The 144179-nt window shown below is 43.4% G+C and overlaps 1 protein-coding gene and 1 non-coding gene across 2 annotated transcripts; one reads left to right on the forward strand and one right to left on the reverse strand.

The window, feature by feature from the left end:
• Positions 1 to 336: 336 nt before the first annotated feature.
• Positions 337 to 70059, forward strand: LOC126101594 (uncharacterized). The gene is made up of 6 exons (XM_049912272.1): positions 337 to 362; positions 13501 to 13775; positions 22052 to 22108; positions 25841 to 26143; positions 50536 to 50628; positions 69660 to 70059. Exons 1-5 carry the CDS (start codon positions 356 to 358, stop codon positions 50602 to 50604), a joined length of 711 nt encoding a protein of 236 aa, XP_049768229.1. The 5' UTR covers positions 337 to 355; the 3' UTR covers positions 50605 to 50628; positions 69660 to 70059.
• A 27437-nt stretch (positions 70060 to 97496) lies between these two features.
• On the reverse strand, positions 97497 to 97571 carry Trnat-ugu (transfer RNA threonine (anticodon UGU)). The gene has a single exon. It is a non-coding gene; the product is annotated as a tRNA-Thr (tRNA).
• Between the last annotated feature and the right edge of the window lie 46608 nt (positions 97572 to 144179).

Here is a 144179-nt window from a genome sequence, read left to right on the forward strand (position 1 = left end):
GTAGGAGACGAGATACTGGCAGAAGTAAAGCTGTGAGGACCAGGCGTGAGTCGTGCTCGGTAGCTCAGATGGTAGATGCCCGCGGAAGGCAAAGGTCCCGAGTTCGAGTCTCGGTCGGGCACACAGTTTTAATCTGCCAGGAAGTTTCATATCATTCAGCACACTCCGCTGCAGAGTGAAAATCTCATTCTGATTTTAAGCTTGTTCTGCGCACCTACGTCACGCCTTCTCCGACAGCCAATGAGCGTTCAGTGATGTTCTGAGCTCTCTGCTGCGCTGCGAATGCCACATCCAGTGCCAGCGTAAAATGTGATCGCAGCTGGTTACGGATGCTGATGGTAGTGGCAGGCGGCAAATGTTACGTAAGCAAGAAAGAGACATTATTTGCTGACTCACGCTTTCTTCAAGTGAAAGCACGCGTATGTGCATACCGCAGCTGTCCCTTGGAACCGGCAAAAATTCAGTCCCCATCCGTGTTTTATTTAATAAAATTGCAGCCAAATAGCCATATACAGTTACTTTGCTTAACATTTTACATTTACATTTTACATTTTTGCGTATTCATTTATCGATTTCACTCTTTTACTGCACAGTTCTATGTGATATCGTTCACAGGCTTCGTTACACAGTTCACATACACATGTTGCGGTTGGGTCGTGATAAGTTTTGTTTTTGCAGATTAGATGATGAAAGCCGTGAGTAGAAAGTCTAGTTACGACACGTCGCTGTTCGAAGTTTGGTGCTGTCCATGAGCGGATCGTCATTGCTTCGGTGCCATAAAACTCCGGCCATATTTTTTCCCGTTTGTCCTCCACGATCTTCAGTTGCTTTCTGGAAGCCCTGGTGTCTGGCATCATATATCGAAGTCTGATGTCTTCAATTAGGAATGTCTCTCTCGCTAGCAGGTACACTAGTCTAGATCTTGTTGTCTTTGAGAGACCTAGTGCTCTTTTTAGATAGGTCGATTTTACCTTTTCTAGTGTTTCTAGATTTTTTTCTGTCAGGTGGTCCCATATAACCTCCATCCCATAGGACAGGATTGGCAAAATTTTTGCGTTGAATAATTTCATGGCCGTTTCTAGACTGAGTAGGCGGATGTTTTTGATGTCCTGTATTGCTATTATTGCTTGGGCTGCACGTTCTGTTGTATGTTTTGTGAAGCATTTGGCTGTTGGTTGCAATGTCACTCCTAGGTATTTAAAGTCTGATGAGATTTTTATTTTTTGTCCTCTGATACTGATTTCCGCATTCTTGGGTGTTTTGCCTCCTTTTCTGAAAATTACCATTTCTGTCTTTGTTATGTTTATGTGTAGTTTGTGTTCACTGCACCATCTGTCTATTTTCTCAAGGATTCTCTGCAGCTTCTGTATATCTGTTGAACCTACGGCTATGTCATCAGCGTATGCATATACATACACATCTTCTTCATTTTCTCCAATTCGGAGTACTTCTTCAGTGGCAAGAATGTACAGCAAAGGGCTCATTGGGTCACCCTGTAAGACTCCGTTCGATTGCAGAATGGGGTTCGAAAAGGAGAGGTTGTCTGATATTGTAATTAAATTGTATTCGAGGATTGATTTGATTATTCTTGCCCGTACGCTATCTTCTCCCATTGTGTTTTCCAGTTTTCGGACTATGAGCTCTCTTTCCAATAGGTCAAAGGCTTTGGTAAAGTCTATGAACACTGTGTAGAACATTTGTTTCTTTTGTAGCGCATCATCGATGTTGTTTAGAAGAAGCCTGACTGCCGTAAGTGTTGATCTTCCCGATCTGAAACCCATTTGTCGTTCTGGGAGATGACTGTCCACAGAGGCTTGGATTTTTTGTGTTATTATCTTTGAAAACATCTTGAATTGAGTATTTTCCAGGGCTATGCCTCTGTACTTGTTTGGGTCCATTGGGTCTCCTCTACCTTTGTAGAGAACTTTTATTGTTGAGTGCCTCCATTGTGTCGGAATTCTTCCAAGTTCCAAGCATTTGTTAAACAGTTTGGTCCATATGTGTTGGAGGGCCTCTTTTGCATCTTTTATACAGTATGTTCATTATATATATTATCAGGTCCTGCTGCTTTCTTGTTCTTCAGTGCTTTTATTACTTCTTTCACATGATCTTCATTTAGGGGTTCCCATGTATTGTCTTTTTCCTTAGTTTGATGTTGTTTCTCCTTCTTTGGGGGTGTTTTGAGTCCTCGCTTGTTCAGTATCTTACTGAAGTGGTCTTCCCATTCCTTCAGGTCTATATTTGGTGTATGAGCCATTTTTCTTGGTCTTGCTGCTATGTATGGGTCTTTCTCTGCTTCATCCGCTTCTCTTTTTGCCTCACTTTCTCTGTATTCTTTTTTCTTCTCTTCTATTAGCTTTTTGTAGATTCTTCTCTCTTCTGCGTACAGTTTGTATGTTTCCTCATCATGCTGGTTTCTTAGTCTGTGGAGGATTCTTAGAACAGTGTTCCTTTTGCTGTAGCATTCAGCATCGAACCATCTTTTGGCCGTCCTTGTTTTGGGGATTGTTTGTATCACTGAATTTTTTAGGACGTCTTCTATTTGGTCTGTTGGTTTTTCAAGGTCTCCTTCCTCTATGAAAGTTTCTATTTCTGTTAATTGTTCTTGCTCGTCTGTTAATTTTTCTATATCAATTTTTCTTTGTGTGATTTGGTGGGTCTTTCTTGTTGGCGGTGACGTGACGATAATTATTTTGATCTTCATTGGAATGTGCTTTCGTATAGGAGTAATGGAGTCATGTCATATTGGTTGAATACTTCCTTCTATGTCTCCTCTTGTTAATGTCCTCATCCGTGTCTCGACCTAGACGAGCCGCCATCGTCGAGGGTGAAGGAGGTCAGTGTCCAACGTCCCGTCGACAACATGGCCATTAGAGACGGAGCAAAAGCTCGGATTAGGGAAGGACGGGGAAGGAAATCGGACCTGCCCTTTCAAAGAGACCATCCCAGCATTTGCGTTAAGCCATAAGGGAAATCACCAAAATGAGGGTGGTCGGACGCGAGTTTTAACCGTCGTCCTTCTGAATGCGAGTCCAGAGTGCTGGACCACCGTGCCACCGCTCTCCGTCCGACGACGACCGTTCGTGAATCAGACTACAGCCTATCTCGAGCCCGTCTCTTCATATCTGCATAGCTACTGCAATTTACATGTACACTCCTAGAAATTGAAATAAGAACACCGTGAATTCATTGTCCCAGGAAGGGGAAACTTTATTGACACATTCCTGGGGTCAGATACATCACATGATCACACTGACAGAACCACAGGCACATAGACACAGGCAACAGAGCATGCACAATGTCGGCACTAGTACAGTGTATATCCACCTTTCGCAGCAATGCAGGCTGCTATTCTCCCATGGAGACGATCGTAGAGATGCTGGATGTAGTCCTGTGGAACGGCTTGCCATGCCATTTCCACCTGGCGCCTCAGTTGGACCAGCGTTCGTGCTGGACGTGCAGACCGCGTGAGACGACGCTTCATCCAGTCCCAAACATGCTCAATGGGGGACAGATCCGGAGATCTTGCTGGCCAGGGTAGTTGACTTACACCTTCTAGAGCACATTGGGTGGCACGGGATACATGCGGACGTGCATTGTCCTGTTGGAACAGCAAGTTCCCTTGCCGGTGTAGGAATGGTAGAACGATGGGTTCGATGACGGTTTGGATGTACCGTGCACTATTCAGTGTCCCCTCGACGATCACCAGTGGTGTACGGCCAGTGTAGGAGATCGCTCCCCACACCATGATGCCGGGTGTTGGCCCTGTGTGCCTCGGTCGTATGCAGTCCTGATTGTGGCGCTCACCTGCACGGCGCCAAACACGCATACGACCATCATTGGCACCAAGGCAGAAGCGACTCTCATCGCTGAAGACGACACGTCTCCATTCGTCCCTCCATTCACGCCTGTCGCGACACCACTGGAGGCGGGCTGCACGATGTTGGGGTGTGAGCGGAAGACGGCCTAACGGTGTGCGGGACCGTAGCCCAGCTTCATGGAGACGGTTGCGAATGGTCCTCGCCGATACCCCAGGAGCAACAGTGTCCCTAATTTGCTGACCGAGCGAGGTGGCGCAGTGGTTAGCACACTGGACTCGCATTCGGGAGGACGACGGTTCAATCCCGTCTCCGGCCATCCTGATTTGGGTTTTCCGTGATTTCCCTAAATCGCTTCAGGCAAATGCCGGGATGGTTCCTTTGAAAGGGCACGGCCGATTTCCTTCCACATCCTTCCCTCACCCGAGCTTGCGCTCCGTCTCTAATTACCTCGTTGTCGACGGGACGTTAAACACTAATCTCCTCCTCCTAATTTGCTGGGAAGTGGCGGTGCGGTCCCCTACGGCACTGCGTAGGATCCTACGGTCTTGGCGTGCATCCGTGCGTCGCTGCGGTCCGGTCCCAGGTCGACGGGCACGTGCACCTTCCGCCTACCACTGGCGACAACATCGATGTACTGTGGAGACCTCACGCCTCACGTGTTGAGCAATTCGGCGGTACGTCCACCCGGCCTCCCGCATGCCCACTATACGCCCTCGCTCAAAGTCCGTCAACTGCACGTACGGTTCACGTCCACGCTGTCGCGGCATGCTACCAGTGTTAAAGACTGCGATGGAGCTCCGTATGCCACGGCAAACTGGCTGACACTGACGGCGGCGGTGCACAAATGCTGCGCAGCTAGCGCCATTCGACGGCCAACACCGCGGTTCCTGGTGTGTACGCTGTGCCGTGCGTGTGATCATTGCTTGTACAGCCCTCTCGCAGTGTCCGGAGCAAGTATGGTGGGTCTGACACACCGGTGTCAATGTGTTCTTTTTTCCATTTCCAGGAGTGTAATAACATTTTCTTCCAAGTCTGGTGTCTGAACATTTTTGGTACGTCCTTCATGATTTCCTGCTCAGGCAAACGGCGACACACTGTTGCAAACCTCGAATGCTGCGGTTGTTTCGGCGGGGATAGGTCATTCCTCTCGACACATCGAAATTAAACACATAACCAGTTTTTAGTTGCCCAACACTTCTTCATTACAGACACATGCTGTTAATGAAACCAAGAGTAACACGATTATAGTAAAAGGCACGTGGCCTACAGAACCAGCAGTAGTACTCAGATTGAAACATTAATGCATTAACTAAAACAATGTCCATAAAACCCCGTTAATGAAATGTAGCTGACATAACTGAAGGCTTCATGACTTAAATAGGAAATGGCTTTCACACAACCCATATCAAATTCTGAAACTGCTTCCATGGACTGATTTTAAGCAACTGTAGCAAATTAAAGGTATCATCAGATTAATGCACTAGACTAAGCTCCTCTTTAGTATTACTCACAGGTACGAGGTTCACATACATTTCATGGCCATTATACAATAATAGCATATTAAATAGTCTTAACATGGAGCGATTACAATTTTTACCTTGAAAATTAGTGATGGACGCGAGCAGACCGAAAGGTGCTACCAGATACTTCTCACGGAAGAGAAGGTAAAATGGAGCTATACTCTACTTTGGGCTACAATTAAGCTTCCACAAAACCACAACGCTCCACCGGAAAGATGGAATTGCGGGACACTAACAACGTAACCACAGACACCGATCCAGGTCCTTAAATTTCCCTCTTCCACCGTGATACCCCGATCGCAGTTCGCTAGCGTCGACTACTGCCAATTATCTGAAACATAAACACGTCAGCGGCAGACAACATTCTGGCTTATCAGACAGTCAAACGTATCCGCCCAACTAGTTATAAATAAATCTTTACTTATACACGGCACCAATGAACCCAAGTCTGCCCGCCGGGATGGCCGAGCGGTTCTAGGCGCTAAACTATGGAACCGCGCGACCGCTACGGTCGCAGGTTCGAATCCTGCCTCGGGCATGGATGTGTGTGATGTCCTTAGGTTAGTTAGGTTTAAGTAGTTCTAAGTTCTAGGGGACTGATGACCACAGCAGTTAAGTCCCATAGTCCTCAGAGCCATTTGAACCATTTTTTTTTAACCCACGTCTAACCTAAATAAGCACTTGCCCAGTAACGGCTCTTAAAATTTGATTAGCCAGTTCTCTATAACAAAGAAATAAAATAATAACATAGGAACAGGAAATAGGAAAATTATTTCGGCCCGCTCTTGAACGTCAGGCGCAGACTTACGTACTATTTGGCAAGACCTCTAGCTACACATTAAGCACGGCTTGATGTCCATTTGTTGTGCGTAGGTAGCAATCCCTTAAATACCATCAACATATCGGGCGCCCCGACCAAGTACAGCGACAAATAACTGAAACAATCAAGATAGTTTTCAGTGGACTCGGGTATTTCATTAACGTGAACAGAACCCACCAAGAAACAATTCGACGACTCCAGTTCGTTCGCTTTGAGTAACATGTAACAGGCGCGAAGGAAATCTGTCCTTCAAATCTCCAGGAAATCCGATTCACCATCGGCAGAGGATCTGCATTCAAACGGCTAAACACGCCGCAGCAGCTGGCCACGCTCCTCCGTCGTACCGACTCGGCCAATCGCCAGCGCTACACATCGTTGTCGCTCACACAGCTGATACCCGAACGCAAGCTTTTGCACAGCGCTCACGCCGCAGTTAAAATAGCCATCCGCCAAAGATGAGAAGAAGACAAGCAGGCATCGAAAATCGACTCACCACGATCGGGATGACAATCGATGGACACTGGCGCCAGCAGCACACCACCTCAGGTCTCCCTATACAAATGGTTCAAATGGCTCTAAGCAAATGGCGCTGAGCACTATGCGACTTAACTTCTGAGGTCATCAGTCGCCTAGAACTTAGAACTAATTAAACCTAACTAACCTAAGGACATCACACACATCCATGCCCGAGGCAGGATTCGAACCTGCGACCGTAGCGGTCGCTCGGTTCCAGACTGAAGCGCCTAGAACCGCTCGACCACAGCGGCCGCCATTATCCCGTTACAAGCTTTCTGCCCGCCGCCTGTTGTTATTCGTCTTTTTGTAAGCAAACAACATGTCCGCAAGGTCTCGATTCGAATACAGAACCATTGCGTACTACGCCGCATCACGTCCACTACAAGATGAGTCAGCAAGAGAAGTGAATCGGACGCAGCATTACCAATTACTATGACAAGAGAGGGCGCTAGAGCATGACGTATGAGGAACAGTACCATCCTCCAGGAGGAAACCATGCATACTATAACTGTGGCTGCATCGTACAGCGCATATTTGACCGCAGTCTCTGTAACAAATACGATTGAATAAATGGTCTCTAGCACTTCCGGACATAATTTCATTACATCTTTTTTGTTCCTCACATCGCTCAATCCTTGTAGATTGTACACGGTGGAAAAAATCACCCTGTATAATATTTACACCCAACACTTGACTCGATTACTAAACCGAAGATTCCTTGGTGTCTTAGAATGTGTCCTACCAACAGATTTCTTTCATCCCAAATTCGGCTCAGAACATTCTCAGTAGTTATTCAAACCACACATCTAATTTTCAGCATTCTTCAGTAGCACCTCATTTCAGAAGCTTCTATTCTCGTCTGACGTCTTTATTGTCCACGATTCGTTTTCGTACGAGGTTTACACTTCAGACAGATACCTTCCGAAAGGGCTCCCCATCATTTACATTTATATTCTATGTTGACAAACTACTCTTTCAGAAATTCTATCATTTGAATGTATATTGGATGTAAACAAACTACTCTTGTTTAGAAATGCTTTTCTAATTATTGCCAGCCTTCATTTTATATTCTCTCTATGTCGGTCATCGTCAGTTGTTTTGCTGTCCAAATAACAAAACTCATCGACTACTTTTAGTGTCTTATTTCGTAATTAAATTCCCTCGGCATTGATTGATTTCATTCGATTGCGTTCTGTAATCCTTGTTTTACTTTTGCTGGTGTTCATCTTATAGCCTCTTTTAAAGACGCTCTCCATCCTGTCCAACTGATCTTCCACGTCAATTTTCGTTTCCAAATTTCTCTTGCATTCTAAATCTACACTCCTGGAAATTGAAATAAGAACACCGTGAATTCATTGTCCCAGGAAGGGGAAAATTTATTGACACATTCCTGGGGTCAGATACATCACATGATCACACTGACAGAACCACAAGCGCATAGACACAGGCAACAGAGCATGCACAATGTCGGCACTAGTACAGTGTATATCCACCTTTCGCAGCAATGCAGGCTGATATTCTCCCATGGAGACGATCGTACAGGTGCTGGATGTAGTCCTGTGGAACGGCTTGCCATGCCATTTCCACCTGGCGCCTCAGTTGGACCAGCGTTCGTGCTGGACGTGCAGACCGCGTGAGACGACGCTTCATCCAGTCCCAAACATGCTCAATGGGGGACAGATCCGGAGATCTTGCTGGCCAGGGTAGTTGACTTACACCTTCTAGAGCACGTTGGGTGGCACGGGATACATGCGGACGTGCATTGTCCTGTTGGAACAGCAAGTTCCCTTGCCGGTCTAGGAATGGTAGAACGATGGGTTCGATGACGGTTTGGATGTACCGTGCACTATTCAGTGTCCCCTCGACGATCACCAGTGGTGTACGGCCAGTGTAGGAGATCGCTCCCCACACCATGATGCCGGGTGTTGGCCCTGTGTGCCTCGGTCGTATGCAGTCCTGATTGTGGCGCTCACCTGCACGGCGCCAAACACGCATACGACCATCATTGGCACCAAGGCAAAAGCGACTCTCATCGCTGAAGACGACACGTCTCCATTCGTCCCTCCATTCACGCCGGTCGCGACACCACTGGAGGCGGGCTGCACGATGTTGGGGCGTGAGCGTAAGACGGCCTAACGGTGTGCGGGACCGTAGCCCAGCTTCATGGAGACGGTTGCGAATGGTCCTCGCCGATACCCCAGCAGCAACAGTGTCCCTAATTTGCTGGGAAGTGGCGGTGCGGTCCCCTACGGCACTGCGTAGGATCCTACGGTCTTGGCGTGCATCCGTGCGTCGCTGCGGTCCGGTCCCAGGTCGACGGGCACGTGCACCTTCCACCGACCACTGGCGACAACATCGATGTACTGTGGAGACCTCACGCCCCACGTGTTGAGCAATTCGGCGGTACGTCCACCCGGCCTCCCGCATGCCCACTATACGCCCTCGCTCAAAGTCCGTCAACTGCACATACGGTTCACGTCCACGCTGTCGCGGCATGCTACCAGTGTTAAAGACTGCGATGGAGCTCCGTATGCCACGGCAAACTGGCTGACACTGACGGCGGCGGTGCACAAATGCTGCGCAGCTAGCGCCATTCGACGGCCAACACCGCGGTTCCTGGTGTGTCCGCTGTGCCGTGCGTGTGATCATTGCTTGTACAGCCCTCTCGCAGTGTCCGGAGCAAGTATGGTGGGTCTGACACACCGGTGTCAATGTGTTCGTTTTTCCATTTCCAGGAGTGTATTTGAACTTGTTTATTGCCATAGTTCCTCTCTAATGTTTTACTCTTCTCAATTCACTACATTACAAAACATACCTTGATTCTTCAGATGATTTCTGTCAGATTATCTGTTCTTTCAATCAAGGTCTGTCATAAAGTTGTTTTCTTCCCTAATTTCATTCAGTATCTCTTCATTAGTGACACAGTCTTCCCCCTTAATACAGCCCATTTCATTAATACCATATTTCAAAAGGTGCTATCTTCTTCTTTTTGTTTATCTTCCACCTTTCATTTCCACCATATTGGGGATCGCAAAATTTTAAACACTTTAATCGCGATTGACACACCGCTCATTAGCACACATCCGTACTGTAAGCAGACTCTCAAAGCGAACTGCGACGAGGACAGAATGGCCGCTGCCTTTACGCAGCTTCGCTCTGTCCTTACAAACCCCCACAAAATTACACATACTGTACATATTACTATGAAAACGACACTTATAAACAATCTACAAGATTCCCGGTTGTATGCTAAATCCTTTCAGCAGTTAAAAACACCAGTTTCATAATCCTTTTATCAGAAAATCTAGCGTAATATCATTCGCTGGTTGCACACGAATCTTGTAACGAATAAAATTACGTTAAATTTATCGCTATCGTAAGTATTATACATGAATTAGGGATAGAATTTTACCAGCTTTTTCATTGGCGACGTTAATTTTGACTGGGTTCCCTGGTTTCTATGTTATTTGCATCTTATTCAGTAAAATAGTCAACATTAAAGTTATTTGCTGTTATATATTTTAAACCTAATGACAACTAAACATCTATAGGGCGTTATTGTACTCTGTTACCTTATAATGGCATTATATTGATTTTTTTGCAAATTTATTTTGCACTAAAATGCGTTTTTAACTTTCAGCAAGAACATTTCAGCTCATAACTCAAATTGTACTGCTTCAGTATCAATTCTGAAAGTATTCTCGGTAGTGCTGTTCAAGCAGGAGTCGGAACTATTATTTAAGACAGCTTAAGATGTTTAGAAGTTATTAATTTTTAACGGTAACAGATAAATTTCATAGACAATACGTAAAACACTGTTGTATCTACAGGGTGCTGTGTCAGATATCCTTCGTCGTCTCGTGTCTCTCTTTCGTGTGTTGCCATTTCCTATTCTCTATCTTTTTAATTATAAATTTCACTTATGCTGTGAAGGTGATATACAATGTGCGACTGAAAAATTCGGTGAATCGTCACAGAAAATAAAAGAAACAAGAGCTGCAAACCAAACGTGTTTATTGGCCTCCAAAGTAATCACCATTAACTACGACGCATTTCTGGCACCGGTTGTAAGACTGCTGGAAACAATCAACAGACGCTTCTTGTGGAATCGCTGGATGCAACGTGGTCGCGCATCATTGGAGACTCAAAACATCTGAGCATGTTCGTGAAGAGTAGTGCTTCCACTGTCTTTGCTTATCTTTGACTCTTTTTCTCTCATTCTCAATGACAGCCACCGACCGCCCGCAAGCATCTGTCGCATTCTTTCGATGTTGTCTGGAATTCTGCTTGTTGATGTGAATATGGCTCATCCTCGGACACCGTCGTTTTCGTGTCTAAAGAATTTAAACCATTCAAACACGCATTTCACTCACTGCTTCAACACATTACGGATATGTGAATAAAACTACTTCTTGTGAACAACTCGTGGATTTCCCTGTATTTTATATGTAATTTCAGATCGTTGAATCAAATAATCACACTCATGTAATCTCGATATGAAAGTAATCAGTCTAAAACAACAATGAATGGTTCCTATCAACTGTTTATAATATTAGTATATTATAGTATATTATAGTATTAGTTTATAATATTAGTATAGTATTTCTGTAACTCCCATAAAATTTCAAACTTTTCAAATCAATTACATTAAAAACCGCAATTTCACAGTCTCGTCCCCCCCCCCCCCCTTGGCGCGTTGTTGGCTTCGGTATTTAAAAAACTGACAGAATTTGTAAAAGTCAAGTTAGCAAATTAATATTGTTTCCTTCTCATTGAGCAATGTAGCAACGGTCATTGATGCTGCTGGTGGGCATTGTTCCTGTTGCATCTCATACCCATCTAAAAAGAATGCAATGATTTCAAAATATAATTGGATCCTGAAGTTTTTCCATCTACGAGCCGTAGTAGTTTAACGTAACCATCAGTTCCGTGGAGTCTGTGCCTGACAGAAGCGAGAGCAGCAGAATCGATTTTCGAAGAGAAAGGCCGGATCATACGTAATTTGTGCTTGCTCACAGTGATCGAAAGTCGCTATTAAATGATCCTCACACAATCTCAGCGAACCGCTATGCTTGTAGCAGAATGAAGTCAATGGCTGAACGCAAATCGCCATTCGGCACATTGCGTCTCTTTACCACGATCTGCTGAGATCACAGTTCTAGCTAACTTTTCAGAAATATGTATTACAAAAATCACAAACCATGTTCCACTTGCTTGCGGGGAGTACATTTCGTTTTCAATTATACTTAGTTTCAGTCCATTTTTATATATTTAACTATAAATCAACATTAATTCCTTCTAGAGCGAGGGAGAGAGATTTAAATAAAAAAAAAGTCTGCTCAATTCGATGGAGACAAGAGAAAATAGGTTAGAAACATTTGTTATAAACATTTGAAAACGCTATTCCTTCGATGCTGATTTATCTGGTACTGTTAATCTGAATTCACAGTTCATAGACGTTTTATTACATTTTTCATGGACGACGTGAAACATTTCATTCAGAAAAGATCGCACATTCGCGCAAGAAAATCACTTTGAAATACGCTATTTTGTCGAAAGTCGACATGTTGAGAAACGTGGCTGTTGTACTTAAGGTTTATAATTTATATAAAAAACAGCTACCAGCCACATGTATGGTTTAGAAAGGTTTATTATCTTCAGACCATGACCGGTTTCGGATTTATCTTTACAAATCCATCTTCAGATGGCAGATTACAAGCGTTCTTAGTTGGACCCAGTTTTGTTTATGTTATTCATTTGCTGCACTGGGAAAGAAAAGAAATATTTTTGTTGTCATATCGGTAATGGTATTTTTACGAAAGATTTACTTCTTTTACAAGATCTAATTGCTCAGAGATGGTTTTTATAAACATTAGTAAACTTGCAGGTTAGTGTACTTACGAGCTGTGTAGTTCTGCCTGACGAAAATTTCGTGCGTTTATGTTTTCGAACGCAAGCTTGATAAACTTTTCAATATGCACTATGTGAGTGCTATTCCAGTCTATGGATGTCACTTTTAACCTCATCATATTAATTGACACGCAGCACACACGAATAACGTTTACAAAACGTGGCCCAGCTTCACATATTGTTCTCATTTGTAATGTGAAGCTGGGCCACGTTTTGTAAACGTTATTCGTGTGTGCTGCGTGTCAATTAATATGATGAGGTTAAAAGTGACATCCATAGACTGGAATAGCACTCACATAGTGCATATTGAAAAGTTTATCAAGCTTGCGTTCGAAAACATAAACGCACGAAATTTTCGTCAGGCAGAACTACACAGCTCGTAAGTACACTAACCTGCAAGTTTACTAATGTTTATAAAAACCATCTCTGAGCAATTAGATCTTGTAAAAGAAGTAAATCTTTCGTAAAAATACCATTACCGATATGACAACAAAAATATTTCTTTTCTTTCCCAGTGCAGCAAATGAATAACATAAACAAAACTGGGTCCAACTAAGAACGCTTGTAATCTGCCATCTGAAGATGGATTTGTAAAGATAAATCCGAAACCGGTCATGGTCTGAAGATAATAAACCTTTCTAAACCATACATGTGGCTGGTAGCTGTTTTTTATATAAATTATAAAACTTTGAAATACTTTTTTTAATTTAAAAATGAGGTAACGTTCTTCAAGCAATGCTTCGCTATGTCGTTCGGGTTCATCGAGTAAGACATCACAAGAAAGTGATTAATAAACAGACAACCTGAATCAAAGATACCACACGTTGTCGTTGTGGCTCCAGGCTGTTAGTCATAGGATACTCGCCACTGAGACACCCACCTGGCACTGAGCACTGTCCTCTAACTGTTGCAGCGAACTGTGACCTGCTGTTTGACGGCACCCCGATCAGCGACTCCAGCTGGTATAGCACCCTCAATGTGTCCAGATACGTGGGCAACCTCAAGGACGACTCGGCTGCTGAAGCAGAGTATCTGGTGCTCACCACCAGGGAGGTGACCGCCTTCACTTTCAACACCCCGTCCGACTACGTCGACGTCAGGTTCGATAATCCCCCCATCACGCTGAAACTTGTCGTCATGGAGGCGTTCACCAATTATGAAGAGGACATGATCTCTGCCACAGATCCGGTAATTCGCGCTGCGCAGATCCTGGAGTAGGTCGTAAATCTTTACGGTTTGGTTACATTTATTTCACCACAACTGAAAACAATGGCATCGTGTCATTTGCGGCGAGTTATGGCTGTTCACTAAGTTTCGATTGTGGGCATCGTCGGAAAGCTTCCCTTCTTATAGTAAGAATCGAAATGAAGAACCTTAAAAATCAACAACTCACTATGACAATAATGCCTACCTAAGCTTGTATGCAGGCTGTTTAGGTTTTTATGTTGGTAACGCCACGTAGCGCTCTGTATGAAAATCGCTGACTGTGCTGTGTGCAGTCTGTGGCTTGTTGGCATTGTTGGGATATTCGCTACTGTAGTGTTGGGCAGCTGGATGTGAACAGCGCGGAGCGTTGTGCAGTTGGAGGTGAGCCGCCAGCAGTGGTGGGTGTGTGGGGAGAGATGCCAGAGGTTTTGAGAGGTTACTATAAGCGGACGATCTGAACGTGTGTCCGCCATAAAAAGAAAATTTGTAAAGATGGATGTCATGAATTGATAGATATATATATGATAACTTTTCAACATTATTAAGATAAATACATTGTTTGTTCTCTATCAAAATCTTTCATTTGCTAACTGTGCCTATCTGTGTCTTAAGTAGTTAGAATCTTTTATTTAGCTAGCAGTATTGGCGCTCGCTGTATTGCAGTAGTTCGAGTAACGAAGATTTTTGTGAGGTGATTCACGAAAGGTATAGGTTATTGTTAGTCAGGCCATTCTTTTGTAGGGATTATTGAAAGTCAGATTGCGTTGCGGTAAAAATATTGTGTGTCAGTTTAGTTATGATCAGAATAAGTAGAGAAATGTCTGAGTACGTTCAGTTTTACTCACCTGTCTTTGTATCAAATAACGTAGAAGTTTACCAGCACTGTAATTTTTAATTTTCCAAAGGGGACGTTTCACGCTGTCCGACGGACATGCTCTGGTCGATGATCGGCTAAAAGCGCGGGATCAGAGTTTGTAATCTCTACAGTGACAGTCAATATTCTGAGTACTTCTTTTTCAGTGCTCGCCCTATCCATGGCAAGTTTTACTAACAAGTGGTGTGACATGTAGTAGTAGTAGTAGTTGTTGTAGTAGTAGTAGTATGTCATTCTGCCTTACGGCAGGTCTTGTCATGGGTTGAGCCCCCTCCACTTTTGTCTGTCCATAGCCAGTCTTTTCATTTCTTTAATATTTGTCTCCTATGATATTGTCCAGTATTTGATTTCTTCTTTTTCCTCTTACCCTTTTCCCCTCCACTATTTCTTCTACTCCTTCCTTCAATAAACAGTTCCTCCTCAAACAATGTCCAATACAGTTTCGTTTTCTTCTTCTGATGACTTTCAGCATGTTTCTTTCTTTTCCATCTCTTCTTACTACTTCTTCATTCCTTACTCGGTCTTCCCTTTTCACTTTTTCCTTTCTTCTCCATATCCACATTTCTAGTGCCTCCAATCTTCCTTCATTTTCCTTCCTCAATGTCCAGGTCTCCGCACCATACAATGCAACGCTCCAGATGTAACATTTGGCAAGTCTTTTCCGCAGATCTGTGTTTAGTGGTCCTCAAAGTAATTTCTGTTTCCTCTTGAATCCTTCTTTTGCCATTCCAATTCATTTCCTAGTTTCTGTTGAGCAATACATATTGTATATTATTTCACTTCCCAAGTAACTGAAGTTATTCAGTTTCTCTATTTCCTCTCCCCCTATTTTCATACGGCACTTTCTCCCCTTTCCTACAATTACCATGCTTTTCGTTTTCTTCTTGTTAATCTTCATTCCATATTCTTCTAATTTTATATTTAGATCTTCTAACATTTCTTCCATCTCTCTTGCACTCTCTGCCATCACAACTATGTCGTCTGAAAATCGTATACACTCCACTCTCCGACCCCCTGTACAAACTCCTCTCCTTCCACCAAAACTTTCATTAATAATTTCCTCCAGATAGATATTGAACAGTGTTAGTGATAAACAACAACCTTGTCTTACACCTCATCCCAGTTCAATTTCTTCATTCATCACACTTCCTATTCTCTGGTTCATATACACTCCTGGAAATGGAAAAAAGAACACATTGACACCGGTGTGTCAGACCTACCATACTTGCTCCGGACACTGCGAGAGGGCTGTACAAGCAATGATCACACGCACGGCACAGCGGACACACCAGGAACCGCGGTGTTGGCCGTCGAATGGCGCTAGCTGCGCAGCATTTGTGCACCGCCGCCGTCAGTGTCAGCCAGTTTGCCGTGGCATACGGAGCTCCATCGCAGTCTTTAACACTGGTAGCATGCCGCGACAGCGTGGACGTGAACCGTAAGTGCAGTTGACGGACTTTGAGAGGGGGCGTATAGTGGGCATGCGGGAGGCCGGGTGGACGTACCGCCGAATTGCTCAACACGTGGGGCGTGAGGTCTCCACAGTACATCGATGTTGTCGCCAGTGGTCGGCGGAAGGTGCACGTGCCCGTCGACCTGGGACCGGACCGCAGCGACGCACGGATGCACGCCAAGACCGTAGGATCCTACGCAGTGCCGTAGGGGACCGCACCGCCACTTCCCAGCAAATTAGGGACACTGTTGCTCCTGGGGTATCGGCGAGGACCATTCGCAACCGTCTCCATGAAGCTGGGCTACGGTCCCGCACACCGTTAGGCCGTCTTCCGCTCACGCCCCAACATCGTGCAGCCCGCCTCCAGTGGTGTCGCGACAGGCGTGAATGGAGGGACGAATGGAGACGTGTCGTCTTCAGCGATGAGAGTCGCTTCTGCCTTGGTTCCAGTGATGGTCGTATGCGTGTTTGGCGCCGTGCAGGTGAGCGCCACAATCAGGACTGCATACGACCGAGGCACACAGGGCCAACACCCGGCATCATGGTGTGGGGAGCGATCTCCTACACTGGCCGTACACCACTGGTGATCGTCGAGGGGACACTGAATAGTGCACGGTACATCCAAACCGTCATCGAACCCATCGTTCTGCCATTCCTAGACCGACAAGGGAACTTGCTGTTCCAACAGGACAATGCACGTCCGCATGTATCCCGTGCCACCCAACGTGCTCTAGAAGGTGTAAGTCAACTACCCTGGCCAGCAAGATCTCCGGATCTGTCCCCCATTGAGCATGTTTGGGACTGGATGAAGCGTCGTCTCACGCGGTCTGCACGTCCAGCACGAACGCTGGTCCAACTGAGGCGCCAGGTGGAAATGGCATGGCAAGCCGTTCCACAGGACTACATCCAGCATCTCTACGATCGTCTCCATGGGAGAATAGCAGACTGCATTGCTGCGAAAGGTGGATATACACTGTACTAGTGCTGACATTGTGCATGCTCTGTTGCCTGTGTCTATGTGCCTGTGGTTCTGTCAGTGTGATCATGTGATGTATCTGACCCGAGGAATGTGTCAATAAAGATTCCCCTTCCTGGGACAATGAATTCACGGTGTTCTTATTTCAATTTCCAGGAGTGTATAAATTTCTAATTAGCCGTCTATCCCTCCAGTCAACTCCATGTTTCCTTAGGATTTTCATCAGTTTGTCCCATCTGACACAGTCAAAAACCTTCTCAAGATCAATGAACACAGCATACACCTCCCTTTTCTTCTCCACGTACCTCTCCCCTATCACCCCCAGTAGCCCAAAGGTATCTCTAGTTCCCACTCCTGGCCTGAAACCAAATTGTTCATCTCTTATTACGCAATTCAGCTTTCCATATAGCCTTCTGCTGAGCGTCCCCAGCAATACTTTGGCTGAATGCGATATCAGGCTCACTGTTTTGTGTTCCTCACACTTTTTTCTGTTCTTTTTCTTTTCCATAGGTATTAAGATACTTTCTGTCAGTCCTTTGGCCATTTTCTTGTCATGTATATTTGATTACACAATTCAGTCAACTCCCTTTTCCCATCTTTCTCCAATGACTTTAACAGTTCCGCAGGAATCTCATCAATTCCCGTTGCCTTTCCATTTTGCATCTCATTCATAGATACATCAATCTCACTAGTCAGTATTGCATTTCCTTTGTCATCATCTGCAACTTTATGTTCTTCTTCTATCATAAGCTCTTCTTCTCTTGGTCGGCTGTCTGCAGCGTATAGCCATTCCACCTTGTCATTATTTCTAGGGGTTCACTTATCATTTTACGTGAAAGGGATATGTTTTTCTCGAAAAATGTACCGGAAAACATGCCAGTGTGGCGAGATTTCATTAGCGTGCTTCGCATGTGCGAGAAATATTTATGCTTGCCTTCATTCTATAATAAGTTTCACCCCACTGATTGCGAGAACGCTCACGAATAGACGATACGATGAGGTACGATTACGTAATATGTAATATACTTTATCTGTATTTTTATACTATGTATCACGATGAAAGTAACTGTCAATATATTGATTGTTAATCACACCTCCCGGTGTTTTACTTCAAGAAAAGGATAAGGGAAGGTTTCTGATCGTCGTAATATTATCAGATACACAGAAAAAACTATCGAATGAGAAAAAGCTACGATCAAGACTCGAACAGGACCAGCAGATTGGCGCTTTAATGTGTTGACCGCTCGATCGCCGACCTCGCTCTGCTAGACGTGTAGGATGACGGATACCCAAATTACAGCACGAAAACACAAAAACGTTAATAACTCGAAAGTTATTAACTACGGACCCCGTATTATCTCAATGAGAAGGTTTATTTTTTGATGATCTTTCGTTTTATAACACTGAAAATTCGATTTTCTGTCATTATCTGTTTACCTCGATTTTTTTCGAAAACTAGCGAGTGTTTAGCAAAGAGCCCAAAAGCGTGTCTCTTTACTTTAGATGTACAACTTCCTTGTAAAGCCTGATCAAAGCTGTGGCCCAGATGCCACGCCCTTCCCTTGTAAGTGGAGGCTCCCTCCCGTTCTCGATTTGGTAAGCGAACAACACTTCTGAAACCATCAGAAGAGAGCCGTCACTACCGTCATATCCTTGGCTATCCTAAAAAAGGAAGCCCAGCAAACAAAGACAATTCGCGTTGCTTATCATTTGCACGGTTACAACACGTACTTAGATCCACGTAATGAATGCTGCCGAAGTACGATGCGCTTCTCAAGCATTTTCCAGAAATCGAGGCTCAAAATTTTACGAGCCTGTTGAATATGTCACGAAAGCGCCAGCTGTTGGTGCATGAGACGACGAAGGCTACTAGATATCCTTGGGTAAGAGAAGAAATATTGCATTTAAATGATGAAAGGAGAAAATATAAAAATGCAGTAAATGAAGCAGGCAAAAACGAATACAAACGCCTCAAAAATGAGATCGACAGGAAGTTCAAAATGGCTAAGCAGGGATGGCTAGAGGACAAATGTAAGGATTTAGAGGCATATCTCACTACGGGTAAGATAGATACTGCCTACAGGAAAATTAAAGAGACCTTTGGAGAAAAGAGAACCACTTGTATGAATATCAAGAGCTCAGATGGAAACCCAATTCTAAGCAAAGAAGGGAAAGCAGAAAGATGGAAGGATTATATAGAGGGACTATACAAGGGCAATGTACTTGAGGATAATATTATGGAAATGGACGTAGATGAAGATGAAATGGGAGATATCATACTGCGTGAAGAGTTTGACAGAGCACTGGAAGACCTAAGTCGAAACAAGGCCCCGGGAGTGGACAACATTCCATTACAAATACTGATAACCTTAGGAGAGCCAGCCCTGACAAACCTCTACCCTCTGGTGAGCAAGATGTATGATAGATTTAGACAAAGCTTTTGACAATGTTGACTGGAGTACTCCTTTTCAAATTCTGAAGGTGGCACGGGTAATATACAGGGAGCAAAAGGCTATTTACAATTTGTACAGAAACCGGATGGCAGTTATAAGAGTCGAGGGGCATGAAAGGGAAGCAGTGGTTGGGAAGGGAGTGAGACAGGGTTGTAGCCTATCCCCGATGTTATTCAATCTGTATATGGGCAAGCAGTGAAGGAATCATCATCATCATCATCATCATCATTTAAGACTGATTATGCCTTTCAGCGTTCAGTCTGGAGCCTAGCCCCCCTTATACAGTTCCTCCATGATCCCCTATTCAGTGCTAACATTGGTGCCTCTTCTGATGTTAAACCTATTACTTCAAAATCATTCTTAACCGAATCCAGGTACCTTCTCCTTGGTCTGCCACGACTCCTCCTACCCTCTACTGCTGAACCCATGAGCCTCTTGGGTAACCTTGCTTCTCCCATGCGTGTAACATGACCCCACCATCTAAGCCTGTTCGCCCTGACTGCTACATCTATAGAGTTCATTCCCAGTTTTTCTTTGATTTCCTCATTGTGGACACCCTCCTGCCATTGTTCCCATCCACTAGTACCTGCAATCATCCTAGCTACTTTCATATCCGTAACCTCAACCTTGTTGATAAGGTAACCTGAATCCACCCAGCTTTCGCTCCCATACAACAAAGTTGGTCGAAAGATTGAACGGTGCACAGATAACTTAGTCTTGGTACTGACTTCCTTCTCGCAGAAGAGAGTAGATCGTAGCTGAGCGCTCACTGCATTAGCTTTGCTACACCTCGCTTCCAGTTCTTTCACTATGTTGCCATCCTGTGAGAATATGCATCCTAAGTACTTGAAACCGTCCACCTGTTCTAACTTTGTTCCTCCTATTTGGCACTCAATCCGTTTATATTTCTTTCCCACTGACATTACTTTCGTTTTGGAGATGCTAATCTTCATACCATAGTCCTTACATTTCTGATCTAGCTCTGAAATATTACTTTGCAAACTTTCAATCGAATCTGCCATCACAACTAAGTCATCCGCATATGCAAGACTGCTTATTTTGTGTTCACATACCTTAATCTCACCCAGCCAGTCTATTGTTTTCAACATATGATCCATAAATAATATGAACAACAGTGGAGACAGGTTGCAGCCTTGTCTTACCCCTGAAACTACTCTGAACCATGAGCTCAATTTATCGTCAACTCTAACTGCTGCCTGACTATCCATGTAAAGACCTTTAATTGCTTGCAAAAGTTTGCCTCCTATTCCATAATCTTGTAGAACAGACAATAACTTCCTCCTAGGAACCCGGTCATATGCCTTTTCTAGATCTATAAAGCATAGATACAATTCCCTGTTCCAATCATAACACTTCTCCATTATTTGCCGTAAGCTAAAGATCTGGTCCTGACAACCTCACAGAGGCCTAAACCCACACTGATTTTCATCCAATTGGTCCTGAACTAATACTCGCACTTTCCTTTCAACAATACCTGAGAAGATTTTACCCACAACGCTGATTAAAGAGATACCTCTGTAGTTGTTACAATCTTTTCTGCAGTGAAGGAAACAAAAGAAAAATTCGGAGTAGGTATTAACATACATAGAGAAGAAATAAAAACTTTGATGTTCGCCGATGACATTGTAATTCTGTCAGAGACAGCAAAGGACTTGGAAGAGCAGTTGAACGGAATGGTCAGTGTCATGAAAGGAGGATATAAGACGAACATCAACAAAAGAAAAACGAGGATAATGGAATGTAGTCGAATTAAGTCGGGTGATGCTGAGGGAATTAGATTAGGAAATGAGACACCTAAAGTAGTAAAGGAGTTTTGCTATTTGGGGAGCAAAATAACTGATGATGGTCGAAGTAGAGAGGATATAAAATGTAGACTGGCAATGGCAAGGAATGCGTTTCTGAAGAAGAGAAATTTGTTAACCTCGAGTATAGATTTAAGTGTCAGGGAGTCGTTTCTGAAAGTATTTGTATGGAGCGTAGCCATGTATTGAAGTGAAACATGGACGATAACTAGTTTGGACAAGAAGAGAATAGAAGCTTTCGAAATGTGGTGCTACACAAGAATGCTGAAGATTAGATGGGTAGATCACATAACTAATGAGGAGTTATTGAATAGGATTGGGGAGAAGTTTGTGGCACCACTTGACTAGAAGAATGGATCGCTTGGTTGGACATGTTCTGAGGCATCAAGGGATCACCAATTTAGTATTGGAGGGCAGCGTGGAGGGTAAAAATCGTAGAGGGAGACCAAGATATGAATACACTAAACAGATTCAGAAGGATGTAGGTTGCAGTAGGTACTGGCAGATGAAGAAGCTTGCAGAGGATAGAGTAGCATGGAGAGCTGCATCAAACCAGTCTCAGGACTGAAGACAACACCAACAACAACAATTCCGTCTTACACTGATGTTCCAGTTAAGCGCCTGTATACAAAGAGAGAGTAATAAAAATTTAATCGAATGTGTAACTGTTCTGTTTCAGTCCATAATCGACGTCGGAGTCCAGTTTAGTTGCAGTGATGGGAACACCGTTCCGTTTGTAAGTATCTAAGATATGTGCAGTGTATCTTGTGATTTGTTGAAATTAAAAAATATTTATACAAAAAACTTTACTGTCTAGATGACAAATTACATTAAACAATTAAATCATGATGAGTAATATCGGACCGGCCGTTGTGGCCGAGCGGTTCTAGGCGCTTCAGTCTGGAACCGCGCTGCTGCTACGGTCGCAGGTTCGAATCCTGCCTCGGGCATGGATGTGTGTGGTGTCCTTAGGTTAGTTAGGTTTAAGTAGTTCTAAGTCTAGGGGACTGATGACCTCAGATGTTAACCCCAATAGTGATCAGAGCCATTTGAAGCATTTGAACCATTTGACTAGTTTCGGTTGGGTACAACGACCGTCTTCAGATCGTAAAAGCACGTGAATATGCATTAAATATGCATTGAAGAGTGTTAGTAGGAACATCATGCGAAAACATGCACTCGTATTAAAAAGCAACCGCAGTAGGACAACACTGACGTTAAAACATCGTCAAGGACGAGCCAGGTCGTAACCTACAATCTTGTGAGACACAAGTAAAAAAAGATGTGGGGGTGGGGGGATGGAGGGAGCAGTTGCCTAAGTAGAATTGCAACTAGATAACTCTATCATTCTTAGAACGGGAACGTACTGCCCGTCTGCATGGGCTGGTTTCATCTTATTTCTGTCAGGAACGAGTACATACAATGTAACGATGGCTTTTTTATATTTTACAATGGATTACTCTCTTGTCAGCCAGGATGTAGAACGCTTTTTGATTTTTGTTTCCGCTGCACAAAGCTTTCTCACTGTATTAGCTGTTTTATAAAAGCATAGAATGAATGACCGATTCGATTTTACTTATGAAACTATCCCACCTCTTTTTTAACTGCATCTCGCAAGATTATAGTTTACGAACTGGTTCGTCCTTGATGTTGTTTTTAATATGACAGTTGCCTTAGTCTAGCTGTTTGTTGATACGAATGCATATTTCTGTATGATGTTCACTATAGATACTGTCCAATGCACATTCACCTGCATTGCGAACGTTCTGAAGATGGTTGATGACCGAAACTATTCACCATGTTTTAATTGTCTAACGCAAATTGCGGTCTACGCAATAAAAGTGTTTTCTGTAATTTTTTGAATTTTATGAATTACGTTGAGACCGCTCGCTGTCTCCTTTCCTGATACTGTCAGGCTTCACAAGTATTTGGTACTGATAATCAGATGTGTATTTGTTTAAAATTGTCATTTCTTTGATTTTAATGAAATTAGTGCGTTTTTTTCCTTTTTTATTTGCTGAAAATAACTTTTCACAATACATTATTAATATGTGTCATTTCTTCAAAGAAATAGATGGCTACAAATATAAGCTGTGCAGTTAATAATTCATATAACTCATGCACCTATGTACAAGATAATCTGACACGTAAATGTCTCTGCCTTGACATAGATATGGTAGGTGGTTAGAAGAGAAATGCTGTGGTGGAGTCAGAGACGGGACAAAAATTCTGAGAAGAGGAAGGACTCTCTCGTCTGAATGATGTATACTTCAGTTACTTAAAAACTTCAGATGAGGGCTAAAAGTCGTAAACGTAAGAGTCAAAGTACAAAATAATCGAAATAATTGTGAAGAATTTTGTATTAACATGATATACGTTCGTTACCCACCTTTGGCTATCGTTCCACATAACCACTACCTCTATCCAGACAATCAGTGTCTTTAGATCTGACAAGTTAAAAATTAGCGCCAGAGTGGGGTTAGAACCCAGATTCTGGTTTTTACAGTAGTAAGTCAATTTGTTACAAAATAAGGAGAACTTATTCTTCTTCTCTCTCGTTTGGGCCCTCTGTGTCTCTCCCAGTCTCGCTTGAGTTTGAGAAATGTTGATTCACCAGGATTGGCAACAAAGCATTCACTCTTACACTCTTAGAAAGTACTGTGTCGAGTGGGTAAGTTCAAAACAGTTCAAAAGATGCACATGTTGAGTGGGACGAAAATTATTCTCTACGACTTTTTAATGTGTAAAGAAAAGAAGACAATGTCTTATACATTATACAACAAATTATCGTAGAAGAAACGTGTAGATTAAACTACAGGATGGCGCAGTTAAAAATTTACCGCCTTCCCTTTCCATTCGAATGCAATATTTCGACTTCTGAAATGGAGTAAGCAACAACAACAATGGGACAGTTTTAGGAAATAATCGATTGTTAGCATTCTTCTGTCAGCATTTCAGTTTATTTCATTAGTGAAGTCAGACGTTTCTCTATGCGGTCTTCAAAATTTGTTTACAGAAGAAAGAATTGAAATTGTGGAAGCATATGTGAAAACAGGTTAAGGAAACTTGCGAAATTTTCGGGGTCAGTATCCGGACAGGCAGATAGCAAAGAGAGCAATGCAGTGTCTGTATAAAAATTGGCGCATGTAAGTAGCAGGAGTTGCCAGCGGATACTTAAAAGTCTTAATATGAAACCATATCGTGTGATTGTTGTGCGGCGATTACGGGAGGACGACGGTCAGAAACGTGTAGATTAGCCCTACCGCACGTGGCTTTCGAATAACATCGACGGTGGTTTGTTAGACCCTTTCCATTACATCATGAGTGATGTAGCATGGTTTCATCTTCCTGATCATGTAAATTCACAGAACACGAGGTCCTGGGCAACGGAGAACGCTAACATTGTGTGTCAGCAATTACTCCATGACGAAAAAATACGCGTTTGGTGTTTTTTTGACAGTATCCATAACACGGTTACATACATGGAAATTTCTGATACAGTTTGCAATGAGCTCAATGAATATGAAAGACAATACTGCTTCTTCCAGCAATATGGGGCAACATGCCACAAATCTATGGTATCCCTGGAACTAGTCGATGACGTCTGCACTGAGGAACGAACTGTAAGCAAACTTTTACGGCCAAAACGTTTGCCGGATCTAACAACATGTAATTTTTTTTTCCTATGGGGACTTTTGGAGAGCAATGTCTATGAAATAAATCCACACACAATACAGCAACTGAAAGGCAACACCAGTCATGAAGTTGCCGCCTTCGATATCCGAACTTTACGCCGGGTGTTTCTGAACACCTTTAGATGTGCACAGCTGTGCATTGATGTCGCAGGAGGTAACTTTCAGCATATATTTTTCATTTTAAATAAATGGTAAGCCCACTTTAGCTCTTTGTTTCTGTAATTTCTCTGCATTTCCTTTATACTTAAACTGCCTACTTTCATGTGCGCTCCCCTTTAGTTGTGTGTACGATGAATTCTTCTAGGTTATCAGCAGGGTCAGGGCGTCGTTCTGCGGCAACGTTTCAGCAACTTTCTTACTCGTCGTCTTCAGGCGAAGATGACGAGAAGGAAACTTGTCGAAATGTTGCCACAGAACGACGCCTTGACTCGGCTGATAAACCTGAAAAGAGATCATCATAGAAATTCGCCAAGAAAGCGTGCATTCCCTTATAGTCGTGTATAGTTTATACTTTTTCACTCCAGTGTAGTTGAGCATTCCGTGTGTTCTCAGAATATTTTTAGGGACATGCAGCATAGTGAGGAATCACGTTTTGTGGCGGTATGCTTTCTCCTTTCTCTTATTTGTGTATCAGCCCAAACCACTTCATTTGCGAACGAGGTGAAACAGTGCTAACTCAAAATAATACCTAAGACCAGATCTAACACGACATATTTTTAATGAAACTAAGCTGTTAGTCGTTTAATGATCGTGGCCCTTATCTCTGCCCTCAGATCTTCAGGATCACAGTGGAGGACGTGAACAACCATGCGCCGGTGTTCGAACAGTCCAGCTACAACTGCACCCTGCCGATGCCCTACCCTCCGGATAGCGACCTCTCCTCCTTTATGGCTGAGATCAACGTGCGGGACATAGACTTCAGTAATCAAGCCATCGCCATCCATTTCGACGAAGAGGGAGAGCAGCTGTTCACAGCAGAAGCGACCTACCAGGGGAACAGAGGCTACGCCGTTCAGCTGTACAGCAAAGCGACGATCAACCTCTCAGAGACGACGAACTTCACTATGACGGCTGTGGTAAGTGACTGCCTACAACTCACAATATACAGGCGCTTCACGGACAGGCATCCAACTTCAACGGGACTGCAGGGCAAGTTGTTAGTAAAAGCAGGGCACTCCACAAATTTATAGGGGGACTGCCTTAGTAGAATAGTCAGGCTGGGATGTTGAGATTTCGTCCATAGTACAGCTCGGTTCATTTTACGTAAACGTCAGTGACCTGAGAGTGAGGTAGAGACATTCCCAATTGCGATTCATAACGAGGTCATTTACAATTACTGCCTTTATCTTACAATATTGGAAAAGTGCCCAAAAACGTTGGTCAGATGCGGTGGTTTGTAGATTGATTTAAATAATGAAAACTGCCCCAGTTACTTATATTTTGCTGCTTAGCAGAACACGTTCGAGAATTTATTCTCACTTTCAAGTGCACTTGTGCATTTGTTTACATGGGTATGTTTGGTGATTTTTGCATATGTGCTTTTCTGCCTCTCTTGCGTCTTTTCGGCCTCCTCCAGTATACAGAATGTCACACATTATGTGTATAATATCTTCGTAGTATGTTTTGTAAACAAACAGTGTAAGTGATGATTTGCGGCTGTGTGATATTCTAAATACAGTGTGTACATAAAGTCCGGGAACACTTGCAATTATTTATTGCACAAGAAGCAAAGACTGTACAGATATCATACATGTGCCATTTCCAAGAGAAACCCTGAAAGTTCTTTTCGTGTATACCGCCACAGCGTAGTTTGGCAATTTGCCGACAGTCAGCGCCTGTCGCCAACATGGCGAGCTCAGGTGAGGAGCGAACTTTCTGTGTGTTGGAGTGTGCGACAGCTGTTCAGCGGATGTTTAGAACCAAGTAGGGTAAGAAGCCACCACCAAGGAAGGCCATTTACCACTGGCACAACAAATTCATTACGACGGGTTGCTTGTGCGCGGCAAAGAGAAGACGACGTCTCAGTGTGAGTGAAGTGAATGTGGAGCGGGTACGAGAGACATTCATAAGGAGTCCAAAGAAATCGGTGCGCCGTGCATCCAGTGAACTCGAATGTATGTATAAAAATACTTTCAGAGTTTCTCTTCAAAATGCAATATGTATGACGTCTGAACAATGTTTAGTTCTTATGCCATAAATAACTGAAAGCGTTCCCGGACTTTATGTACACGCTGTACTTGAGGTGGCACAATACCTTCTAACTTCGAAAAGACGGAAGAGAGACAGAAAAGCACACATGCAAACACCAAACATATTCATGTTAACAAATACACAAACGAGAATAATTTCTCGAAAAGCGTGGTACCAAGCTGCAAAAAATAAGTAACTGGTGAAGTTTTCATTATTTAAATTATGAATGACACAGTTGCAGGCTTTCCCAAAACATCTAATACGATGAACGAAACTAAGGATTGCAGATTAATAATCAGCAGCAGCAATATGTCCCAGATAAAAGTATGAACGCGTGGTGTATGTATGTTAGTGTGTGTAACAGGGTCAGTTCAACTATCTGCTCGACATGTGTAGCAGCGTGGTGCATTGTACGCCCAGCTGTGGTAATCGTTTGCTTACAAGCACCGAAGCACATTATTTCTAATTGCCTTCCATAATAAATCCTGCTTTGAGACAGCGTTATAAATGCATCTGTGCTGTTGAATTTTTCACAAACGTCAGTATAGGGATAGGAAAAACGTTCGGTTAAATCGATACCGATATTGTAGTTCTGAAGAAATGAATTTTTTTGGTTGGTCTCGGTTGTAACGGGTGTTTCTTTTTGTTTTTTTGCTAGGAACCGGGTAAAAAGTCGAAATATCAGTTAGCACTAGCAGCAGGACTGAAAATTTTGGTTTTTAAGTAAATCTTTTAAAAAAACTATTAATTGTATTTGTAAAGTTTCCATTGCGTTATGTTATTATAGCAAATGGGAAAAAAGATCAGCGCTATTTTAACAAGAATGCCGTTAGAAGCGAGCAACAAACACATGGCACAGAGACCAGAATAGCACTGCTGAGACAATGGTTATCATGTGGTGTGACCCATTCTGTGGTTCGCGTGTTCATGCAGCGTCCAACACTTGCCTCATCTGCAGTATCTCGCTGCCGTTATCGGACATCAGTTGTACCACACAGAACGACACCATCCTTGTCTGGAAGTATTTTATGCAGTGGGGTAGCACTGAAGTACAATACATTTGCTTTGAATGCAGCCCTTGTAAACGGACAGTTTAACACGAAAAACAGAGTCCTTGAGCCTAAGTTTTCACCCTTTAGCACCGACTGTTCGTAATGCCCAAATACTGGTATGATCCACGATTACAAAGTGATTCCTGAGCAGTTTAAAAAAAAATTAAAATGAATAGAAAAAGCCTGGTGACTTTTTGTAGTATTGAACAACTTAATCACTTTTCGAGAAAAGCAGCGAACGGTGGACGGAAGTGCTTTTATTCGTCTGTGTAATTCAATGTTTTTATTGTACGTAGCTTAAAACTGAGGGAGTCAACATTTTACCTCCTTTTTTGATTTCTACGTTTCTTACAGGAAATGACAGGAATAAAAACTAAAGAGTCGGCTATTTTAGAAACTGGTCATTTTGAGCGGTTTGGACAGTCAGGTTAAACTGGCGTTGAAAAAAACCGGTATACGTGAAAACCGATATAACTGAAAATCGGTTGCTTCAGCGAAAATCGCCGTTCCTAGTGTACTACCAGCTACGTGTTAGAAGGTTATAGCAACTGTGCTACTAGCAACTGCAGCCGTTTGCGTGCTTGGTGAGGACAATGGTTGCCAAAATGCTCAGCCTGATCAGTATATGTCTTCCCAGCGGTCGGCCCGCAGTAAGTACAGTAATTGCGAACTTATACTTGGGACGGATTTTGCACCGGAGCCGGTTGCTTACAGGAAGTCACAGGTAAGGGGGATTAACTACAATACAACAGGAGGAGTATGGGTAATGTGGAAAGGCTAATCCTGTAGCGAACTTGCATTTCATATGGCTGCGTATAGGGCTAACAAATCTATTGTGGATTTCAGTGTTTAAACAGTTGTCTAGTTCTCAGCTACTCTCATTATTTTTTAAATGAATTTGTGGTGTGTTAAGTATAAATTTTCTTAATATGATGTACGACTGTACAATTTCAGCCTTATATCGTTTTAAAGCATCTAAAAAGGGAGCATTACACATTGAATGCAATAGTATCACGTTTTTAACATAGAACAAGTCATATCCCAAGATTTTCTAGGACGATCGTAACTTATTTTATAGAGGATTTGTTAATGGTACATTACGCCATGTACGTCTTTGCTCCTATGACTGCATATAATTGTTATAAAGTAAATGGTAAATCATTTATCGAAACTTTAAGAGCAAGTTCTTTTTGAGCAGTTGTTGCAAAGTTTTTTCATGTATGGACCATGTTTTTAATGTAAATACACTAGGAAGATTATAATTATTTCACAGAACTTGATTAATTACGATGTATAGGTCTTGTTCGTACTGTTGTCGTGTGTTCAGGCGGCATATTTTCGAAGGCGTCCCTTGCCGTCATCTTCAGATGATACCTGCGCTGCATCGCGCCTCCTTTATACACGGCGGTCGCTCCACACTCCTTCGTCCGCTGTCCAGTCGCACGCCGCGACGGGTGAAGTCATGGGGGGGACGCAATAAGTGAAGTGCCCCACTTCGGGCGAGGAACTGGCTCTCGTCCGACGCTAAGATGTTAGTTGTCTGAGCGCTGGATGCCCGGCTTTGCTTAAGGTGTTGCCACTGTCTCTGTTGATCAGCCCATTGCGCACTGGTATTTCAATCGGCTCCTTCACAATACGGTCCCAAAACGACGAGGTCTGTCTCAACACTTCCGTTTTTTCCGTACTTCATTGAGTCCCCCCCTGTAGCCGTGCAATGTTCTGCAACCGCAGATATTGTTAGCTGCTCGCGTCCGGTGTGCTCCGTGCATGTTTCCTCTATTGTCTGCGCGATCTGCCTGATATACACCGATGGGCTAAAACATTATGACCATCTGTTTAATAGCCTGTTTGTCCGTCTTTGGAACGAAATACGGCACTGATTCTGCATCAGGGATCCAACAGTTCGTTGGTGGGTTTTCGGAGGTATGTGGCATTTGATATCTACGCACAGGTCATGTACACTCCTGGAAATTGAAATAAGAACACCGTGAATTCATTGTCCCAGGAAGGGGAAACTTTATTGACACATTTCTGGGGTCAGATACATCACATGATCACACTGACAGAACCACAGGCACATAGACACAGGCAACAGAGCATGCACAATGTCGGTACTAGTACAGTGTATATCCACCTTTCGCAGCAATGCAGGCTGCTATTCTCCCATGGAGACGATCGTAGAGATGCTGGATGTAGTCCTGTGGAACGGCTTGCCATGCCATTTCCACCTGGCGCCTCAGTTGGACCAGCGTTCGTGCTGGACGTGCAGACCGCGTGAGACGACGCTTCATCCAGTCCCAAACATGCTCAATGGGGGACAGATCCGGAGATCTTGCTGGCCAGGGTAGTTGACTTACACCTTCTAGAGCACGTTGGGTGGCACGGGATACATGCGGACGTGCATTGTCCTGTTGGAACAGCAAGTTCCCTTGCCGGTCTAGGAATGGTAGAACGATGGGTTCGACGACGGTTTGGATGTACCGTGCACTATTCAGTGTCCCCTCGACGATCACCAGTGGTGTACGGCCAGTGTAGGAGATCGCTCCCCACACCATGATGCCGGGTGTTGGCCCTGTGTGCCTCGGTCGCATGCAGTCCTGATTGTGGCGCTCACCTGCACGGCGCCAAACACGCATACGACCATCATTGGCACCGAGGCAGAAGCGACTCTCATCGCTGAAGACGACACGTCTCCATTCGTCCCTCCATTCACGCCTGTCGCGACACCACTGGAGGCGGGCTGCACGATGTTGGGGCGTGAGCGGAAGACGGCCTAACGGTGTGCGGGACCGTAGCCCAGCTTCGTGGAGACGGTTGCGAATGGTCCTCGCCGATACCCCAGGAGCAACAGTGTCCCTAATTTGCTGGGAAGTGGCGGTGCGGTCCCCTACGGCACTGCGTAGGATCCTACGGTCTTGGCGTGCATCCGTGCGTCGCTGCGGTCCGGTCCCAGGTCGACGGGCACGTGCACCTTCCGCCGACCACTGGCGACAACATCGATGTACTGTGGAGACCTCACGCCCCACGTGTTGAGCAATTCGGCTGTACGTCCACCCGGCCTCCCGCATGCCCACTATACGCCCTCTCTCAAAGTCCGTCAACTGCACATACGGTTCACGTCCACGCTGTCGCGGCATGCTACCAGTGTTAAAGACTGCGATGGAGCTCCGTATGCCACGGCAAACTGGCTGACACTGACGGCGGCGGTGCACAAATGCTGCGCAGCTAGCGCCATTCGACGGCCAACACCGCGGTTCCTGGTGTGTCCGCTGTGCCGTGCGTGTGATCATTGCTTGTACAGCCCTCTCGCAGTGTCTGGAGCAAGTATGGTGGGTCTGACACACCGGTGTCAATGTGTTCTTTTTTCCATTTCCAGGAGTGTAATTCGCGTGAATAACGGGCATCCGATTTGCGTACGCGGTGACGGCGGCCTCTAGCGACCGAGATAGCTCCCGTAGGATTTACACCAGGCGAATCTGGTCGCCGAGGCACCACCGTGAGTTCAGTGTAACGCTCTTCAAACCACTGTGGCACGGTTCTGGCCTCAAGACGCGGGCAGCTAGACCGCTGAAACATGACGGCGCGGCCGGGGAAGACATCGAGCATGAAGCCATGCAGGCGGTTCGCAGCTGCCAGCGTGTCTCCGATTACTGGCACAGGTCCCGTGCAAGCGCAGGAGAGTGTCTCCGACAGCAAAACTATAGGCCTATATCTCTGACGTCGATCTGTTGTAGAATTTTAGAACATGTTTTTTGCTCGAGTATCATCTCGTTTTTGGAAACCCAGAATCTACTATGTAGGAATCAACATGGATTCGGGAAACAGCGATCCTGTGAGACCCAACTCGCTTTGTTTGTTGATGAGACCCAGAAAATATTAGATACAGGCTCCCAGGTAGATGCTATTTTTCTTGACTTCCGGAAGGCGTTGGATACAGTTCCGCACTGTCGCCTGATAAACAAAGTAAGAGCCTACGGAATATCAGACCAGCAGTGTGGCTGGATTGAAGAGTTTTTAGCAAACAGAACACAGCATGTTGTTATCAATGGAGAGACGTCTACAGACGTTAAAGTAACCTCTGGCGTGCCACAGAGGAGTGTTATGGGACCATTGCTTTTCACAATATATATAAATGACCTAGTAGATAGTGTCAGAAGTTCCATGCGGCTTTTCGCGGATGATGCTGTAATATACAGAGAAGTTGCAGCATTAGAAAATTGTAGCGAAATGCAGGAAGATCTGCAGCGGATAGGCACTTGGTGCAGGGAGTGGCAACTGACCCTTAACATAGACAAATGTAATGTATTGCGAATACATAGAAAGAAGGATCCTTTATTGTATGATTGTATGATAGCAGAACAAACACTGGTAGCAGTTACTTCTGTAAAATATCCGGAAGTATGCGTGCGGAACGATTTGAAGTAGAATGATCATATAAAATTAATTGTTGGTAAGGCGGGTACCAGGTTGAGATTCATTGGGAGAGTCCTTAGAAAATGTAGTCCATCAACAAAGGAGGTGGCTTACAAAACACTCGTTCGACCTATACTTGAGTATTGCGCATCAGTGTGGGATCCGTACCAGATCGGGTTGACGGAGGAGATAGAGAAGATCCAAAGAAGAGCGGCGCGTTTCGTCACATGGTTATTTGGTGACCGTGATAGCGTCACGGAGATGTTTAACAAACTCAAGTGGCAGACTCTGCAAGAGAGGCGCTCTGCATCGCGGTGTAGCTTGCTCGCCAGGTTTCGAGAGGGTGCGTTTCTGGATGAGGTACCGAATATATTGCTTCCCCCTACTTATACCTCCCGAGGAGATCACGAGTGTAAAATTAGAGAGATTAGAGCGCGCACGGAGGCTTTCCAGACAGTCGTTCTTCCCGCGAACCATACGCGACTGGAACAGGAAAGGGAGGTAATGACAATGGCACGTAAAGTGCCCTCCGCCACACACCGTTGGGTGGCTTGCGGAGTATAAATGTAGATGTAGATGTAGATGTAGCATAGTACCGCCCCCACGAGCCTGCATCTGTGGCGCGCTGCACGTTTTGAGCCGCCTTTCACCTCGACGACGGCGTCTGTGGATACAGCCAGCAACCTAGTGTAGTGCAAATGTTATTCCCCCAAACAGCCGACGCGTTTGCATTGATCGGCGGTCGAATCCCAATGGTCCCGTGCCCAATGCAGTCGCAACTGACGACGTCTTTGGGTCAACAAGTGAACACGTGGTCTGCTGCGGGGCTCCATGTTCAACAGTGTACGAAGAACGGCGCGCTCCGAAACGCTTGTGCGTGCACCAGCGCTGCGCTCTTTCGGCAGAGGTGCCACAGATCACCGTCTATGCTACTTTACAGGCCATACAAGCATCCGAACCTCACGTTCTGTGAAGAGTAGTGGACGACCAAACATTTAGCGCCTAGCGGTAGCTTCACTGTCCTACCTCTTTCCGTAGATGCTCACTACGCTATCACATAAACATTCCACCAGCTCAGGCGTTTTCGAGATGCTCGTTCACAGGCTCTGTGTAATAATTGTCTGCCCCGCGTCGAAGTGGCTTATCTCAATGGATTTCCCCAATTGTAACCCACATCTTCGCTAGGGTGATCCCCCCTCCGCGTCTACTCAACTTACATAGTTTTGTTGCCGCGTCACCTGCCCGCAACGTCATTAGGCGCCATCCGACGTCGCGGTGAGCAGTGGTCATTATGTTTTGGCTGACCAGTGTATGTCTTACCGCTGAACCAGGGTATCTGACGGGAGTGGGAGGCTGGATATTAATTCTGACGATGTTGATTTGATTCTGATTTAATGAGGCTTTGACAGAAATGGTTGAAGCTGTCAAGGACGACTTGTCTGCTTTTGAGTGTCCCCCCGTCGCCCCGAATGCGGGAAAAGCCTCTTCAGCAGGGTGGCTGCAGCGGACGGAGGACGGCAGAAACCCCGGCGTGCTGCCCACGGAGGCCTGAGGCTGTCACCACAAATCATTCCCATCAGCTCGGAAACAGCTTAGTCCAGACCCTGACACCCACCGTAACAACAAGAATACCACAAATGGCAATTCTGCAAGCTCACTACAACACTACAACTAACAAAATCTTTGCCTAACATGAAGCAGTTAGCACCTATATCCAGTGAGACTGTGCAACCCCTTAAAAGTAAAAATCATTAATGTAATAAGAACATTGAAAGAATTGCTTTAAAAATTTCAAATGCAATAGTCCCATCATAAGTAAGTCAAATAAAACTAGTCAGCCAAATCAAAACTGCAATAATAGCTTTATCAAACAATAATAACTTAACTGGTAACAATAAAATAATTTTAGAAAAGTCAAGGCAGCGTTGGCAACTTTTAACATGGCTTACATGAAACCTCCGAGAAGGCAATAAAATACGCTACATACCCCAGATATGACCACTAGATCCACAGGAAAAAAACCACAACAAATATCAGAACACTAATGTAATATTTTTTCCTTTCAACTAAAGCCCTTAAGACCGTGCCGCACAAAAATGCAAATTCGCAACCACAGCGCCACCGCAATACAGCTACACATACCAAGTTACTTAGAATAGCAGGGCACTTTCACGCCCTAACGGACTACCTTGCGTCGTAACAAGATTGCCTAAACACGGCTTCCGTTAGTTGTTGTGTGCAGTCGAATGATCGGAGCGTGTGAATGCTGTCAACTAAACACCTCGAAAGCGACCACACCCAGAATAATAATTAACGTCAACCTGTAATTTACATTAATCATCTAACTGCAGTGGTGCACAACTACTAAATTAGGCAACGGTTAGTACAACTAATTTCTCTAAGATAGCACACAGAACACCCGCCACGGAAGTCGGAACACTTATGCAACACTAGGTTTTGAAGTCAAACAGACAAGTCAGACGTCACGCAATAACGAATGAACGCAGCTCTTTTGAAAACATGACTCCACTTCCGGAATCAAATGGTTCAAATGGCTCTGAGCACTATGGGACTTAACATCTGAGGTCATCAGTCCCCTGGAACTTAGAACTACTTAAACCTAACTAACCTAAGGACATCACACACATCCATACCCGAGGCAGGATTCGAACCTGCAACCGTAGCAGTCGCGCGGTTCCAGACTGAAGCACCTAGAACCGCTCGGCCACACTGGCCGGCCTTCCGGAATCACGTGACTATTCGGCAAGGTAACTCAGACTCACAAAAACATTCCACGCTACAAGATCCGGTGACCCATGACCAAACGGAAACCAAGTGACCACACTTTTTCAGAATTACTCAGATACCGGTAATCAGTTACGGACGGGTCAGACCGAGGACGTCAGAACCACCAAACCTTTTTAGGTAGCAGGTTTTCACAACAGAGTAACACTCGGTTCTATAGGTCAACTACGTTTACAAGGCGATAATGCATACTCTGTCACAGGCGGAACCAACTAAACACCGCCTAACCTCATTACTCCAGTCAGATCTTAGAAAAATTACGCTTCGCGGCGGTGTGCCGACCAGCCTTTGTCGTCTTGTAATTGGATGTAAACGGTAACTGATACTTAACACGAGTAAATGACATACACCGGTAACCACTGCACAACCGACAGTGTGAACAGCTGCAAACACACCGACGGACTACCGCGACAGCAGCACCTTTCAACGACGGGTTGCGCCGACCTGTCGGTCGATGTGACCGAGCGGTTCTAGGCGCTTCAGTCTGGAACCGCGAGACCGCTACGGTCGCAGATTCGAATCCTGCCTCAGGAATGGATGTGTGTGATGTCCTTAGGTTAGTTAGGTTTAAGTACTTCTGAGTTCTAGGGGACTGATGACCTCAGAAGTTAAGTCACATAGTGCTCAGAGCCATTTGAACCATTTTTTGCACCGGCCCGTAGTATCACTGTGACCTGACAACTGATCTACGAAACGACAGAGGTTAGGCAATACACACGAGTAATCCTTTTACCGTACCCCAGCTGCCGAAATACAGACACATCTTGGGGATCCCATTAGACTACTTGTCTACGGCTATCCCCAAAGTCAAGTTAGCCACCGCAGAGCCCCTAGACATCGCTGTTATACATTAGTGAAAATCAGTATAAAGGCATGGATATTTGTGAGGAAATTAACATTGTCGGTTGGAATAGTCCCGCTCAGTCTACATCCGTGAGATCCAATATACTGACAGATACAGTTAAATAGTATTACATTTGATGTTAGTTGTACAGTACATAAAGAGACACTAAAGATTCAGGTAGTTGGGGGTGGCGCTCGAAATGAAGGCAGTCGGCTCTGTGCGCTGTTCGTGTGTGCCCACGTGCCTTTCCTGCAGATAGGAAACAGACCCCATTACTGGCAGTGTGCCTTGTGTACTTAACCCACGGCTGTGACGCAGCTAAGCGGAAAACAGTTGTCATGTGATGAGAAAGGAAAAATCGAAGCGTAGAAGGAAATGGGACTGTCTAATCGGCAAATCGCCAAGACGTTGAACCTCTCGAGTACAGTGAATTACACTGAAGCGCCATAGAAATTGGTATAGGCATGCGTATTAAAATACAGAGGTATGTAAACAGGCAGAATACGGCGCTGCGGCCGGCTACGCCTGTATGGGACAACAATTGTCTGGCGTTGTTGTTACATCGGTTGCTGCTGCTACAATGGCAAGTTATCAAGATTTAAGTGAGTTTGAACGCGGTGCTATAGTCGGCGCACGAGCGATGGAACACGGAATCTTCGAGGTAGCGATGAGGTGATGAAGATTTTCCAGTACGACCATCTCACGATTTTTTTTTTTTTGGGGGGGGGGGCATTAGTCTTCTGACTGGTTTGATGCGGCCCGCCACGAATTCCTCTACTCTTTTTCTCATGGTAACACCCCCCCCCCCCCTCCTTGGCATGCATTCCCCTCCCGGAGATCCGAATGCGGTACTATTCCGGAATCTTTTGCTAAAGGAGAGATCATCATGAGACTTCTTGAATTACAGGCCACATGTCCTGTGGTTGCACGTTACGCGTCTTTAATACAGTGGTTCCCATTGCCTTCTACATCCTCATGCCGTTGCCCTTTGTTGATTCTTCCTCCTTCAGGGGCAGTTTCCCACCCGTAGGACAAGAGGGTGCCCTAAACCTCTATCCGCTCCTCCGCCCTCTTTGACGAGCCCGTTGACAGAATGAGGGTGACTTCTTATGCCGGAAGTCTTCGGCCGCCAACCGGTAATATCAGGAATACGGTAAAACATCAAATCTCCGACATCGCTGCGGCCGAAAAAAGATCCTGCAAGAATGGGACCAACGACGACTGAAGCGAATCGTTCAACGTGACAAAAGTGCAACCCTCCGCAGATTGCTGCAGATTTCAATGCTAAGCCATTAACAAATGTCAGCGTGCGAACGTCATCGATATGGGCTTTCGGAGTTGAAGGCCTACTCGTGTACCCTTGATGACTACACGACACAAAGCCTTACACCTCGCCTGGGCCTGTTAACACAGACATTGGACTGTTGATGACTGGAAACATGTTGCCTGGTGGTATGAGTCTCGTTTCAAATTTTATCGCGGGGATGGACGTGTACGGGTATGGAGACAACCTCGTGAATCCACAGACCCAGCATGTGTGCAGGGGACTGTTTAAGCTGGTGGAGACTCTGCAATGGTGTGGGGCTTGTGCAGTTGGAGACGTATGGGACCCCTGATAGGTCTAGAAACGACTGTGAAAGGTCACACGTACGTAAGCATGCTATCTGGTCACCTGCATCCATTCATGTCCATTGTGCATTCCGACGGACCTCTGCAGTTGCAGGAGGACAATACGATACCCTACACGTCCATAACTACTACAGACTGGCTCCAGGAACACTCTTCTGAGTTTAAACACTTCCGCTGGTCGCCAGACACGAACATTATTTAGCATATCTGGGATGCTTCGCTACTTTGAGAAGCGATCTCCACCCCATCGTACTCTTACGGATTTCTGAACAGCCCTGCCGGGTTCACGGTGTCAATTCCGTTCAGCACTACTTCAGACATTAGTCGAGTCCATGCCAAGTCGTGTTGCGGCAGTCCTGCGTGCTCGCGGGGGCCCTACACGATGTTAGACAGGTGTGCCAACTTCTTTGGCTCTTCAGTGTATAATTTCGTTAGATTCGGAGCACGATATGTGGACTGGACGGAAAATATGAAAGATAAAGAATTATCTGAGGCATATAAACAGCTACTTTTGCGCAAAGCAAGGGCTACAAACCATTATTCTTCTCAACTTAATGCCGATTTGCAGACACTTACGACAAATTTTGTAAAATGAAAGCATCTTGCGTTCAAGAAACGACTGCAGAAACCTGCGGTAACACCCAAACATAAAAAGCCTAGATTGGAGTTTGCTAAATCACATGTTATCGATCCCAACTGGAAGTGATCTTCAGTGTTAAGATGAAGCTTAATTTGGATGCTCAGGACTGATTTCAATGTGACTGGCATGAACTGAGGGCAGAGCAGCGGATATGAATAAGGAGAAATGTTGGTGGTGAAAGTGTTATGATTTGGGCAGCATTTTGTACTAAAAGTAACTGCTTGAGTGATCACTGGAATGAACTCTAATATGTACAGTGTGAAACGTCCCCTTTCAACAATTATATACGACTGTGCTTAAACTGACACACAATATTTTTAGCGCAACGCAATCTGACTTTCAAAAATCCCTACAAAAGAATGGCCCTGACTAACATTAACCTATACCTTTCACAAATCACTTACCTCACCAAAAATCTTCGTTACTCGAACTACTGCAATACAGCGAGCGCCACTACTGCCAGCTAAATAAAAGATTCAAACTACTGAAGGCACTAACTACTGATAGGCATAGTTAGCAAATGAAAGATTTTAATAGAGAACAAACAATGTATTTACCTTAATGATCATAATATATATAGCAGTTCATGCCAACCAGTCTTACAAATTTCACAACTCCGCCATCTCTCTCCCCACATCCACCACTGCTGGCGGCTCACCTCCAACTGCGCAACGCTACGCGCTGTTCACATCCAGCTGCCCAACACTACAATGGCAGACAACAGTGCAAACTAGCCACAGACTGCACACAGCACAGCCAGTGATTTTCATACAGAGCGCTACGTGGCGTTACCAATATAAAAACCTAAACAGCCTACTTACAAGTGGTATGCTAGAGACAGAATAGATTAAAATGTATGACGACGCAGGTGACGAAAGTCTAAAGTTTCAACAAGATAATGTATATGATAAGTTTCTGCACAACTAACATACTGAAATGTGCTTTGAAGATAAAGATATCGATGTCTTGCCTTGGCCTGCACTTAGCTCGCATTTGAGCCCCGTGGAAAACCTTTGGAGTATACATACTTACAAGGCGTGTTTATCGCAATGGAAGGCAATATGAAGCCGTATGTGAGCTGAAAAGAGCGATAGGAGAAGAGTGGACGGCGAGTTCACTGCAAAAACTACAAACCCTAACGAAATCAATGCCATAGAGAGTTTTTGAGGTAATTAGGGAGAACGGGTGATGGACAAAGTACTAATAATGCAATAACACAACAGGACAATTAGTGCCTTTACACCAATTTGCATCCAGGAATTGCAAACGCTTTATTTTGTTACTCGTATTATGAAGGAAACTATGCAATTCCGTCGCGATCATTAATGTCTTACATGGAACTACTACTTTCATAAGAAATTCGATACATGTATGCTTCATACATCGCATGTTACTTTCGTAGGAACCCTGCCTTTAGACTGAGTTTCATTACTGTAGCAATCACCGCCGGAGGGACATTGAGGCCCTCCCTGGCGGTATTTTATGCATCGCGACCTCTCCTCCGGTGTCGGCAGTGCCACCCGATGGCAGCGCGCGAAACACCGCTGACGGACGAGCGGCGAAACAGGCAAAGCGACTGTTTCAAGCGATGGCTGTGGCGCGAATTCAGAAGTGCTGAATAGAAACCAGCTGGCGCACTACCGATATGATGAATGTTGTAAATAACCGGTTTCGGGATCACCTAACAGTGAACGCATGTTTGGATGTGGATGCCAGGATTCTGCCCATTTTGTTCGATACTTTGCCGTCGTACGGCAGATTCACCATCGTCTTATCCTCCTCGTAGTGTTCTAGTTGCTGGGCCTTTACTTTCTGCCTGAAAGCATGTCGGATTTGTCTCCTGCCGTAACCTATCGTCCTAAATACGTCCTTAGGATGGTCGATCTCCCTCGGTTGGCTTCCTTCGTCCGATACTGCATCGGCCCCGTGCTTCAGTGTGCGTAGCACATCCTCACGCTGTGAAGGATGATGGCAGCTGACAACGTGTAGAAATGCAGATCGGTGTGGGTGGCTTTCTTGCGCACACTGTGTCCCACAGAGCCGTCCATTCCTTGACTAAGACGTCCACTAAGGGGAGTTTGCCATTCTCTTCCACCTCCACTGTGAATTTGATACTGCCGTGCTAGAGTTCAGTTGTTGGATGAACTCTCTGAAGTTTTTCACCACAACTGTGTCATCAACATATAAGAAAAAGCACGTAGGCTTCAATGTAGCTGTTTCCAGAACTTTCTCTTCGAAATCCTCCATAAATAAGTCTACCAGAACCGGTGACAGAGGGCACACAATGACGAAGTCAAACGTTTGTTAATATTACACTCCTGGAAATGGAAAAAAGAACACATTGACACCGGTGTGTCAGACCCACCATACTTGCTCCGGACACTGCGAGAGGGCTGTACAAGCAATGATCACACGCACGGCACAGCGGACACACCAGGAACCGCGGTGTTGGCCGTCGAATGGCGCTAGCTGCGCAGCATTTGTGCACCGCCGCCGTCAGTGTCAGCCAGTTTGCCGTGGCATACGGAGCTGCATCGCAGTCTTTAACACTGGTAGCATGCCGCGACAGCGTGGACGTGAACCGTATGTGCAGTTGACGGACTTTGAGCGAGGGCTTATAGTGGGCATGCGGGAGGCCGGGTGGACGTACCGCCGAATTGCTCAACACGTGGGGCGTGAGGTCTCCACAGTACATCGATGTTGTCGCCAGTGGTCGGCGGAAGGTGCACGTGCCCGCCGACCTGGGACCGGACCGCAGCGACGCACGGATGCATGCCAAGACCGTAGGATCCTACGCAGTGCCGTAGGGGACCGCACCGCCACTTCCCAGCAAATTAGGGACACTGTTGCTCCTGGGGTATCGGCGAGGACCATTCGCAACCGTCTCCATGAAGCTGGGCTACGGTCCCGCACACCGTTAGGCCGTCTTCCGCTCACGCCCCAACATCGTGCAGCCCGCCTCCAGTGGTGTCGCGACAGGCGTGAATGGAGGGACGCATGGAGACGTGTCGTCTTCAGCGATGAGAGTCGCTTCTGCCTTGGTGCCAATGATGGTCGTATGCGTGTTTGGCGCCGTGCAGGTGAGCGCCACAATCAGGACTGCATACGACCGAGGCACACAGGGCCAACACCCGGCATCATGGTGTGGGGAGCGATCTCCTACACTGGCCGTACACCACTGGTGATCGTCGAGGGGACACTGAATAGTGCACGGTACATCCAAACCGTCATCGAACCCATCGTTCTACCATTCCTAGACCGGCAAGGGAACTTGCTGTTCCAACAGGACAATGCACGTCCGCATGTATCCCGTGCCACCCAACGTGCTCTAGAAGGTGTAAGTCAACTACCCTGGCCAGCAAGATCTCTGGATCTGTCCCCCATTGAGCATGTTTGGGACTGGATGAAGCGTCGTCTCACGCGGTCTGCACGTCCAGCACGAACGCTGGTCCAACTGAGGCGCCAGGTGGAAATGGCATGGCAAGCCGTTCCACAGGACTACATCCAGCATCTCTACGATCGTCTCCATGGGAGAATAGCAGCCTGCATTGCTGCGAAAGGTGGATATACACTGTACTAGTGCCGACATTGTGCATGCTCTGTTGCCTGTGTCTATGTGCCTGTGGTTCTGTCAGTGTGATCATGTGATGTATCTGACCCCAGGAATGTGTCAATAAAGTTTCCCCTTCCTGGGACAATGAATTCACGGTGTTCTTATTTCAATTCCCAGGAGTGTAGTTGCAAATGAAGAGAAGGAACATTGATGTGAGGACAAATTCTAAGAGATTCATCATTGTCGGACTGAATTTCTCCCTGACCAACTTGAGGGGACTTGCAAGCAGGACTCTGGAGAAGAGGCAGACCACATCACCACAAGGTCCTGGTCACAAAGAACGAACAGGGTGAAGAAAAAGACCACCGAGCTTGTACGCTACTCACCACCGAAGTAAAGCCGTCAAAAAGTTTCAACCACGAGGAGCACCACTAAGGCTGTACGGCTTACCAACGTTTCACAAGTAATATGTTCTTCCATGTCCAGTTGCAACACAGGCGCACCAACGTACCAGCTGACAAGATATCTAACTGCAGTATTAAGCCCCTGCGTCGGAAAATGTCATCACCACATCAGGAACTGTGTACATTTCATTAACGGCTGCGAGATCCACGCCTTCGTGACCAGGACTTAATGGTGGGATTTGATGTGGTCTCCCTCTTCAGCAGGGTCCCACTTGCTGATCAAGAATCAGTTCAACCATACAATGATTAATTTCTTCGACTTTCCTCTCGCATCAACATTCTTTTCCTTCAATGATGACTGCTATAAACAAACAGGTGGCGTCGTCATGGGATGCCCTCTGTCATCAGTTGAGGCAAGCGTGTTTATCAAGGATTGTGAAGAGAAAGCTCTAGAAACAGCTACAGTCAAACCTACATGCTTTTTCAAATATGATGCGACACATTTGTGGTGCACATAAATGGGAATGAAAAATTTCACGTGGTCCTCTGACATCTGAACTCTCTGCAGCGCAGAGCAAAGTCAGCAAGGAGGTGTAAGAGACCGACGAACTTCCCTTTTTTGACGTTTAATCAAGCGCAAAATGGACAGCACTATGGGACACAGTGTTTACAGGAAAGTTACCCTTACTGATTTGTATATACATGCTGTCAGCTCCTATTGTCCTTCGCGGCGTGAAGATGTGTTATGTACACTGATACACAGCGCCTGTGCAATATCGGACGAAGTAAGCCTATCGAGGGAGTTCAACCACCTCAAGGATGTATTCGAGAAGAAAGGTTACGGCAGGAGACAAAGGCGACGTGCTTTCTAGCAGAAGTTGCAGGCCCGGCAACTAAATTAGAGCAGTATCAGGACGAAAGACAATGGCATATCTGCCGTACAATGGCAAAGTGTCGAGCAAAGTCGGCAAAATCCTGGCTCCACTTGACATTAAATGACATTTCCGTCCACCTCCGAAAACGCGCACGGTGAAAGACGACTTCGGGCTCGATAAACTGGGTATTTACCATATTCTGTGTAAATGGGGAAGGGCATACATCAGGCAGAATGTGCGGACAATCGGAGAAAGACGCAAGCTGCACGGAACACACCTCAAACTTAAGCAGCTAACAAAATCTGCAGTTGCAGAACATTGCATGGCTACAGGGGGCTCAGTAACGGAGGTTTTAAGAAGACGTCGTCGTTTTGGGACTGTGTGTTGAAGGAGGCTACTGAAATGCGAGTGACCGATGGGCTGATCAACAGAGGCAGTGTCTGCACCCAGAGGAAGGCACTGCACTCAGCTCTCAGCCAGTTTGCGCGCCAGACGGGGGCCACAGGAGCACTCAGGGACCGGGGTTGACTCCCATCCTTCCAGTGATCTCGTCCTCCTCCCTCTCCCCCCCCCCCCCACACATATTGAAGATCTAAGACGAAGAGCCAGAGTCTGAATGAGCCTTCTCCACCCGCTCCTCAGTACACAATGTTCCTTCGCAGCAACCATATGTGTAAGGGTCTACTGCTCACTAATCCGGCCAGTAATGGAATATGCATGCGCCACACGGGGCTACGCAGCTAAAGCTCACATATTAAAGCTCCAGCGAGTTCAAAATAGAGCACTGCAACATCCCATCGCAATTCCCGACGGCCGATCTACACGACGGAGCCGAAGTTATTCCCCTTGAAGAAGGGTACCAGGAGCTAGCCGAAACCTTCTACGACATAGCAGCTAGGTCCAACAACAACAACAACCAACTGGGACAATGTGACCCAACAAGGGACAGACATAAAAGACAGAAATCGATCTTTCATGACTAAACAAGAGACCCATCAAATCACCCAACATCGACCATCACCTTCACCTCATCCAGACCACAAAAAATGCAGTCAAGTAATACCACAAAATGCACATCACAAGGAAGACCTATCGCAATGTAAAGCCTAGTAAATGTCTCTAGGACAACAAACGCCACAGGCTGCCAACCTCAGATAGAGGAAGCATTAAAGTGCAGCAGAGAGAAGGTACCACCTGAAGATGACGGCTAGGTATGCTGTCGAAATATCGCGTTATGAAGACGATTGCACCTGGCTGGACACCCGAGAATAGTACAAACACTCGATTCGCCGGGAATGCTTAAGGTCATGCACACATGTCTTTATTCTTACGTTCATTTAATTCTTTCCTAGTTGCTCTAAATTTCAGTGCATGTAATTTCCCAAAAATAAGTTGAGTTTATTTGTTCTTTTCTTATGGGCGAACGTCATTTTCGAACAGTCGACCACAGAATTCTAATCAAAAAATAAAAAAACATAAAAATAGAATAAGAGCCTTGCAACAACTGCTCAAAAGCAGCGAGCCCCAAATATTACAAAAAACTATTTCCAGCTTATTTTATGGTAATAAAATGCAGTCATAGGAGCAAAGACGTACGTGGCATGACATACCGTTAAAGAATCCTTTATCGAGTATTTCATAATCCTCTTAGTATATCTTGGTATAAGACTTGTTTTTATGTTCTGGACTGAACAGAAAGTGATACTAATGCGTCCTGTGTATACTGCTTCCGTTTTAGGTACTCGAAAATGGCCGAAGGCCGAAAAGGTGGGATGAAGATTTAACTGTAATTATGCTGACTGAATAGTCATATAACGTCTGACCACGTTGGGATAAGGCTTGAATGTGGCTATTATCTTATAAACAGCATTATAAGGTAGGAGACGAGATACTGGCAGGCAGAAGTAAAGCTGTGAGGACGGGGCGTGAGTCGTGCTTGGGTAGCTCCGTTGGTAGAGCACTTCCTCGCGAAAGGCAAAGGTCCCGACTTCGAGTCTCGGTCCGGCACACAGTTTTAATCTGCCAGGAAGTTTCAACATTATAAAAATCTTCATACTTTAACATGAGTTTAATTAATAATGAGTACCTGCATTTAAATAAGCCAGAGATTGCAGAGTAATCACTTCTATTGCACAGCTTCAATAGATCTAACTAATTAAGGACATACGATCTCAGACGATCGCCAACATCAGATAATTGAAGTTATTTGGCCACAGAACGCTGTTTTCTACCAGAATAATACAGAACTTATAGCTTCTCCCTGTTGGCTCTATTATTGCTGGCTCGTGATCACTATTTGAGTCAGCAGATGGCACAGGAGTACGCTTTCTACAAAATTCGAGGACTCCTGTTGTCATTGGGCCATTGTTTCGCACCGCGGTCAGTCTTTAACGTCGGGTTCATTAACGTGCTATGGTTTGCGCATTACAATGGACAACAAACCAAGCAGCTGAGTGCAGATTTGGGAATTAGGTGACCCTGTGTACGGCTCTGCATTTTTCATGTACCCATTGCTCTTGGCGTTTTCTAGTATGCCAATGACTGATTACACCCAATTAAAATGCTTCTTGTATGTGTGTATCTATGTATGTATTGAAACCGGGGACCTAGAAACGACGGAGAGGCTCCGTCCCGCCGTCGCCCTCAGTGGTACACAACCCCACAACAGGCCACAGCAGTCCACCCACACCACTGCCGCCCCACACCGAACCCAGGGTTATTGTGCGTTTCGGCCCCCAGTGGATTCCCTCGGGAATGTTTCACACCAGACGAGTGTAACCCCAAATGTTTGTGTGGTAGAGCAATTGTGGTGTATGCGAACGTGGAGAGCTTGTTTGCGCAGCAATCGCCGACATAGTGTAGCTGAGGCGGAATAAGGGGAACCAGGCCGCATTCGCCGAGGCAGATGGAAAACCGCCTAAAAACCATCCACAGACTGGCCGGATCGCCGGACCTCGGCGCTAATCCGCCGGGCGGACTCGTGCCGGGGACCAGCATGTCTTACCGCTCGGGAAGCAGCGCGTTAGACCGCACGGCTAACCGCGCGGGCTAAATGGTTCTTTATTGGTATAATGAGCTTTCTGAGTAATTTTAGAGTACGATATATCCCCCAGGACGTCTCTTATATGCAATTTTTCAAATTATTTGATAATTTTTCCTGGGAGACCCAATATTTTGTATCCATTACACGCAAAAGTACTTGTATGAAATTTGGTCTCCGTGGGATTAGGAGAAATAGAGCCTCTGGATCTACAAAATCGGAAAATCCAGTACGTAAAAGAGAAACCATCAACTTTGCAAAGTATTACTTTTGGGTGAGTAAATAATTCATTATAACAGTAGGCAGTTCGCTTCCCTCACTCGCCTTTATTGAATGCGTTCTCATTAAACAAACCCATTGTTCATGTCTCGAAACGAATCAGATAGAGAGGGCAAAGTGACTCAGTTTGGACCACCCCAGCCCTCTTTCGGTTTCGAAGGAAGGCTGCAGTCATAGTAAGGACAATGTCCCGATATTAAGTTCATATAAGAGAGAAAATCTATTTCCCTCGGGTATTATTCGCATGAAATAACTAGAAACTAACTGGTATCTGTCAAGCAAACGTTACCGGTATTCTTGTACAATTTGAGGAGGTGTACATCAACTGTGCGTTAGAGTTTCACAGTAGCTACACGGCAAGTGCGTTTTACTAGGAAAAAGCTAGCAATGTTGTGCAGCAACTGAGAAATTGCGTGCCAATATTAGAAGCTTTGTATCAACAATGGAGACAATTACGAAAACCACCTCGAAGATCATTGAATGTTCATAAGCGGAAAGAAATTTGAGATCATGTGTGGCATAGCACAAGCTGATAATCTGAATATCATTACAATCGAAGAATGTAAATGTTTTGGGAATTTTCCAATCATTTTTTTTTTATCTTCGACAAATATGTCCAACTGATGCGTCAGTTTCAAGTAGTGATGACTCAGGTAACAGGATTTCAAACAGTAATGACTCCTAAGAGCCGGCCGGGGTGGCCAAGCGGTTCTAGGCGCTACAATCTGGAACCGCTTGACCACTACGGTCGCAGGTTCGAATCCTGGCTCGCGCATGGATGTGTGTGATGTCCTTAGGTTAGTTAGCTTTAGGTAGTTCTAAGTTCTAGGGGACTGATGACCTCAGAAATTAAGTCCCATAGTGCTCAGAGCCATTTGAACCATGCTGAGTCCTAAGACTGTTGCATCTTTGAATAAATGTGGGATAACTGACAGAGAAGCAATTGACATCATTATAACTACTATCGAAGCTCGTAAAATGTCGCAGTTTTTACGGTCAACATATTTGCAGTTACCGACTGCTTCGGTATCAGTGTAGACCACTGATATCTCTGATATCTATAACAATTTATGGATAACAAATTGTAGGCTACGACCGTGAGATGTATTATTACGAAAGGGTGCTGAAAATTAAATGCCGTGACTGGATAAGAAATGACGAAGTTTTTTGCATTATAAATGAAAATGGTCAATGCCTCGAATCGTGAGGCAGAACTATCAGACGAAAATATTACACGTTCTACACATACGTAGTAAAGGAAGCTGAAAATTGCCCATCTGAGACAGATATACAGTAAAGCTTACAGATGGCTTAATTACACTACTGGCCATTAAAATTGCTACACCACGAAGATGACGTGCTACGAACGCGAAATTTAACCTACAGGAAGACGATGCTGTGATATGCAAATGATTAGCTTTTCAGAGCAATCACACAAGGTTGGCGCCGGTGGCGACACCTACAACGTGCTGACATGAGGAAAGTTTCCAACCGATTTTTTATACACAAACAGCAGTTGACCGGTGTTGCCTGGTGAAGCGTTGTTGTGATGCTTCGTGTAAGGAGGAGAAATGCGTACCACCACGTTTCCGACCTTTAACAAAGGTCGGATTGTAGCCTATCGCGATTGCGGTTTATCGTATCGCGACATTGCTGCTCGCGTTGGTCGAGATCTAATTACTGTTAGCAGAATATGGAATCGGTGGTTTCGGGAGGGTAATACGGAACGCCGTGCTGGATCTCGACGGCCTCGTATCACTAGCAGTCGAGATGACAGGCATCTTATCCGCATGGCTGTAACGCATCGTGCAGCCACGTGTCGATCCCTGAGTCAACAGATGGGGACGTTTGCAAGGCAACAACCATGTGCACGAACAGTTAGACGACGTTTGCAGCAGCATGGACTATCAGCTCGGAGATCATGGCTGCGGTTACCCTTGACACTGCATCACAGACAGAGCGCCTGCGATGGTGTACTGAACGACGAACCTCGGTGCACGAATGGCAGAACGTCATTTTTTCGGATGAATCCAGGTTCTGTTTACAGCATTATGATGGTCGCATCCGTGTTTGGCGATATCTCGGTGAACGCACATTGGAAGCGTGTATTCGTCATCGCCATACTGGCGTATCACCCGGCCTGATGGTATGGGGTGCCGTTGTTTACACGTCTCCGTCACCTCTTGTTCGCATTGACGGCACTTTGAACAGTGGATGTTACATTTCAGATGTGTTACGACCCGTGGCTCTACCCTTCATTCAATCCCTGCGAAACCCTATATTTCAGCATGATAATGCACGACCGCATGTTGCAGGTCCTGTACGGGCCTTTCTGGATACAGAAAATGTTCGACTGCTGCCCTGGCCAGCACATTCTCCAGATCTCTCACCAATTGAAAACGTCTGGTCAATGGTGGCCGAGCAACTGGCTCGTCACAATACGCCAGTCACTACTCCTGATGAACTGTGGTATCGTGTTGAAGCTGCATGGGCAGCTGTACCTGTACACGGTATCGAAGCTTTGTTTGACTCAATGCCCAGGCGTATCAAGGCCGTTATTACGGCCAGAGGTGGTTGTTCTGGGTACTGATTTCTCAGGATCTATGCACCCAAATTGCGTGAAAACGTAGTCACATGTCAGTTCTAGTATAATATATTTGTCCAATGAACACCCGTTTATCGTCTCCATTTCTTCTTGGTGTAGCAATTTTCAATGGCCAGTAGTGTACTTACAGAAAATTATTTTCAAATAAACGGGAAACAGAAGCAGTTTGCGGATAAGGCTGTGTCTGAGTATAAGGGTACGTTTCTGGAACATAGAAAGCAGACTTCAAAACAGAAAAATTGTTAGAATAATTTTCTCGTCATATTTGCTTCACAACGTGCTATTGTTTTATTAAATTGAATACAGCAAGTTATTTGTTAATCATCTACTTCTGTTCAAAATTTTTGAGGTAAAAATAAATGTTTCTCTTTTCTTTTATTTCTCAAATATACGAGCTGAAGAGCACCCTTCCCATGACTTATTGATCGTGAAAAAGACCAAACTTGGGCTAACACAAAGAAAAAACCTAATCTGAAAATAAGTGCCAACGTAATGATCAACTAAGTGATAGGACACTCCCCATTCAAAAATCTGTGGCGTACCCTCAAAAAATGTTCTTGTGCCCAAAATCGTCAGCCCGCAACAGTTATGTAATTACCTGTGGTCTTCGAAAGCGAACGGGTAATTGTATCTCCCGAGGCTTTTCGGCAAATGATAGTGTTTCCTGTTCAGTACTGCTGCTGCATGATTTGAAAGTGGCCCTACTGCGCCATGGCAGCGACGGCTTCAGTTTGAATCAAACGGCCATAGTTTGTATCGTCATGTGTCACACGTGGGTTATTTCAACAGGCACGTCTAAAATGGTGTTTCCCTTGAAGCCGCATCACGTCAGAATTAAAACTCGAGCTTTCGAACGTATGCACCAGACACTTTGTCAGAAGTTTACTGTATGTGCGTCTGTGGTTGTGATGCCCAACCTCACACACATCGGTCCTGGTTCTCAGTCGCTGGTAATAAAGAAGTGTTCAAAATATTGAGTCTGCACTCGAACCTGACGCGACCCGATCATCACTATTAATTTATACATGGATACCATCACGCAAAACTTTGAGCTAATTCAATGAACAGGTTGATGGCAAATATTCTTATTCTCCGAGACCTTGTCATGCTTCTAACTGTACATCTTTTACTTTCTGCAGGACAGCGGTAACCCAGCATTGACATCTGATCCGGTCACCATCGTCGTAAGTGCATACAGCGTCAACTAGAAACAGCACAAGAAAAATCGTCAAGTAAGTGTTGGATATTAAAATACCTGCTGTCGATAGCTTTACACCGAAATGTGATGCTGTGTTGCCCCGCAGACACTTGCAGTGACCTACTTTCCATGACTTGATGTCAGTTTTTCACACGCACTGGAAACATGCACATGTTTCCGTCACCTTCTGACAGAAGGTAGTGTTCCCACACCCATAGACATTAGCTCTCTGTTCAATACAGTAGCTACTTCATTCGATTGCTTACGAGTCTCCATTAACAAAACATGCACGGCTTAGAAACTGCATCAGTAATGGACTAGTTTTAAACTGCTATGGAGTATTTGTATTTAAATAATGCAGAACAGATCAATGAGACTCTTCCACGAAATTTTAAAGTATCCCAGAACTATCAGAAAATCGAGGTATAGGAAAATTAGCCTCCTGCCCTTCAGCCAGAGTTCGAACTTACGAAATTTGAATTGTAACGGTTAAAGTTGGTGGTTGACAGAAGGGCTGCTCCGAAAAATTAACAGAGGACGAATGGGCAAAAGTTTTGTTAACAGATTCTAAATACAGTATATTTCCTGTATTACCAGTGCTAGAAAAGGAACACACTCGTACAGATTTAGAGGTATGCAGAGAGTAGCAGAACAATGCTGGTAACCTTAAAGATAAATCAGGAGAAAGCAGAATAGGAAACCAAGAGATGTGCTGTTGGATAGCTGTTACTGGAGAGGAATGGAGCAACATCAACAAGAGAAATTGGGCTCAGGAAAGTAGTGCACAAATGAGAAACCAACTGCTGGTCTTAGCCACGTAACAGAAAACTTAAGATGAACGTGTACGGTTGTTAGCAAAGATGATAACGGGCTGCTATTAGGGGTCTAGAAACAACCAGGATAAAAGCGTACAGTACGTTATTAGCATAGACCTGTATAAAATGGAGCAGCTACTGTAAATGTAGCTGTGGAGGCCCTGTGGAGCCACGAACAGCCCTGCGTTGTCTACCTCTGTCGTAAAAAGAGAAAATACAGAGGTGGGTCGGCTCCTTTGGATGGCTGCGATTCTTCACGTTCGTTCAGTTTGAGTGGATCATATACGATGATAGGATGCATTTCTTATGTCTTGTACTTTTATAGGAGCGGTAAACACAAGGTAGTAGCTATTATCGGATGCATGATAGGGTCCACCAGCATATAAAGCGGTTATTGAGCCAGGTGAGAGAACAGTTTTAGGCTAAATTCATAATTCAGACTGACAGTACGTAAGAAAAGCTGGGAGGTACTCTCAGTTCATCACAAAGAATAAAGTGAAACTGGTATCAAATTACTTCATCGTAGTGTTAGGGATGGGGGTGGGTTGAATAAAGTAAATAACTTGTTAGTTTCTTTAAGAATCTTACAAGCGACCGCTTGAGCGCGACGTCGCGAAAGGCCTGTGATGTTTACGGCATCCGACTACCCACATGTTGTCTGCCATGATGCCACAATATCTGCTAATGGCAAAAGGGGAGGAACTGGAGGTCTGCAATAGCGAGCACAGTTTGAGGCTACGGAGAGTAGTCCAACTGCGTGGTGGGCGAGCAACTCACAACGGAGCTACGGCACTAGTGGTGTTGATAGAAAGCAGAGCAATGGCAACGATAGACAGAGCAGTTGGAAGACGTAAGATAACGAAGTTTCAAACAAAGCGTCAACCTGACGATGCGCAGCAAACTGCGGAAGTTGCCTGAAAATTTGTTGATGAGGTAAATAAACTTATCCAATCGTTCAGTATGGAATTTGTTTTCAACTCCGAGCAATCGGGATTTGAACAGGAAATGCATGTGAAAGAAAGCCTGGAAATCAGAGGTCCAAGAGAATTATATCAAGATCAATTAGCATCAATGCCTTAACGCACTCGTATACAATCATGCCGATTGTTAATCTGGACAGTAAATTGACTGGAAAGTTATTTATTGTGCTGTGAGAAGTTGAAGGTGCTCTGCCCCCTACGATTCTCATCTACATCTACATCTACATCCATACTCCGCAAGCCACCTGACGGTGTGTGGCGGAGGGTACCTTGAGTACCTCTATCGGTTCTCCCATCTATTCCAGTCTCGTATTGTTCGTGGAAAGAAGGATTGTCGGTATGCCTCTGTGTGGGCTCTAATCTCATGTGCGTGATCTTGCAAGGGCAGTACGGAATATTTACGTCACAGCAAGCAAGCGTGGGAAAGTGGTCGTGAGAGATCCATAACTATAGTATGAGCACTGCTCTTGGCCATTAGCTGATCAACACAGCTTGCTTTTGCGTGATTCCTGGTCTGTGTATAAAAATCATACTCCTTTAGAGTAACCTACTTGCCTCCTGAAAAAAATTTGTGACATTTCAGTTCATACCACTTGGAACCAATGGATAGATTCAACCTCTGGATGTTCGATTTTTCCGCGCCTACAATACACATTATCGCGCTGTCAGCAGCTGCTCCTTAAAGCACAGCGAGTTTCACGACAAGCTCCACGTCAGACTGTTTCGCATTCGGTTGCATGCCATCACATGACGTCACTTCTCATCACCCCGTTACACCAATATGACTCTATACGCACTCTTTAAGAGGCGATACCTCGCTGAACGTCCTGCATGGGTTGTAACTCCTAAGGGGTTCGCCTGCAAACTTTCCGGTGCGAACCTTTGTTATCACTGTGTTGCGTCATTTTTCGTTCGGTGGTGCAATTTAATGGTTTGTTCTGAATATTTCTTGAATGTCGGTGATGCCCATTTTGCGTAATACATGCATCGCACAGAAGGTTGATCTCTGCACCTCCCGGCCACTCAGTTTGTGTCGCCCTCCTGATTCACTTGGTGAATCATTAGCAGCTAATATTTTTACTGTCATAATTGTTAACAAAACACTTTCAAAGACTGAACTTGCGACTTGCTCTCACGGGGCTTCTTCTAGTGGTTGGAAAAGGACTGATATCATTAGTGCATCTCAGTAAGCTATAACAACACAGAGAGACAGTCTTAAGGAAGTTAATATGCCGGGTGATCAAAAAGTCAGTATAAATTTGGAAACTAAATAAATCACGGAATAATGTAGATAGAGAGGTACAAATTGACACACATGCTTGGAATGACATGGGGTTTTATTAGAACCAAAAAAAAATACAATAGTTCATAAAATGTCCGACAGATGGCGCTTCATCTGATCATAATAGCAATAATTAGCATAACAAAGTAAGACAAAGCAAAGATGACGTTCTTTACAGGAAAGGCTCAATATGTCCACCATCATTCCTCAACAATAGCTGTAGCAGAGGAATAGTGTTGTGAGCAGTACTGTAAAGCATGTCCGGAGTTATGATGAGGCATTGGCGTCGGATGTTGTCTTTCAGAATCCCTATAAGTGTCGGTCGATCGCGACAGACTTGCGACTTCAGGTAACCCCAAAGCCAATAATCGCACGGACTGAGGTCTGGGGACCTGGGAGGCCAAGCATGACGAAAGTGGATCCTGAGCACACGATCATCACCAAACGACGCGCGCAAGAGATCTTTCACGCGTCTAGCAATATGGGATGGAGCGCCATCCTAGATAAACATCGTACGTTCCAGCAGGTGTTTATCAGCCAGGCTGGGGGTGATGCGATTCTGTAACATATCGGCGTACCTCTCACCCGTCACGGTAGCAGTTACAAAACCAGAATCACACATTTCCTCGAAGAGAAAAGGCCCGATAACGGTAGATGTGGTAAATCCAACCCGTACCGCCACTTTCTCGTCGTGCAATGGAGTTTCCACGACCGTTCTAGGATTCTCGGTAGCCCAAATTCTGGAGTTGTGGGCGCTGACAGACTCTCGGAGAGTGAAATGAGCTTCGTCGGTCCACAACGCGTTACTCAACCAATCGTCATCTTCCGCCATCTTTTGAAACGCCCGCACCGCAAATGCCCTCTGTTTCACTAAATCGCCAGGTAACAGTTCACGATGCCGATGGATTTTGTACGGATAGCATCGGAGGGTACGCCTCAGTGCCAACCAAACAGCAGTGTACGGAATGCCGGTGCTACGTGCGACTGCACGAGCGCTGACTTCCCCGTGCATAGACGAACCCGATACAGTCTCCATTTCTTCCTGAACTGTCTCAGCAGCATTACGCCTTGTGCTCGGTCGGCCACTACGGGGTCTATCGTCTAAACAACCCGTGGCTTCGAACTTCGAAATCATTCTCACCACTGCTGCATTTGTCAACGGACCTTTACCCGTTCGAATCCCCTTCCTATGGCGATAGGATCGTAACGCTGAACCAGCACATTCCCCATTCTGATAATACAGCTTTACTAAAAGCGCCTTTTCAGGTAACGTCAACATGCTGCGATTGCTGGCGCATCTTATTCTCTCTCTCATTACAGCTCCTTTTATACACGATTGTCATGCGCAGTCACTGACGTTTTGCTGTCCAGCGCTATCTGTCGGACATTTTGTAAACCTTGTTTTTTTTTTTTTTGTTCTAACAAAACCCCATGTCATTCCCAGCATATGTGTCAATTTTTACCTCTCTATCTACATTATTCCGTGGTTTATTAAGTTTTCAAATTTATACTGACTTTTTGATCACCCGGTAGATTACATGAATATTCATGTAGATTGAATATGGAAAAGGAAGAAGTTATCACATTCATAAAAATGTACATAAAGTTTTAAAAAATATATATAAATAAGTAAATTCTGTTCAGATCCTGATACGGAATGGATTGTCAGATCATGGTACACAGTTGCTCAGATTAGTTAGCTTAATTATACACTCCTGGAAATGGAAAAAAGAACACATTGACACCGGTGTGTCAGACCCACCATACTTGCTCCGGACACTGCGAGAGGGCTGTACAAGCAATGATCACACGCACGGCACAGCGGACACACCAGGAACCGCGGTGTTGGCCGTCGAATGGCGCTAGCTGCGCAGCATTTGTGCACCGCCGCCGTCAGTGTCAGCCGGTTTGCCGTGGCATACGGAGCTCCATCGCAGTCTTTAACACTGGTAGCATGCCGCGACAGCGTGGACGTGAACCGTATGTGCAGTTGACGGACTTTGAGCGAGGGCGTATAGTGGGCATGCGGGAGGCCGGGTGGACGTACCGCCGAATTGCTCAACACGTGGGGCGTGAGGTCTCCACAGTACATCGATGTTGTCGCCAGTGGTCGGCGGAAGGTGCACGTGCCCGTCGACCTGGGACCGGACCGCAGCGACGCACGGATGCACGCCAAGACCGTAGGATCCTACGCAGTGCCGTAGGGGACCGCACCGCCACTTCCCAGCAAATTAGGGACACTGTTGCTCCTGGGGTATCGGCGAGGACCATTCGCAACCGTCTCCATGAAGCTGGGCTACGGTCCCGCACACCGTTAGGCCGTCTTGCGCTCACGCCCCAACATCGTGCAGCCCGCCTCCAGTGGTGTCGCGACAGGCGTGAATGGAGGGACGAATGGAGACGTGTCGTCTTCAGCGATGAGAGTCGCTTCTGCCTTGGTGCCAATGATGGTCGTATGCGTGTTTGGCGTCGTGCAGGTGAGCGCCACAATCAGGACTGCATACGACCGAGGCACACAGGGCCAACACCCGGCATCATGGTGTGGGGAGCGATCTCCTACACTGGCCGTACACCACTGGTGATCGTCAAGGGGACACTGAATAGTGCACGGTACATCCAAACCGTCATCGACCCATCGTTCTACCATTCCTAGACCGGCAAGGGAACTTGCTGTTCCAACAGGACAATGCACATCCGCATGTATCCCGTGCCACCCAACGTGCTCTAGAAGGTGTAAGTCAACTACCCTGGCCAGCAAGATCTCCGGATCTGTCCCCCATTGAGCATGTTTGGGACTGGATGAAGCGTCGTCTCACGCGGTCTGCACGTCCAGCACGAACGCTGGTCCAACTGAGGCGCCAGGTGGAAATGGCATGGCAAACCGTTCCACAGGACTACATCCAGCATCTCTACGATCGTCTCCATGGGAGAATAGCAGCCTGCATTGCTGCGAAAGGTGGATATACACTGTACTAGTGCCGACATTGTGCGTGCTCTTTTGCCTGTGTCTATGTGCCTGTGGTTCTGTCAGTGTGATCATGTGATGTATCTGACCCCAGGAATGTGTCAATAGAGTTTCCCCTTCCTGGGACAATGAATTCACGGTGTTCTTATTTCAATTTCCAGGAGTGTATGAACAGACGAGAAACACCCAAAGAAAACAATGAGGATTATTGATGACAAAGCAATGACAGAATTTAGAGGAAAGATAAAAAATACTGAGTGCGATTAAATTTGTATGCCAATGTCACCTCTAAATTCAACAGATTTATTAATAAGTTTGCTTCGACTTTCGTCACTGTATTCCCAGATAAGTATTTCATTCAAATACTAGGAAGCCTTCACAGTGCTACAGCCAGACGCCACCATTGTTGCCACGTGAGAAGCGTGCAGAGGTCCGCGCTTGTGGGGTGGACCCTCCCATACCGTGGCGAGCGGGGTGGTCGAGAAGGCTTTCTCAGCAGAACACCGTTTATTATTAGCTGTCTTTGACACAGCACTCCGATGGCGGCGGACCATTAGCTGGACGAGGCTAGTGGGCAGCGGGTAACGTATACCGACGACCGAGGCAGCAGAACGCTGAGGCAGCGCCACAACAACTGGCGTTCACGGCGCCCAAATATTGGCCTGCTGCATACTGAATTTTATTGTCACTGAGTAGTGTTTCGTTTTTTACCATTTAAGCAATCCATCTTTTTCGTTATTACGTTATATTTTTCAGTTATTTATATCTGTATAGCTTTTTGTTTATTCTCTTTTCAAGAATAATGCCCAATTCAATAACTAGTGAGCCATTAGCCGCTGAGAATATATCATCTTGATTTCAGATCGCAAAAAGGGAGACACGATTCATAGTGAGGGCAGTGAATAAGGAAGTAAGGAATATTCTAAAGAACCATGGCAGCAAAGGAAAACCGGGGTTATCTGCGTTCTGTACGATAATTTCTACAGGTGTGGTCCGTTTCTGTCCCTCGTAAAAAGCGTTCAAGATCTAAAGCACGTAAGTTTCACTGTGATTACTTGTATGGGGATGTTAGAGGTGGGACTCCGTCACCTCCAAAGGTCCGAGGCATTTTGCTCTGATTGTTGCCAGCATCATATTTAAAGTACCAGGGAAGCAGGTTGCTAGCCTTACTTGCCCCGAGTCCCATTGGGTTTTACCCCTAACGGCTGAGGGACTAACCGGTGGATTTGGTAGTCTTTGCCGTATGAGCACAAGGTGACCACGACTCAGAATATGTCCGAGATGCCCAGCCTTATTCCAAAGTAACTGGTATCCCGACTGTCGGGACCACTTACTTGGCCACTCATACGTTGCCCGTGGTTCATGAACTAGGACATGACTACAGGAACCCACACCATGAACCACTAAGAGACAGTCTTGAGGAAGTTAATATGCCGGGTGATCAAAAAGTCAGTATAAATTTAGAAACTGAATAAATCACGGAATAATGTAGATAGAGAGGTACAAATTGACACACATGCTTGGAATGACATGGGGTTTTATTAGAACCAAAAAAAAAAAGTACAATAGTTCATAAAATGAACAAGTAATCACAGTGAAACTTATGTGCTTTAGATCTTGAACGCTTTTTACGAGGGACAGAAACGGACCACACCTGTGGAAATTATCGTACAGAACGCAGATAACCCTGGTTTTCCTTTGCTGCCATGGTTCTTTAGAATATTCCTTACTTCCTTATTCACTGCCCTCACTATGAATCGTGTCTCCCTTTTTGCGACCTGAAATCAAGATGATATATTCTCAGCGGCTAATGGCTCACTAGTTATTGAATTGGGCATTATTCTTGAAAAGAGAATAAACAAAAAGCTATACAGATATAAATAACTGAAAAATATAATGTACTAACGAAGAAGATGGAGTGCTTAAATGGTAAAAAACGAAACACTATATGCATGTGGATTCCACATTTCCACTGAGAGGTAGAGACAATCGCCAGATCCCGACGAATAACAATGCTTTAATTCGCTCTTCGTGACCAGAAAAAGAATTTCAGTAGTTGCATAAACAGTATCAGCATTAATAAACTAATTATACACTAAAACGCCAAAGAAACTGGTATAGACATTCGTATTCAAATATAGAGATATGTAAAAAGGCAGAGTTCGGCGCTACAGGTCGGCTACGCCTGTATAAGACAACAAGTGTGTGGCGCATTTGTCAGGACGGTTATTGGTGCTACAATGGCAGGTTATGAAAACTTACGTGACTTTGAACGTGGTGATATGGTCGGCGTATGACCGATGGGACACAGCATCTCCGAGGTAGCGATGAAGTGGGGATTTTCCCGTACGACCATTTCACGAGTGTACCGTGAATATCACGAATCCGGTAAAACAAAAAATCTCCGACATCGCTGCGGCCGGAAAAGGATCCTGCAAGAATGGGACAAACGTCGTCTGAAGAGAATCGTTCAACGTGACAGAAATGAAACCCTTCCGCAAATTGCTGCAGATTTCAATGCTGGGCCGTCAACAAGTGTCAGCGTGCGGAACCATTCAACGAAACGAATCATCATCAATATGGGCTTTCGGAGCCGAAGGGCCACTCGTGTACCCTCGATGACTGCACGTCACAAAGCTTTACGCCTCGCCTGGGCCCGTCAACACCGACATTGAACTGTTGATGACTGTAAACATGTTGCCTGGTCGGACGAGTCTCGTTTCAAATTGTATCGATTGGATGGACGTGTACGGGTATGGAAACAACCTCATGAATCCATGGACCCTGCATGACAGCAGGGGACTCTTTAAGGTGGTGGAGGCTCCGTGACGGTGTATGGCGTGTGTATTGGGACCCCTGATGCGTCTACAAACGACTGTGATAGATGGCACGCACGTAAGCACCCTGTCTGATCACCTGCGTCCATTCATGTCAATTGTACATTCCGACGGACATGGCAATTCTAGCAGGACAATACGACACCCAACACGTCCAGAATTGCCACAGAGTGGCCCAGGAAAATTCTTATGAGTTTAAACACTTCCAGTGGCCATCAAACTTCCCAGACATGAATGTTACTGAGCGTATCTGGGATACCTCTCCGCTTGTAGTTCAGAAGAGATCTCTATCCCCTCGTACTCTTACGGATTTATGGACCACCCTGCAGGATTCATGTTGTCAGTTCCATCCATCACAACTTGAGGCATTAGTCTAGTTCATGCCACGTCGTGTTTCGGTACTTCTGCGCGCTCACAGTGCCCCACGTGATATTAGGTACGTGGTACGTGTATCAGTTTCTTTGACTCTTCAGTTTTCAGCAAACTACACAAATGAGCAAGTGGTCAGTGCTATTCCAAAAGTATGAGTATCCTCAAAGAGTTTGGTGATTTGATATATTTAAATTGTAGAAACGTATTGCTAACAAAGGCATATCTACTTAACATCTGAGGTCATCAGTCCGCTAGAACTTAGAACTACTTAAACCTAACTAACCTAAGGACATCACACACATCCATGCCCGGGGCAGGATTCGAACCTGCGACCGTGGTGGCCGCCCGGTTCCAGACTGAAGCGCCTAGAACCTGGTGAGGTCACCTGAGGCAGTTGATACAGACCTTGGTAACGAGCATAATTTTTATTTTTTAGTTTTCCCTTTTGGGGTTAAATACTTGTCAACATCAGCGATTGACTTACACGGTACGTATGCAGCTTCGTATTAGGTTGTTCCTTTGTCACTCTAGGGGCTTTGTATTTGCTTTTGCATACGTTGCTATACTGTCTGTAAGCTTTCCCCACTGATGCACCATTTTCCTCCGCTCTGGGTTTCACTATCTCAACTGGTGATGGGATCTTTCGCCTGTACACTAGCTCGTGAGGTGATAGACCCATACTCTCGCCAACTTTTGAATTGTATGCTGCCACTATGTAAGATAATGGCCATCCCAGTCATTATGATGACCGTTGACATAATGACTCAACATTTTGCCTATCATCCTAGAACCTGTTGTGTTCTGCCATTTGCTTGTGGGTGTAAAATGTTTGTTCTTAATTTACGGATTCGTACCACAAGACAAAACTGCTTGTCAGTTTCAACATGCAGTTAGTATTTTTTCCCACAATCAACGCCTCTGGAGCACTAATTATTAACCATGGCTTGCGCCACTTTGTCATATTGTTGACTTAAAATAGCTATCATTTCTACAAAGTGCCAAAAGTGATATGTTATCGCTAATACATTACCATTACTTGCAAGCGTCTGCCAAAGAGGATGAAAGATGTTCAAATCGTTCATCTCAAATGGTTTTCTGACCTCTGGTAATCTCAGCAGCGGTATACACTAATGACTTAATTCACCCCATTGTGCATATTACACACATTTCTTTCCACACTGTTCTATGTCCTACTTACATGTTTGCTACCAATATTGTTCAGCTACAAATTGTTCTGTTCTTCGACCTCCACGCACTGCTAATAGATGTTCATATGCCTGTTGTAACATTTCATTTTGGAATGTAGCTGTTACCACAACACAAGGTCCGAGTTTTGTTTGTTTACATAACACTCCATCATGCACGATGAATTATGTTCACGTCGCAAATAGCTTACAGTCTGCGTCAGCTGCTTGTGACTTCTGCCTCACTGGAGAGATAGAACCTATTCAACATCCCACACAAAGTTCCTGTATCAACCCATCAGAATTTCCCCGTGACTTGCTGGATCGATGAATCACCTGAAAATCAAAGTCATTGAGTTTTATTGCCCACCGCTCGATGGATGTTTTAAACCTAAAAACCATATCAGTTTCATCTTGTCCAATACAAATAACATAGAAAATATGTTATGCATTATATGAGACTCAGCATCTATTTCTCCCCTGTTAAGTAATTCTTTTCCTCTCCATTTAAATGTTGTGTGGCATAGGCGACTGGATGTTCTGACATATGCACTTCCTGACTTAATACACAGCCGAGTACATGATAGCTTGAATCACATGATAAATTCTTTCTCATAGTTTGGGAAGACTAATGTCGGTCAGTTCTTAACAGTTCTTTCAATTGACTGAATGCATCTTTGTACTCTGCTGATAGATGAGTGAACGGCTATACTATTTCCACAGATTTTGGTACAAACTTTCGGTGATAATTCGTCAGGACCAAGAAAGACTACAACTCTTTTTCTGTACATAGTGCCATAAAATCTTGAATATCCTTGGATTAGTTTCGGCTCTCTCACAACTAATAATGAGGTCTAAACAATATGCTTCTATGAGTAAAAAGTGAGACTTTTTTAAATTGAGTGTTAGTTGTGCCACAGGTAGCCACTTAAACACTTGCCTTACCCACAATAAATGCTCTTCCATATTGTTAACAAAGAAAATAATTGCATTTAAATGCACAATACACTGTCTAGGTTTCAGTCCCTGCAGTATCCTTGAAAGGTGCTTGTTGATTTAATCTGACCATTCGTAGCATAAGTCTTTGGAGGTATCTGCAGTTCATAATTGATAATGGCTTGTGAACCAGTAACAGCCCATACCTCCTGTCCTACTAGGACACATTAGAAACTTCTACCACCAGATCCCTCCATTACTGTCCTTAGCTGGTTGTCAACCTTAAGTTGCATCTGTTCAAACGAAAGTGTGAACCATCAAAGACCAAGGGAGAATATCTCAGTCTAATCCTGCAAACAGTAATGCTAATTTGGTACACTATGTGATCAAAAGTATCTGGACACCTGGCTGAAAATGACTTACAGGTTCGTGGCACCCTCTGTCGGTAATGCTGGAATTCAGTATGGTGTTGGCCCACCCTTGGCCTTGATGACAGCTTCCACTCTCGCAGGCATACGTTCAGTCAGGTGCTGGAAGGTTTCTTGGGGAATGGCAGCCCATTCTTCACGGAGTGCTGCACTGAAGAGAGGTACTGATGTCGTTCAGTGAGGCTGGCTCGAAGTCTGCGTTCCAAAACATCCCAAAGGTGTTCTATAGGATTCAGGTCTGGACTCTGTGCAGGCCAGTCCATTACAGGGATGTTATTATCGTGTAACCACTCCGCACAGGCCGTGCATCACTAACAGGTACTCGTCCGTGTTGCAATCGCCATCCCCGAATTGCTCTTGAACAGTGGGGAGCAAGAAGGTGCTTAGAGCGTCATTGTAGGCCTGTGCTGTGACAGTACTAGGCAAAACAACAAGTGGTGCAAGCCCCCTCCATGAAAAACACGACAACACCATAACACCACCGCCTCTGAATACACACGCTGGCAGATGACGTTCACCGGGCTTTCGCCATCCCACACCCTTCCATCGGATCGCCACATCATGTACCGTGATTCGTCACTCCACACAACGTTTTTCCACTGTTTAATCGTCCAATGTTTACGCTCCTTACACCAAGCGAGGCGTCGTTTGGCCTTTACCGGTGTAAAAAGTGGTTCAAATGGCTCTGAGCACATAACATGTTATAGGACATAACATCTGAGGTTATCAGTCCTCTAGAACTTAGAACTACTTAAACGTAACTAACCTAAGGACATTAGACACATGCATGCCCGAGGCAGGATTCGAACCTGCTACGGTAGCAGTCACGCGGTTCCGAACTGAAGCGCCTAGAACTGCTTGGCCACCGCGGCCGGCCTTTACCGGTGTAATGTGTGGCTTATGAACAGCCGCTCGATCATGAAATCCAAGTTTTCTCACCTACCGGCTAACTGTCATAATACTTGCAGTGAATCCTGATGCAATTCCTGTGTGATTGGATAGATGTCTATTATACATTATGACCCTCTTCAATTGTCGGCGGTCTCTGTCAGTCAACAGACGATGTCGGCCTGTACCCTTTTGTTCTGTACGTGTCCCTGCAAATTTCCACTTCACTATCATATCGGAAACAGTGGACCTAGGGATGTTTAGAAGTGTGGAAATCTCGCGTATAGACGTATGACGCAAGTGATACCGAATCACCTGACCACATTCGAAGTCCGTGAGTTCTGCGGAGCGCCCCATTCTGCTCTCTCATGATGTCTAATGACTACTGAGGTTGCTGATACAGAGTACCTGGAAGTAGATGGCAGCACAGTGCCCCTAATGTGAAAAACGTATGTTTTTAGGGGTGTCCGGATACTTTTGATCACATATTGTACATCCTTGTGGGGAGATGACTTGGTCTCTAAATAATATTTGCACCTTGCAGATTTATACCACTAACACTGCACTGGGACTGTAAACAAAGTAGTTTAAAAAGACGCATAGCAGACCAACACTTTTACTCACATTGTCTTGGAAAACAGACATCAAATTTGAATGCAAAGTATGTTGAATAATGAGGCACTATCATCCCGTATAAATTCGTTATCAGATGTAAAACTGATGGACAAAAATTATCACCATGGCGGAAACTCTGTGCATTAAGGAGCTGAACGCTAATGTTAGATAGAACACCCAAAGCTTGATCAAAGAAGTATAAAGCAAAATCATAGCAGCTAAGCACGAGTGCCGCTAGTTAAGGGTAGCCAGAACGATCCATCTCCTCCATGTTAATTTTAAGAAATAGAAGGAACGTTTTTTTCTAAAACCATTAAACATTTTGCCCTGAAACTTGGACTACATGTTCAGTGAATATTTCTCTACAGAGTTATAATGCCATGTTAAGAAATATTTATTGGTTGTTGTTTTACAATTTTTTAAACGGATGCATATTTTTCTTCTCTAAAATTTTGCATTTTTTCTTCTATACCTCTTGAATTATACAATATTTTTTTACAGTTTGTTATAAAAATGAAGTAAAAGAAGTAAACCATATTGTGTATAAATTTCATTGATATACTGTTAGCAATTTTTGAGAAAATGTCCTCAAAGATGAAAATTTTAAAGTTACAGGAAATGGCTTCCAAAGTTTTTTAATACATTCCTGCCCCATATGATGGATTATCAGCATTCTCTTATTTTTCCAGTGTTAGTTTCCTTTTCACTGGTCTTTTCTTCACTTTTGCTGCATGTTGTAGGCTTTTGTCTCTTCTTCCTGCAACTCTTAGTCTTTCTTCATCAGTTAGGTGCATTGTGGAAATGGTGTTGTGTCCTGGTTGAAAACTTAAACGTTTCAGCGTATCACATTTGATAATGTTTCCTTCATTGTATGTTTACACTGCATAATACACTCCAAAATGCAATGTTTTTATCTGTACAAAGACTCTTTTGGGAATCCTAATCCAAATTAAATTATTTACACTTTCATTTGGATTTTGTGTTTTCCCATGTAAACACTTTTTCAATAAGCTTGGCTGTGATAAATCTCTGAATATGGGCTTAATTACATCAATTACAGCATTTGGAAAATTGTTTGGGCATATTCCTTTCCTGATTGGCACTCACACCATGAGTCATAACCTGTGGGGTACAGTCCATGTTGTGGGTGCTCATTTGTTGTTGCACTATGAAAAAATAATGCCCATACTGCTCTCCTCATATACTCAATGCTTCTTGAATTTGGCTAATTTTCACCCATAATACCTCTGCAATCTGTCAATTGCTTCATCTGTCAATCTTCTTCTTCCTCCAAGGGTCTTACCATCACTATGCTTCTGGGATCCTAATGTCTGCTTTACTTTGCGCAAGCGAGCCCCCGTGTGCTTCTGCACATCTCCAATGCACTCCTGTTTTTTTAATGTTAATTGCATTGCCATAAGGTTTGAGTTACTCTACAGCTGTATATCCCGTAGAATCCTAGTTAGTTAGTGTATCATACATTATACCACTCCTGTAATCTGGAAAAAATTGCTTTCACTCACTCTACTTCCATCGCTTCACTCGTGCCGTGAAAATTTGCTTCACAACTTTCACTATGTTCGTTCTTTGTATTGCCCTTACATCTAAAATGTTTTGAGAGAATAACAACATCATTTACTTTGCAACTGTCTCCACTGGTATCTGTCACAACTACATTTAAAAATTTATGACCTCTACATTGTCATGATCCATCTAAAGCAACAGTTAAATCTCTACAATTCCCGTTATCTTTCACAGCTTCTTCAACTGCTTTCTTCACTGTTGCTTGAGCAATATCTTCAGCAGAAGATCCCACCAACTCATTATAAAATCCAAACTTGGTTGGTGGTTTTGACAAGTTCATAATTCCACATAACATTGTCCCTGCAGCACTGCCCTTGCCAATGCGATGCAAGCCATACATACATTTATATCATACAGTTTCTTTCCACTATTACCACTACAAGGAATACTGTTAGAATTAGAAAACGAAACTTCTGCAGCAAATTTGTTACACTTCAATAACATTTTACATGCCAAACCAATGTGTGAAGTTATTTTCAATTCCAATCCTCTTTATTTGCAAACGTGGCATAATACGCTATGTTTCAAAATTTTCGAGAGCAAGGAAATATTCATTATTACATTCACATCATTACTGTCACTTTCATAGTTTTCAAATTTTTCTTTGGTGTCACAAAGTTTCTTGCTGCAAGAAGTTCTGTCACATTCATTTGGAGTAGTCGGTGAAGCAGTCTGAGCAGTATCTCCTTTCGAAACAACAAAAGATTTCTTCTTCCACTCATTGTGCCTTTTCTTAAACACTCGTTTGCTGAAACGGGGCATGTTGATATCCACAAACCAAATACGTAAAACAGGTACGAGCAAAATTCGTCAAATACGCAAAATTGAACAGCTAAACAACAGAAAGCAAACTCCACAAGTCGACACACGCGGTATAGCGTTTATGTATTCCGAGATGAACAGTCACTTGTCACAGAGATAAGGCCATACAACGTTGGAAAACAAAACACTGTCTAATTCCGCAAAGACACTCTGCTTGCAGGCAGCGAGCAGCGCCGTGAGAGGTGACACACCAAGTCGCTACAACCGTTTACGCGGCGCGTCAAAATTGCAGCGATAAAAAACACACTTAGCATTCACTTAGAAGGGTGAACGTTATTTTATTCAGAAAAGTCCAACTAATTTTATAATGAAAAATAAAACAAAAAACGTTAATTTTGTAATTTTCATCGTTCCGGCTCCCCTTAAAGCTTCGATGGACAGTAGCTGGATGAATCTCTTTTGGATCTCGCTTTCCTGAGAGAATTGACTGCATACTTGTGAAAACTGAAGGCATGACTCTAAGTTGACTTATTATGTATGTATGTATGTATGCACAAAACAAAACCGAGCAGCAGGGAATGCTCTCTATTCCCATAAGCACTGTTGCTAACAAATTATGACATGGCCTTACATCCTCACTTACAAGTACATGTTTTCTTACCATTTCAGCTTGCAAACTACAACAGCTCCTCAATGCAAGAAACTCTGAAGTCTTTAGCCAACTGTCTGCTGAGATTTGATTTATACAACACCCAATGTCTGTCTGATACTTTCAATTTGAAAATGGCTCTCTGTAACTTCCCACAGCTATTTGACTGAAATGTATGCCATCAAAATTACTCTGCTAACCAGATACATCTGGTCCCTATCGCTCCCCACAGCTATCTGACAGGACTGATGATGGCAATGATGCATGTGTGGGAAGTTGTGAGATGGATTCTCCACTAATGCAGATGGTAGAGAGTCAAGAATGCTTTCTTCACAGTAAGAATCTTTAATAACAGTTACCTTTCAAACAATACTCTAATGATAGTGGTTCAGAAGCCAGATGAGCCTGGTAGGCAGCGAGTGAGGTATAGTGGGACAACTGAATGCTGTGGCAGCCACAGCATCTGGCAGTGATGGCGCCCTTCCTGATGCATGTCGGGTTGTCAATTGCTCAGTACAGTGGTGCATGGCAGCTGGGCTAGCACACATGGCACACAGCCTGAGATGCCTAGAGGGAACATGCAAGTGGCTTGAGCTGAGCCCAGAACTCTCAGAGACTGGTTGGAGTGTCAGGCGATGGCACCCACAAGGAAACCTTGCCTCTGTGCATCTAGTTTGAGCCAAATAACCGTCAGTGCTAGTTGACAGCTCTTACATCAACGGCTTCACCTAACTAGTCAAGTCGCTTAATGAGGTTGTAGTAGCTTTGCTGCACATTCTGCTTTGATACTATGCTGGTCGAATGGACAACACTGAATGGATGTTGCTATCATCTGAGGTGCGAGCATTTATTCTTGCTCTGTCTGCATGCTCTCTGGTGGCTGGCTGTGGAAAAACCCAGTGAGCTGCACTTTGCAGCAACGTAGTGCAACATGGACGTAGAATGCCACGTTGCATAACGCTCAGCTAGTACTATTGCAATGCTTGGCCACAGAATTACATGAGTGGCCAGTCCTTATACGAACTGGATGATTGTGAAGGCTTGCCTGATCCTGATTGGCAACCACAGAAACTTGAGGTCACAGTATCTTCTGACCGAAAAAGACAAATTTAGGACATAGCGAGAATAATTAAGGATCAAGAAATAATTTGATAGTATAAACAGTGCAGTGAAATACTTCAGATATGCATAAAAATTGGAATGTGTCTACCTTCTTAGAAATTGATAGGTTTTTACAAATAAATCAAAACAATGATGAGTATTGTTAAAACAGAGACAAGGAAAGATGCTTTGGAAATACAAGTTAGGGCACATAATCTCTGCTCCCCTCAAGTGAATATTATTTTGACACAGAAAAGTGTGAAATACATAGCGATGAAACTCATTTATAATATGTCCAAGAAAATAAACTGTCTACAGATGGAAGAAGAGTTTTTAAATGTAGATTAGAATCACTGTTCTTTACCAACGCCTTCCATATCACAGACGAAGTCTTGGTAGGACTAAGTATGCAGTCACAAACCTTTTAATTGTTTGAATGAATACCCCTAAACATACACACACATTTAATGTGAATATGAGCTATAAATCTTGGGATCAACACTCCATTTAATTGTTTGAATGAATACCACTAAACATACACACACACACACACATTTAATGTGAATATGAACTATAAATCTTGGGACTATCACTCCCTATATTGAATGTGGTAAAATTACAGGACCTAGAATGCTTTGAACCAAGCTGCTGCTACCTACAATGTATAGCTTGTGTTTACCTCATACTGCTAGGTTAATATCCTTATGATTAGACTGCTACTTATGACAGAGCCAAAGTTATCTTAATCTGCAGCAACACGAATCTCACAACAAAACCAAGAAAGAAAATTTATGCTTAATGTTAAGAAACAATGAGTTGTGGTTCAGATGCTAAAGGTGAGCAAACTGTTGCATACCTAATATATTGGTGCTTCAAGCAGTTAAGATAAAGTTTGTGGCTGCAGTATAAAATGTCTTTTCCCCATATACAAAAGTGTTCCATGTACTTTGCACGATCTTCATAATTATATTCACTCTTCTGTTAACCTAACTGGTTTAATTACATTTATAGAACACATTTATTCAATTCGTTACTCAAGACTGGATTACTCATAACCTTTTTTTTGAAAAACGTGATTTGGTAAAATATATGTAAGTCAGTTTATCAAAACTACCAGTTTCAGCCAAACAATAGACAATCATTAGGCATCTACCAAATAAAAAAATGTGCTAATTAGCTGCAATGATCACAAACCAAAACCCATCATTTTATATCCATAAAATCTTGGTCACATAGCATATATTTACGAAAAACGACATTAAATCTTGGACATGAGTCCATTCATGATCATTTGCATCTAGGCTGACTTTATAAGTTACATTAGCTGTATGAAAATTATAGAATACAGGAAAGCACTTGATTGAGGCACTAGGCACTATATTAACAGGGAAATGCACAAGCCATGCTGAATTTCTGTTGTCACAAAAAAAGTGTTAAAGTTTGTAAAAGTCATTCCAGTGATGCCCTTTATCGATAAATCAATAATCATACTCAGGTTATCTCTAGTGTCAACGGTTTCTGAAGTTCAGCTCTTCTTATATATTCGTGTAGAGAGAGAAAATTTTGATAGCAATTGCTTATAGATGGATTTTTCCAACTTTACACTGGGTAACGGACTGGATGCCTTAAACATACAGTTCAGTAATTAACTACATTTTTGGTTTCAGGCAGTCTTGTGATGTAGAGGCAAGCTGAGAAGAACATTAAGGACAAGATAATTAAGGACTCATCAATGTTTGTTATTCAAACAAAAGCTAAACAACACATCGCTAAATAAACAGCAGCTATTGTTCATCTTAGAATAAGTTGTATGGCGATTATAATTTCATGTGTCACCTTACAGGAAACCATTTTCTTCAAATTTATGCATGCTGAAAATAATGTGATATAAATTTGCTATAATGAAAAGACAAAGCATGTAACCATGTAAGTATGGAATGTTTTTCGGTGACTGATATTTCAAGATTGAAATTTTTATGTCAGTAAAAATCATTTTAGATAATAATTTTTATAAGTTTATAAAAGCTATGGAAATAGCATACTAAGAAAACTGTAAAGGAACTGTCAATGCACAATAAAGTAGTAACTGTTTGCTACACTTTTAAGAGTATTATCATTTTGTAATCTTTCATATATTAGTAAAATGTAACTGAATGAGTAAAAATTATTTCATAAATTTATATACAATTTCTGACGTCAATCATTTCTGTGCAACACACATAAATAAAAGAGTTACCTTTGCTGGTGAAAAAACAATGATATCAGGTTGTGTACCAGTTGTTCTAGGGCTCAAACGGATAAAAAATATGTGGTTCATACCCACCATGTCATTCAGCGTTTAGTGATAGTAAACTAAAGGTTTTTCCTGTGGACATAAGTTTAGTTCCCGGTGACAAACAGTCAAGATGAAGAAATCAAAGGTATGTATGATTAAATAGGAAAACTATGAGAAAGAACAAAGAAAAATTGTAATATTATGGTAATGAGAGACTTAAATGCCTGTGTGGGTACCTATCACAATGCAAAATGCGTTGGCACATCTGGATGGAAAAACATGAATGCTAGAAGTTACTTGTGGAAAGCACTAAGAGATATTTTAAGAAACAATATAGTCTATATTCTAGTAAAACAAAGACACACAAACCAAATAAAATCAAGTCATTCCTACCCTGACAATCATACCAATCACATTTTCGTTATAGCCAAGTACAATATTACATTTGAAAAGCATAATAATAGGACTAAGTGGTGTATAGCAGGATTAAGTAATCAAGACACATGTCAAAAGTTTAGGGGGGTGATGGACAAAATAATTCTGTAAACTGTAAGCTGGGAGGAAGGAAAACGACATCACTGCAAAAGTACAGAATGTACTAGGGAAAAAGAAACTTTCCTCAATTAAACCAGGTATGACATAAGAAATAGTGGGTTTTATAAAAGAATGGAATAGATGGTTAAAATAGATTTTGATCTGCACAGAAGAATCGAAAATCAAATAACAACTAGCTGTGTTAAAGATAAAGATAAACCGATGAGACAAATAAGTAGGAAGGTGGAAGAAGACGTAGCAAAACGTATATCTAGGCCTACTCTAAACTTAGATAATTACAGATTAGATTTACAACTTGTAGGAACGTAGTTGAAGATTAAAAAAGGTAGCATTCTTGCTGAATCCGAAAGAAACACCATCTAGTCTAGGTTAAAAGAATATACTGAAGCACTATATGATGATGATGATGTTGGAGACGATTCAGATTACACAGCTATAATGGCAGAAGTAGATTTGATTTCACAGGGTCACCAATTAGCAGATCGAAACTCAGCAGTGCTTTAAATAACCTGAACAAATACCTAGTGATTGGAGCAGATAACTTCCCAGTTGAGATGTTAAAGAACGCTGGAGATAATGCGAAAAACAATGTAGATTAATGTGTGTTTGCTATTATGATGGAATACCACCAATGGAATTATGAAAACTGAATCAGTTTCCACGTCCAAGAAATTATAGAATGTTCATATTAATAATCCATGCTTCAAAATTTTACTCAGTATTTTCAAAGAAAGATTAATACATAGGACTAACCAACATTTACAAGAGGACCAGTTTGGATTTAAAGAAGGGAAAGTAGTCAGAGAAGCTATAATGACACTATAAACAATATCAGAAAAAAATCATATAAATTGGAAAACATATGCTGCATTCATTGATCTAGAGAAAACGTTTGATAGAGAGGATTGGAAGATATTGTTTGTACAACTGAATCAAACGGAATAGGCTGGAGAGATAGATCATTTCTCAATATTTACAAAAATCAGAGTACAGATATAAAAGGCATTAAGAAAGGAGTCACAATAAAAAGAAATGTCAGACAAGGCTCTCCTCTCTCTCCATTTTTATTTTAGAAAATACAACACAAACAACGAAATGCAGCACCAAAGGGATCAAAATTTGTTTTCAACATTGCATTTGATTTGCTGATGATAAAAGCAGTATTCGTGGATTCTGGAAAGAATGTGAACTATAGAACAGAGATTTTGCCTGATGCCTTTGACAATCTCAAACTGAAAATAAACACCAACAAGAATAAAATAATGGCGATTGATGAATCGAAATGACAATTAAAGGCAAACATTAAACTAGGAAATACAGCATTAGTCCAAGTAAATTAATTTTGCTAGTAGGAAGGACAGTAACAGACAAAAACGAAAGGGTAATGTATATTAAAGGAATAGTTACAGTGAGCAAACAAGTCTTCAGGAATAGAAGTAATTTATTATCAGACAATAACCTATTTATTAGAAGTAATTTTAGATATGATTGTGAATGATGCTTTAAGGCGCTCGATTGGGATGATATATATCGCAATTTTAACTTAGATTTTATCAAGACTATTGTCGTTCTTCTCTCTCACTATTCTGAATTGTTAACTGAAGTTAGCATTAAGTTCCACCAAATGTTTAGTGAAATTAGCAATAAGTTGTTTACTAGAATTAGTGTTAAACTGGTTCAGTTATTTACTGAAGTTAATATTGCTCCCTTTAATTTGTAACGAAAGCACTGTGAACATTTCTATAGATCTAATTTTCTTGTCACACACCCACCCACACACACACACACACACACACACACACACACACACACACACACACACAAACGGTTCATGATGTCCATTTGCAAATTGCTCACGTTTTGGACGAACACCTGGTCGTAATGCGTGAACGATTTGGACCTTGTACATATACATTTTAAGACATGTGCAAACCACTTTAAGCACTGTACCATTTGGCAATTGAAGCTCCCGTGAGGCTTGTCTAATCGATTTCTGCGGCGACCTCATGTATGTGGCTTGAACTGCCTGGACTGTCTCCTATGGAACAGATGATCTGTCGCTGATGGTCCGTTTCTGAACCAACCCCATTGGTATTCAGTTTCCATCAATGTTCTAATTAGCTTCTTTCTTTTCATAGTGGGACACAAATTTTCACTGCACAGTTACGGATGATCTGTTTCTACTAGTCACAAAACACACTGAGCTTTCTCCTGGCGTGGGGGTAGGGGAGGCTGGAAGCCATTTTTACGATATAGCTCGGACAGCACTCCTTGTGGCGAAAGGGCTGAATGAGACAAAGCTGTACAGAAATTTCGTGGTTTCCCTAGTCCAGCTCTAACAGAAAAACACTATAATTATTTGATCTTGAAATGAAGGTAAACATTTATGGACACCCTATATATACATATATCGCTGAAAAACACCAAACTCAATTGCTCTCCAATAATGTGGTTACGGTTTGCTTGAATGCAAACAGATTCCATGTCACACTTTTAATCACATCGTAGTTCTTTAATTTCCATAGCTTTTCAAGTGATGTTCACGTCTGTAAGAGTGACAACAGACTTTGTACAGGAACCATGATTTGAACATGACTTAACAGAGCGGAACCATAACCACATCTTTCTTCAGTACTCTGACTGACAGAGCACCAGATTATAAGACATTAAGGCCCATGTTACGACATGGAAACAGAGACCAACAGTAACACTCATAGTGGCCTGGCAGTGAACTTCTAATATGGAAAAAAATTTGCATGAAAATCTGTATTCTACCTTTGCGACGTACGAGTATTACATGATAATAGTTTCCATTTATACTTTGTGGGTGATCCTTGTTATCTGATGGTGAAGAGTGTACATGGAAAAGTTTTGGTGACCTTACAAAGTAATATTTTCGAGAAATCTCAATCAAAAACTAAGATTAACTCTTTGAAGCTTGGTTCCACAGTTATGTACAATTTTATAAATGACATTATGGTCATCTTGTGATTGTAAAATTATTTGTTTATAAAACCCAATATCACAGTTTCGACCATGTGACCGTTATCAAGTGAACATGTATATCTATATCTACATATATAGATAGCGTCTTAAGAGTATTGGTGTATTTGACTTGTGCAGACCTGCACTTGGTTTCTATTTGTCTGCTAAAAGTATCTTGGTTGTTCTTTTTCCACACTGAAGCGCCTAGAACCGCTCGGCCACAACGGCCGGGTTTTATATTTAAAATAACTTGTGGACGTCTGTGAAAATTTTGTAACTCTTTAATATGGAAAACCATTTGTTGTAGTTTGTTATTTATAAATTATGTTGCGTATTTTTGACAGCGTTTTCTTACGTTTTCTGCTGCTCTTCGGAGAATTCTGCATCTTATTATGTTGCCATACTTAAACATGTTTTATAGAGCAACTTACATTTCAGATAAGCAGTTGACAGTCGCTTGTTTCACCGTTTCGTTTTCGACTGGCGGCCGGGAAATTTGAATTCATTCCGATATGTCTTCGTCAGCTTGTTTGTGTGTGTGTGTGTGTGTGTGTGTGTGTGTGTGTGTGTGTGTGCGTGTGTGTGTTCGAGTTTTTATTGTGCTTGTTTGTCATGTCACTTAGAGTGCTGAATAATGTTTTCTTGAAGAGTACTGTTCGTTCACTGATGATTTCTTTTGCTGTGTATGTCAGCTTTTTGGATGTTACACAAAACAAAAACAATGCTTCTGCTAAACGCGGACCGTCTTTACTTCATTATTATTTTCTGCAACCACGGGGTCAAAGCTTAAAATTCCTTTATCGTAAGTCCATGGACGTTCTGAACATTTCTGTGTTAAACGACCACTCTTGCCTTTACAAAATAATAAAAATAAGAAGAAATCTGCAATTTAGCACTTCCTTTTGGTCCTGGTACGTCCTTTCGTCGAATTCGCTTCGTTTCTTCCTCTGTTACGACTCAAATTTTAACCAGTTACGGTATGTTTATTCGTATCCAGCGTGCTGCATCTCTTTAATGGATTCTGTTTCAATGTACGCAATGTACTCTTTCTAAGTAGCGATTGCACGCTCTCTTACACGGTATGCAAATTATTATTTAACTCAAGACCCACGTCACCACTGCATTCCTTATCTCTGACTGCTCAGTTTTTCATGTGGAATAAATTCAGTAACGTGTATAGCGACGCGATGTTTACCCTCAATTTTTGGTGTGCAACAAATTCAGCAACGTTTATAGAGTCAATTGATGTTTTATGTAAGAGTGCCTGATGTTAGCTAACCGTTCCTGTGATGCCATGGGCATTTCTACAAGAGTACCTGAATGACTGACTGCAAGAAATCTGGCAAGGAAGTGTGCTATTGGTTGACAAGGCTCTACAATAGTCGGGCGCGTTGCCTTGTCACCATTCCATCAGCCTAAGCAAGCCTTTTCACTGCTCACTTGTCAGTTGTCGTTGCTATCAGGTGTTAATAGATGGCTTGAGGAAGTTTTCTGGCACCTTCTTTGTTAGCTTAATCAGAGCTGGTACGTATGAGCGAGATTGACGTAACCTGCTGGAGACCGGCCCGGGGTATGACGCGGCCTGGGACAGGCCAATATGAGAGCGCCAGCTGCGCCCTTCGCTTCAGTGCGCCTGTGGAGAGGTGGTCAGATTCCCGAGAGTCCCGACCAGCCGCTCCTCTGAAGACACAGGGCCGCCACAGGCCCTGCTGGCGTCCGCTGTCTACGGCTGAGCCTTCATCGCTGCCCGAGCCTTTGCACCCAATGATACGTCAGCCACCACACAGCTGCACGATGCACCCAGTCAGTTGTAATGGTGAAAGTTGTTGTTCTTGTCGTTGGCATCGGTGCGGAGATTGGTTTGATGCTGCTGTCTACGCTAGTCTATCTGCCGCCTGTCTCTTCACCTCTACATAACAACTGCAACATCTCTTTGAATCCGGTTGTTGTATTCAAGTCTTGGTCTTTGTACATAAAGTTTACCCCCAACACTTCAAACACTTCACTCCGTTACCAAAGATAACCAAAGTGACGATTTATTGATTTAAAATCCACGGAGAAGAAATTAAAACTTCTGGAAGAGCAGCTGAACGGAATGGTCGGTGTCTTGAAGGGAGGATATAAGATGAACATCGACAAAAACAAAACGAGGATAATGGAATGTAGTCCAATTAAGTCGGGTAATGCTGAGGGAATTAGACTAGGAAATGAGACGCTTAAAGTAGTAAATGAGTTTTGCTACCTGGGGAGCAAAATAACTGATAATGGTCGAAGTAGAGAAGATATAAAATGTAGACTGCCAATGGCAAGGAAAGCGTTTCTGAAGAAGAGAAATTTGTTAACATCGAGTATAGATTTAAGTGTCAGGAAGTCTCTTCTGGAAGTATTTGTATGGAGTGTAACCATGCATGGAAGTGAAACATCGATAGTTTGGACAAGAAGAGAATAGAAGCTTTCGAAATGTGGTGCTACAGAAGAATGCTGAACATTAGATGGGTAGATCACTTAACTAATGAGGAGGTATTGAACAGAACTGGGGAGAAGAGGAGTTTGTGGCAAAACTTGACTAGAAGAAGGGATCGGTTGGTAGGACATGTTCTGAGGCATCAAGGGATCACCAAGTTGGTACTGGAGGCTGAAAATCGTAGAGGGAGACCAAGAGATGAATACAGATTCAGAAGGCTGTAGGTTGCAGTAGGTACTGGGAGATGAAGAAGCTTGCACAGAATAGAGTAGCATGGAGAGCTGCATCAAACCAGTCTCAAGACTAAAGACCACCACAACAACAACAAGAGCTTATACCATTTAAATTTATTTTGATGTTAACAAATTACTCTTTCTTAGAAACGCTTTTCTTACTGTTGCCAGTCCTAATTTTATGTTCTCTCTACATTATTCATGGTCAGTTATTCAGCTATCCATATAACAAAACTCATTAACAGCTTTTAGTGTCGTATTTCGTAATGTAATTTTTTCAGCATTCCTTAATTTAATTCGCTTGCATTCCATAGTCATTTATAACATTAACTGCCCAACACAACATTCAGTACTGTCACGGGAAAAGCCAAATATAACACTATATTGCATCACCTGTTGTATCAACATACAGCGTATTACCACTTATCGTATTACAATGCAGTAAATGTTACCCTCTCCGACGATTTGAGTAAATTGACCATGAGTTACCTAATGGGTTTGACTTATCGAACCTGATTTCAGTGCTACAGGAGAAACCAGAAAGCTAAAGACTGAAATTTGGAAAATGTTTTAAGCAATCAAGTTTACTTAAATGAAATAAAAACGACCGCCAGCCTAATTAGGCATAATAATGTGAAACATTACTGTTATATAATCTGTATAGAATTATGATAAAGGAAAGCTACCAATATTTCTTTGTCAAAGAAGTGCAATGAACTCTACCATAATCAGACAAGTGGTACAGTGATCCTAGCAGTTATATACAGTATACGTAAGTTCTCACAGAAACTGTTAACGGCTTATTTCCTCTCAATAGTAATTACTTTGATATATATGAATTATGTGATCACCAAAAGTTATGAAAGTCAGTACTAAACCAGAAATGGACATGGACTTACTCCTATTTAAATATCTACTTCCAAATAGTACAAATATGATCAAAAGTCGCTTGCAATAGGATTTTTACACTCATTAAGAACTAATATTGTTTCTATTTTTATGGATAAGAGCAATTGCATTAAATTCATCTGCAATAAGCAAAATTGTTGGTGTGGAGCTCTCAAACTGACTTTGCAATTTTCATCACAAAAAGTACACAAAACTCAAAATTTACTTCAACTGTAGTTAATATATTAATTATTCAAGTAGCTTCATTCATTTTAAGCAAGTCAAAATTGGGAACCCTAAAACTGTCCATTACCATAAAGCAAACTAACACACTTTTCTGAGACAATTTGCAAGATGCAAATTTTGGTATTATTCTTTCACTAATTTCGCTCACCCTGCATGGCTTTTAAAACAGTTAATGCCGGCAATTTTCTCTATATAATTTTAAGTAAGACTTCAAGTGCATTTACATTCTAACTAACTTCAAGACAACACACTGTCTTATTGCCATTAATACAACCAGTAATTTTCACTAACACAATTTAATGCAGTTAATCTTTAAAGCACAAACACTTTGAAATAAGTCAAATCAACTACTATGGAGGTTTTCATAAATGCAACACTAACTTCCTCCCTTAACTTCAATTTAAACCACAGCATCTCTAGATATCTTTCTGCATTCACAATTATGCAAATAAACAAATATTCATTTTCATCAGTTTTTAACACACAAGATTCTTGGATGTCAGTATTTATGTGGATTGGATCCTAAGAGGTATCATGAGAGGAACCAAATCAAGGCTTGGACACAAGTTTCTCAAAATTTGCCTTATTATTGCAAATTAAACAACACTTAAATATACTGATTCATACTTTGATATAAATCTGACCTCTTAGATTTGCTGAAGTGAAGGCACAATATTGGTAGCGAGTACATGGTAGCTACCTGGTCTTTCCTCTGGATGTAATTTGCTCTATTATCTTCTTCTTGGCGACGATACTTCCAACATTAGAGTGTTTTTCATTAATAGAGCACCATTATATAGGCGTACGCAAATGCGAGGCCTTTCCATATTAAACCAGGTACTGGATGCTACCCTTGGCACTTGCACTGTTCGCTCATTTGCTGCTCAGACCAAACTGTCCAGTAGCTAGCTGCCGACTGATTCCTCTCTCACTTGGCGCCCAGACTGAGCGCCACATCCATCTTTTCGTAGTGCACCAACTCACTTCTGTTGCAGATGGGAAGTACTGTTGCTTTTCATTTTATACAATGCAAGTCCCTAGGTATGAAGCAGCTTATACACAGCTGTAAACAAACATCTTTTAAAAAAAATCTTAATATTTAAATACATTAACATGTCGACACAAAAGCCCCATAATTATATAACATTTTCCTCCAATTAATACAAAGAATTTCAATAGTTAAGAGAAAACATTTTACACAACTTTCCATTTCATTACAATAGGTCAAAGACATTACATAGTGAAAAATACGTACTTGACATTGAACAGAATTAATCAGTAAAAAATATTTACAGTATTAATTATGGTGTTACACCTTGCTCTACTTTTGTTGATGTTCATCTTACAGCCTCTGTAACGCTGGCCATTCCCTTCAAATGGTCTTCCAAGTCCTTCACCGTTTCCAAATTTCTCATATGCTCTAAATGTATTTGAACAGGCTAACTACCTTGATTTCTCTCTATAATTTTACCCTTCTCATTTTCTTCTTTACCATCTATACCTTGATTCTTCAGGATGACTTCCATCAACCTATCCATACTTTTAATAATGTTTTGTCACCCATCTTCCGATTTAATCTGCAACACTTTGAAACTAGTTAAGATGCTTGAACTTGTTAACTGGTAACTGTGGATGTGTCAAAACCTCTAGCAAACAATTTGAAACCAATTACGTTTAAAATTCCATTACTGATTCTGATCTAGAATCGCTGTAGTTACTCTACTTTTGAAGACACACATATTTATGCAAATTACTTTTTAGATATGTGCTTTTATTTGATCTGAAACGTATCTGACCATCTGTAAATGAAACTGAAAACATTGAAAACAGAGAATAGCTATCAACAACATGTAGAATGACTGTCGTGAAACAGTCGCAAGCAATGGCTAACTATTGAAGTTTTCTAAATGAGAACTGTTTCTAGTATTCCCACAAGGATTTGTTTCATCCCTAAAATTGTTTCTTACCTTGCAGCGGATAACTGGACTCTGCACTGTTCACACTGAAAATACGGTGACCTGAAATAAATCACTGCTTGGAAGTTTGCCTTTTTAATTCTTTTACCAAACTGCGTTAGCTAATTGAACATTTTGTTTCTTTTTAATGTTCTGTACCTCAGTCGGTAAAAACGAAACCCTCATAGGATCACATTGTTATCTGTCTGTCTGACTTTTTTCCTCCCTTTTTCTCAGGCATGGGTAGAGCAAAAAGTTTGTAATTTATGTCACATTCTGAGTTCTACAGTTCCTTGGCGATTTAAAACTTGAAGTTTCTTAGTCAGTTCAGTCAAAAGATATGGCAATTTATGTCACATATTTTGATACTCGCAATCAAAGCTATAGTACTTCCCATTGGCCTAGAATGATGAAATTTGGAAAAAAATGGTTTTCACAGTACAACCAAAGCAAAAAATCCGAAAATTGTGAAGTTGTAATTATATCATGTAAAAAATATTTCTTCTGTCATTTGTTGTTCTACACCAAATTTGAAATTAAAATAGTCAGAGTTCTACATTAAGGCTGATTGAATCGCTATGGTAAAGTCAAACAATGGGCAAGGAATAAATTTATTACTCATATGACCCATTTCGGAATTTATCCATCATCAGATATCCAGGACCGATTAGTGCTCTTAGATATGGCTGTTCAGTTTGTATCTGAAACGCCATATCTGTGAGCAGTAATCCCTCCTGGATATCTGATGATAGATAAATTCCGATACATTTCATATGCATAATAAAGTCATTTGTTGCTTGATGTTTGACTTTTACCATTGTGGCCCAGTCAACTTGAATGGAAAACCACCGATTATGATAATAGTGGTCGCCGGTCTCCCGTATGACTTTATGTCTCATTTACATCACTGAAATAAAAAAATTATCGAAAATCTTGGAATCCCTTGTACTGATAGCTTCCAAGTATTAATGCCGGTAAGAGGCAAAATTGGTCGAGATTTTCGACTCCCTGGATGGAGGAATTGTCTATACACATAATTAAGTTTGTAAGGAATGCTCAGTGCGCAAGTCCCTCTCCCACCTGTCAATTTTTTTTTCAAAATTTATAATCGTTGTTCACACAATAATGCAAGGTGTGACAGTGCAATTTCTTACCAAACACATTTTTCATTTAAACAATAAAGATAAGCTTCACTGCAATGTTTTGTAAATAATGAAAAGGGTATTTTACAATTGAGTGAAACATTTTAATAAGACAGAAAAAACAAACTAACGTGAGCTATTAATTTTTCTCAAGGCCTTTCCTAGCATTATTATGCACCACACTGAATACTTTTAACAAACACTTTTTTAAATCTTGTAAAATGTATTATTTTAAATTCCTAATGAAATATCTTTACATTAATGTGGGAGAAATTAATTAGAATACTGAACACATGACTGATAATTCTCCCTGGATACAACATGTAGCTATTGTTGAACACAATGAAATCCTTACACTACAATAATTACCAAACTATCGCTTGCAGCAAAATAAGCTCAATGCGAATTACCACTGCTTTCAAATGAGTCGTATCTCTATACAATCACATCAAATCATTCTCTATCCTCAGTTACACATAATGCCACATCTCAAATTAAACTCTCTGTGCAGCACATCTGCCATCGAAGCTCATCACTCTACCATGACACAACACTTCGCTCTCGCTCTCTGGCCGACAATTGCTTCGCACTCTTTCGCTCATCTGAGCTCTGATCAATAATACCACAACTTCTGGTACCAAAGGAATACATATCACTCATGTAGTTGGGATGCAAAGGCTCTCAAAGTGGTAAACATGCCAAATAACGGTGACCTCTCTCGATATTTACATTCAAAGATACACCAAGTGTCAAACATAAGAGATCAACTGTGATCTCTAATTATATTTAAATTTGTTACAACCATTTCTACTAACATAGCCCTCACCCTATGAAACAAGAATTTTGCGCAATTTTCCTTGCTAACAGTAGGGGATGTTCAAAAATTCGTAAACAAACCAGAACTGTAGGTGTTGGTGTATGAACATATGAAAAAAAAAGAAACAAAAACCATAGAGATGTCAATATAAAAATTACAAAATGGAATAAAAAGTATTGTAAATTGAAATAGTATACATATGAAACATAATTGATAAATCTAAGTAGATGTCACTTGGACAGCAAAATATTACAAATGTCACTCAGTGTGTAATTTTTGTGATTAATAATGTTTTAGGATAAACTTCAAAAGTGACTAGCGTTATACAACTGTGTAGTATATGCAATAGGATGAATACCAAATGGCATCAAAGTAAGAACAGGATTATGGATTTGGGACAAAGAAATGAACTATGTAATCAACAAGTGTTGACATCATATTGACACAGATATGGAACAATGTGCTGCAATGGAAGGTGAAAATGTTTAATTAATGGTAAATTTCACACGCAGCACAGTATATTTTCACAAGGACACAGTATTTGCTTTATATATTCACTATAACAGAGGATGATAGGTATTTATGGACCAAACGACAAAGTATTCGAATAAGCAAAGAGATCAATTTCTCCAAAGACAACCCGAGATCTCGACGATAAAACAGTAGTGTAGATGAAGATAGAGTCACTGACGAAAAAAGTTGAGTTAGTTACCCCATTGACAACACAGTCATTCACACGAGTCAAAACAACAGCAGTATTGTCTCTACCATCATCTACTGTCAGCTCTGTTGCATATAGTCTATATTTGATAAAAAGCCAGGCAGTGATAGCGTGGTGAACCCACACTGTAGTGGCGTTTGCGGAGTGCTGCACTTGAAATGCTCCCCAGCCAAGCATCACTGTTCCTCTTCCAAGAGGATTAGTGGACATCTCAGTGTAGTGGGTGCATGAATCCCTTTGGAGTAATGAGCACATCCCATGTTTGTCCACAATGTATGTAACATAAGTGAGCAAATGTTAGACATTGCACCAAGTAATGTCTTGCAGGACTTGTGGGACTATCACTCATGGAAGAAAGGAGATCGTGGAGATGTAGCTTATCCACAGCTTGGGGGATGTTTCCAGGTCGAAATTTTCACTGTTTCTCTTCTGCGAAGTTTGGAAGGTACGAAATGAGGTACTGGCGGAAGTGAAGCTGTGTGGACAGGTCGTGCATAGTGCATGGGTAGTTCAGACGGTAGAGCATTTGCCGCAAACGGCATAGGTCCCAAGTTCGAGTCTCGGTACACCACACAGTTTTAATCTGCCAGGTAGTTTCATATCAGCGTATACGCCCCTGTAGAATGAAAATGTCACTATGGAAACATCCCCCAGGCAATGGCGAAGTCATTTCTCTGCAACATCCATTGTTCCAAGAGTTCTAGCCCTGCGAGTTTTGCAGGAGAAGTTCTGTGAAGTTTGGATGGTTGGAGACGAGGCACTGCCAGGACAGGCCGTTAGTCATACTTGAATAGCTCAGATGGTAGAGCACCTCCCCATGAAATGCAAAGATCCAGAGCTCGAGTCTCAGTCTAGCACACAGTTTTAATCTGCCAGGAAGTGTCTTTTGTAACAACCAGCACTTCTTATTTATACAGTCAGTATATTTTTCAGAATTGTTAGTGAGTTATATGAAGTTGGTGACTACCTTAAATCTTTCTGTAACAGTACTCACCTGTTCTTCATTATTTATTGTCTGATTATCACAACAGCTCTCAAGAAACTCTGCTTGAAATCTTAATTCCTGGATCAGTGAATCTAGCTGATAACACATTATTAGGTTTAACAAAAGTCACTTCCTTATCTGCTTCTTGTTTATTCATAACATCCGTGAAAGTTTGTTCCACTATTCTCTCTCCATCTGTGCATCCTGTTCTTGGTCTACCTGGTACATCTGTAATTTCTGTTTTTGATAAGATTTCGTTTCATATTATGTATGTTTCCTGGTCAATTACTTCACTGTACCCTATATTTTTGTACTTATTTGATGCTGAAGCGAGGACTACCAGAAGATAAAAAGAAATAAGTCTCTCTGTGTGGGAACCACGTAATTGTGCTACCACTATGGGAAGCAGACACTGACTGTACCATACAGAGATTCGGCTTGATTCTGGAAGCGTGCTCAAGTTGGTGATCACTTAAGAATTGTGGGAAATCCAGATTCGAGTCCCAGTGCGGCACATATTTTCATGTTTCCAGTAAATTGTGCAATTTTTGTGGTACTGTATTTGCAGTTTGCAAATACATTTCATAATCCTTCTCACAGGTTGCAAAAACTGACATCAGTGCAGTTATTAACAGTTCTTTCCACTGCCTGCACTCATCTCTGCACTCTGCTGACCAGTGAAACTTTATTTCTTTCTTCAATAGATGAGTAGCCATGCTGTTTCCACAAATTTTGGTACAATTTATCAGTAACAACTGGCCAGGCCCAAGAAAGATGGCATCTCATTTTCTGTACATTGTGCCAGAAAATATTGTATGGATTTTTCTATCTTCTGGTCAGTTGGCTCCATAATCACCAACTGTGTGTGCAGAATAGTATACATATTGTAGCACAGAGTGATACTTTTCTGAAACTTAGTGTTAGGTGTCCCATGTACAGCCATTTAAACACTTACCTTAGCTGTGATATATGCTCTTCCATGTTCTTCACAACGAGAATTATCTCATTTAAAAACACCATACAGTGTCTAGGTTTCAGTCTAGACAATAGCCTGACTAAGAGGCCCTGAAATATGGTTTGTAAGCTTTTCAATACAAACAGCATACTGTAAGGCAATAAAGTCAATAACATATAACATCAGTAAGTATTGCTGTCTACAGCTGGATGTAAATATATCATATTTAAATATTCATATTATATATATTTTAATTAATATTGAAGCATTTTATTTAAATTTCTGTAAATTCGTTTGTATTAATTGTTTCAAAGGTGCAACAGTGATACTATCAACAAAGCTGGGCTTTATGTCTTCATTTCTCTTCATTCTGTGTAGTATGGGAATGTGATGTGAAATGGCCAGCATTGGTGGAAGAGTTGTTGTAAATGGAGATAATGTGTGTCTGTAATACTTTTGAAGGCAGAAGTATTTTTGTTAATATTTCAGTGTGTTAGTAGTGAATATAGCTGTTTCAAAGTTCAGAACCTCAATTTCTTTAAAACATCATTGGAAGCCACTGGAAGAACACAATCCTTTCACTGTTAATGTTTCTTCGTGTCAGAAATAGGATCTAAGACCTACAAAAGGCAATGAGACCACCAATCAAATAACACAATAAGTAATATTTAATAAGTAGGTGTGGATGTGAGAGATTCTATGTAACTCACTTAAAATAATGATCAACGTCTGTTTCAAAGAGAGATTATTGAACATTAAGTATTGAAGACACTAGTACAATATGCTGATATTGATAATGTCCTGATAGGACCAAGTGTGCTGTATTTGTATGACCATCCACTGCTACCTTTAACAGTGAGAACCCCTCAATAGATCATAGCAGAGAATTTTTTGCATTGCCCCAGGCTGTCTGAAGGTTCCATTGTATTTGGAATTGGAGAAGAATCTGTAACTGTTTGCTTATTAAGGTACCAACAGTCACAAAAAAGTGAAATGCCTTTGTCTCATCTGTACTTTTCTTCAGGACAATTAACACTGGCACTCCCAGGGACTGGTGCTGACCTCAAAAATACCATGTCATAGCTGCTGCTTAATAAATTCTTCTATCACTGATTGCAGGTGACATGGTATACAGTATGGGTTCCTGTATACAGGCAGCTCGTATCCAGTTGGGGTTCTTTGTTGTGTCACTTGAATCACTGACAAAGGTGAACACGAATGAAACAGATCTTCATATTCTAACAACAACTGTTCCAACAATACCTTCTCTGCTCCATCACTGTCCATTACTTTCACTCGTAAGGCAGCTGCTGACGGCTTGCTGAAACTTAAGGCCCAAATTTGCTTCATGTAAAACATCTGTCTGTGAGACCTCCAAATTGGTGAACATCTTCAGCCCTGAAATTTTCTTTCTCTACAGGCAATGTCTGTTCACCGTATAACTCCTGTATGCATATCACACTCCACATACAAAACACTGTGCTTTATCTAATTCTCCATTTTTCTTCAGTGGCTCCAGTACATATAATAATTTAACAGCCAAATTTGTTGCTATACTTGTAAGCTTTCCACAGATTCCAATATACATTGCAATCAACTATGAACTGTATACCTGCAGTATTGAAAAGGCCTCAATTACGAAGAAAATAAACTGACATGGTGTGTTAAAGTGTACAATTGATCGTTAATATGACAAGAGGACACACTGTGCTGATAACAAGTGAATGCAAATATATGTAACAACAAAAATTAATATTGAATGACTACTCTAATTTTTCATTGAATAAAAACGCATGTTAATGGTATTTTTATGATGTAACAAAATAAAATGTCTCCAGTCCTAAAGCTGACAGTTTACTATTCAAACCATTTAGTTTTGATTGTATTTAAGGTTATATAACAATTAGTAAAGTGCATAATCGCAACAGCAGTTATTCCTCATGTAGGAGCTGATTTGTATAGGCAGTTGATTACAAAATTTGTTATTAAAATCTGTGCATATACTCAAAACTTATCAATTATTTAAGGAATTTGTAGAGAAAATCAAATATGAAGGAATTATTGCATTGTGTAACAAGATAATAATTATGGTATGTAACATCCTCGTAATTTTTACTTCTGTAAATTTTATTAATGTACCCTTAAAATAATTGTTATTAAGTGTAACACTTAAATGAAAACGAGTTCAGCACAACAACGAAATACCATAGCAAGGTGTTGATACGTTAATTTATTATGAAAACAAGTAAAGGTAAGCAGAATAGTCGAGAGTAAGGTAATGTTCATTACCGTTTGTAGAGTTCAATAGTTTTCAATAGTTGTTACAAACATATCTTCAAATAATTAATTATGACTGTTTTATTTCAAAATATAAGCAAGCAATGAACTTCCAATACAAAAAAAATTGTCTATTTTGTTTTGTATAATTATCATATTTTACTTTAAAGTATTTTTCATTAATAATGTGATTCTTGTAACTTAGGATAATAGTATGTGAATCCTGTTAATGGTGACAAAGACTTTTGTTAATGATCACTATAAAAATATGATTAGATTTCACACAAGTGCTCAAGTGCCTCAATGGTTCTAAGACAGTGTGAAGCCTTTCACGAGCCTCAATGTCTGAAGTATCTGAGTCTTATTTTCTACAAAGCTGCTGGTGTGAAGTATTAGTTGCATGGCAACAATTAAAAAACTCAAGTCTCATCTTCCAGTCGAAAGCAGTTGTTAGCATGCTTTGCCCAAACAGTACTCTTCCTTTTTAGTCCTCTCCAAGCCTCCTTATAAATCATTAATTGTCTATGTCCCATGGAAATTACGTTGCGTCTAACAACTACATGGCACTGCTGCATGCCTACCCAATACGCTGGAGCCACAAATACACATTTGTGTCCTATTTCATTCACAATTAAACCATGTCTCATTCTGCTCATTACTGTCTTTCTACTCCCCATGTGTACTCCACAGGGTTCATTTTATCATTCTGTCATTATCATTCACTTTATATAAAGCCATATCCTTGAATTACCAGTGTGTCTGGAAAAGTTAAAATATTTGTTTTTAATCTTTTATATCAAATTCATTTCACAGCACTTAATTTGGCTGTATATAATATAGAAATAAGAAAACACATTTAGTTTGTGAAAGGAACATTGTTCAGTATTAATCATATATTAACATAATGTGTTGTAGTGGCACACACTCACACGCAGTAGTTTTCATGTATCTTGTAGTACATTAGATTCTTAGTGGCTTTGATTGGAGTCTAAGTAGCTCTTCTTGCACCAGCATGAACATTGTGGCAGTGTACACTGACGGCTGTTTCCCACAGATGGAACAAGGTCCCATCGGGCTCTACCGTGGACTGGTCAAGGTTATTCTAGATCGACATTTGAACAATCTTTGTCTACATGACGAAAAAATTATATAGGAACCTGTTACATAGGAACCTGAAAACTCATCACCACTGAACCCAGAGAGTGCACATCGCTTCCACTTCCTCCACACAATCTACATATTGGTGCACACAACCTTCTATTGCTCAATAGGTCTAAACCTGCCACCCATACCTCTAAACCTGTATCTCAAAGAAAATTGTGCCACTAAGCTATTTAAGCAAAATTACGCCAGTGGACACGTTTTCGCTGTGCTTATCTGTTCTGGAAGAGCCATGTGACAACTCTGGAGCCGCCACTGCTTTTGATCTTTGAGTTACTACTCCCATCCTGCACCTACTTGTCATGACCTCTGTTAGTCTTTTGTCTGCTATTCCATTTCGGATGCCCTATTCACCTGCATTACTTACATTACAGTTCACGGCATTTCTGCCATATGTGGCATAGTAGTCCACATGTAACATGTGACTTTTGCAGTGGAAATCCCATTTCTACTCTCGAGTCACATCACTGCATCTATCTCTTCTAATGCCATCACAGTCACTATGGTTTCATTTAATTTTCTGTGGAAACCCTTCCACACTTTTCTTGACACATCAGGTGGCAATTCCCGCAAAAATAAGTCTAATTCCGTATGTTCTGCCTCTTGCAGAAGAACGCTGTTGCTACTATCATCTGTGCCACTGGTCCCGGCGGAGGTTCGAGTCCTCCCTCGGGAATTGGTGTGTGTGTTTGTCCTTAGGATAATTTAGGTTAAGTAGTGTGTAAGTTTAGGGACTGATGACCTTAGTAGTTAAGTCCCATAAGATTTCACACACATTTGAACATTTTTTGGTACTATCATCATTCGCCAACTCTTGTGTTGACATTTAGCTTTATAATCCAGTCCACAAAGTTTACAATGGACTTCTTGCGTTTTAGCGACACGATGTTCAAATGATCCTTAATCCTTATTAGAAAACAGTTATTTTTTCTGTATCGCTGCAGTACAGCTGCCCATAGGATCATAGAATCTCAAATGTCAGCCCATTTCTTAACTCTCACCGAAAGTGATATGGCCATAAGTTCCACTGCCTAATATCCAAGTTTTTCGGCTGTTTATAGGTTGTCTCTGGATAGTAACAAGCCCTCTCCTCCTAAAAACAAAAAAGGAGTGCTGACGGTAACAGCCCGACGTGGCTACAGGGAACAAACAGGTGCCTTGAGTTGAACCCAGAAGTTTCAGAAACTAGTCGGAGTGTCAGATGGTGGCACCCACCTTGGCGCGTCCAGCTTGAAGCCCAGACCCATCAGCACTGGATGACACCTCGTAGATCAACGGCTTCACCTAACTGGTGAATCTGATCGATGAGGTTGTAGTAGCTTTGCTGCACATTCGGCTCAGAGACCGTGCTGGTCAAATGGGTAACACTGAAGGAATGTTGCTACCGTCTGAGGTGAGAGTATTTACACTTGCTCTAGCCGCATGCTGTCAGGTGGCTGGTGTGGTACACCATGTACCAGCCTAGTCCAATATTGTTGGTAGAATGCCACACTGCAGAATGATGAGTCAATATCTAATGCAGCTCGGAAGCAGAATTGCATCGATGAGTCATCCATATACAAAGTGAATGGTTGTGAAGACTTGCCTGAGCTTGATGGGCAACAACAGAAACTTGGGATCAGAATGTCTTCCAACCGAAAAGGAGAAATCTAGGAAAAAGCGAGAATAACTATGGACCAAGAAGTACTTTCATGTTATATACAGTACAGCAAAATACTAAAAAAGTAAAAAGATGAGAGCGAGCATATCTTCTCAGAAATTGACAGGTTTGACAATTAAACTAAATCAGTGCTGAATGTTGTTAAAAGAGACAAGAGAAGATTTTTTACAAATACAAATTAGCGCACGTAACGTGTATTCACCTCAAATGACTAATTTTGGCAGAGAAAGATCTGAAATACATAGCTAGTAAACTCTTTTATAATTTTCCCAAGGAAATAAAATGTCTGCAGACAGGAGAGGTGTTTTCAGATGTAGATTAAAATCAGTAGTCTTCCGAACTTCATTATATCACAGATGAATTCTTAATAGAACTAAGTATTCAGTTAGTAACCTGTAAATGATCAGAATGATTGCCAACATTTAATGTGAATATGAAGTATGAAACTGGGAACTAACATTTCCTACATAGAACACAATAAAATTAGAAGGTGAATAACACAACAAAATTATAAATCCTGGAATGCTCCCTATGTTGTATTCCATAGCTTATGTTTGTATCACACTGTAAAGGATGAGCCAGACAATAAGGGATTTTACTTTATTAAATGAACCTCCAACCGGTAACTTCATTTTTCCATTGCGGCCAAGTCCCGGCCGGCAGTGTTAGCTGCCTGTAAATTCTTTCGTCCCACGGTCTAGTAACAGGAAGTCAGCACCGAGGAAGGGCACCTTGATCACGCGCCTCTCTCGTGTGCTGACGAGGTAACGCCGTCCCAGGCGTCGCTTAGCAGGCAACGCTCTGGAATGTTCCATGCCGCCCGCACGGTTTGCTCGGTCCTGCCCAATCAGGGCGGAGGAAGCCGCGTGGTGCGTCGAACATACCCGGGCGCCCGTCGCCGGGCCCGCTCTCTTGTATTCTTGCTCACCCGCGAGTCGGATGCGCGCCCTGTAGCATTGAACATCTCCCGCTTCTCCAGGTGCTGCGGCACTGTGGACTTAGTTTTGGCAGACAACAACTTTCGGTAGCTTCGCGAACAGTGTTCGCCAAATTGTAAGCTCTGGCTCACCCTCACCTCCCTAGGCCTATGTAGCCCCTTTTCATCATGCTTTAGCCAATAAATGGCCTTTCTCTAAAAATTACCCTATTATTTCACAACGCCCACCGCCTGCCCATACCCGCCAGCCTGTACAACACTCCTAGTTTAATATCCATATGATTACATTGTTGCTTATCACAGAGCTTAACACTTTGGAGACCAAGACGGAGCAAGGCTCGGGCCAAATCAATGTGTCCAAAAGACAACGCCCGAATGTAACTCGGGCTTCCATTTTCTCGACGCGCGAGCCACCTGTAGCTTAAAAACTGGACTCATTTCGTATGCGGACGTCTCAGTACGTGTCCCTTGACAGATGCTGCCTTCTATTTTAAATTTCGGATTATTTCGAAAGAAACACAAGTGAATGTAACAGCTACTGTCGCGAATGGCTGAGTCAGTATGTCATCGCACTGATGTCATTTCGTGCATTTACTCGTTAGTTTTCGCAGTTGTCTGTAGTTCTGCTACAAATACGTCACGTTTGCTAAGTAAGCAAGAAATTTTGGAAGTTAAAGAGGAAGAAATTGCTCAATAACTAACACTGAACTTTTTTAAAGGAATAATTATATTTTGTGTCATTATTTTAAAACTTGTAAACTATCATAGAACTGAAGTAAAAATGAAACATAAATCTTTAGCTTGGTCCTTTTTTAGTATGTATTACTCTTGAAGATATACCAATTATACATGTGCTAGTAACGCTTTAAATAATGGCATAAATGGCTGGCATTCTCGGCTTGCTTTTCTGCTAAGTGGCCGCTCTTCAAAGTGTTAAGTTCTGAAACAACATATACCTAACGACAAAAATACCTGTGAATATTTACGCTGCAAGTTAAAAAAAGGGTTCCGTTTCAGATATAAAATATGAGAAAAATGTTCCATGCTTAATATACTGCTGCTTTATACAGTCAAGGTACATACAGGGTTTACACTATAAAGAGTCCTTCCCCTGATCGAAAGTGGTTGATTTACTTCTTACCATCTTCATAACTGTAGACACCCTCTTGTTAGAAGATGTATTTATGTTGATCCAACCGGATTAATTACATTTTGAAAACACATTCATCCAATCTTTACTGAAGATGTGATCACTGATAACTTTTTCAGAAAAACATGAGTTGGCAAAATAGCTGTATTTATTTTCTTAAAACTACCAGTTTCAGGAAAACAACAGACCGTCCTCCGGTATTCATATCCAATGTAAAAAATGTAATAATTAGGAACAATAAGCATAAAACAAATATATGATTAATAGATAAGTACTATATTAACAGGTCAAAGCATATGCCATGTTAAAGTGGCATCTTCTATTGCATCGCAAATTATGATGTTAGAGATTGTAAAAGTCATTCCAAAGATGTTCTCTTGATAAATCAATAGTCATACTAAGTGTGTCTCTGGTGTCATCGAAAAACTCCAATTATTATGTGCATTATTTTCAATGATTTATGACAGTGATAAATTGGCCAGGTAAGCAGAGAAAGATAATTTAAATTATTTCCGCAGATCGTGGTATATATTTGCATAGAGTGAGGAGACTTTGACATTTATTGTATACAAATGGAATTTTCCAACTCTACAGCATGAAAATAGTTTTCATGACTGGTTATCTTAAACATACTCCCCAGTAATTAACTGTTTTTCTTTGTTTTCAGGCAATTCTGGGAAGCAGAGACAAGCTTAGGACATTAACGATAACATATTTAAAGATTCACGAATATTTTTATGCAAATAAAAACTAAAAATTACATCACGAAATAAACAACCGCAGTTCATCATAGAATAAGTTGTACTGACATGTTACATTCACATATCACCTCACAGCAAACTTTTTTCTTCAGATTTATACTTTCTGAAAATAGTGTGACATAAAAGTTACTATTGTTAAAAGACACAGCATGTTTCCATGAAATAATTTTATGTTGTTTCAATGACTGATACGTAAACAGTGAAATTCATATGTTAGCAATAGTTATTTTGGATAATGACTTCTGTAGATTTGTAATGACTGAGGAAATAGCATACTGAGAAAACTGTAAAGGCACTTACAGCAACAACTGTTTTCTCCATTTTTAAAAGTATTACAATCTTGTGGCCTTTCACGTGCTACACATTTTAGAATTTCTTATGGTGGCAGTTTTTAGAGTGCTGCATGCTTTTTTGACAAACAACTCTAAAGTATTCGTGAACACATATAAATCAAGGTAATCTAAATAGACAGATATTAAATGGATTTACAGGCTGTGCCCCCAGCAAATAAACCTCATCACCATTCAGCTTGAAGTACGTTTAGAGTGGGGATGAACAAGATAAATCTGTAAATTGTAAGCTGGGAGGAAATGAGACGTCATAAAAAGAGCACTGAATGCACTAAGGAGGAAGAAATGGAAGCCAAGTAAATCATTGGTGACTCAAGAAATACTGTATTTCATAAAATAACGAAATTGGTTGTGAAAAATATATTTTTATCAATACAGGAAAATCTACAATCAAGTAACAACTAAGTACAGCGTAGAAAAAGATAAATGGACTAGATAAATAAGTAGGAAGGCTGAAGAAGACGTAGCAAAAGCACACATGGAGACCTACTGCAGAAGTAGGTAACTACAGTTTAAATTTGTATACAGTTAAGGGTTTAGAAAAGGTAGCATTCTATTTGAATCAGAAAAAACACCAACGAGATTGAAACAATGTATTGAAGCACTATTTGAAGAATAAGATGTCACAGACGATTTATATTACAAAAGTACACTCGAAAAAGTGGAAAATGAATTCATAGGGCCACAAATTACCGGGTGGAAACTCAACAATTGTCTAAAATATTTGAAAAACAAGAAAGCGATTAAAGCAGATAAGTTTCCTGCTAAGTTAATAAACATTGCTGGAGATAAGGCAAAATAACAACTACGTAAATGAGACGTAGCAGAAATGAGGAGAATGAGAAACTTAACATCAGAATTGAGGTTCACGAAGTAGACGAAGTTAAGGAACTCTGCTGCCTAAGTATCAAAATAGCCCATGAGGGACGGAGCTAGACGGAGTTGAAAGGCAGACAAAAAAGGTCAGTCCTGTCCAAGGGAAGTCTACTAGTGTCAAACATAGGTCTTGATCTGAAGAAGAAATTTCTAAGAATGTAAATTAGGAGCACAACATTATTTAGTAGTGAAACGTGAACTGTGAGAAAAGCGGAACAGAAGACAATCAAAGCATTTGAGATGTGGTGCTACAGACGAGCATTGGAAATTACGTAGATTGAAAACGTAAGGAATGAGGAGGTTCTCCACAGAACAGGTGAGGGAAGGAATATATGGAAAATGCCGACAAGAAGAAGGGACGGGATGATAGGATATCTGCTATGCTATCAGAGAAGCCCATGGTACTAGACGGAGTTGTTGAGGGTAATGACTGTAGAGAAAGAGAGAGATTGGAAGACATCCAATAAATAATTCAGGGTGTAGGTTGCAACTGCTATTCTGAGATGATAAGGTTGACAGAGGATAGGAATTCGTAGCGGGCTGCGTCAAGCTACAAGTAAGAAAGGAAGTGCCAATGATATTTCAAATTGTGGAACCCCGTACTAATAACCAATGATTCAAAATTTTACTCAAAGAAAGATTAAAATGAAAGGTTAACCAACATTCAAAAGAGAACAAATTTGAATTCAGGGAAGGATAACTAACCAGGGAATCTACAGTGGCACTACGAATGACATTAGAAAGAAAATTTGATATAAACAGGAAAACATGTGGCGCATTCATTGATCTAGAGCACCGCTTTTCAAGCCGTGTTCTGCGGAACACTGGTTTTCCACATGAAGTAAATATTAGCTCCACAAAGAACTATTTGTAACATGGCACTGTTTTCGACATTTTGACGAAACGAATTTAACGGATGTAAATTTCATAACCGACTGCTGCTGGTACCACAAAACGTCATGTGCACGTGATTACCAATGTCATTGAGCATTTCTTCCAGTTTACATTCTTTATTAAAATAGCTTATACTATGCTGCCACCAATAACTTGGCCATTCCTTCTTATTAATAATGTTCGGTAGAAGTTGGAAGTCGTCATTGTTGGAACAACTGCCAGCCTATGCAATCTATTGGGTAATTTACTTACAGTAGCTTCCATATAACTCTTTTCATGATTGTTACTACGAATAAGAACCACATTTAAACATAAACGTCTCTGTAATTCATTTCCACGAAACCAAGCTGCCAGTATGACGCGATTGTGTTGTCGGCACAGAATGAAGATGGCGAAAAGTCGTTTCACCGCACATCCATCCCACTGAACAGCTGCAATCGCATCGGTTCTCTTTCCTCTATTGCCAACATTCTGCGCAGCAAAGGGCTAGTTATCGCGGCAGCATAACACTGTTGATAGTGTAGGTAGTAGGGCGCGGGCGAGGTAATTACGACGATAAATAATCACTCGTACTCGCGTCACTTACTACTTGTACTTTTATTCTCGCAGCATATACACAATGCGTGTAGCATAGGGCGCGTATTACAGAGACTTGACCTGGAAAAAGTACAGATGTTGTTGCTGCGGTAGGGCAGCGATATTACGTCCCCACAGAGCCCCCCTTCCCCCCCCCCCCCCCACCTACGGAGCACGGTGATTAGTACGCGTTACGATTAGTTGTCCCGCTGGCGATGTCAAGGGCCGGCATACTGTACTTCGCCAGGTGGTGGTGAAGCCGTAAAGAGCGGCCGGTTCGTGACGTCAGTGGTGATGCCGATGGGCCGGTGGCCGTGTCCGTTGAGGTTTTGGTGGCTGTTGATGCGTAGTCCAGTGTTGGTTTGTCATTCCCCAAGAAACCTTCCAGCACCTGCTCGAATCTGCCTGCGAGAGTGAAAGTTGTCATCAAGTCTAAGGGTGGGCCAACACCATATTGAATTCCAGCATTACCAATGGAGGGTGCTACGAAGTTGTAACTCATTATCAGCCAGGTGTCAGGATACTTTTGATCACATAGTGGTTGTAATGTGACTTACTACTGGAAGCTGAGTACACTTGTTTGTGTGAACATACTGTTACTTATATTTTAACTTATGTACCATACTTGTATCACTTTGTACCCGTTCACTGATATTTTGCACACATTGTCACCCATCCCAAGTATTTGTAGCCACACGTTTTGTATTATGCTTTTGTGATTACTTTTTTTGGATAATTTTTTGAGTGCTTCCTGCTAATGTATCAGCTGAAAACACACTGCAAATTTCTTGTTTAACAGGTGAGGAGTGATGAAAGTTAACTGTCTTATTTGCCATGTCGATTTTCAATAAGTTTTGCTAATACATGTGAAAGAATTTGTGGATTTGATAGATGTACTCAATCTACTTAGTATCGATATAACCATATTCTTTGGAAATATATTCCTGAGACCACATATGGTGGTCAGAGAGGTTACTTCTTTTGAAGAGAGTAGAAGGCAATGTGTGTTAGTCTGGTAATATACTTGGTTTGAAAAAGATGGAAGCTGGCCTGCCGTGTAGTGGAGGCAGCGTTTTTAGAAAGGGCTTTGTAATAATATGTTTTGATGAAAAAATATTGCGTAAGTGAGATTGTCTTAATGGAGTCAATGTGTAAGGTAACTCAGTTTTTTTAAATTTGTAATTGCGTAGTTTCTTATTGTTAGAACATTGCGTATTATTGAAGTCTGGTGTATAAATTTTATAATACAACATATGGTTTTGTCTTATATTTAGAATGAGTGTGAAGGAAAGTACTTGTACATAGGAAAGTATTGAAGAAATAATTTGCTAACTTGTCTAAGTACGTGAACTACATGTAACTGTGTATTGTTGTTCTAGCTTAATGAAGCATAGTTATGTTTGGACTCTTTGTTCTCATTAACAGTCGTTAAGTTTAGTTCCTCATTTTAATTTTTTTAGGTTTATGAATATGTTTGCATGCTTTCATTGCGCATCGCGAGTTGTCTTCTGAGAAGCATGTTTATGAAAAGTGATAAGATACAATCTTGCATTGCACTTCACAAGTATGGCAAATAAAATTTGATTTTGGACAGTCAGATCAATATTGCTAACAGTAACAGGTTTCAGAACAGACGAGCCTTCCATGAACACAGGTAGGACAACAAATTTAATTAACATCAAAATTCATGCTCGAACAGTGCACGGGTGTACTGCCAGTCCATGGTGTCCAAACGGGCACAATAATTCGGCAGTCAGAGCTATCGCCGGGAGGAACTGAAGAATCACATCAAAATTCATGTCCACAGTAAGGTACACTGATTGTCGGAATGCATCTATGAAAACATCATATCAGCTGAGAGGTTTCATATCAGTAAAAGATTTCGCAAAAGTGATATCTTGTAAGGTGTCATCAGCTTACAGAAAGTCAAATGCGTTACTTTATATGTTCATTTGCTCTGTAATTACACTAACCGTTCCGATACAGTGATTGTTTGCAACGCAAAAGAGAAAGATAAACAATATTCAGGGGGAACATTTTAATCTGAGTAATTGGCTTTGCAGTCAGATAGCGCATGCAAAATTTCATTGAAAACGGATTTCTTTCTCGCAGACGAATAGTTTGACGTACAGGCTATTCTGGATTTCGCATCGTGCAGGGAAAGCTCCGCAAATTTCCGTTCAGAATCAAATTTTACAACGGTCTGTTGCCCTGCACTGAGATTTACGTATTTCGACGTCAAAATAAGTTTTATACATTTTTCAGATACCTACCAGACACTTGCAGACACGGGTTCAGACTTCATGACAATAAATTTCCAACTTAAACAAAATTTCTAGTTAGTGTGATGAGTGGCACTTCGGTTCATTGGGAGAGTTGTAGGAAAGTGTGGTTCATCTATAAAGGAGACCACATGTGGGACACTTGTGAGATCCACTGTTGAGTAGTGTTCGAGTGTTTGGGATCCGCGGCAGGTCGGATTAGAGGAAGACATCGAAGCGATTCAGAGAGGGGCTGCTGGATTTGTTACCGGTAGGTTCGAACAACACGCAGGTATTACAGGAATGAAATGATAATTAAATTGACACCCTAGCTGCAAGCAGGCGTTGATACACTTCATTGGGGACATGTTGAAAATGTGTGCCCCGACCGGGACTCGAACCCGGGATCTCCTGCTTACATGGCAGACGCTCTATCCATCTGAGCCACCGCGGGCACAGAGGATAGTGTGTCTGCAGGGACTTATCCCTTGCACGCCCCCCGTGAGATCCACATTCCCAACATGTCCACACCACTACATTCGTAATGCGCCTAATAGATGTTTGCCCATCATACTCATTACTCGTGGCAGATTAATCTACCAAGTCCCGTACGAGTTCGGGCATAGCGTGTGCGTTCGCACAAGAAGGTCAAAGGCCGGGAACCCATATTTTTAACTATATATGACGGTAGTATCTGTTCCCGAAAGAACAGTTACCGTCGATGACCATGCAGCTTTGCTAGAAATGAAATGATAATTAAATTGACACCCTAGCTGCAAGCAGGCGTTGATACACTTCATTGGGGGCATGTTGAAAATGTGTGCCCCGACCGGGACTCGAACCCGGGATCTCCTGCTTTTTACAGGAATGCTTCGGGAAGTCAAAGGGGAATCGGTGGAGTGGAGTCGACATTCTCTTCGAGGTGTACTACTGAGAAAATTTAGAGACCCGGCATTTGAAGCCGACTGCTGAACGATTCTACAGCCGTCAACATGTACTGCGCCGCAAGGACCACGAAAATAATACATTAGAAATTAGGGTTCATACAGAGGCATATAGGCAGTCGCTCTATTTGCGAGTGGCACAGGAAAGGAGACACGATTGGCATTGGTACAGGGTACCCTCCGCCACGTGCCGCACGGTGGCTTGCCGAGTATTGATGTAGCTGTAGAGTGAAATGCCCCTGCTGCAGTGCGTGTCTTACGTCAAACAAAACTCGCAAACAGTTCCAGTCAAACTTCATAGGCACTTAGAAACAAAGAATGACGACCACAAAACAACAGATACTCACTTTTCCCATAGACAGCTTGATTTAATGTAAAAGTCTAGACATAAATTACTTAGTTCTGCCAAAAGTGAAAATGAGCATGTTACCGAAGCATCTTCCTGTGTGCGGCTAGTGGTGAAACTCGCCCGCATCTCGTGGTCGTGCGGTAGCGTTCTCGCTTCCCACGCCCGGGTTCGATTCCCGGCGGGGTCAGGGATTTTCTCTGCCTCGTGATGGCTGGGTGTTGTGTGCTGTCCTTAGGTTAGTTAGGTTTAAGTAGTTCTAAGTTCTAGGGGACTGATGACCATAGACGTTAAGTCCCATAGTGCTCAGAGCCATTTTGAACCATTTTTGAACCATTTGGTGAAACTCATTCAGTTGGAGAGCAACTTATTAAGCCATGCGTAAAAGACGTAGTTGCACGAGTCATTAGCTTGCAGACTGCCAAAAAAATAGATATTGTACAACTATCGAATAAGACTGTTTCACAACGGATCAAAGATCTTTCTGCTGCCATAGAGAAGAAGTTAATTCATCGACTTGGGCCTTGCAGTGAGTATGCACTGCAAATGGATGAATCCAACTACATAAGTAGTTCTAAGTTCTAGGGGACTGATGACCATAGATGTTAAGTCCCATAGTGCTCAGAGCCATTTTGAACCATTTTTGAACCATTTGGTGAAACTCATTCAGTTGGAGAGCAACTTATTAAGCCATGCGTAAAAGACGTAGTTGCACGAGTCATTAGCTTGCAGACTGCCAAAAAAATAGATATTGTACAATTATCGAATAAGACTGTTTCACAACGGATCAAAGATCTTTCTGCTGCCATAGAGAAGAAGTTAATTCATCGACTTGGGCCTTGCAGTGAGTATGCACTGCAAATGGACGAATCCACAGTTCCATAAATTTTCGGGGGTGCAGCCGCATAAATTCAGCCTCTTCTTCTAATATTTCGGCTGAATATCGTCCAGCCATTTTCAGAGTGAGCCGAGGTGACTGGCGCTCCAGCAGCTGCTCCGTCCTTTTTACCCGAGGACCGAACCACTGCGTATGTGGCCAGAGATACGCTGTGGCTCGAACCTCGAGATTAAAAAGATGGAGCAAGTGCTGGAGCGCCAGTCACCTCGGCTCACTCTGAAAATGGCTGGGCGATATTCAGCCGAAATATTAGAAGAAGAGGCTGAATTTATGCGGCTGCACCCCCGAAACTTTGTGGAACAGTCTTTACGCCGCGAAAACGTGAAGAAACCACAGTAGTTGCAGGATTATTTGTACTGCTAGTATTTATTTGTAATGCATCTGATAAAAGTATTGAAGAAGATTTACTCATGGGCGCATATTTACAGGAAAAGTCAACAGGGGAAAAAGTATTTAGTTGTATTAATGATTACACTATAAAATATAAGATCGGTTGGGAGAAGTGTATTGGTATTTGCACACATGTTGCTACAGGCATGGTAAGAAAAAGGAAAGAAGTATTATCATGCATATTGCAAGGAGGTAAAAGAACCACTAGCAGTCATCGTATTTTCAAACTCTAATAATAAAAAAGAAAATTCTTACCGATTCAAAATATGTTATGGATGAAATGGTCAAAAGGATAAAGCTATGTAAACTCGAGACCACTGCAGTCCAGATTTTGTGTGGCAAAATGGGTAGTGAACACAGTTCATTTCAACTATATGCAGAAATGAGATGGCTGACCAGAGGGAAGGCACTGTCGAGGCTTCAAGAATTTCGTAATGAGTTTTCCTCCTTTACTGCACAAAATAATTCAGTACAAAATTTTATCGAAAATTTACGAAAATCTTTATGGTTGATAAAAACTCGCATATCTAGCAGATATTTTTACAATGTGCAATTAAATTAACTTGCCATTCAAGGAAAGAGTGTTACAATTTTTAAAACAGGAGACAAAATCGCATCCTATGAGAAGAAATTAAAATTTTAGATTTCTTCAGTTCAAGAAATTTTTTTATTGCTTTTCCTGTCTCAAAAATTTTCAAATGTGTGTGAAATCTTATGGGACTTAACTGCTAAGGTCATCAGTCTCTAAGCTTACACACTACTTAACCTAAATTATCCTAAGGACAAACACACACACCCATGCCCGAGGGAGGACTGGAAACTCCGCCGGGACCAGCCGCACAGTCCATGACTGCAGTGCCTCAGACCACTCGGCTAATCCCGGGCGGCTTTTTCCTCTCTATGAATGATTGAAAAAAAAATTAGAATAGATATAGAAGTTTCTAAGCTATTTATAGAGCACTTACAGAACTTGAAAAAACTATATTTTCCAAAGATTAGTGAGGATAATGGGTTTAAGTGCAAGAGACTATGAAAAACTAACTGACATAATAAGTGACTGTAATTTAAAGCAAAGGCACAAAGATCAGCCACTGCATAATTTACAGGCGAATTTAACAGAAGAGTACTTGAGTTTGTTAAAAGAAATTATTATTGTTTTACCACTATGTATCTGTGCAAAACATTATTTTCTTATTATCCTGCAACGACGACAAAGTTCAGGAACAGGTCTGATGCCACAACAGATGTTGGAATTCAGCTTTCTACTATTGTACCTGATATCAATAAGATTTGTAATTTAAGGACTCAAAGTCATCTAGGCCATTCAAAATTTTGTTCCTCTTTGTTGTTATGCGCTAAAGAAAAAAATGAAATAATTATTAAATATATTTCAAATAAATAACTATGCTTTTCTCATATTTTAAAATTTTATTCTGATTTCCATGGAATAAGTTATGATTTAAAACTGAAGTAATCAGTGAATAAAAGAAGTTTTCCTCTTTTTAAAAAAAATATTAATATCATTAACTTCAAAATAAGAAAGATGTTCCCGCCAAGCACTAGGATTCTCAAGATGTTTATCAGAGGAACAGTTTGGGAACCCATGATTTAGGGGAACTTTTCACAGAGTGGACGAAAACTTACTGTTTAGAGAACTGAATCAAATGGAATACACTGGAGAGGTAAATGATCATTTCTCAATCTTTACACAAAGCAAAGTACCGGAATAGGTATCAATGGCATTAAGAAAGAGATCGGAATTAGAGAGGTGTCGAACAAGTTTCTTCTCTCGCTCCAAATTTATTTTTTTATTTATAGAAAACCCAATATAAACAATGAGAAGAAGCATTTAAGGAATCAAAATTTATGGTAAAGGAATACATTGTATTCGATCTGCTGATAATAAAGTAATATTAGTAGATTCTGGGAAGGAGACGAACAGTACATTAAAATTTTTGTCTGATGCCTTTGACAACTTAAAACTTAAAGTAAACCTAAAAAGAATAAAGTAATGGTGACCGATAAACCGAACTGGCAAGTAAGGGCAAACACTGAAATACGAACTACAACACTAATGCAAATAAATGAATTTTGCTACTAGAGAAATAAAATAACAGATAACAATAGACGTATAACAAATATTAAACGAAGAACTCACTTCGAGAATATGATTAATTCATTAACAAACAGTTACCTAATACTAAAAGAGGAAAGAAGTTACCAAGACATTTAATAGCAGCATTTTAAGCGATGATTGTGAAGGCTGGACTGTCGGGAAACAAAGAAAGAAAATAAGTAGAAGCAGTGTGGACGTGGATTAGAACCACTAAAACCTCCTGCATTGAAAAAATACAGAGAATAAATACTAAGGGACATTAAAGAGAAAAGGACATGGAATAAGATAATAAGAAGAAAATAAGCAAGTTAATTGAACACCTAATTCGACTTAAAAACTTCACAAAAAACATCTTAGAAGGAAAATGCTTAGGAAACAAAATCAAGAGGCAGGACTAGAACATCCGTACTACAACGAAAAAATGTTGTAATTGGAATGAACCACTACCAAATCGTATCTTGAACTTAACTGCGTGTTTCTATCGCAAAATTTGAATTTTGTTTCTTTGTTACTAGAGTAGGGCTTTTACGTAGTTCAACTCCAATACGTTCACAAAGTAAAGATATAACCTGTATGTTGCATGTTAATGAGTAAGACAAGTACCTCCATGCCGAATGGATCCTGACGTGTATAACAATTTACAAATATCACGGAAATTACTTAATTTGGCTGGAAAGCTTTGACTTCGACTTAAATTCCTTTGAAGCACGACCTGTTGCACTGGTGTGGCTAAATAGTGGTGAAGGAAGATTTATTGCTTTCCCTCCTATGATGCATCTGTCTATTAATGCAGGATTATTCTGTCTTTCTGTGTGGATTCACAACCTTCACGTCACTACCTTTGAGATTATTCGCGCTAGTTGTTCCCTTGCAGTTTAAGTCAAGCCCGACTTCTACAAATAAAGGAATATATAGATTTAATTGTTAATCTAAAATAGGCCTTGCACACCATGTAGACTATCAATCGTAGTAATAAATTCATACTCTTCATGAAAATTGCCTTTAATGTTTCTTTCTCCCCCATGTATCCGCACATCCTGTAAATATGTCCCCGAAAGAAATAGATTTCAAGTCAATTCCTAATCAGAGTCGATGTACGAAGAGCGTCTGAGAAGGACATATCGTCACCGTGAAGTCGAGGCGTATTAGTGGAGTCTAATGGCTGCGCAAGTAAATTTTGAGACCTTTGTAAGCTTTGGAAAGTTTTCGGACGACATTGCACGCATGGTGGCTAAGAATAAAACGAGAGTTCCATTAAGGGGCTCCGGAACGCCCTATACTTACAATGTTAAAATAACGCTTATAAATTACATCTTTCCTCACAAAGTATTTGAGGTAGGAAGTTGAACTTTTTACAGATTATTTATTGGAATATGGGCTACAACTTAACACAGAGATTTTACAAAATTTTAGTTCAGTTATTAAAGATGATTTTTTTTTCAATTGTAATGAAAATTCACAACATTTTTTTGCAATTTTTTATTTATATATTCAAAAATATACAGTTTTTTGGAAAAAGGCTGTGTTAAATTATACAGAAGGTACTGTGTAACATTTACTGAAAGTTTGAAACCAATATGTTTAGAAGATCCTTAGAAAACATGTAATTAGTATAAGAAAATAAAAGTTTTGGGAATCGAGCGACAAAGATGGGATTAACTTTTTAGTGCATTCTAGGTCCATAGGATGGATTATATTCATCCTCTGCAAACTCCTCCTCCAGCTTCCTCTTGTTCCTCCTCCTGTTTACTCTTGCTTGTATTTCTAGACTCTTTACAGCCCTGTCTGCAGCCCGAAGGCGTTCCTTGTCTAAATCAAGCATCGCTCGTACCATGTTAGAACCTATCTTCATTCCCATATTTCTAAATACCTTGCACCTTACAATGTTGCCATCATTGAAAGTCGCAACAGCAACTTTACTTTTACTCATTATTATACTTCAACAAAACAGAGACTCAAGAAACAGAATTAATTACGAATATTTTCGAGATAACGACAGAGTAAATAAACATGAAACAATCTACAATCACACCAGCGATATATATTGAACCATCACAGGTTAGCCACAACACATACTTTATCTCACATCACTAAAATGTACCTGATGAACACGGACGTTAATAATAACACCATTTGACAGCAGTTTAACAGCGCCACAGTGGGTCACGCCCATGTAGAACACATTTCAAAAAAAATTTAAAAATAGTTGTAGTCTTCGGAATTGAATAAATGATATATCTATTAAAAGGTAATAGTCTGCAGATTCAGAAAACGCAAAAAAGTAAAAATTGAACTTTTCATGATTTTGAGCCTTTCCGGAGCCCCTTAACATTTTCTCGCTAATAACGGCAGTGACGAAGGCTGTCATGTGTAGTTCATGAGCTGATATTCTCTCTTCCATGAAACCATTACATAATTTTACGAGTCTGAGGATACAAGTGCATCTCATGCGTGCTCTGCTACTCTCAGCAGCCGCTTCCTGCGTGTAGTGTAAGACTGGCGTATTATACAAGGTGGAGAAAAACTGTGTCACCCTGGATAGCTGATGCCAGCAGGAACCAACCCGAGGCCCCCAGAGTGGAAGGCTGGCGCGCTACCACCGCGCGTGCGGCGCGCCTCGGTTACGTCGCGATCTCCAGCAGGCAAAGCACTCGCGGTCGTGCGTTGTCCAGAACATCCGGCAACAGGGCAATCCCGCGGCCAATCGGAGCGCGTGGCGCCAGGATTCCGTAGTTTAAAAACTGTGCGTTGTCGACCTACACAACATCAGTAATTTTGGTTTCTATTCGCATCAGCGATCCAGGGTTAAAATTTCATGACACAATTTTTCTCCCTCCTATATAGGAGCCCTACAACTGTTGACCCGTTAGTGGAGGTCTTGAAATGCGCTTCCAAAATCCCCGCAGAAAAGTCTGAGAGTCAGTACAAGTCCTTCACTCGGATACAAACCAGAGGCTTGGCATCGGTTCTGGGAATGATGGTGCAAGACACTGGCCCTGCTTCCACGTCGCGACCGTGGCTGTGGCTGGTTGTCTTCAGCAGTGCTGACACCCGCCTGAGGGAGACGTGGGCGGCCACAGGGCGCAGCCGGCGGGTGTCTCCTGCCAGTCTGCAGCCTCCTGCTCCCAGTACCCTCAATAGTCGACAGCATATCTGAAAAGAGGCTCCAGACAGAGACAGCGAATGTTCACTACCTCTCTATCGTGAGTAACCTGTTCGTATGTTGGCAGCGCTATAGACTGAGTTAATATCGCTGACAGTGCTCTGCGCCCTGGGCAAGAGATTCTGTGGTTGGGCGGAGTAGCAGTTAGCGAGTAGATAGGTAAGTGTATCGACACGATACTCTTAGTGGAGACTCTGTATTGCTAGGACATGCATTGTCAAGTGAGACGTAACGAAATGCACGAGGAAGGGTGTATGGTTGATAATATTTGGGCAGTGGAATTATTGACAACTATGTAAGTTTTTGAACTGGATGTCACATGAATAAGGTTAAATTTTCTAAAAACATTGTTTGCTCTACAACAAAATGTTTCTTTTTCTAACCCCATCCCTCCTGTAACTTCCCCCTCTCTTTTCGACCTTAATGACAGTGAAAAATTAAACCGCGTGTACCTAATGGAAATTTGGGAAAAGCAATCGTCACCGAAGTTAATCTGTCGGTAAAGAGGGAGGAAAGCGTTACAAGCCAAAGCCTTGGAGACAAACAAAAATTACGCGAAGCGAAATGTAGTGTGAGGAGGGCTATGCGAGAGGCGTTCAATGAATTCGAAAGTAAAGTTCTATGTACTGACTTGGCAGAAAATCCTAAGAAATTTTGGTCTTATGTCAAAGCGGTAGGTGGAGCAAAACAAAATGTCCAGACACTCTGTGACCAAAATGGTACTGAAACAGAGGATGACAGACTAAAGGCCGAAATACTAAATGTCTTTTTCCAAAGTTGTTTCACAGAGGAAGATTGCACTGTAGTTCCTTCTCTAGATTGTCGCACAAATGACAAAATGGTAGATATCGAAATAGACGACAGATGGATAGAGAAACAATTAAAATCGCTCAAAAGAGGAAAGGCCTCTGGACCTGATGGGATACCAGTTCAATTTTACACAGAGTACGCGAAGGAACTTGCCCCCCTTCTTGCAGCGGTGTACCGTAGGTCTCTAGAAGAGCGTAGCGTTCCAAAAGATTGGAAAAGGGCACAGGTCATCCCCGTTTTCAAGAAGGGACGTCGAACAGATGTGCAGAACTATAGACCTATATCTCTAACGTCGATCAGTTGTAGAATTTTGGAACACGTATTGTGTTCGAGTATAATGACTTTTCTGGAGACGAGAAATCTAATCTGTAGGAATCAGCATGGGTTTAGAAAAAGACGGTCATGTGAAACCCAGCTCGCGCTATTCGTCCACGAGACTCAGAGGGCCATAGACACGGGTTCACAGGTAGATGCCGTGTTTCTTGACTTACGCAAGGCGTTCGATACAGTTCCCCACAGTCGTTTAATAAACAAAGTAAGAGCATATGGACTATCAGACCAATTGTGTGATTGGATTGAAGAGTTCCTAGATAACAGGACGCAGCATGTATTCTCAATGGAGAGATGTCTTCCGAAGTAAGAGTGATTTCAGGTGTGCCGCAGGGGAGTGTCATAGGACCGTTGCTATTCACAATATACATAAATGACCTGGTGGATGACATCGGAAGTTCACTGAGGTTTTTTGCAGATGATGCTGTGGTGTATCGAGAGGTTGTAACAATGGAAAATTGTACTGAAATGCAGGAGGATCTGCAGCGAATTGACGCATGGTGCAGGGAATGGCAACTGAATCTCAATACACAGAAAGATAGATCCTTTATCATTTAGCTACAAAATAGCAGGTCAGCAACTGGAAGCAGTTAATACCATAAATTATCTGGGAGTACGCATTAGGAGTGATTTAAAATGGAATGATCATATAATGTTGATTGTCGGTAAAGCAGATGCCAGACTGAGATTCATTGGAAGAATCCTAAGGAAATGCAATCCGAAAACAAAGGAAGTAGGTTACAGTACGCTTGTTCGCCCACTGCTTGAATACTGCTCAGCAGTGTGGGATCCGTACCAGATAGAGTTGATACAAGACATAGAGAAGATCCAACGGAGAGCAGCGCGCTTCGTTACAGGATCATTTAGTAATCGCGAAAGCGTTACGGAGATGATAGATAAACTCCAGTGGAAGACTCTGCAGGAGAGACGCTCAGTAGCTCGGTACGTGCTTTTGTCAAAGTTTCGAGAACATACCTTCACCGAAGAGTCAAGCAGTATATTGCTCCCTCCTACGTATATCTCGCGAAGAGACCATGAGTATAAAATCAGAGAGATTAGAGCCCACACAGAGGCATACCGACAATCCTTCTTTCCACGAACAATACGAGACTGGAATAGAAGGGAGAACCGATAGAGGTACTGAAGGTACCCTCCGCCACACACCGTCAGGTGGCTTGCGGAGTATGGATGTAGATGTAGATGTAGATCTAAATGAAAGGGAAAATGCAAATGAAACTGGTGGAAATTAATTTTGAAAAAGGGGTAAAGTTAATAAAGAAAGTAAATGTGCGGCCGTTACATTAACAATCAACTAGCGGTAATTAGATATTTGAGATTTGGGGAAAATTACGGTCGCCAGTCCTAAGGACAATTACTATAGTAACTGAAAAAGAAAGGTTATTACACATATAATTAGCACTAGAAGCGTGGCAACTGAAGGTTGACAAGTGTAGTGTGAAAACTGAAAGTTTGTCAGAAGTAATAAATTTCGCTACACTCTGACTTAATTTACCAAAAGAATTAATAAAACAGGAAAATCGAAAGTTAATTTAGTGACTGAAGTTAATAGTGAGCTTTCTTTCTGAAGCACATCGAAATTCAGTAAAATACGGTTAGTCTTGGACTACCTCAACAATCATTTCAAAAGCTACTTGAATCTACGCAATTTAGAAATAAGGGATTTAACTTTGAACTTGAATTAAATGATTCTGAACAATTAACAATAGTAAAATTTAGTACGTACCAAGCTGAGCTGCAGTCACAGGTAAGCTAAAATACGGTAACAAAACTCGCACTCTTAATTTGTGCTTGTGTAATCTGAATATTGTAGCCAGCTATGAATACCTTAACTGAACTTTGAAATTAAAGCAGTGAAATAGGATAACGTTACTTTAATGCTGGCGTTTGAATTTCAACGACACTGGGGTTCATTCCAGAAAAGGAAGGGACCCTGCTTGGTAATGCAATTGGGACAATGAGCAACAAAGGTTCATGCTATGTTGCTGTAATTTTGTGATTTGGACAGTTTTAAAAGCTGAGGTCTGCCATACAGTTCTAAAACTTTATGTGCGTCCGGTCTTTCTTGTCGGTTGATTGATGGTTTGAAGCCGTCGATCGAGGAGGTGGCGACAGTCACTCATTGTCGGCCGTCGCTGTTGCAGAAGCTGGATGTTGGCGCGCCTTCTTCTCGACACGGTCACCAGACGAAACGGGCTCTTGATTTGCGCTAGCTAATGTTTCCCGTCCGCGACACCATGTCAGAGACTATCATCGCAAGTCGAGCGCAATTACATGCTGCCAAACCCCGAAAGCGCGGCAACTCGCGGAAGTTTCACACAACACACCTGCTCCACTCGCTACTCCCGCCAGACTCTCTCTGCTCAGCCCGCGCTCCACGCGGCAGAGTTAACACTACCAAAGATCCTACACACTTTGAATCTTCACACGACCTATCGATGTATTCGTTCGATAGTATAGTTTTCCCTAGGCCAGACCTAGCGTATAAATACAAATAATATTCACAAAACAAACCAATTGTACATCGACATAAATGCATATATATACAAATAGTAAAACAATTACAATATACAAAGACACAGAAATGTTATCTTCAGGTAACAAAATAAGGAAAAAATTTGCAGTGCAATAGATGGAAATAGGAGGACATGAATAACGTTAAATTTTCTAAATACATTGTTTGCTCTACAACAAAATGTTTCTTTTTCTAACCACATCCCTCCTAGTAGTTAGAGTCTATAGTAGTTAGAATCCCTTTATTTTGCTGGCTGTTGTTGATACTTGCTGTAATTGGTGTAGTTCGTGTTATGAAGATTTTCAGTGAGGTAAGTGACTTATAAAAGAGGAATGAGGGTTTCCACTATCGCAATTCGTGTTTGAAATGAGTTTAGGTAAAAAAGTTGCAGGTAGTTTCATATTTCTTTAATTTCATATTTTTTGGATTTGTATTATCATATTAGGTTTTCTTGCAATTCAGGGATATTCTTTTGTGTTAATTATTGGAAGTCATGTTGTCAATTTATAGCAGTCAGATTGCGTTGGGCTTGTATATTGTGGGTAATAAATGAATAGGTTACGTATGAATTGCCTTTGTCAGGGAAAATTCTGTTGTTCAGTGTTTATTAAAAAAATAATTAAAGAGTTAGTTTCACTTTCCAGAACCTTCTGCTACTTACCTATTGAGCTTCATCACTTCCCTAATATTGACCAGCAGGCCAACCCTTTCGGTTTGTCGAGACCTTTCAGGAAGATCGGGTCCAGAAGCACCCTGGGCTGGCTCAGCTGTACGTACCCTCACTATGGATAACATTTCAAGTCGTTTTCGTCATTCGTGGACCTGTACTCGCGCGTCGTGTGTAAGTGACTTATCAACTCAAAGACCACCTGACCCTAGCCAACACTGTCGCTGGAGAGGCACGTCGTTGCAAAGGAATGGGCAGCTGGCTCTTAGGGATACGCAGAAGCTTTCAACAGTGCCTCACAATCAGAAAGCTGGCCACAAAAATTTCAGTTAGGTACGTCTCGTGCACTTTAGGCACAAAACAACCTTCTTCCTGGCAGCGCATCGAGTGAACGAGGCTTCGAACTTGTCCTGTGCTTTCGAGAGGGTCGCATTCGATCGACAGCTTTCAGCACTATGGTGGGGCTGCATCAAAGGCGAAGCATTCGGGCCTTATTTCTGTGGCTGGAAATCGTGTGTGTTTTGGGGGTATGTAGAATTGTGCCCTTTTCAAAAAATGGTTCAAATGGCTCTGAGCACTATGGGACTCAACTGCTGAGGTCATTAGTCCCCTAGAACTTAGAACTAGTTAAACCTAACTAACCTAAGGACATCACAAACATCCATGCCCGAGGCAGGATTCGAACCTGCGACCGTAGCGGTCTTGCGGTTCCAGACTGCAGCGCCTTTAACCGCACGGCCACTTCGGCCGGCTGTGCCCTTTTCACATTCCATTTTGCATTAGAGCTTGGGGTGGGAAACATCATTCCTTTGTTCTTGAGAACAAGTCTTGATTGGTATCCGTTTCTGAGTCAGCCATCGGTAAATTCAAGTGGTTTACAAGCAGATATTCTCACCCTCAACATCGAGTTTCAGAAGCTTGTAATTTTATTATGAACACTATTGTGCTATGATGTCTGGTGACCATAATAAACGGTTTCGCTTGACGCTTATATTCATCCATGACGAGTAATCTTGTGTACGTCTTGTCATATTTATTATCTTCCACCGCTTCCTTCGTTCACGAATTCCACCTTGAGTTTCATATCTCTGTTCGACATGTAATGCAACAAATCTGTTTTGAAACCAGCGTGGTTTTATTAAGAATTCCAATACACCGTATTATTCCCCTCTCTTTTGGTTACAAAACCTATTTTTCAACATAATCTCCGTTCAACAAGATGCCCTCACGCCGCCTTATTGGGAGTAGGCCCTCATGGTACAACTGTACTGTCGACGTCGGAGCAAACATCTAGCTGGAACAGTAACATCCACATCACCTTCATACAGCGTCGCACGGAGTGCATCCTTCATCGGGCCGAACAAACGGAAGTCGAAAGGCGCGAGATCCAGCCTCCAGGGTGGATGACGAACAACAGTCCAATGAAGTTTTCTGAGCTCCTCTCGGGTGTGCACACCTGTATCAGGCCTTGCGTCGTTATGGAGAACGAGAAGTGTTTTTTTTTTTTTTTTTTTTGCGAGGAACACGCTGAAGTCGTGTCTTCGATTTCCTGAGGGCCGGCCGAAGCTCGGGAAAACGAACAGGTTTGCGCAATCTTGTAGCGACGATGACGGACGCCTCGCCCAACGACTTTCCGTGCTTTTGTTCACTGCCAGGCCTCCTCAGACATTCTGCAAGCGCTTGTCAGTATCTGCGGCGCTCTGGTTTTCCGCCAAAAGAAACTCAGAGCTCTCTGCTTGGAACTCACCTCCGTTACAAACGCCATTTTGAAGGCTACGTACAGTGCTGCCACCTATTGGAACTTCGAGAAACTATACGGGCTGAAACGGGAGTATTCCGCGATGTCCCACACCAAATTCCGCATTTTTCAACCGAAATCGGCCGAGAAAAAGATTGTGCTGCATTACGTATTGGACGCCCCTCGTATAAGTAAATATTTAAGACAGGTTTCAGAAAACGTGCTCTATTCACTTACGAGGTGCATTCAAGTTCTAAGGCCTCCGATTTTTTTTCTCCGGACTGGAAAGAGATAGAAACATGCGCATTGTTTTAAAATGAGGCCGCGTTCATTGTCAATACGTCCCAGAGATGGCAGCACCGTTCAGCAGATGGAATTTTACCGCCAGCGGCGAGAATGAGAACAGTTTTAAATACTTAAAATGGCGACATTTTCCTTACTTGAACAGTGTGCAATCATTCGTTTTCTGAATTTGCGTGGTGTGAAACCAATTGAAATTCATCGACAGTTGAAGGAGACATGTGGTGATGGAGTTATGGATGTGTCGAAAGTGCGTTCGTGGGTGCAACAGTTTAATGAAGGCAGAACATCGTGTGACAACAAACCTAAACAACCTCGGGCTTGCACAAGCCGGTCTGACGACATGATCGGGAATGTGGAGAGAATTGTTTTGGGGGATCGCCGAATGACTGTTGAACAGATTGCCTCCAGAGTTGGCATTTCTGTGGGTTCTGTGCACACAATCCTGCATGACGACCTGAAAATGCGAAAAGTGTCATCCAGGTGGGTGCCACGAATGCTGACGGACGACCACACGGCTGCCCGTGTGGCATGCTGCCAAGCAATGTTGACGCGCAACGACAGCATGAATGGGACTTTCTTTTCGTCGGTTGTGACAATGGATGAGATGTGAATGCCATTTTTCAATCCAGAAACAAAGCGCCAGTCAGCTCAATGGAACCACACAGATTCACCGCCACCAAAAAATTTCGAGTAACCGCCAGTGCTGAAAAAATGGTGTCCATGTTCTGGGACAGCGAGGGCGTAATCCTTACCCATTGCGCTCCAAAGGGCACTACGGTAACAGGTGCATCCTACGAAAATGTTTTGAAGAATAAATTCCTTCCTGCACTGCAACAAAAACGTCTGGGAAGGGCTGCACGTGTGCTGTTTCACCAAGACAACGCACCCACACATCGAGCTAACGTTACGCAACAGTTTCTTCGTGATAACAACTTTGAAGTGATTCCTCATGCTCCCTACTCACCTGACTTGGCTCCTAGTGACTTTTGGCTTTTTCCAACAATGGAAGACACTCTCCATGGCCGCACATTCACCAGCCGTGCCTCAGCGATTTTCCAGTGGTCAAAACAGACTCCTAAAGAAGCCTTCGCCGCTGCCATGGAATCATGGCGTCAGCGTTGTGAAAAATGTGTACGTCTGCAGGGCGATAACGTCGAGAAGTAACGCCAGTTTCATCGATTTCGGGTGAGTAGTTAATTATTAAAAAAATCGGAGGCCTTAGAACTTGAATGCACCTCGTATATTACGAGTTGCTCAGGGTTTACAATATACAGGGTGTTACAAAAAGGTACGGCCAAACTTTCAGGAAACATTCCTCACACACAAATAAGAAAAGATGTTATGTGGACATGTGTCCGGAAACGCTTAATTTCCATGTTAGAGCTCATTTTAGTTTGTTCTTCCATCTACGCTCAATGGAGCATGTTATCATGATTTCATACGGGATACTCTACCTGTGCTGCTAGAACATGTGCCTTTACAAGTACGACACAACATGTGGTTCATGCACATTTCAGTCGAAGTGTTCGTACGCTTCTCAACAACAGATTCGGTGACTGATGGATTGGTAGAGGCGGACCAATTCCGTGGCCTCCACGCTCTCCTGACCTCAACCCTCTTGACTACTATTTATGGTGGCATTTGAAAGCTCTTGTCTACGCAACCCCGGCACCAAATGTTGAGACTCTTCGTGCTCGTATTGTGGACGGCTGTGATACAATACGCCAATCTCCAGGGCTGCATCAACGCATCAGGGATTCCATGCGACGGAGGGTGGATGCATGTATCCTCGCTAACGTAGGACATTTTGAACATTTCCTGTAACAATGTGTTTGAAGTCACGCTGGTACGCTCTGTTGCTGTGTGTTTCCATTCCGTGATTAATGTGATTTGAAGGGAAGTAATAAACAGGCTCTAACATGGAAAGTAAGCGTTTCCGGACACATGTCCACATAACATATTTTCTTTCTTTGTGTGTGAGAAATGTTTCCTGAAAGTTTGGCCGTGCCTTTTTGTAACACCCTGTATAAATAAGCAGTACTTGCAGTTGTCTTTTGTGGAAACATTACAGCACTTAAGGTGATTCTACGTAAATACAGTACTTTGAGACACACGAAGGCAGAGAAGCGTTATAGAAACTTAATTCTTCCACCACACAAGGTGACAGTATTTCAGGTAATTTGGCAGTGTGTCACAAATGACGAAGACATTCGTCTTTCACAGAATGAACCTATAAGACACAATTTATTACACTTTAAGGCTATGCAGTACGATGTTTCCAGTCAATGTCCTAATTGAAATGTCAGCTGTATTAGTTCCCAGTAACCACTCCTACTTTTGTTGCGCTTTCCAAAAGCTTTGCCGTCTCTGAGCTTAGTAGTCAGGCTGCATTATTAGTGAGACGCGTTCAGTGACTGGCAGTACATTTCAGGGCAGAAGCTAGGTTAATAGTTTTATAAGAACACAGTGGTTCAGTTTCAAAGCGAGTGGCAGTCATTAAGTGCGTAAGAAGACAACCGACCGGCCAAACATCCACTTTTACTTTCCGTCCAGAGACTCAGGACCTACGACTGTTCGCGATTCACAGACAGATGAGAGTGAACTAGTCAAGTCAGACATATCTGAAGGTGCTTAGACATCGGGGATCCGAGGTGGTGATAGTGGTACCGGAGGTTCCACAACTTCTGCCACAGGTATTTCAAAAATGTGTGTGAATTCCTAAGGGACCAGACTGCTAAGGTCATCGGTCCCTAGACTTACGCACTACTTCACCTATGCTAAAGGCCCGTCCACACGCAACGATCTGTCTGCGCAAATGTCTGCGCACATCACATCTGCGCAGACAGATCGTTGCGTGTGGACAGAAGATTTGCACCAACCTGAGGTGTGTGCAAACCTGGAAGTTGGAATTGGAGGTTTGAGCGAAACCTCTCAAATCTGTGGGTTCAAATCACATCTGCGCAGACAAGTTGGAGCGTGTGCACAGGAGATCGCCGCAAATCTGGCACGAAACAGCTGTTTGCTCAGTCTAGTGTTTGTATTTCTGCGCATAGGGCACTAAAATGACTGATACTCGTCAGTGTTCTAAAGAGTTTGTAAGTGAATTCATTGAAATATATAGAAACTACCCATGTTTGTGGAAGATTAAAAGTAAAGAATATAGTGCCCAAGACAAAAAGACAGCAGCATACAATGCTCTAATTGAAAAATTGCGGGCAGTTGACGCCTCGGCAAACAGAGAAACGGTAATAAAAAAAAGTTCGTTGCGAACTGGCGAAATTATTTGCAGATGGATGTCGAAACTTATAATTATCTCTTAAAGCTTGTAACCCCTCATATTATGAGAAAAAAATACTTGTATGAGAAGGGCAATTTCTCCTCATAATCGGCTGGCGTAACATCAAGATTCCTAGCAACAGGAAGGAGCTACAAGGATTTGGAATTTTCAACTTCAATATCGAAACAAGCGTTGAGTAAAATAATACCCAACACATGTGAAGCTATTTACGCTGTCCTGAAGAATGAGTTCATGAAGGCAAGTCAAGTAAATTAAGTGTGTCAGCGAACTGTTTACCGAAAAGAGTTATCCAAAGTTCAGAAATCTAGAAGATCTGGTGTAAGAGTAGATCAAGTATACCAGCCAACGTTATGCTATTTTGATCTGCTTGGATTTCTTAGTGATCAAGAAACGCCAAGACCAAGCAGGGGTACAACTGAAGATGAAATTTGAGTGTCAATGTGCGAGGAAATGGAACACGAGGTAATGTAAAACAAAACAGGTTCGCCCTGCAACTCTCGCAGTAAATTTATGTGAGAAAACTGCTTTCGATTTAGCAGCCACTGTCAACACCATTTTGACCGCCTTTTCTGTTTCCTGCCGTTGGTCTGAATGTTTTTTGCAACACAAGCTGCGAACACAGACCACAACCGAACTTCCTCCATTTCTCTGTTTCAAAATAACTGAATTAAGTTTTTGGCGTTTACGGGGAGCGTAGTCGCTTGCCACTGATATTTCTTTTCTACACCGACAGATGGCGGGCGAGTAGTAGATTGGGGTTTGTGTCGTGTGAACACACCACATTTGCAGCGATCTTTTGCATTTACAGACATCTGCGCCGATGTCTGCGCAGACAGATCGTTGCGTGTGGACCGGGCTTAAGGGCAACACTGCACCCATGTCCGTGGGAGGACTCGAATCTCCGGCGGCCACTCTGCGGTTCCAACGCCACTACAGCGTACAGCTCGCCGACTGCCACCAATCCAGTTCACAAGTGTTTTCGGGCAGTGGAGAGTCCTCTAGCCCCCTAAGCCCGTATATAAATTTGCCAATCCGAGCAGTCTCTAGCTACAATCTAAGAAGTTCTGTTATGCTGCTCCTCCATATCACCCACTCATCAATAGTGGCGACATTAGTTAGTATTTGCAATGGGCGTGAACTGAAATCTAGGTTGGCTCTTTAACAGCATGAATCTCCACTCCAAAAATAGTGCTACACTAACACTCGGAAGATACACAAGTAATTGGGGAAATGCAATCTGCTAATTAATGCAAACAATGCATAAACAGCTACTGATTACTTTCAAGTGGAAGAACGTGATAAAACGACTAAACTAGGTGCTCTACGCAATTCGCGTACTACTGCCACTGCTGCTGGTGGCTTCTTACGCATAGGACTAGAGCACTCCTCTTCTCATTCAGTCCAGGTGACCCTAGAGTGCCCAAAATATGCACGCACTTAGCAAAAAGTAAGTATAAGTACTCAGCACACATCACTTAAGAAACCGCCTAAACTGAATACTGTATATGTAGAGCTCCCGCTGACAACTCCTCACTGCTCTACGACTAGACTACTGCTTCACTGCCAGCGCCTCCAAGGAAACGTTGTTGTTGTTGTTGTTGTTGTGGTCTTCAGTCCGCAGACTGTTTTGATGTAGCTCTCCATCCTATTCTAACCTGTGCAAGCCTCACCACCTCCGAGTAGCTACTGGAAACTATATCCTTCAGCATCTGCTTACTGTATTCATCTCTTGGTCTCCATCTTCCATTTTTACCCCCCACACTTCCCTACAATACTCTACACTGGTGATCTCTTGATGTCTCAGAATGTGTCCTATCAACCGGTACCCTCTTTTGGTCAATTTGTGCCACAAGTTTCTTGTCCCTCCAATTCTACTCAGTACCTCCTCGTTAGTTACTTGATCTACCCATCTAATCTTCAACAGCATTCTGTTGCACCATATTTCGAAAACTTCTATTTTCTTTTTGTCTAAACTGTTTATCGTCCATGTTTCACTTCCATACATGACTACAGTCCAGACAAATACCTTTAGAAAAGACTCTCTAACGGTTAAATCTATATCCGACGTTAACAAACTTCTCCTCCTCACAAAAACTTTTCTAACCATTGCTGGTCTACGTTTTATATCCTCCCTACTTCTGCTATCACCAGTTATTTTGTGCCCAAGTAACCAAATTCATCTAATAATGTAAGTGGCTCGTTTCCTAATCAAATGTCCTCAGCATCATCTCATTTAATTCGACTCATTTCCATTATCCTTATTTTGCTGTTACTGTTTTTTATTTTACACCCTCCTTTCAAGACGCTATGCATTCCATTCAGTTGCTCTTCCAAGTTCTTTGCAGCCTCTGACAAAATCACAATGTCATCGGACACATTAAACTTTTTATTTCTTCTCCCTGAAATTTAATTCTGACACCATTTTTTTTTGTTTCTTTACTGTTTATTCAATGTAAAGATTGAATAACATCGGAGATAAGCTGTAATCCTCTCTGTCTCCCTTCTTAACCACTGCTTCCCTTTCATGCCCCTCTACTCTTATAAGTGCCGTTTGCTTTCTGTACAAGTTGCAAAGCATAGTCAAGTCCGAATTATCTCTTCATAAAGATTTGTTTGTAACGGAAGCACGTAAAGGAGTTGTGTCGTTTTTGGAAACTTTAGCTAACATTGTGATATATGTACGGAATTATTTTATTTTAAGAAATACAGCAACTAGCTGCTTATTTGTGTAAGTTTTATGCTTTTACCCCCTTCAATTGGCGTAATACATCCGCGGACCCAACCGAATAGCGCGCGCGCCCTGCCGTCGCATCGCTTGCCACTGTATCTACGGTACACTCTTCACTGTCAATAAAGCTAAGTAACTGTTTTACACTAGCTGCCGCTTATTTGTCACTAATCGTTTTCCTGCCACCAGATTTTAGTCACAACCTCGTCACGTCCTACTCCATATCCAAATTATGGTTGCCACGCCCGTGCAGCCATAAAATAATATCCGGTCAGTATATCGTTAAAACATAGACTCGAATTTGGATGTTGCAGCTGCCCTGTCAGAATTAACAGTTTGTATAGATAGTCTTCCCCATTTGTATATTTACGATATATTTTTTGTTGGATGTAATTACTTTCTACACTCCTGGAAATGGAAAAAAGAACACATTGACACCGGTGCGTCACACCCACCATACTTGCTCCGGACACTGCGAGAGGGCTGTACAAGCAATGATCACACGCACGGCACAGCGGACACACCAGGAACCGCGGTGTTGGCCGTCGAATGGCGCTAGCTGCGCAGCATTTGTGCACCGCCGCCGTCAGTGCAGCCAGTTTGCCGTGGCATACGGAGCTCCATCGCAGTCTTTAACACTGGTAGCATGCCGCGACAGCGTGGACGTGAACCGTATGTGCAGTTGACGGACTTTGAGCGAGGGCGTATAGTGGGCATGCGGGAGGCCGGGTGGACGTACCGCCGAATTGCTCAACACGTGCGGCGTGAGGTCTCCACAGTACATCGATGTTGTCGCCAGTGGTCGGCGGAAGGTGCACGTGCCCGTCGACCTGGGACCGGACCGCAGCGACGCACGGATGCACGCCAAGACCGTAGGATCCTACGCAGTGCCGTAGAGGACCGCAACGCCACTTCCCAGCAAATTAGGGACACTGTTGCTCCTGGGGTATCGGCGAGGACCATTCGCAACCGTCTCCATGAAGCTGGGCTACGGTCCCGCACACCGTTAGGCCGTCTTCCGCTCACGCCCCAACATCGTGCAGCCCGCCTCCAGTGGTGTCGCGACAGGCGTGAATGGAGGGACGAATGGAGACGTGTCGTCTTCAGCGATGAGAGTCGCTTCTGCCTTGGTGCCAATGATGGTCGTATGCGTGTTTGGCGCCGTGCAGGTGAGCGCCACAATCAGGACTGCATACGACCGAGGCACACAGGGCCAACACCCGGCATCATGGTGTGGGGAGCGATCTCCTACACTGGCCGTACACCACTGGTGATCGTCGAGGGGACACTGAATAGTGTACGGTACATCCAAACCGTCATCGAACCCATCGTTCTACCATTCCTAGACCGGCAAGGGAACTTGCTGTTCCAACAGGACAATGCACGTCCGCATGCATCCCGTGCCACCCAACGTGCTCTAGAAGGTGTAAGTCAACTACCCTGGCCAGCAAGATCTCCGGATCTGTCCCCCATTGAGCATGTTTGGGACTGGATGAAGCGTCGTCTCACGCGGTCTGCACGTCCAGCACGAACGCTGGTCCAACTGAGGCGCCAGGTGGAAATGGCATGGCAAGCCGTTCCACAGGACTACATCCAGCATCTCTACGATCGTCTCCATGGGAGAATAGCAGCCTGCATTGCTGCGAAAGGTGGATATACACTGTACTAGTGCCGACATTGTGCATGCTCTGTTGCCTGTGTCTATGTGCCTGTGGTTCTGTCAGTGTGATCATGTGATGTATCTGACCCCAGGAATGTGTCAATAAAGTTTCCCCTTCCTGGGACAATGAATTCACGGTGTTCTTATTTCAATTTCCAGGAGTGTATATCCTCCACCGTCCTACTGTCTACTTGTCGACGACCTCGCTTTGGTATTCGTTTTCTCTTTGGTCTCGATTTGGATTGCTACTGGTTCTTGACCTGTTGACAGTCTTGTGTCGAAGGTTCGTTGCACTTCGTTGTCGCCTACGTTGCTACTGACACGCTCTTCTTGTGTCGGGTCCGTTGCTCGTCTCCGGCGTGAGTTTTTGTTCCGTCCGCACGTGGTCTTTATGCCTTGCGTTTTCATCGCTTCTCTCCCGTTTTCATGACGCGTGCACCTGTGTCCGGCTGCTCGCGGATGTAGCAGTCATAATATTGTGCCTGATCAGTGAATGTGCGTTTCACTATCCTATGACTTTTGTCACCTCAGTATATGTGCTGAATGCGCTCATACAAGTCAGACAGTGAAAACCGTTTCTCTTCAGCTCTTCCGTAATTGTGATTCTTGCCGTGGTTCGAACTGCTGTTTTACCAAATGCACTGCTCATGGTGTTACACATCGCTGCTTTTTCCAGGTTTATCTCTACAGTTCCTCAAAAAACATGTGTCATACGTTGTATTGATTTATAAGCTATTTTTATTGTCTTCTATTAATGTTCTGGGGGCAGTGGCTGCTCCATTAGCAAAGTTATCGGACCCGCACACCACTCCTAGCCCACCATCCATTGTTGCTGCTTTCAATCAGAAGAAGTGCGATGTCTACACTGAGGTCACAAAAGTCATAGGAGAGCAGTATCAACATATAAAGACGGCGGTAGCTGAAATTAAAAGTATTCAATGTATGTACATACCGAACTGACCTCAACAGCAGTTTCCAAATATGTAAGCAAAATGTAGCTCTGACCATAGATATAATTTTCCTATGTATGACAATATCTGGAGACAGCGCTATTTTGTATAATAAATAAAAAAAACGTGTTTCTACCATAATTGTAAATGCGAAAAATTGGAGCTTCAGCGAGCAAAGTACACTCCTGGAAATTGAAATAAGAACACCGTGAATTCATTGTCCCAGGAAGGGGAAACTTTATTGACACATTCCTCGGGTCAGATACAACACATGATCACACTGACAGAACCACAGGCACATAGACACAGGCAACAGAGCATGCACAATGTCGGCACTAGTACAGTGTATATCCACCTTTCGCAGCAATGCAGGCTGCTATTCTCCCATGGAGACGATCGTAGAGATGCTGGATGTAGTCCTGTGGAACGGCTTGCCAAGCCATTTCCACCTGGCGCCTCAGTTGGACCAGCGTTCGTGCTGGACGTGCAGACCGCGTGAGACGACGCTTCATCCAGTCCCAAACATGCTCAATGGGGGACAGATCCGGAGATCTTGCTGGCCAGGGTAGTTGACTTACACCTTCTAGAGCACGTTGGGTGGCACGGGATGCATGCGGACGTGCATTGTCCTGTTGGAACAGCAAGTTCCCTTGCCGGTCTAGGAATGGTAGAACGATGGGTTCGATGACGGTTTGGATGTACCGTACACTATTCAGTGTCCCCTCGACGATCACCAGTGGTGTACGGCCAGTGTAGGAGATCGCTCCCCACACCATGATGCCGGGTGTTGGCCCTGTGTGCCTCGGTCGTATGCAGTCCTGATTGTGGCGCTCACCTGCACGGCGCCAAACACGCATACGACCATCATTGGCACCAAGGCAGAAGCGACTCTCATCGCTGAAGACGACACGTCTCCATTCGTCCCTCCATTCACGCCTGTCGCGACACCACTGGAGGCGGGCTGCACGATGTTGGGGCGTGAGCGGAAGAAGGCCTAACGGTGTGCGGGACCGTAGCCCAGCTTCGTGGAGACGGTTGCGAATGGTCCTCGCCGATACCCCAGGAGCAACAGTGTCCCTAATTTGCTGGGAAGTGGCGGTGTGGTCCCCTACGGCACTGCGTAGGATCCTACGGTCTTGGCGTGCATCCTTGCGTCGCTGCGGTCCGGTCCCAGGTCGACGGGCACGTGGACCTTCCGGCGACCACTGGCGACAACATCGATGTACTGTGGAGGCCTCACGCCCCACGTGTTGAGCAATTCGGCGGTACGTCCACCCGGCCTCCCGCATGCCCACTATACGGCCTCGCTCAAAGTCCGTCAACTGCACATACGGTTCACGTCCACGCTGTCGCGGCATGCTACCAGTGTTAAAGACTGCGATGGAGCTCCGTATGCCACGGCAAACTGGCTGACACTGACGGCGGCGGTGCACAAATGCTGCGCAGCTAGCGCCATTCGACGGCCAACACCGCGGTTCCTGATGTGTCCGCTGTGCCGTGCGTGTGATCATTGCTTGTACAGCCCTCTCGCAGTGTCCGGAGCAAGTATGGTGGGTCTGACACACCGGTGTCAATGTGTTCTTTTTTCCATTTCCAGGAGTGTATTTCCTTCTTGCAACGCTCGCGGTTTCCTGAGTTTTCCTGCGTCCTCGTCTTGTCTCCGCTTGCCGATATCTGCGAATGCCCTGCATCCGCGCCGGCTAGCTACACGAGCTCCTCCACAGACGGACCACGGCGGCTCCTCTTTGACGGAGCCTCGTGGAGTTGCGGCTTTCGTGGTTGCCATCGCACTTCACACACGAGGCTCCCTGTCGAGACAGTCTTTTACTACGCGTCCCTCTCGTCGACAGTTGTAGCTCTGTAGCTTATTTGTCGATTTCCACTAGGAGAGCCGTCACAGTTATGGACGAGCCCGTGACCTTCTCCAGCTCAGAGACTTCCTCTGCGGTCCGCTTCTGTTCGCCCTCAGCCATTAGTAATGCCAGGACGAATAGCGGTGGTTTCTCGTTGTTAGTACGACTGCGCAGCGCGACGGCCGCCTTATCGAACCCCCGCAGGTGCAGCCCCTTGTTGGCGGTGTCTCCGTCACACAGCCAGGCCAGCCCACTCGCTGTGCTTCTGCTCCTCTCCCTCGGCTGCCTAGAGGGATCCGCGTCGTTCGTCGGTGTGGCGACGACGTGAGGCGCGAGTTTTTTCGCGTCGCGCTCACACTTCGCTTGTGCCACGAGCAGCCAACTGTCGTCCAGACTCTTCACTTCGATTGCCGTGACTTGTTCCAGCTGGTCGACGAACTCCGCCCAGTCGTCGGACGCAGACTGGGCGAGCCGGTGCTTCGATGTAGCAGCAGTTCTGGCTGTTCTCGACGGCGGCAGCGGCGGCAACACTCGCTGCGCCTCGCCGCGTGTCCCCTTCGCTACCGCTGCTCGAGGCTTCTGTCGCCAGGCGTCGGCTGACGGGTCTCACCGGCTCTCTAACCGGAGTATCGCGTCCCATCGCCCCAGCAGCCCGCCTCGCCCTGTCTCCCGAGTTTTCGAGCTGGAAATATCCGGCAGGCTGCGCCGTTGAGGCGGACCTCTCTCGTGAATCTGTCTTCTTCTTCCTCCTCCTCCGGTAGACCAAAGTGTTACGCGCAAAGCCGACACGACAGCCTCGCATTCGCTGTTAGAGCTGCAGCTCGACAATTTTGCTGGCGTGCACGCGACACTGGACGGTTCTTCTTCTCGGCGTCTTCCTGCTGCGACCGCTGCGCACTAGGATCCACACGCTACGTGTGCCCAAGTGGAACTGACTGAACGCTTTTTTTTCTCCCCTTTATTGTATTTCAATTCCCCATCGGGGCGGGCTGGCAGCAGCATAGGCGCTGCTCTTCAGCCCAAAGATATAGAACAAAACAATAGAAGACATTTAAAAACAGCAAAGGAGAGAATAAGGTGAACATAGATATAAAAAAGGGGGAACAGCATGGAAGGCAATAGACAAAAAACGGGGTGACTGTAAAATGGAGATAAAAAACTGTTTAAAAGTAGCACACACGAAAAGCCACACACTGCGACGGTTAAAAGAACACAAGGCACAGTATGACTGGAGCATAAAGGCAGCGACGGATGGCGTAGCACACAATGTAACACTGACGGCGAACCTCAAGGCAGGACACAATTAAAATCACACCTCTTGACGCACACGAGAAACAGCACTAAACACAACACTGATGTGGCACACTGATGATGATCAATACAGAGGATCTGCCAGGTGCTAGGAGATGAGGGAGACCTGAAGAAGGGAGGGAGGGGAAGAGATGGGGGAGGGGAGCGGGGCGCGCGCGGAAGAGGGCCAGGTAGGGAGGGATGTGGGAAGGAGAGAGGCAAGTATGGGGCGCAGGGTCTCAGGGGAGGGGGGACGGAGGAAAATCCGCTCTGGGAGGAGGAGGAAAGAGGAAAAGGGGGCCCTGGGGAGGGGGGGGGAACAAGGCCAGGTTATAGTTGGAAGGAAGGGTAGATGTCACGGCGAAGTTCGTCATCCGGGAGGGGGAGGCGTTGCAAATTGCCCTGATGAAGGAGATGGAGGGTGTGGAGGTGGAGAGAGGGAGGGATACAGCAACGGGCGGGGGGTGGAGAGGAAGGAGGAAACCAGAGGGTGGGGGGGATCAAGCCTGCAAACAATGTAAAGGATGCGGAGATGTTGGAGGAGCAGGTGGAGGTGGGGGAAGGGGATCAGTTCATACAGGAGCCGTGTGGGGGAAGGAAGGCGGATACGGAAGGCAAGGCAGAGCGCATGGCGTTCAAGGATTTGGAGGGCCTTGTAAAAGCGGGTGGGGGCGGAGATCCAGGCAACGCTGGTACTGAACGCTCGAGATGCGTCGGTTCTCATGCGATCCGCGGGGGACGCTACTGGCCGGTGTACTTAGCTGGCGAGACGGTGGCGCACTCACTGGGCGAGTGCAGCGCTGCGCCGACACTGCCTTCTGTCGTCCATCGAGGTACACTCGTTCCGGCTGCCACTCAACATCCACACAGTCCGGTACCAGAATGACCACCGACCTACTACCTACCCGTCCAGGCGACAGCAGCTTCACCTGGCGAGGTGCGACAGCTACTCAGACACGCGCACGGCGCATGTCAGTGCCAATGAACGTGCTGTGCGCGTGTGTAATGGGGAAGGCGCGTGATCTATCTGAGTTTAATCGAGGGCAGACTGTGAGATTTCGGAAACTCGTCAGAGATCCAGGAGTACTGTGCTGGGTATCTTCGACAACGTGAGACCACGTCCAGGCGTTTTAGACAGGTACGTGCCGAGTAAAACTGTGAGGGACGGGAAAAACCCACCGTCGTTCAACAACAAAGTTAGGAAACTACTGCGAAAGCAAAGAGAGCTTCACTCCAAGTTTAAACGCAGCCAAAACCTCTCAGACAAACAGAAGCTAAACGATGTCAAAGGTAGCGTAAAGAGGGCTATGCGTGAAGCGTTCAGTGAATTCGAAAGTAAAATACTAGGTACCGACTTGACAGAAAATCCTAGGAAGTTCTGGTCTTACGTTAAATCAGTAAGTGGCTCGAAACAGCATGTCCAGACACTCCGGGATGATGATGGCATTGAAACAGAGGATGACAAGCGTAAAGCTGAAATACTAAACACCTTTTTCCAAAGCTGTTTCACAGAGGAAGACCGCACTGCAGTTCCTTCTCTAAATCCTCGCACCAACGAAAAAATGGCTGACATCGAAATAAGTGTCCAAGGAATAGAAAAGCAACTGGAATCACTCAACAGAGGAAAGTCCACTGCACCTGACGGGATACCAATTCGATTCTACACAGAGTACGCGAAAGAACTTGCCCCCCTTCTAACAGCCGTGTACCGCAAGTCTCTAGAGGAACAGAAGGTTCCAAATGATTGGAAAAGAGCACAGGTAGTCCCAGTCTTCAAGAAGGGTCGTCGAGCAGATGCGCAAAACTATAGACCTATATCTCTGACGTCGATCTGTTGTAGAATTTTAGAACATGTGTTTTGCTTGAGTATCATGTCGTTTTTGGAAACTCAGAATCTACTATGTAGGAATCAACATGGATTCCGGAAACAGCGATCGTGTGAAACCCAACTCGCTTTATTTGTTCATCAGACCCAGAAAATATTAGATACAGGCTCCCAGGTAGATGCTATTTTTCTTGACTTCCGGAAGGCGTTCGATACAGTTCCGCACTGTCGCCTGATAAACAAAGTAAGAGCCTACGGAATATCAGACCAGCTGTGTGGCTGGATTGAAGAGTTTTTAGCAAACAGAACACAGCATGTTGTTCTCAATGGAGAGACATCTACAGACGTTAAAGTAACCTCTGGCGTGCCACAGGGGAGTGTTATGGGACCATTGCTTTTCACAATATATATAAATGACCTAGTAGATAGTGTCGGAAGTTCCATGCGGCTTTTCGCGGATGATGCTGTAGTATACAGAGAAGTTGCAGCATTAGAAAATTGTAGCGAAATGCAGGAAGATCTGCAGCGGATAGGCACTTGTTGCAGGGAGTAGCAACTGAACCTTAAAGTAGACAAATGTAATGTGTTGCGAATACATAGAAAGAAGGATCCTTTATTGTATGATTATATGATAGCGGAACAAACACTGGTAGCAGTTACTTCTGTGAAATATCTGGGAGTATGCGTGCGGAACGATTTGAAGTGGAATGATCATATAAAATTAATTGTTGGTAAGGCGGGTACCAGGTTGAGATTCATTGGGAGAGTCCTTAGAAAATGTAGTCCATCAACAAAGGAGGTGGCTTACAAAACACTCGTTCGACCTATACTTGAGTATTGCTCATCAGTGTGGGATCCGTACCAGATCGGGTTGACGGAGGAGATAGAGAAGATCCAAAGAAGAGCGGCGCGTTTCGTCACAGGGTTATTTGGTAACCGTGATAGCGTTACGGAGATGTTTAACAAACTCAAGTGGCAGACTCTGCAAGAGAGGCGCTCTGCATCGCGGTGTAGCTTGCTCGCCAGGTTTCGAGAGGGTGCGTTTCTGGATGAGGTATCGAGTATATTGCTTCCCCCTACTTACACCTCCCGAGGAGATCACGAATGTAAAATTAGAGATATTTGAGCGCGCACAGAGGCTTTCAGACAGTCGTTCTTCCCGCGAACCATACGCGACTGGAACAGGAAAGGGAGGTAATGACAGTGGCACGTAAAGTGCCCTCCGCCACACACCACTGGGTGGCTTGCGGAGTATAAATGTAGATGTAGATGTAGATGTAGATGTAGACCTTTTGGAGTTGGGCAGCCACCCCCCATTACAGATGTCGGACGTTATAGGCTGGGCAGACTGGCGAAACAGGACAGGCGGCGTACAGTGGGGGGGAACTAACATCACACGTTAGTGCTGGGCAGCCTACAAAGTCTGGCGCCTGTAATGGGGCGTGCCCGCCCCACTCCAAACGTCTGGACGTGCGTTCACCATGGTTTTGCCACGTGTTGGAGATACCCACCACATACTGCTCGAACACCGACGAGCACCGACGAACAGTGCACTGCGGACGATGAACCTCCGCTTCTGTAGACAAACCCAAGAGCCAATGTTGACACGACGGTGTGGGCATCGCCAACCGAAATGAGCACGTGACCATCGGCACTGGACGTTGGCGCAGTGGCGGAGCGTCGCACGGTCTGATGAATCCCGTTACCTTCTTCACCGTGCCTATGGGGCGGCACGAATCCGTCGTTTTTCAGGGGAACAGCGCCTTGACACCTGTTCTGTGGGACGGAGACAAGCTGGCGGCGGGTCCGTTATGCTCTGTGGAACATTCACGTCGGCATCCGTGGGTCCAGTGGAGCGCGCACAAGGCTCCCTGACGGCCATCGAGTATCGTCCACTCATTGCAGACCCCTGTATCCCTTCGTGACGATCATGTTTCCCGACGGCAGTGGTATTTTTCGGCAAGATAATGCTTCGTGTCACAAGGCCAGAAGTATGACAGAGTGGTTCGGGGAACACGGTGGCGAGTTCCAGTTGATGTGCTGGGCCCCAACTCGCACGGATATGACTGAACGTGGCGTCAGAGCTCATCGCCCACCTCCCCAGAATTTACGGGAATCAGGTGAGCAAGCAGTAAAGGAAACAAAAGAAAAATTCGGAGTAGGTATTAAAATCCATGGAGAAGAAATAAAAACTTTGAGGTTCGCCGATGACATTGCAATTCTGTCAGAGACAGCAAAGGACTTGGAAGTGCAGTTGAACGGAATGGATGGTGTCTTGAAAGGAGGATATAAGATGAACATCAACAAAAGCAAAACGAGGATAATGGAATGTAGTCGAATTAAGTCGGGTGATGTTGAGGGTATTAGATTAGGAAATGAGACACTTAAAGTAGTAAAGGAGTTTTGCTATTTAGGGAGTAAAATAACCGATGATGGTCGAAGTAGAGAGGATATAAAATGTAGACTGGCAATGCCAAGGAAAGCGTTTCTGAAGAAGAGAAATTTGTTAACATCGAGTATAGATTTAAGTGTCAGGAAGTCATTTCTGAAAGTATTTGTGTGGAGTGTAGCTAAGTATGGAAGTGAAACATGGACGGTAAATAGTTTGGACATGAAGAGAATAGAAGCTTTCGAAATGTGGTGCTGCAGAAGAACGTTGAAGATTAGGTAGGTAGATCACGTAACTAATGAGGAGGTATTGAATAGGATTGGGGAGAAGAGAAGTTTGTGGCGCAACTTGAGTAGAAGAAAGGATCGGTTGGTAGGACATGTCCTGAGCCATCAAGGGATCACCAATTTAGTATTGGAGGGCAGCGTGGAGGGTAAAAATCGTAGGGGGAGACCAAGAGATGAATGCACTAAGCAGATTCAGAAGGATGTAGGTTGCAGTAGGTACTGGGAGATGAAGAAACTTGCACAGGATAGAGTAGCATGGAGAGCTGCATCAAACCAGTCTCAGGACTGAAGACCACAACAACAACAACAGGTGACCCGTGCGTGGAGAAGTGGCGCCAGCTCCCTCCAGTCATCTACCCGGGCCTCGTTGCTTCCATGCCACGACTCGGTGCGGCTGTTATCCGTGTGAAAGGTGGACAAACCGGCTATTACGTAGGTGGCTGATCAGTCTATACAGACGGCGGTAGTATCGCGTACACAACATATAAAAGATCAGTGCATTGCCGGAACTGTCATTTCTACTCAGGTGACTCATGCGAAAAGCTTTGCAAGTTGATTATGGCCGCACAACGGAAATTAACATACTTTGAGCGCGGAATGGTAGTTCGAGTTACTAGCATGGTACATTCCATTTCTGAAATCGTAAAGGGATTCAATATTCCGCGATCCACACTGTCAAGAGCGTTCCGAGAGTAACACATGTCACCCATTACCTCTCAGCACTGACAATGCAATGGCCAGCCACTTTCACTTTCCGACCAAGGGCAGCAGCGTTCACGTACATCTGTCAGTTCCAACAGACAAGCAACACTGCCTGAAATACCTACAGAAATCAATGTGGGACATACAACCAACTTATGCGTCAGGACAGTGCGGTGAAATTTGACGTACATGGGCTATGGAAACAGACGACCGACGCTAGTGCCTCTGCTAACAGTGCGACGTCGCGTGCAGCGCCCCTCCTGCACTCGTGACCACATCGGTTGGACCCTGGAGGACTGGAGAATCGTGGCCTGCTCAGATGAGTCCCGATTCCTGTTAGTAAGAGCTGAGGGTAGGGTTCGACTGTGGCGCAGATCCAACACCAAGCCATGGGCGCAAGTTGTCAACATCGCACTGTGCAGACTGGTGGTGGCTACATAATGGTGTCGGTTGTGTTTACGTGGAATGGACTGGGTACTACGGTCCAGCTGAACCGGTCATTGACTGGAAATGATTATGTTCGGCTACTTGGAGACGTTACTTAATATCCGTCTTGATTGCAAATTTTTTTTTTATTATTATTCATATGACCGGTTTCGGTTCATTCAGAACCATCTTCAGATCTGATACTTCAGTTACAGGAGTAACCCGTCCAAATCCAGCAACTTTCACATGCTACGTAGCATGTGACGTAGCATGTGAAAGATGCTGGATTTGGACGGGTTACTCCTGTAACTGAAATATCAGATCTGAAGATGGTTCTGAATGAACCGAAACCGGTCATATGAATAATAATAATAAAAAAAATTGCAATCAAGACGGATTTTAAGTAACATTATAAAATCACTGATTGCTGTTATCCCATAAGACATTATGTCTGTTTTTGCAATACTTGGAGACGATTTGCAGCCATTCACGGACTCCATGTTCCCAAACCACGACGGAATTTTTATGGATGACAATGCGCCATGTCACACGTGAACAATTGCTCGTGATTGCTTTGAGGAAGGTTCATTTGGGCACGCAGATCGCCCGACGTGAATCCCATCGGACATGTATGGGGTGCAATCGACAGGTCAGTTTGTGCTCAAAATCTTGCACCGGAAATGAAAATGGGCGGCTATGAAGACAGCATATCCCTGTATTTCTGCCGGAGACTTCCATCGTCTCGCCGAGTCCACGCCGTGTCGAGCTCCCGCTCCACGCCGGGCACGTGGCTGTCCGACACAGTATCAGGTATCCCACGAGTTTCGTCACCTCAGTGTACTCACACTCAACACGGAAGTGCAGTGTTAACCAAAAAAAAAATTATAAATTGTGACTCAAAGGTGCAGTGTCTCAGTCTTTGCGCGATACGGTCAGTTACAAATCTCAACTAATGTAGGTATCTTAATAGTGTTAGTTGCAAGAACCTGATCTGATACGGCACGATTTTCCTATTCTTCGGTCGTGTTTATTAGTAGAAACGCTATATAGGGCACTGGATGGCAAACCGTGTCTCGCGAGCCACATGCTGCTCTTCGGCCTCTTGACTGTGGCTCTCCCACTACACACCACGTCCGTGCGCGCACATTACAATGCGACTGCAGCCTCTCGCTCCGTATGCAAAAGCCGGTTGTCGGCCTGCGCCATTCACTTTCGAAGAAGTGTCGTTAGAAGCATGACCCTTACCGAGTGTAAATCGTAAACCTAGAATTGTGGATAAAATTGAAAAAAGTATCATACAAACTTGATTTGCTCAACTCTAAACTTCCCAGGAGTTGCAAGGCCATTGTTCACATTAGTGTTGGACAGTTATTCTCCTGGTTTAATATTATGAATTCCTTACAACCTAATTTTATCAATAAATAAGATCATTATTATGTTTATCAATAAATAATATCGTTACGAGATATTGAATTTAATTGGCGAAAGGAGAAAATACACTAATGGTCATTAAAATTCCTACACCACGAAGATGACGTGCTACAGACGAGAAATTCAACCGACAGGAAGCATATGCAAATGATTAGCTTTTCAGAGCATTCACACAAGGTTTGCGTCGGTGGGGACACCTACAACGTGCTGACATGAGAAAAGTTTCCAACCGACTTTTCGTACACAAACGGCAGTTGACCGGCGTTGCCTGGTGAAACGTTGACGTGATGCCTCGTGCAAGGAGGAGAAGTGCGTGTCATCACGTTTCCGACATTGATAAAGGTCGGATTGTAGCCTGTCGCGATTGCGGTTTGTCGTATCGCGACTTTGCTGCTCGCGTTGGTCGAGATCGAATGACTGTTATCAGAATATGGAATCGGTGGGTTCAGGAGGGTAATACGGAACGCCGTGCTGGATCCCAATGACCTCGTATCAATAGCAGTCGAGATGACAGGCATCTTATCCGAATGGCTGTAACGGATCGTGCAGCCACGTCTCGATCCCTGAGTCAACACATGGGGACGTTTGCAAGACAACAACCATCTGCACGAACAGTTCGACGACGTTTGCAGCAGCATGGACCATCAGCTCGGAGACCGTGGCTGCGGTTCCCTTGACGCTGCATCACAGACAGGAGCGCCTGCGATGGTGTACTCAACGACGAACCTGGGTGCGCGAATGGCAAAATGTCATTGTTTCGGATTAATCCAGGTTCTGGTTACAGCATCATGATGGTCGCATCCGTGTTTGGCGACATCGCGGTGAACGCACATTGGAAGCGTGTATTCGTCATCGCCATACTGGCGTATCAACCGGCGTGATGGTGCGGGGTGCCATTGGTTACACGTCTCGGTCACCTCTTGTTCGCATTGACGGCACGGCACTTTGAACAGTGGACGTTACATTTCAGATGTGTTACGACCCGTGCCTCTACCCTTCATTCGATCCCTGCGAAACCATACATTTCAGCAGGATAATGCACGACCGCATGTTGCAGGTCCTGTACGAGCATTTCTTGATACAGAAAATGTTCGACTGCTGCCCTGGCCAGCACATTCTCCAGATCTCTCACCAAGTGAAAACGTCTGGTCAATGGTGGCCGAGCAACTGGCTCGTCACAATACGCCAGTCACTACTCTTGATGAACTGTGGTATCGTGTTGAAGCTGGATGGGCAGCTGTACCTGTACACGTCATCCAAGCTCTGTTTGACTCGATGCCCAGGCGTATCAAGGCCGTTATTACGGCCAGAGGTGGTTGTTCTGGGTACTGATTTCTCAGGACCTATGCACCCAAATTGCGTGAAAATGTAATCACATGTCAGTAATAGTATAATATATTTGTCCAATGAATACCCGTTTATCATCTACATTTCATCTTGGTGTAGCAATTTTAATGGCCAATAGTGTATAAAAATGCGCCAATTGAAGCAGGCGAAAGGGAATACAAACTTCTAAAAAATGAGACTGGCAGGAAATGCAAAATGGGCAAGCAATAATGGCCAGAGGATAACTATAATGGTTTAGAAGCGTATTTCAGTAGGGAATAGATAGAGATCGCCTACAGCAAAATTAGTAACAGTGTACTCACTTACGTACGAGGGTAAGTCAATTATTCTCCTCAATTTGATTATATTTTTGTTAGTTTGGTAGTACTGGTCTTTAGTTGTTGTTATATCTTTGCGATTTTCAAGCTGCTAGGTTAGTTTCGTTATCACTGACCTGCCGTTAATCATCGCTGCTCCGGTGTCTGTTTGCACCAAAGAAGAGCAACGTTCAGTGATCCGTTTTTTGTGGTCGAAAGGCGTATCAGGAGCCGAAATTCATAGAAGACTTTCGGTACAGTACGGGAATAGTGTTTTGCCACAACGGAGTGTCTACGAATGGATTGAAAAACTCCGAAATGGTCGCACAAATGTTACGCACGATGAAGGAGCCGGACGACCGTTTGCCGCCATAAATGAAGAAACCATTGAGCGTTCACGTGAAAAGATTCTCTTGGACAGATGATTAACTATTGACGAAGTGGCACATCGCCTGCAAATTACTCACAGTTCTGCCTACGAAATCATCCACAACAGACTTGGATTTCATGAAGTTTGTGCAAGATGGGTCCCAAAACAACTCACACAGTTGCATAAACAAATGCGCTTGGACATCTGCAAAAAACATTTGGATCGCTGTGTTAACGAAGGGGACAACTTCTTAGACAGTACCATTACTCGTGACGAAACACGGATCCATCGTTACGAGCCAGAGAGTAAACCGCAGAGTATGTAATGGAAACATCCAAATTCGCCGCGCAAGAAAAAATTCAAGACCCAACCGTCGGCAGGAACACTGATGCTTACGGTTTTTTGGGACGCACAGGGTCCAGTACTGGAACATTATGGGGAAAGAGGCGCAACAATAAACAGTGTACTTTACAGTGAGGTGCTTACTGCCAGGCTAAAGCCTGCAATTCGAAGCAAACACCGAGGATTGCTGTCAAAACGTGTTGTGTTGTTGCACGACAATGCCCGTCCGCATACTGCTGCCCACACTGCTGAAACGCTTCAGAAACTCAAATTCGAAGTACTGGGTCATCCTCCATATAGTCTCGATCTTGCCCCTTCTGATCATCACTTGTTTGGTCCACTCAAACAGGCATTAAGGGGCCGTCGATTTGCCTCGGACGAAGCAGTGAAAGAAGCGGTGTACTACTGGTTCGCAGCTCAACCGAGAACCTTCTTTCATGAGGGCATTAGGAAGCTTGTACAACGATGGACCAAGTGCGTTGAAACGCAACGAGACTTATTTCGAAAAATGATGTTCTTGTAGGTTTCCTATATGATTACAATAAAATTTTATAACTACTTTGCGGATGTTAATTGATTTACCTTCGTAGTTTAAGTTTAAACATATGCGCTCTCAAAATAAATTGCAATCGCTGTAGTGTTGATATTTGCTTCTATTGACTAATGAGATCGCCGCCGACCACAGCTATATGGCAAACCAGTAAGACATGTAACTACACGCGTGTGCGAGGTATCGCTGGCGATATCGCCTGCAACCGATCGCTCGCTTCGACCCCGCCACACAAGAACGACTTACCAAGAAGTTTTATCCAGTGTTCTGAACGCCTCTGTATCGAGACGTTCTGCTATGGAAACGTAATTACTGTGTTTCGCATCAATGTCACCTGATCGTATGTCGACTAAGACTTGAAAAATAAACGGTTGGAAAGTATAGGCTACGTGTAGAACAAATAGCATTTGTATTAATTACAGGTTTGTTGTTTACATCTTTCCAGACAATATTTTGCAAATACTCTTAAAGTTTTCAAATTTTCTTTCATTTATTACTCGTGTGGTTTAACTACAGGCAGTTGCGCAATGGCTATGCAATCTCTGTGCGTCTATATAAATCTTATCAGTAGCAGTTGGTTTCCGTCACTCTAGTAAATTTCATCAGGCAGAGTTAGATTACGTGAAACAGCAAGCAACTTCAGTGCAGCTGTAGGGCAGGTAGCCCCAAAACGCGTAAATTAAAATTCGAGCCAATATACTGCTTTGAAGTTAAAAAAATTTAATAACGAGTAAAGTTGTTTCATAAACAGAAAATCCGCAGCTGGAGGCCAGTCAATTTTGACTGTTATTATGAACATCCTCTGAATTTCTACTTCCACAACATAAGCCTCAAAATGCTGCTCACATCTAAACCGAAGATTTCACTATTTTTAGATCTGTATTCCTTTTCAACTTAAAAGGAAACTATGCTTCAGCTTCACCTTTGAGAGTGGGTAGGGCAGTCAGAATACCTAAATTTTAACGCAAAGTCCTTACTCCGTGTTAGCACAGCGAAACGAAACTTAACCATAGAAGCGCATTAGGTGAAATAGACAAGGCCAAGCAGCCATTTTTCCTACACACGGCTGATTTGTCAAATGCGATGCATTGGATTGCTTGGGAATTACGAGAGGTCAGCGATCGATCGCTGAGATCTACGATGTGACCACACCCGAGCGATCTACCGACAGATTGCGCAGCCTTACGACGGACTGATGCGATTATTCGTCATGTGTAGGACGCTGAAACGGGGAAAAGGTCGCCGGTAAGGATCTGTGGAGCTGAGGGAGGAAACTCACCGGTTTGCTCAGTAGAAATTACAGCGACTGTTTGAAAGCTAACTGGACACTGCCGCTAAACAAAAATGTAGTTGTGCAGGGCTCTTCGTCTTCCTCCCAGCATTGGTCACCGACCACTGTTGTGCGGTTCTCAGTCTAACAGAATACACGTCTAAATAGCTGTAGACTTAATTGTAATCACTAATGAAATATTTAGCCAAAGACAGCTGGATGTGACTTGACCATTGGCCAGTACGACCACTGTAGATACATTATCAGAGCGCGGAGAATGCTTTTAACGGAATTCTGTGAGATTAGCATTCATCGTATCGTCATAACATCACTCTCAGAAGCACGATACTTATATCAAAGCTTGTTTATTCGGTGTGTGTTCTTGTGTTACAGTATATCGGAGCTTGTGTTCTCGGTTCTTCGAATGGAAGAACCATTTACAACCAACAACTTCTACTACTACTACTACTACTACTACTACACACACACACACACACACACACACACACACACACACACACACACCGCAAACATACACAAGAGGGAGCGAGAGAGAAAGAGAAAGAGAAAGAGAAAGAGAAAGAGAGAGAGAGAGAGAGTGAGAAGAAGATAGTAAAGTTAACCATTAGGAATTGTAATTACAACACCAGAAATGATGATGATGATGATGATGTTTGGTTTGTGGGGCGCTCAACTGCGTGGTTATCAGCGCCCGTACAATTTCCCAACCTTTGCTCAGTCCAATTTCGCCACTTTCCACCAGAAATAAAGACAATACTTTTCTTTCTGCTAACCACCTAGAACTTCACTCACCCATTTACTGAGGGTATTGCGAGCTGAATAGTTTAGACTGAGATTGAGACTATAATGAAATTGGTATTCGTTATGTGTCGTTACCTTCGCCCCCCTCCGAACGAATCCTTGTGGTGGCATACAGGGTGTCCAGAAAAGGACTCCCTGATTTCAAAATTAAATATCTCGAAAACAAAGATCGACAGAGGAATGCAGTAAACGGTATGTTTATTGTGAAAGCTGTAAGACGTTTATACAGCAGTTTGAAATAATAGTTACAAAAGCTGCTAACAGATGGCGCTGTAATCGCCATACGTAATATCTAGTATAAATAGTGATCCGAAGCCCAGAGCGATCAGTTCCACTATTGAAACGTGAAAGGAGGCTAGCGTACCGAAGGAAGAGATTAAAACCATGTACTCCATTGAGCAACGCGTTTTTCTGGTGCTAGAGTACCACAGGTTAGAAGAGAGTCCTATGGCAACAAGGCGAAGTTTTCAAGCATGATTGAATGTTCCAAAAGGACCCGATGCGAAAACCATTCGTACGCTCTTCGCAAAATTTCAACGAACAGGCAGCGTAGCTGATGATCTAGTGGGGCATGTTGGCCACAAGAAAAACCGCAGTTACGCCTGAAAATATCGCCACAGTTTCTGGAATTATTCAGCGAAATCCAATGTCATCCGTCCGTAGAATTGCATCTGAGACTGGTTTGAAGCGTTCCAGCACGCAGAAAATACAGAGAAAGAGCCTACACATGTTTCCATTCAAAATGCAAACGCACCAGGCCATACCCGTACGAGCTGTGCAACAAAGGGTTGCCTTTGCTAATCAGATGCTCACAATGATTGATAGTGAGGTGTGAAGCGAAACCCCTGTACTCTCCTGAAGTTACTGTGTGGGCTGCAGTATGCAGCAGAGGCATTATTGGCCCTTTTTTCATTCGAGAAACGGTCACTGGTGCACGTTACGTTGCAATTTCGGAACAATTTGTCGCCACACTACAAGCGTTAGAGGATCGACCAGGCACTGAGTGGTTTATGCAAGATGGAGCCCGACCACATCGGACCGAACAAGTGTTTCGCTTTCCTGAGGAATACTTCGGGAATCGAGTCATTGCTTTGGAATATCCCAACTTTACTGGTGCAGGCATGGATTGGCCTCCATATTCGCCGGATATGACTCCCTGTGACTTTTTTGTGGGGCACAGTGAAAGGCATGATCTACCCGAAGCATCCCGGCACGCTGGACGAGCTTGAATCGGCGATCTCTGTGGCATGTGAATCCATTTCGGTTGAGACACTACGAAATGTGATGCGAATTTCATTCTTCGTTCGCGCCACCTCTGTAGAGCCAATGGTGAACATTTTGAAAACATTGTGATGTGATTGTTTGCAAAGATTGTTTTCATACGATTATTTCACTTATGTATGCTGATATGAGCTGTACAGCGTACAGCGCCATCTGTTAGCAGCTTTTGTAAGTATTATTTCAAACTGCTGTATAAATTTCTTATAGCTTTCACAATAAACATACCGTTTACTGCATTCCTCTATCGATCTTTGTTTTCGAGATATTTAATTTTGAAATCAGGGAGTCCTTTTCTGGACACCCTGTAAGTCTGCCAATATAACTCACCGTCAAGTAGTCAGTGAGATTGGAACGAGATACTCGCAGAAAAAAAGTCAAGTAAATCGCTAGAATTCAAGCATTATATTCTGATGCCAGAAATGTGATACTTAATTTCGTGTGTTATTTGTCTTTATAAAACGAACTGGGGCGCTTCTATGTTTTGAGCGGAGCCCGACAGATGTACAATTAAACCACGCTGTAATTGAGGTTAAATACATACAGATGTTCTGAAATTTAATCTGTGTACATACGTGATGCTGATCACGTTATACAAAACAGATTTGAGGAGTCCATCATTAAAACTAAAATTACTAAATTTTTAAGTGGAACCCTTATATTCTAGACGCAGTGACCATTTGTAATTGTAGTACTACCGCCATTACAACGATTCTTTTACGATCCCAGTGAAGAAGGCAACAAAATAAGATGTACCTGACAGTAACCCGAAAACTTTGATGGCTATGATACATGAGGACCTGTCACGGTCAGGAACTCACGTAGTTGGCCTTAACAAACGGTAGAAGACAGGGCCCTCACCTGAGCAGAGCTGACGACCTGGAACGAAATATAGTCCACCCAGGTCGATTCCAGGCCCCAGCCTATGATAACGGTGGGCATGTGCCGAAAGATGACTAGAATGACATTCCAGATGCGCTACCTCGCTGACGACGGAGTTTTTAAGGGAACTAGGAACAACATAGAAAGCCGCGAGGAAGCGAGAGTACAATGTAATCGACAGACGGGAAAATTCGCACTGGTGACATCAGAGCTGAGTACGATAATAGAGCAATGAACACTGGTTCGATGGGCCAGAGAGTGGGTCCTTGTCATGCAGTTCAGGATTGACACCGAACCCAAGAAGCAATAACATCTACACTCCTGGAAATTGAAATAAGAACACCGTGAATTCATTGTCCCAGGAAGGGGAAACTTTATTGACACATTCCTGGGGTCAGATACATCACATGATCACACTGACAGAACCACAGGCACATAGACACAGGCAACAGAGCATGCACAATGTCGGCACTAGTACAGTGTATATCCACCTTTCGCAGCAATACAGGCTGTTATTCTCCCATGGAGACGATCGTAGAGATGCTGGATGTAGTCCTGTGGAACGGCTTGCCATACCATTTCCACCTGGCGCCTCAGTTGGACCAGCGTTCGTGCTGGACGTGCAGACCGCGTGAGACGACGCTTCATTCAGTCCCAAACATGCTCAATGGGGGACAGATCCGGAGATCTTGCTGGCCAGGGTAGTTGACTTACACCTTCTAGAGCACGTTGGGTGGCACGGGATACATGCGGACGTGCATTGTCCTGTTGGAACAGCAAGTTCCCTTGCCGGTCTAGGAATGGTAGAACGATGGATTCGATGACGGTTTGGATGTACCGTGCACTATTCAGTGTCCCCTCGACGATCACCAGTGGTGTACGGCCAGTGTAGGAGATCGCTCCCCACACCATGATGCCGGGTGTTGGCCCTGTGTGCCTCGGTCGTATGCAGTCCTGATTGTGGCGCTCACCTGCACGGGGCCAAACACGCATACGACCATCATTGGCACCAAGGCAGAAGCGGCTCTCATCTCTGAAGACGACACGTCTCCATTCGTCCCTCCATTCACGCCTGTCGCGACACCACTGGAGGCGGGCTGCACGATGTTGGGGCGTGAGTGGAAGACGGCCTAACGGTGTGCGGGACCGTAGCCCAGCTTCATGGAGACGGTTGCGAATGGTCCTCGCCGATACCCCACGAGCAACAGTGTCCCTAATTTGCTGGGAAGTGGCGGTGCGGTCCCCTACGGCACTGCGTAGGATCCTACGGTCTTGGCGTGCATCCGTGCGTCGCTGCGGTCCGGTCCCAGGTCGACGGGCACGTGCACCTTCCGCCGACCACTGGCGACAACATCGATGTACTGTGGAGACCTCACGCCCCACGTGTTGAGTAATTCGGCGGTACGTCCACCCGGCCTCCCGCATGCCCACTATACGCCCTCGCTCAAAGTCCGTCAACTGCACATACGGTTCAAGTCCACGCTGTCGCGGCATGCTACCAGTGTTAAAGGCTGCGATGGAGCTCCGTATGCCACGGCAAACTGGCTGACACTGACGGCGGCGGTGCACAAATGCTGCGCAGCTAGCGCCATTCGACGACCAACACCGCGGTTCCTGGTGTGTCCGCTGTGCCGTGCGTGTGATCATTGCTTGTACAGCCCTCTCGCAGTGTCCGGAGCAAGTATGGTGGGTCTGACACACCGGTGTCAATGTGTTCTTTTTTCCATTTCTAGGAGTGTATATGCCTTTTCATGTTTCTTGTGTGCAGGGAATATAATCCGGCAAAAATCGACCACAAAATACTAAAAAAGCACATTTTGTGTAAAACAGTTTTTGCCGCAGAAAACGTGTATTATAGTTTTAACTATCTACAGATAACGACTTGGATAATTTCATTTATTTATGACACATCAACATTAGTTGTTGAGTTATCTGCCAGATAAGACAAAACAGTTAACTGTTTGCAGAAATTTTATTTTATTTGTGACACACGTAGATTCGTTGCAGTGATAACTGTTGGATAAGATGAAACGATAAATGGTTTATTGGTTCCTTGACACATTCTGAACAAACAACTGAGCCGGAACCTGAGATGAAACAATAAATACTTTGTTGGTTCCTTGACACATTCTGAACAAAAAACTGACCCCGAAACATCATTTAGCTATTAAAATAAGATTTAACTAACTCTCCAACTTGGGTCCAGCAAAACTGATAACATTATTGTAGACAGTTTTCAGGTTGAAATAACTAATGTTTACCCCATTGTTAGTGCACTATCTTACAATGATGGGTATTTAATGACACTGAATAATGGAACACCACACAGTTCTGAAATTAATACGAGACTGTGAGGCTTATTAATGATAGAGCGATAGTACATTAAGATAAAAGAAATAGAATAGGACAAAGCATATACTGATAGAGATGTTACTGTGAAATATGATGTATTTCAGAACAATCTTGTGTCAGTTTTATGAAGAAGCATTCCTAAACTATTTTACACACATTTCTTTAATAAAAAGTAAATCCAAATATTGATATATTATGTTAAAGGGGGTTTTCACCGTTTGTATAATAAATTAGTTCCTGTGTTACTTGCATGCCACAAAAATTAATGTCATACATTAAGGAAACCTACGAAAAGGTACAAAAATTTGCACATCAAGACAGAAATAAATAGTGCTTCCAACAGGACTAATATTGCTTATATAGAAACTGGAGATAGTATAATAATTGAACTGAATGACTGTGCTCTTATAATTCACAACTTGCCAACATTTTTAATAACGTCTACATGAAAGTGGAAAAATAATATTAAATACTTCAGTTGAAGACGTAAGACATACACTACGCAAGGAAGTTTCACTTCTTCGAAACCCCGTCATTGTCTCCCAATGTGATGCGTATGTTTCAAAGTTGGCTCAGAGGTGCCTGTAACCTTGCTGTGTAGTGGTACAGAAGCGTGCTGCACTGCGACGTCACTCTCGGGCTCAGTGACGCTTTAAACAGCAAAGTGTCGACACATACGAAAACAAGGCCACAGCTCGCAACTTCAACTGAGCTGTATGGTAGTTAATAGTGTCACATTGGCATCAAGTTTCACCCCAATTCTGCCCATCGCCACCGTGGACGTGTCGCACGATGGGGAACTCGTCATACACCCCTCCTGCCCACATTTCAGCCCTTCTTTTGACGCCTCTGCGATGGATGTCCGAACCGCGACACCCAGCACTGAAATCACGCGGGTTCTTATGAGTGACCGAGGAAAACATGTCACACATACCCCGCTCAGAATGGACACGAAAAGCTCTCACGAGATGGAATAAATGGCGTCAGCGATACCCCCGTTTCCTTGGGATGTTGTTTCCACGTATTTCGCGGAGGAAAACGACTGTTTTCAGTGCGATGAGTCACAGGACGACGTCCTTGAAAACTTTCGACCCTGCTGACACTGTTGCGACGATTCAACCCAACTCCAACGACATTGTGGGGCTGCAACCCCACTGGACGAAATCTGACACCCCTTTTTTGAGCATAGTGAGACCTGAGATCTCCGGTGAGATCCACAGCACAGTGAACAACGGCGCTCAGGTTGATGTTGTGTTCCTTGATTTCCGTAAGGAATTTGACACCGCCCCGCATTGCGTTTGGAGCTTATGGAGTATCGGAGCAGACCTGCGACTGGTTTCAAGACTTTCTTGCAGATAGAACCCAACACGTCGCTCTTAACGGAACTAGATCGACAGATGTAAAGGTAATATCCGGAGTATCACAGGGAAGTGTGATAACACCGTTGCTGTCTACAATATATATAAATGATCTCGTAGAAAGCGTTAGATGGTCTTTAAGGCTATTCGCAGATGATGCAGTTGTCTATACCAAAGTAGCAACACTAGAAGATAGAATTTGAAGAACGACCTGCAGAGAATTGATGAATGGTGCAGGCTCTATGGTGCAGGCTCTGGCAGTTGACCTTGAACGTAAATAAATGTAACATGTTGCGCATACATAGGAAAAGATATCTACTACTGTACAGCTACAATATTGATGACAAACAGCTGCACACAGCGTCTGCTGTAAAATAGCTAGGCTTAACTATCCAGAGCGACCTTAAGTGGAATGACGATATAAAACAGATAGTGGGAAAAGCAGACACACATTCATCGCAAGAATCTTAAGGAAGTGCAACTCATCCAAGAAAGAAAATGCTTATGAGGAGCTTCTTCGCCCCATTCTTAAGTATTGTTCATCTATCTGGGGTCCCTATCAGGTAGGACTGATAGAAGAGCTGGGGAAAATCCAACGAAGAACGGCGCGTTTCCTCACGGGACCGTTTAGCTGGAGAAACAGCGTTACGGAGATGCTAAGCAAACTCCACTGGCAAACGTTACTAGAGAGGTGCTGTGTATCACTGAGAGATTTACAACTGAAATTTCGGGACAGCACTTTTCAAGAGGAGTCGGACAACATATTACTTCCCCCCCCCCCCCCACATACATCTCGCTTATTGACTACGAGAAGAAAATTCGAGACATTACGACAACCATTCCTCCCACGCACTATTCGCAAGTGGAACAGGGTTGGAAGGATCAGATAGCAGTACCGAAAGAACCCTCGGCCACACACGATTAGGTGGCTTGCGGAGTATGATGTAGATGTAGATAGGCAGCCCCTTTGACAGCGCTTAGGTGGGGTTGCCTGCCCTTAGGCGCTAGAGCAGCTGCGAGGCACCACTCCGAGGAATGGATGTCATTCACGCACAAGCCAACGTCGCACCCCTCCGTGGTCACGCCATAGGGTGCGAAACAGAAGAGCTGAAAAAGTATAAACATTATTTGTTGCTTTGGTTCACGTTCATATTTCTCAAAATGGTTTTGATCCGCCGCTAATAGTTCCACCCTGTAAGCAGAGCAAAAACTACGGTCGCACTACGCTCCAAAGGGGCCAGATTAAGTTCATTGGCGTTGCAGACTCGCGATGTCCTTGAGAGTAGGGTAGGATCGTCCGAGGGGTGGCAGCAGTGTGGGCGTTGCCAAGGACGTCGCGCTGCTGCTCCTCGGCGTTTCCGACCGCGAAATGCCCGAGGCAAGCGGTGACGTCACTGACGCCTTTCTTGCCACCTGCTGATGGCTTTTCGTAATGTCTCTGAGTGGCGGCGTGTCTGAAATGTTGTACGCGGCCCATTTTTTTCTTTTTTTGAGTTATCGATCTCTGACTGGTTTATGTGGCCCACCACGAATTCCTCTCCAGTGCAAACTTCTTCATCTCAGAGTAGCACTTGCAACCTACGTCCTCAGCTATTTGCTGGATGTATTCCAATGTCTGTCTTCCTCTGTAGCTTTTGTCCTCTACAGCTCCCTCTACTACCATGGATCGACATTCCCCCATGTCTTAACAGATGTCCTATCACTCTGTCTCTTCTCCTTATCAGTGTTTTCCACATATTCCTTTCCTCTCCCATTCTGCACAGAACCTCCTGATTCCTTACCTTATCAGTCCACCTAATTTTCAACAGTCGTCTCTAGCACCACATCTCAAATGCTTCGATTCTCTTCTGTTCCTGTTTCGCGCAGTCCGTGTTTCACTATCATACAATGCTGCGCTCCAAATGTGCTCTCTCAGAAATTTCTTCCTCAAATTAAGGCCTATGTTCGGCACTAGTAGACTTCTCTTGGCCATGAATGCCCTTTTTGCCATTGCTAGTCTGCTTTTTCTTTCCAACTTCTGTGATGGCCCTTTTAGAGATGACCATTCCTTGTCAACTCTACTGCCTACTGAGCTATTCCTTATTGCTATATCTATAGCCTTAGAGAACTTCACGCGTATTTCGTCATCCCTCAGTGTTTCCGTATCCCTCTTCTTTGCATATTGGCTCTTCCTGACTGATGTCTTAAACTTCAACCTACTCTTCATCACTGCCATATTCTGATCTGAGTCTATATCTGCTCCTGGGTATCTCTTACAATTCGGTATCTGATTTCGGAATCTCTGCTTGACCGTGATGTAATCTAACTGAAATCTTCCAGTATCGCCCTGCCTTTTCCAAGTATACCTCCTCCTCTTATGATTCTTGAACAGAGTATTCGCTATTACTAGCCGAAATTTATTACAAAACTCAGTTAGTCTTTCACCTCTCTCATTCCTTGTCCGAAGCCCATATTCTCCTGTAACCTTTTCTTCTACTACTTTCCCTACAACTGCATTCCAGTCCCCCACGACTATTACATTTTCATCTTCCTTTACGTACTGTATTACACTTTCAATATCCTCATATACTTTCTCCATCTCTTCATCTTCAGGTTGCGACGTCGGCGTGAATACCTGAGCTATCGTTGTCGGTGTTGGTTTGCTGTCTATTCTGATAAGAACAACCGTATCACTGAACAGTTCACAGTAACACATTCTTTGCCCTTCCTTCCTATTCGTAATGAACCCTACTCCTGTTGTACCATTTTCTGCTGCAGCTGGTATTCCGCTATAGTAATTTTTATTTATTTATTTATTTGCACGTCAAGTTCCGTAGAACCAAATTGAGGAGCAAATCTCCAAGGTCATGTAACGTGTCAGCACATGAAATTACAAGATAAACGTAATAATAGGTAAAATAAATGTTTATGAACCCGAAAGAAGTCAGTCCATAAGTTTAAGTAAACGCAATCAACAATGCAACCAGAATCAGCATAATTTTTCAAGGAAAAAGGAGAATAGAAGGAGTGACCCATGAGGAAACTCTTCAGTTTAGATTTGAAAGCGCGTGGATTACTGCTAAGATTTTTGGATTCGAGTGGTAGCTTACTGAAAATGTATGTAGCAGTATACTGCACAC

Source organism: Schistocerca cancellata, chromosome 9, assembly GCF_023864275.1.
Source record: "Schistocerca cancellata isolate TAMUIC-IGC-003103 chromosome 9, iqSchCanc2.1, whole genome shotgun sequence".
NCBI lineage: Eukaryota > Metazoa > Arthropoda > Insecta > Orthoptera > Acrididae > Schistocerca > Schistocerca cancellata.

Excerpts from the sequence above, each read along its gene's own strand:
- LOC126101594 (XM_049912272.1), top strand. Across the intron at positions 13,776-22,051 it reads TGATCTCTGCCACAGATCCG|TCCATAATCGACGTCGGAGT; the intron begins GTAATTCGCGCT and ends GTTCTGTTTCAG. Across the intron at positions 22,109-25,840 it reads ATGGGAACACCGTTCCGTTT|ATCTTCAGGATCACAGTGGA; the intron begins GTAAGTATCTAA and ends CTCTGCCCTCAG.